Source organism: Nycticebus coucang, chromosome 11 (genome assembly GCF_027406575.1).
Source record: "Nycticebus coucang isolate mNycCou1 chromosome 11, mNycCou1.pri, whole genome shotgun sequence".
Lineage (NCBI taxonomy): Eukaryota > Metazoa > Chordata > Mammalia > Primates > Lorisidae > Nycticebus > Nycticebus coucang.
Window position 1 is genome coordinate 93,563,288 of NC_069790.1, and position 144,179 is coordinate 93,707,466.

Genomic DNA, 144,179 nt, shown 5'->3' on the forward strand with positions numbered 1-144,179 from the left:
CACTCAAGGGACTGTAAGAAACAGGTCCACATACGGAGGTGGTCAACATAATAAATAGGCCTACTGTACTGATACATACATGTGGAACATGTTTAGTGGCTGAAAATTAGGTCAGCTTAAGAAGGTGGTCAACGTAGGGAGGTGGTCAACTATGAAGGTTCTACTGTAAGTCAAAACTTTACAAACAGGGCACAAAGTAGCATTTTTGCAAAGATATGTAAATAAGTAATCTAATGTTACCTAACTGAATTTATTTGAAAAATACAAAAATATAGCTATATGAGAAAATTTTTCTCACAAAGTAAAATTTCATCTGCTGGTTATAGAAAAATATGTTCTTATAAGAAAAAAGTGGCACAATAAATTAACAAATAATATGATCATTATTTTTACATACATAGAAAAAATACATGGTAGAATTATTAAAATCCTCCAGTAATGATTGACATCTCCTATTCCAAATGTTTTCATAAAACGGAGATTTATATTTCAAAAACACCACAGTATTAGCTTAATCAAAATATATTATACTTCATACTTTAAAAATAACACATTAACAAGCATGCTTGTCACACCAATGTGCAGAGCTGTGTCGCTTGGAAAGATAAAAACAAAATACAATTCCCAGTTACAATTTTATAGTGCTCTGTGTAGTATATATAATGCCTTCTGCTTTAATTCGCTCCAATATTGGTCCATAGATCTTCTTTGAAAAGGGACCCATCAAACCTTTGGCTTCAATTTCACCTGAAAGAAAACAAGTGTGTGATTACCATTTTAAAGGTGGTGTTAAAGGTTAATTTCCTCAGCAAATTTACCCTCAGGAAGATTATCACCCCAGCAGTAAAATCAATGAATTGTTGGAGGCCTAGGCAATTTTTAAATAGGTGCTTAAATAAGCCTTACTAAATTATTAGTCAACATTCTGTCAGGAAAAGGAATCATTTTTATCAGCACCACACTCTAACCAACTGAGCTAACCGGCCACCTGCAGAAAAGGAATCATTTTTAAACCAAAAGCACATCTGGGTTTAGTAACAGTGTCATATTTTGTGCACTTGAACATTAATTCTGCCAAGACGTTAGGGGAACAAACTAAAGTGAGAAAGTAAAATTAGCCTGATTGGACTGCTTGGCTTCATGATGTCATTTTTTTTAAGAAGGCGTAACACCAACAGAAGAAATTGAGACCAAGTTGACTATTTTGGCACAGGGACCTGTGAGGATAGCTGAAACAGTAAGTCTGGGCACTTCCCTTAAAGGCCACAATGACCCCATTTCTTAGCACTTCTTCACTCTGGTTCTTCAACAAATAAATCATTTACTTGACATTAGTTGAGATGCCCCTGTAGATGTGTTTTCTCAATATTTCACTCTACGTGCTTTGATGTTTTCTACTCCCATTATATTCTGAAGCAATGCTTATAGAGTATATATGTGATCTTAAGGGAAGAGTGGAGGGTGAAAATTTGAATTCATTTAATCTGAAATATTTAATGAGTTCTGATAACACACTGAGATATTGAAGATTATAAAAGTGGGTCCATACTCTTGAGGACCTGGAAGTAAATATCCTCTGCTATTTCATAATTGCCACTCCCTAAACAGCAAAAATCAAGGAAAGAACGGAAAAGGAGTTAAGACTTTCTGGGGGCCCTTCGATGTGTAACCACACTATGGGTTATTTCACTTAGTGTGAAAATGTTATGAATTCAGGATGACAATGTCCACTTTAAAGATGAGGAAACTCTGGGTTGGAGGGGCTGAATACCTTGCACCCCAGCACTCAGCCATCTTGTGACTGAGGTGGGACAGAAATCAAAGTCCAAAGTCCTCCAAAGTCCATAAGCATTACCACAAGGTCAGCCAGCGCTGAGATCTAAGATGGCTCTCTTTTGGTGAAGGTCAGTGTTAAGCTCAAGAGAAGCACTTGATATCCAGGCACAGAATGATGTGGAAGTGATAAGCAGACAAGCTCAGTCCTCAAATAAATAGAACTTACCGTCAAGCAACATTTTGGCGGCCATGGCAGTGGGAAGCCCCACTGTTTTAGCCATAGCTGAAAAGCCATTGATGTCCCCATAAACCACAAGATCAATAGTTTTATTTTCCAAATGTCCAGAAGGATGCCTGATTCCAAAGCAGTCTCTCATCACAATCATGTCTTTTTCTTCAGGGCCTTGAAATAAGTAAAGACATTTTAAGATGCCACTGTCATTACAGCTCAAATATTGTATATCATCTCCTGCTTCTACACATCTGCTCTCACAAGTTCCCTCCCCTTCACAAGGTCACCAATTATCTACTCTGTATATTGCCATTTAGCCCAAGAGAAAACTCAAGGAACTTGGAAGTCTGATTGCGTTCCTTTGTCCAGATCAGTATCACCATAGCTTGTCTACAGACACAAGTTCACCACTGTAGAGGCTGCAAGCTTTGCTCCCCTAAGTGCTCCTTCAGCATTTCCCTAATGCATTAGAAATAAAACCAGCTATTTTTCCTTCTCATATTATCCATGTTTATTCTTTTCTAATCATTGTCATATTCTTCCCTCTAGAAAATGCCCTTTGCCTCATATCCCACCTTCCCATTCCTACTGCCTGGCTCCAACCCTCCAACCCAATTCTCTGGCTCACTGACTTCATCTCATCATTCTCCCCAGCACTCCATGGCTTACCATAGGAAAGTTTCATGACCAAATGCTTGGAGAGGGCGTCCACAATGGACTCTGCCTGGGGGACGTGTTCATCCCCAAGTAAACCCAGCCTGAAAAGTACAGGAGATGGCTGTGTTAGTTCAAGATTTCACACGTTCTCCTATCAGGGAAGTAAATGGGAGCTCCTAGAATCTTACTCTGAAAGGGAAAATTCAGAAGACTATAGCTCAAATTATAGGACTCCCCTAAATTGTGAAGTGACCATAACAACGGTTCAGCCTTGAGAGTGATCTTAGAATCCCCCAGGTACTGCTCCCTGGAGCAGGACAGAGACGATGCTTCCTAAGTGCACATTTTTGTGAAGCTCTTTATGCAATCTGCAGGTTCGTTCCCCCACAGACGGCACAGCAGCATGGTGAACTGCAGTCATGTGAATGAATGTTTTAAAGTCATATTCTCCAAATACTCAGAGAATCTCCTACAAGAAAGCAAAAACATCACACTTTGCTTTGGAACTGAGTGGCAAAGTGTTTCAAGTATTTCTCAAATTCTAATGGTCACTGCTTCCTCTCTATCTATGTTTTATCTTCACGTGAACATGGTACCTGGTAATCTCTCTACAACAGGCCAACGTTAAAGCTGCTAATAAATCAAAGACGAAAGTAATATAGTTGGTTCTGTCTTGGACTTTCTTTAACCAGAAAGGACCAAATAAGCATTGATCCAATATATTTTGCTCTAAGTTGAATGGGGGGGGGGGGTTGCCTACCGTTCAGCAGCCTCCAGCTGGGTAACATCCCCTCCTAGTTTCTCAAGAACAGCTTCCCTAAGCACATCACGCTTGGAGGTGGGTGAAATCCCAACTAGGTCACAGAGGAGTTCTTTCTGGTTAGAAAAACAAAGAGAGAAAGTATTAAGTCCTTAATAAAATAAAAGCTAAAAAAACTGAGAAACACTGAACTTCAAATGTACTTCAAATTCTTAAACCAGAAATAATCAGAAATTGTGAAGTGTAACACACACAGGTACATGTGCACGCACACGTCTGCAAACCTACACATCGCTAAGTGCAGGGAATTCCAGGACATTTCTGCAACAAAAATGGGTCAGCTCAACACTCAATAGTTGGTACCACATTGCCAGCAAACCGCTTCCCTCGTATGTCCTCTCCATCTCTTTTTTTCACCCCTTCTTCCCTCACTCTCCAGCAGTCAGGTTTGCCCAGGATCAAGGGGGAAATACTTACTGGTGTGGTTGCCAGTAGCAACCAGATTTCTTTTGTAGATTGAAGAGACCAAAAAGGCCTTGCGATCTCAAAGCAAGAACAGTTAAACAGTGGCCTTATCTTTTTCTACTTTCTAAGCAAGACTTTTTTCCAGGCTCCCAAAGGAAAAGTTGTGCTGTAGATTAAGGGTCAAAAAACTGGTTCATAGGCCAACTTTTATTTTATTAAATAAAAGTTTTAGTAGGGTAGGAGTGGCGGCTTACACCTGTAATCCCAAAACTTTGGGAGTCTGAGGCAGGAGTTCAAAACCAGCCTGTGTAACATAGTGAAACCCCATCTTTATAAAAATTTTAAAAATTAGCCAAGGGTGGCAGCACACATCTATAGTCCTGGCTACTGGGGATGCTGAGACAGGAGGATCTCTTGAGCCCAGGAATTGGAGTTTGTAGTCAGTTCTGATTGTGACTTTGCACTCTAGCCAGGGCAGCATTTAAAAAAAAAATAGAATTGTAAGAACACAGTCAGGTTCGTGGGTTTACGTATTGTCTATGGTAGTACTGAGTAGTTATGACTGACTGCATGGTCCACAAAGCCTCAAATATTTATTTACACTCCGGTCCTCTACATATAAACTTAGTTGACCCCTGTTTTAGACTATGGCTATCAGGACACTGGGACCACCCCTAAGAATGCCTCCAGCAACTTCACGAGCCAGCTAGCCAGCAGCCTCAACCCCAGATTCTCTCTGCAGATTTTATTCTCTCATGTCCAGCAAGTAAATTTATAGAACATAAAACTTAAACTGAATTTAAAAGCAACTGGCTAGCAAGAATACTAAAGGTTTCTTTTTTGTTTTGTTTTGTTGTTGTTTAAGATCTAATAGGATTTGTGATATTGATCCTTTTCTCCTTGTGAACCATTTCTGGCACTTCCACTAGATTCTGGGCACACTACATTCAGTTCCAAGCATCCAAGGTTCCTTCTAATTCTGAGGGCCTAAGATTTTGGTACAGCACAGATAAAGGCATAAAGTCAGTAACTGAAACTTAAATTACTCGTGGTTATCTAATAAATAGCCAAATGAGAGGACTGATGGAATTTGGAGGTTGGGAATCCAGTTCTGGGATACACCAGCATCTCTCTGGGATTCTTGTTTTCAGGAGGCCCAATGACTGTTGTCACTCAGTTGCAAAGGCAAGAGCAAGGGCAGCTCTTCTCAGAGCTCAGGGAGTGATCACCTTGGACAAGACGCTGCAGACAACAAGCCTTCTGTGTGAGCTCCCAGCCCTCCCCATCTTCCCAGAACAGTGTCAGGAAAGGGAACTTTCAGGGTAGGACTTATCTTCCTACATGTGAGCTACTAAAAAAGTACTTTTGTTGGTGCAAAGCAACTTTCATCCCTGACCCTCTCAATGGGCATTTCTGAAGAAAAGTGCACATCATGCAGGTCTGGAGTCACTCACCCAGGTGAGAGGGTTGGCCTCAGGTCGAAGGGTGGGAAATGCTTCTTTGCTTATCAGACCCAGTTTTACAAATCCATTCAAAACTTTGGCATATCCCTGAAACAAGAATTAATAACCAATCTATGTAAATTTTCTCGTCAAAGAAAAAAATATATAAAAAGCTTTTTTGAAAAGAGGGAAATATTTTTACAACTCATTTAGAAAATAGCCTGAAAATAGCCACTTGTATTGCTGATATGGATAGAACTATTTTCAAGCTTAAAGTGAGATTAATGTCACAGTAATGTCACTGATTTATATAAGAGCCCTTATATAAATAAAGGGAAACGTGGGTCTTTTCTTGTGTTTCTGGGTAACAAGTTAGTGGTGTTTTATGGCAGCATAAGGGCGAATTTCCTCATATGTTGTATGTAGTCAGTTCAGCAGAATATTATTTAATACAACTGTCATTGGAGCTCTTTCTTACAAGGGAAGGAGGAACTTGTAAGAACATCCTCCCCAGAAGCACAAGACCACTGATGACTCAGGCACTGTAGACTATTACGGCGGCACTGACAGAGGGGAGCACAGAGCTGTGGGTGCACAAGGGAGGGGAAACTCCACAGGTTGGGGAGGGTGGGCAGCTGAAGGGGAAGGAGGAGGATGATGGGAAGGTGCTACCGAGCTGGGTCGGAAAGGCCAAGCAGGTGACAGGCAGGCAGAGAAGGGGCATAGGTAATCTCTCTCAGTCACACGTATATGGTGGGGCTTCCTCTCCAAAACCAGCAATAATACTAGGGGTATTGAAGGGTTTCTGGAACTACTCAGGATGGTGACGCTGGTGGTTATGAACATTGTGACATTTCCATCCTCAGCGGTTCTGTGGGGATGGCTCTCATCTGTATACAGCTTTGAGAGCTTTCATCAATCTTAAATCCATTAATATCCTTTATTCCTGCATGTACATATTTGGCAAAGGACTACTGATATCTGTGATAAAATCTACCTCCTGGACCAAAAAAAAAAAAAAAGAGAGAGAGAGAGAAATTGAAGCAAACAGAAATCTGCCAGTGCTGGGGATGGTATGGCTTCAATTCAGACTAGAATTTCTGCTGTGCCTATAGGCTGCTGGAAGAGTCACAGTTCCCAAGCCTTCTGGGCCTTCTCAGGGCATTGTCACTGGTGTCTCCTTTGATGTCTGGACAGTGAGGGCATTGAATTCATGAGAGTGCAAGTACCCACCTTCCAGGAGCTTACAATCTATGTAGGAGTCAAGAAAAATATACATTAAAATATAACTAAAAATGTTGAGACGTATATGCTAATTGCTCATAAATATAATATGTAGAAGAGTAAATAAACAGTGTGTGTTCTCTTTAAGAAAAGATGGAAGTATTAATCCAGAAGACATTACACTAAATGAAATAAGTGAGATATAAAAAGAAAAATATTGCTTTGTCTTGCTTACATGTGGAATCTAAAAAAAAAAAAAAATATGCAGATATAGAGAATAAAAACAGTGGTTACCAGGGTTGGGGGAAGAAAATGGAGAGATTGTAGGTCAAAGGATACAAAATAGCAATCTGTAAGATGAAATAGTTTGGAAATGTAATGTACAACGTGAGGACTATAGGAAATAAAATTGCACTATAATTTGGATTCATGCAAAGACTAGGTTTCAGCCCTTCTTTCCTCCAAAGGGAAAAGAGGTAACTATATGAGATGATGGATATGGTAATGACATGTTAATTTGCTTCACCATGGCAACTATGTTACCCTCCCCATGTGTTGGACATCCTGCTGTACCCTTTAGACATACACAATAAATGTATACATATAAAAAATGAATAAATAAAAGTTAGACATCAGAAGATGAGGCAAACCAGAGACCAGGCTTGATATGTTAACACCATAGAAATAATCTCCACGCAGACATTAATGTTTTCGATTTTTCCCTCTCCGACCTGAGCATCACTCCCCGTGTCCACTGATTCCTGACACCTACTTCATGCAAGGAAGGAGGGAAGAAAGCGTCTGGGTGAGGAAGTTGTAATTTTAAATTAGTGTGGCGAGCCTAACTGAGAACCAGGTCTGGAAGGAGGGGAAGGACGGTGGTGCAAATACTGCAGGAAAAGTGCCAGCAAAGGTGACAGCCAGTTGGAATGGGAAGAGAGAAAGGAGAAAGCACACAGAGGAGCTGACAGGTCTGTGCGACTTACATCTTCCAGAAAAAAAGTCATTAGTAAACACAAGCACACGTATGAGACAGATCTCCCCAGCACACTCCAGCCTCAGCCAGGGCAGCTCACCCATCTCTGGCATTGAGAGATGCAGTATTTTATGTATTCTGGTTGGAGTTGGTTGAACACATGTAGTAGGTCCAAATGAATGGCCACCTAGACACTCAGAATGCGACCTTGTTTAGATGTTTGCCAACATAATTAGTTAAGATCTCAATATGAGGTCACCCTGTGACTGGTGTCCTTCTTAGGAAAGGAGAGGGGACACGCAGAGAGTCACAAAAGAAGGCAATGGGGAGACTGAGGCCGAGACTGACTGCAGGCCAAGCCTCTAAAAGGCACCAGCCCTACCTACACCTTGATTTCAGACTTCTGGCTTCTTGAACAGTGAGAGAATAAATTCCTATTGCTCTAAGCCCCCCACTTTGTGAGCATGTGTTAAGCCAGGAAACCATCACACCAGTTGTCTCACTTTGGTCACACTTATAACTGACCGCTCTGTTGTGATCAATAGATGGGTACTGGGCATTTGTGTTCATGCTCCTAGATTCCACCCCCATTTTTTTGGTTTAAAAATATTTCAGATTTGCTTTTAGGAAACTCCCTTTACCCCCAGCCCCAGCCCACAGGTTTCAAAGACATTAATTCCACCTTCAGCCCTAGGGACACATAATTTCGGCCAAAGCTGATAAGCACATTTTATCCCACTGACCTGGGGAATCATTCCCAGCTAATGGGACAAGAATAATGATTTTAGCTATTAAAAAAATGTAGTCTTACACTTCTTACAGGATTAGAATCCAGGAGGCTCTAAGAGGCTGGGAGTGTTGCCACCACCCTGCCACTGCACAAAATTTGAGGCTGCAGTAATAGCGGATGAAGAGCTGAGGGGTGGGGAGAAGTCACATCCTGGTGAGGTCACCCGACCTCAAATGCTCACTAATTCTGGCCCCTACTTGCCCCCAACTCCTAATAAGTCCATACATTCTCTTTTTACTATTTTGAGTTTAGTCTCCTAAGATATGTAATTAAAGAATTCCTGACAAAATGGGATCCAATGTGTTTATCATCTTAAATATTTTGATAACTAGGAAAAACTGAATGTACACACCACTTACATCAAAACTGGAAACATGTTTAATCTGAAATACAGTTGCTTACCTTATATCTCAGTGTCCCCCGTAACAAAGTGTGAGCAGATGGAATGCCATAAATCTCAGCATATTTTGTGCTGTCCCTGTTAGGATAGCCTTCCAAGTTCAACCCTGGGAAATAATCCATGGAAGTAACTGCATCAAGGAAGGAGACTCCCCCTGCAACATTAGTAACCTGGGGGCATTAAAAAGGTGCATGTGGGGTTACAACAGTCTGTTCCCTTTAAGGTTTATCTGCATTACTTGCACAAAGGAAAGCAATAGAAGTTTTCGAAAAAAAAATTTAGTAAAACCACCATATTCAGCATCCCACACTCAAGCTGTTCTACTAATATCATAATTCACAAGCTAGATTGTAAGCCATTATTTTCCCAAACTTTAAAATTAGACTTCCCTTAGTTTTTCTAAACATAAGGTCTTGGTTTCAATTTCTTCTTCTTTTTTTTTTAATCACCTCAAAAGTTTTATTAAAAGTATTTGACAAAATTAAACACATTTTCATGATTAAAAATTCAGAATGGTATACATTCAAAAGTATGGATCTCCAACATAATACGGTCATGTAAACAAGCTGTCAGATACCATTATGCTCAATAACAATTACAGTGTTTCCTCTACTGTCGGGAACAAGACCAGGAAGCCTAACCTGACCACGTTATTCAACACAGTACTAAAAGATGAAGCCCAGGCAATTAGGTAAGAACAAAAGGCATTCAAAGCAGAAATAGAGAAGCAAAATTCTGCATTTGCACATGAGGTACTCTTGTATATAAAAAACCCTAAAAGTTACAGCAATTTAAAAAAAGAAGTTACAGGGCGGTGCCCGTAGCTCAGTGGGTAGGGGATCAGCCACATATACCCAGGCTGGTGGGTTCGAACACAGCCCGGGCCTGCTAAACAACAATGACAACTGCAACAAAAAAAAGCTGGGCTTCGTGGCGGGTGCCTGTAATCCCAGATACTTGGGACGCTGAGGCAGAAGAATCATTTAAGCCCAGGAGTCTGAGGTTCCTATGAGCTGTGATGCCACAGCCTTCTACTAAGGGCAACACAGTGAGACTCTGTCGCAAAAAAAAAAAAAAAAAAAAAAGTTACAATAAGCCCACCCAGTAGGGCTGTACATCAAAGACATCAACATGGAAAAGTCATTTATGTTTCTACACACTGACAACTTTTTTAAAATTTCTCACTAATATGAGGGTACAAGCGATTAGGTTACAATGTTTGCATTTGTTAGGTAAGGTCCCCGTTGTAGCTGTGCCCCTTACCCAGGTGTGCCGTACACCATTACATTGTGTCACAGGTGAGAGCACACTAATCTCCCTTCCCCCATTCTTCCCTGCCTCCCCTAGTTTCAATTTCTTCTTGCTGCTGCATAAAATGGCACTAATTTGTTTGCTTTATAAAAAGATAAGCAATGAGCTAAAAACAGACATTTAAATAGCTTCTGTCTCCAATAGCAATGACAATCCCCTCACTGTTTTCTCTTTCTTTATTCCTACTCCCCTTCAGAAGGCGGCTATACCAGGCACCAGCTTGTACATTTCATTCACACAGGAGCATTTAATGAGTGGCTACTATCTAAGGCCAAGGATCTCAGAAATTGTAGCGGGAATAACAAGAGTGATGAATGAGATACAGCTCCTGGCTTCCATTCACTCCTGCATCCATTGAGAAACTGGATGTTGACCACGCACCAGAAACTGTGCTTGAGCCACTATAAGGAGCTTGCAGACTTCATTAGGCAACCTTTGGGAGCGTGCTGGGGATGGCAGAGAGGGAGCAGAGAGACATTCTTTGACAACAACAAAAAAATACTGTGAACTTACAGTGAAACTCAAATAGTGTTACCAGCTGGGTGCAATGGCTCATGCCTGTAATCCCAGCACTTTGGGAGGCTGATGTGGATAAACTTAAGGTCAGGAGTTTGAGACCAGACTGCAAAACACAGCAAGACCCTGTCTCTGCAACAAATATAAAAATTAGCCGGGCATAGTGGAGCACACCTGTAGTCCCTCCCAGCTACTCAGGAGGCTACAGTGGGAGGATTCCTTGAACCTGGGAGTTTGAGGTTGCAGTGAGCTAGGATGACACCACGGTACTCTGTCCTGGGCAATACAGTGAAACCATGCCTCAAAAAAAAAAATTTTTTTTTTTTTTCAAATAACTGCCCGTAATCTTACTATGGGTAAGAAGTTAAATCACTGATCTTCTGCTATCTCAGTGCTTCTCTTATCCATAGCCTTTCCCCCACTCCACACTCAAAATGCAGTGAAGCTTTATATTTTTGTCACTAATCTTAATTAAAGGACTAAATTTTCTTCCAGTTTGCAAGGTTTATAATTGTTCTCAAGATAGTAGAAAACATTCTGGAATGATAAAATCACAGCTGAGAATTCTAGTTGGGGCTGTTGGTGGAACTGGATTTTTATTGGTTGCAACATTATAAATACTTTCTGACCAATTTCTCTCAATCTTCACAAAACTGCACTGCATCAGGGAGCTGCTCAGGAAATGTACCTGAAGATGGAGTCACAGAAATTTGCCTGAAGAAGGCTCTGGCTAAACTTAATTATTCTCATATTTTCTTTTTGGAGGGATTCTGCACATGCCTTTGCATGTGGGAGAGATGGAAACTCATTTATAAATTGCTGAAACCCCAGAAGGAAAGGGCTTTGCTGGCTGCAGTGTCAAGACCAGCAGTCTCTTCAGTTCTAAAGCTCACTTCGCAGAGTGCTCAGAAGCTGAAGGATGTCAGGAATGCTTTCATTTAATTTTCCTGTAAACTCTTTTAAACTGCATGTTAACACTTCCACAGGTACCGTTTCTGCATTACCTCTTTAAGACAAATTTCTTTAATAGAATTCTAAAGTTTAAAAATTATAATTAAGAAGGCAACGGTTGAGTGAGCGGGGTAAGCTCCTGTAGTACCAGCTACTTAGAAGGCTCAGGGGATCCTTAGAAGGATCACTTGAGTCCCAGAGTTGGTTCAAGCCCAGTCTGGGCAACATAGCAATACCCCATCTCTTTAAAAAACAAACAAACAAAACAAAAAGGCAAATGTTGACTGACCACACCTATCTCACTTCTATAACCCGTGAAAATTCTTAAATTTTGCTTAATTGTTTGAAGGTTAGGAAAATTCTTAAGAAAAAATTCAGCAAGGACTGTAAGATTCCAGTACTTTACCAACCAGAAGTAAATTGTTAGTTCACAAATTTGTCATGAAATCTTTGTGAAGAAGATGAAGAACTTTAAGCTGAACAGTAAAGCTTCATTTAAAAAGAATAACCATTGGCTAAGCAACCTGACTCAAGGATTCCTGGGGAATCATTATCGTTTGGTATCAATCTAGAGTTACATTTCCAGTGGCACACCATGAGGGTCACTAATAAGCCCTGTCCTGTGTGATATTTTATTAGTGATGTGGATGAGGACAGAAAGACATATTTATTTTGTAGATAATATGTATTTCCTTCTGTCTTGATAATGCTCCGGCTCATTACTGCCAATGCAAACTTCTCTAAGTCCAAATCATTTACACATACACTCTTGCCAACCATGGAGAGTCACTGTTAAAGATTTTGGAACAAATGGTCAAATAATCACGGTAAGGTTGATCAGTAAACTAATAAGGAATTTAAGACAGGAAATATACAGCCATTCATTCTGGACCTACTAGGTACTAAATGCCTGGTATACATTATCCTTAATCCACACAATTCCACTTGCAGAGGTGAAAAGTGAAGGTGAGAGGATAACCTGGAGGCAGACTGGAACCAGGACCACCTGACCCCAACGTCCGTGCCCTTTCTGCTATGTCACACTGACCCTTAATGGTGCTTATTTCTGGGTCAGAGTTTTGGAAGGCATATTGGCAAAGTGCAGCGCACCTGAGACTTCACTCGGAATGGCTGCAGGCAAAGGGAGGTTTCCTCGGGCCTGGCTGCTGCATCAGTGTGGTGGCAGGAGAGGGAAAGAAGGCTGGAAACCTTGCCTGAAAGCCGCACGTGCAGAACAAGCACAGTTCTCACTTAGGGTATATGCTTAGCTGGGGTAGAACGGGAGAGGAGGCTCAAAGAGACCATGATGGCAAAGCTTTGCCACGCCATTCCCAGATGCCACCAGTGTAGGAGGATACCAGCACCAGCGGGGGAGCAAAACCAAGAGAAGACGAAATCACTGTCTCCACATACATGGGAGGGAATCACATGTGTTAGGAACCAGATCGGAAGTTAGAAATACAACCGGCTGGAAACTGCAAGGATATAGGACAATGACATATGTCCCAATTGATAGGACACTGCCTAATGTCTGGAAAAGTTTAAGGCTTTCACTTTAAAAAGAAGCCAGCGAGGCCACCTGTCTCTCCCGTTTAGATGTCTGTGAATTATTTCAGCCTGCTTCATGGAGGAGGGGGATGGTGGCACACACCAGGAAGGGACAAGAAGACAGGAGAGGCTTTGAGGAGTTTAAAATGTGGTTTGGGAGACAGACTGATCCGTAGTACACTTGAATTACTGAGTAAATAATGCAGCACCTGACACACAGACAATCAAACTGTCTGACGCTTCGAGTTCAGACAAATAATAGAGAACGGGGGCTGAAGTGGTCGGGAAAAGCTCCTTCCACAAGAGGAGACTTAAGTGGGACCTTGAAAAAAGTATTTTAACAAAGAAAAGCAAAACACTGTGCTTTCTCTTGGATCCTCCACAGTGTCAGGGAGACACAAAAAGCACTCCTTTTTATAAAAGAGGATCAGGATGAAAGGGTGAAACTTGAAATTCAACCAACACAACTATGCTACCTGAAAACAAACTCTTACTTTCTCTGAACTCTCATGACCACTGATGTCTGCATAGAGCTAATATCTGTTAGAGGAATAATCTGCCTGACAATCAGCTGTGAGGCCAACTGTAATCTATGTGATCTCCGAGAACCCTGGATGGCTGGAGTTCACTGCCCTTCTCTTCAGACAGGGCTCCAAGCTCACCCAAGTAGCACCGGCAGAGCCACAGCACAGAGCCAGGCCCGCTGACACCGAGTCCCTAGTTCTTCCATTACCTGGGCTACACTCTGCTGACGCTTGCATTATGTCTTCCTTATCATTGACAAGGCCTCCCACAAATCAGCATTTTACCAAATGAAGCAAGACTTTTTCCTGCCTTCACTTGTTAGTTTACACCAAACATGGGCCCGTATTTTTTTCCGAGAATGAGGAAGGTAGAAATCAACAGAGACAGGCTGGAGCATGTAAGAGGATGTGTGCTTGATAGAAAATCAGATTAAGATTCTGGCCCAAACTGGCATGATTCATAGAACTGGGAAATGGAGGGGACGCCACTGCTCACAATACAGGTGAGCAGACTGACGTCCAGCAGCCCTTTGCAGCTGCCTGGCCTCTGGTGACACAGTGAGGGATGCCAGCGCTGGTACCACAACTCATCAGTCTTGTTCGTTGTCCTGGAACACGATCTTTCCAGCATCCACCTACAGTGTTCGACTTGTTTAGCAGCGTTTTATGTGCAATTGTAGTGATATGGACCCTCATTCAGTTGTTCTTTAATTCAGCTGCATGTTACTATCAGTTGGAGAGATTAAAAAAAGAAAAACCCCAGACTCATCAGAATCTCTGGGGACGAGGCCCAGCCATCGGATCCATCAGTATTTCATAAATTCCCCTTGCGGTTCCAATGCACAGCCGACTCTGTGAGGCAAGCTCTATATCATGGGCACGAAAGACCGTGGTTGATTATAACCCTCACCTTATGTCTTAAGAAATGTTTTCACTTTCCCCTGAAATACATTTAGATCAGTAGTTCTCAACCTTCCTAATGCCGAGATGTATTTTCATTGTTACAAAGGGGTCGCGACCCACAGGTTGAGAACTGCAGATGTAGATCCATAGATACATTGAGAATTTATAAAACCGATGCCAGAATAACAGTTTTAAGACATAGACCTGGCTCATAGCACTCATCACTCCCTGCAGGGCCAGACGTGGGCAAGGCAAGCGAGGTGCCTAGGACACACAATTCTAGGAGGCACACTCAGTCTTTCCACCCATTATTTCCCCAAATATGAGGCTTTCTTTGTGGTGAAGAGCACAACTATGAAGTCAGATGGATGTGATTTGGACAGCAGCCCCCACACCTGCTTGACCTTCCGTGCTGAGTTATCTGTGCTTCCTACACCTGATCTCTCTCTTTTAAACCTGCTGTAGCGGGAGTGGCAGTGTTCCCGCCCGGCCGGCCCCCTCCGATCCTCCAAGGCCAAGCACTTTTCTCCCCTAGTATTCCTTCTCCCCACCCTCCCTACCTCCCACATCTTCACCAAGGCCAGATCGGCTGCCCTCCATCTGTGTTTCTCCAGCATGTTAAGCATGCTTTGAGCTTCTCCCATTAGATTATAGTTATTTATTCTAGCATCTGCCTTTTCTGCTATTAAACAGTTTGGCAAAAGGAGAAAGAAAAGAGCTTTGGAGTTAGTGAGACCTGGGTTTGAATCCCAGCCCAGTGACTGGGGACAGTCTCTCTCTAAGCCATAGTTTCCTTGTAAAATGATGAAGATAATACTAAATTCAGAAAGATTAAGTTCTGCTACACAGCAGTTGGGCAAGAAGTTTTAGTTTCTTTTCCTGAGGCACAAGCCCTCCATTCTGAGAACTAACCCTTCTCCACCCATTCATCTGTGAGGTTTCTGAGGTTGGAATTTCACTCAACGTAACCATCTTGGTGCTTGCCCAAAGTCCAACACACAGTACTCAGTAAAGGTCTGTCATGCTGAAGTAAATCAAAAGATTACCAGGTGTTTATACATACATGAAGCTGGAAGTGAATTTTCAAACTGCAGAAGCAACTTGCAGGGAGGCAAAGAGAGAAGAATAAACACAGGCTTTGCTAGGAATGGTTGTTTGGAACAAAAACTATATAGGAGGGAACTATGGGAGGCGGACAGCATGGCCATCAGCATGGCCAGTATCAGAAGAGACAGTCTGGGCTGTCTCAGGCAGCTACTACAGATTTACAGAATTACACTTCAATGCTGTGCCTTCACCTTTCCATCGAGCAGATAGGTAGCCGGCTGCATCACGTTCATCAAAACTCCCACTGGACTCCAGCTGAATTTATATCTCAAAGGATTGTCTGAATGTTCAGGGGCTGGAAGCCCACCACAGTAGGAAATGTAAGATTCAATCTGTAAATTAAAGAACCGATAACTTAGAGAGAATCACCAGTAAGTTAGAATATACTTCCAAGTAATTAATTCAGGACAATGACACAAATGGGAAAAAGCTGCTATAGTTTTTCTTTCTTTCTTAAAATTGATACGGCATTCAAAAATACATCCTAGAAGCCAAACACCACTTAATATTTCACAGATATATTTGGTATGTATTAAAAAGAAAAAACTCCAGAGATATCGATTATCCAACTATTAGTTCAATCCTGCTTGGTCAGTTCTTACTAATTTTTTAATTCAAATTATATATGTGATTTTATATATATACAGAGGGTGACAAAAAATATACACATTTTAAGAAAGGAAAAATGATATTAAATTTGTAATACTCAAGTCACATTTGACTGCTACAATTACAACAGGTGGTCATTGCAACTTTGTATTCATCTTTTGGTATTAGTATATACTGAGTACTTTAATTTTAATACAATTTTTCCTTTCTTAAAATGCATATACATTGTTTGGCACCCTCTGTATAGTTGTGTGTGAAAATATATATATATATATAAAATATATACATTATATATGTATATATATATGAGAAAAAGGTAAAACATTTGATCTGAACCGTCACATTTACACATCCAATAATACATTGTAATATAAAAAATATACTTTGTACACCAACCAATTGATAATGTTCCAAAGATTTTTCCCACTTTTAAAAGTCAAAACTTATTACAGGGGAGGGGGGAGGCTGGGCAGAGGGAGGGTGATTGGTGGGATTACACCTGCGGTGCATCTTACAAGGGTACATGTGAAACTTAGTAAATGTAGAATATAATTGTAAGTTAGAGAGAATATATAACACAATAACTGAGAAAATGCCAGGAAGGCTATATTAACCAGTGTGATGAAATATGTCAAACTGTTTATAAAACCAATGTATGGTGCCCCATGATCTCATTAATGTACACAGCTATAATAAAAAATAAATAAATAAATAAATAAAAAATAAAACTTATTACAGAATCTCCAAGGCAGGCTAACTTTTTCATTAAACCAAAACATTATAGCAGCATCTATTTCTCTAGAAATTGGTTACCACTTCACATTGTTTTACTAAATAAAACGTCCTGCAGTTACAGAATTTTATTTGAAAATTCTAATTGAGGTATGAGTTATTAATACAATAGACCAGTATGTTAATCAATATCACAGAACAATCTTTTATATACAGAAGAAGCTAGACTTTTTTTTTGTTTGTTTTTCCAAGTGAAACTTGGGGTGTAAACAGGGCTCACAACTTGGGGTGTAAACAGGGCTCACCGTGGCTCCCACTTCTTTGGCCTTATCTATTGTTTCCATTGCCAACATATGGTCAAGACCAGGGTCTAATCCCAGTTCTCCAATGACTGTGATGCCAGCTTCTTCCACACTGCAATAGGTAGCAAAGGAGAAATGAAAAGTTGGCTATAAAATTAAAACAACCTCTGGAGCTACTTACTGTGTTGAAAAGTAATTGAAATTACCTCTTTTCCAATCCTTTCAGTGCTGGTGTGATGTAACTTGCAGTGACCATGTTAACTTTGCTTGTGATGCATGCCTTGGCCACAAGAGGATGCAAAACGTAAGGCAACAAGCTTAAAAACAAAGAGAGAAACTCGTCAGCTTATTTTTCTAGCCCGACTTTACACCTTGAACTGTGCAAGGCTCTGTCCTAACACACTGCTCTGATTAGATTTTGTTTCAGGGGTGACCAGTGACTCCCTGTGAACTACAGAATAAATGCACCCTATTATCACACATCTAAACCCCTCATAATGATCCTCACCTAACCTTTTCATTTTTATCCCTCAGTTTCTTCCAAAAATCATATGTGGGATCCAAAAAGCTACTGTAATTCTGCACTCAAAGCCTTCGCTTCTTCACTTTACTTTCACTGAATCTACCTTTACTGCAGCTTCCACTTGGAATGCTCATGACGCTCACCACATCCAAGACATACTCTTTCCTTTGAGAAATGCCCCCAGAGTTATTTTCCTTTAAGAAGCTTTGCTAGATTTCCCCAAACCAGATAGATATTCTTCCTCTGCATGCATCCAGGTATTTCCTTATAACATTTGGTGCAATTGTCTCCATTCATCTTGATAGCTCTGTGGTTTTCTGTCTTGGGTTTCCTACTTTAAAAATAAGGTTGCATTTTGTTTTTCCTCCACGTCTCCCAAAAGGCTATCAGGAAGACTCAAACTAGATCAAGGTGGCCCCATCTACAGTGAGGGGTAGACTCCAGGCAGGGCCTGGGGAGGAGATGGGCTTTCACGGTACTGAACGGTGCCGAGGCTACTGGAATGACTGAGAATCCATGTGGTGAGCAAAATAGGATGCTATAGTCAAAATCCAACTTTGAGTTTTCTAAAACTTTGGCTTTGGTATTTTATTTTGCTGCTGAGATGACACAATTCAAAAACTTAACTTTCATAAAAATTTTAGCATAGATATGTTTTCTATCCAAGAAATAATAAAGTACCCTGTCAATTACAAAACAATTTTTAGGTTCAAGTTTTTGCCTATTTGGTAAGGCAATGTACATGGTACCAACAACAACAACGAAAATACTAGCTATAAACAAAATCACGCTGTATCACTTTACTTGTCAAATGTAACCTGCATACTTCAGATTTTCTCTATTTTACTCAAACAAAATAAAAACCACCTCTTGGGCATCTTTTCTTCCTCCATTCAATAAGACAGTGTGTTACTCCTCAGGGTTAATATCATGTGAATACAATTGAGTACATATTTTGCCAGTATCAAAGGCTTCTATAAAACCTCTTAATGTCTGTTTTTTGGCTTTTTTAACCGTTTGCAAAACCATTGAAATGAAAGTATTTATAAGAAATGCACAATGTCATCATTGTAAAGGTTAAGTTGGAAATTTTTATCATGTTCTCCACATTGAAAATTTGATCAAAATTTCACCACGATCTAACATTATTTTAAAACTTCACCATTATTTACACAATTTAATATGCTGGCTGGAATTATAGGACTTTGGTTGGAGGTGCTTTTTTTTAAAAAAAAAAAAATAGATTCGAGTTCCTTAATCATTCTGAATGTGATTCAGTAAGCATACAATGGGACACAACTCTTGAATTATTTGAGTTGACTCCAACTCAACTCATGTAAAGGGTTGCAAATATCACTTGTGAAAAACACGCCCAAAATACAAGTGAAACCTTTAAAGAAACTCATCAAATTGCCACCTAGCATTAGACTATTAAAACATAAATTTGAAAAATAAAAACTATGAGAATTGTACATATTATTATAAAATGTTTTATAAAACAATATTTACTCATTTTGTTGTTTAGTCCCAAATATTGTGTTCATGTCAAAACATTTTATTTTCTCCAACTTAAAAAATTAAAAAAACTATTCTAGGAATACTATATGGTAACAGTGTTCAATGGCATTACCACTATTCAGGATAGAAACTGCACCAGGTGAGAAAACATTAAATATAAAATATGCTTGGCTAATGCTAAATTTTAATGAAAGTCATCTGTTCTCTGAATTTAAAATTTGAACATATTAATAGATTATTGCCTTTGTCTATCATCTTGTCATATTTTACTTCAGATATTGTTTCAAATGTATTTTATAACATTATTTTCTTTTTATCAAAAATGATGACATAAGGACAGCACCTGTGGCTCAAAGGAGTAGGGTGCTGGCCCCATGTTGCAGAGGTGGTGGGTTCAAACCCAGCCCCAGCCAAAACTGCAAAAAAAAAAAAAAATGATGACACATTTAAGAACCTATGTGTGGCAAAATAAATCCTTTGTGTTTTAGAAGCTAGAACCTTCTATTTCGAATCAGGATTTCTTTCCATAGCTGTATCACTGTCAGAAAAGGTCTACTCGTCATCAGTCAATTTATCCTGAATAAAAATTAATGCACCTAAAATTTATATTAGGTGAATAACATTTTAAGTGAAGGGTAGGCTTATATTTAAAGATATCAAGAAATAATGTTAAAGTTCCTCCCTGTAATTAGAATTACTATTCATTGTATCTGTTTTCCAAGGTTGTTTTTTTTTTAAAGTGAAACATCACAAAACTTCCTCTAAAAATAGAATTCAAATAAGATCTAAGTATCAAAGTGATTAGATAGTTATTATGAGTAAGCAGATAAGTTTTTTCCTCCCAGCTTAGAAAATTATATGAAATAGAGAATATTCTCATACTTTGACCTTTCAATCTAAGTTTAATTATAGAGTAAACCTTATGTAGCTCTGTATATAGGAGTTAGAACTATACTTTTATTAGGTAGTAATAAATATTATTTCAAGACCTACTGTGATGAGACTTAAAATGGCCACAAGGTTAGAGAATCTACTTATTTCATTTAAGCTTCGTAAGGAAAAAATAGGCACCCAAATATATGAAATATGAACACTGCGTAGCCTGCAATTCCACTTCCAGATAGACACCCAACAGAAACGTATGTATGTGCTCACCAAAAGACAAAACTAAAATGTGTATAGTAGCATCATTTACCATAGTCCAAATCCAGAAATAACCTAAATATCTATTATTAGTCAAATAAATAATAATGGTATATTCACAGGAATGAGAAGGAACACACTACAGTTACAGACAATAACACACATGACTCTCACAATCACAACATTGAAATAAAAGAAAGCAGCCCACAAATGAAAAGGTAACCGAGTGATTCTTATTACATAAAGTGGGAAAACTGGCAAAAACTAAAGTGTAGGTTAGAAATCAGGACAGCGTTTACCTTGGGGGATGGGGTTAGTCGTGAACAGAGAGGTGTGTGTGGAGGACTTCTGAGTTGTTGTTCATACACTATTTCCTGATATGGGTAATAGTTACAGAGTATGTTCACTTTGTGAGAATTCACAAGATTGTGCACTTATGATTTGCGCCCTTTCCTGGATGCGTATTTCAATTGAAAAATTTGCTTAGAGAGAGGAGAGAAAAGAAGAAGGAAGGGGAGAATGTGAGAGAAGGGCGAAGAGAAGAGAGAGCAAGAGAAATAATGACAATAACAGAAATATGAAACTCATGTGTTGACAGATACCTGATGACAAGATCCTGTGTTGCCACCAAGGAGCACAGCTTCTCTTCTTGTTTACAAATGTCCACGCAAACAGGGTTAATATTATATTTCTTGCTTAACTGTTCAACTTGATTCTTCATGTCAGAGCCTATTTTAAGAATTAAAAAGTCCAATTTTTAGATTTCCTTTCATTAGTCAAAGAGAGTAAAACACATTTTAACATCTCCAAAATCAATTATTCAAATTTTAAGAGAAAAATAGTTATCTGAAATTCCTATTCAACATGCTGGGAAACCAGTTTTTTTTCTTCTTCAAAAATTAGGACGTATTTACCGACTGTGATTTCTATACTGCCATCTCTTGACAAGTACTCTAACACAGGCTCAGACACGTAGCCAGATCCAAGAACCAAGACCTTTTTCTTGGGCCCCATTGAATGCGATTGAGCACGTTCCCTATTTTAAAAAAAATGGGGGAAGGGAGATAATTAAATATTTCTGTGAAATAACAGAATCTTGCTCTCCCCAAGCCACACTAAAACCTAGACTATGAAGTAACAATTTCCCCCCACTCAACTGATAAGAATCTCAGCAAGACTTCCCTCTACCAATATTTTTCTTTATTTTAAATTTGCTACAATGAAAATCAACAGATCCTGACGTCTCTGTGGCGTGTTGTCTATATAGGCACAGATGTTGTTTCAAGACTTCTCTGTATAACTGGTGATCATTTCTTGATTCACTTTGACTGAATAACTTGGCCTCACACCTTATCCTTCCAAGGAAAGTTATTCAAAAGCATATTAGGGGCATTTATTCCTCACAACAATCCAAAAAGGCAACTCTCTAAAGAAGAGATTATTATTACCATGTTAGAAATGTTTTTGTCATATATTATACATTATATAATAATCACTTGAGAACAGTAGAAACCATGACATTGACATCACAAATGCAATGAGTTAAATTTGAAAAAGAAGATTAGTGCTAGGCAGGATTTTAATTCTTGAATAGTTTATTTTGCCAGAATTTGTACCTTCTGGTCAGATAACTACCTTTCCCACACATAATGACCTCCAATATAGTGACTAAGTCTTACTCATCTTTATACCCCCATAAATGCTTCCATATTGTGTAGAAGGTACTCATTCAATGTCATTTGAATCAAATTCTACAGAATCAACATGAAGCCATGGGAATGGCCTGGTGCCAAGGACTTAAGAAGCAGGCTCTGAGGCTAGAATCTTTAGGGCAGGTGTCTCTTGAACTTTAACCCACAAATCTCTTCATTAATGATAAGTGGATAAATATAAAATGGCCTTGCCCTTTTATATGCCCAATTACTACTGAGGAGAAGAGGTGTACTTTAACTACTGTCCACCTCTCTCATTTCACCTCCCAGAGATAACCACTATCACTTGATTATTATTTATTCTGTTTAACAACAAATACTTAAGTTGCATAATTAAACCTTCTCATGTTCAAAAATAAAAGGTTCAAAATACATTTTTAAAAATCACTCCTAGATTCTAATACGGTCCACTTCATTCGTACTCCCAAACCCCACATTCCAAGTTAAAAATCCCTGCAGTAAATGATGAAAAGAACAGAAAAAATATTCATGATGCAGGGCTTAAGTATGGTAAATTTTCTTTCAAAATGAAATCTTCATTATTAATTAGTCTTTTGGCACAAAACTCCATCAGGGAAGGAGGGCAGGAAGTCCTAGCAGTTGAAGCCAACTAAACCTGCCACTACATGAAATATGGCACATTAAGATTGAAAATACATCATCAGGACCAGTCATGTTAGACATGATATAAAAGATCATCAGATGATGGGAGTCAAAAGACAGAGCAAGCTATTGGAAACAAACAAATGTGGAGTTTCCCCTATAAGAAACTCTCCTACTGGGTTATAGGGCCCATTCTCTTTAAAGAAACAAAAAAGTTAAATACTCTTAGTGTCTTGGACCAGAATATTTCATTGACATATTAAAAAGTAACTATAAGCAAAGTATAACTTTGTAACTGTCGCCTAATACTTGATCTGGGCAGATTTCTTTATTTACTTTTTATAGGTAAGAACCACTGAAAAAGAAGATAAGACAGTTGTGTTGTGGATTTTTGTTTGTTTGGTTTTCCAGTTTTTCCACTCCAGTTTCGCCAGAGAATTCAATGCATTGTTTGTTTTGTCAAATGTAAATAGACCAGTGAGGCAAATATAAACACAAATTGAGTGCAATCAACTGGGGATATTGGAACATTCCAAAGAAACATCAATGTTTTCAAACTTTGACCAGTAAGAGCAGTTAAGGAAAGGGGACCTTTTAGCTAAAGACCTTTCTTAAACACCTATTCTCTTGAGTAGATTTGCTACATTTCTTTTTGGCACCTTTCCTTAACAAGAATATTTAGGGAAAACTCTCACCATTTATTTTTTTCACTGCACTTTTAATTTCTATCTAAGAATTCACTTTCCTCACCATTATACTAAACAAAATGAAATCTAAACCTTCAACTAAAACCCTAACTGAAAATACCAGAGAAAGGTTTAGTGTACTCATTTTCTTTAAGAAAATAACTGAGGTGTGACACTATGTAAAATGTTAGAGGAAGAATGAAGGGGTACCCAAAGGACACCACTTTTGGATTTTTGCTTCCTTACACACACACCTACATAGGATAGAAACCAGAATTACGCTACACTACCATTTATGGGGGGAAACCTCACATTGGTTCTAGCCAGCCACTTTGATTTTCTACATTTATAGATATTATCAAAATTTACATATTATACAAACCCAATATTAAAAAACTATTGAAGCATTGAAATTACTTATCTAATTCAAGGTAAGAATAAGATGGCATGAACAATACTTGCCTGATCTCGCGGAGCTTCTGGATATATTTATATTTATCAGGCAATATACCGTTGGATGCAATCACTGCCTATATATATATGACACAAGACATTTCTTTAGTATCCACATTTTAGTCCTACAAACATGGGCTCATAACTAATAGAAAAGAGAGAATAACACAGATTGGGGGGGAGAGGAGAGAGGATGATAGTAGGAAAAGTACGTTTATGAAAAGAAAGTCTTGTAACTTACATCTCGCACCACAGGTGAAAAATTCTGACTCTCCAGAGGTTGTGTTGCATCTGATAATATCTGAAAGGAAAATGAGATTTGTAAGAGATAAAGAACGTCACAAAGAAGGTTTCTTACCGTTTGAATCTATATTAAAATATTAATTAAAGGAACAAAAGAATTTAAGAAATAGTTTTCTGAAGATCATTGGTAATTGGTAATAAGAGTCCTCTACAAGTACAAGCAATCAACTCTGTCCCCAAGAACATGATGTTTCAGCACAAGCTGTGATTTTAAAATTGAAATTGCACTATAATTATCTTTATAAGGAAAAAGCTTACCCTTCCTGACCAGTTAGATGTGTTACATTCAATATGTTCTCAATATCATACAAGCCTTAGAGCCACAGCCCTACCTCAGAGGGCCTCTATCCTATTACAAAAGTTCAAGCTGTGCTATTGAAAGTAGAGAATGGGATTATCTTTTATTTTCCTTTTTTTTTTTTCCTTTCTTGCTTTTTTAGGTTTGTTGTTGTTGTTGTTTGTGTATGTGTGTGTGTTTGTGTGTTTAGAACACATTTACTTTATTGATTTCTTACAATCAATTCCTGCCAAGTAGCATTATTTCCACTGATGCATCATTAAAAACATAGGACACTTCCTTGGTATTTTCAAACTATGCATTATACAATAAACTAAGTTAGAACTTAAAATGTACCCTGATTAATTATGTAAACTAGTAATATGGTTTAAAAAGCATAACTAATAATTTTTTTCTTGTCTTCATAAAATTGAAATTTAAATATTTCTCTGGATAGTCTTGGGGTCATCATTATGAGTAGTTCAAAGTGTGGCACCTGTTTCATCTACAAAAGTGTCTATCTAATAAAAAATAGCAATAAAAAAGAAAAGAGTGTATCTCTCTCCTTTTTTTTTTTTTTTTTTTTTGCAGTTTTTGGCTGGGACTGGGCTTGAGCCTGTCACCTCTAGCGTATGGGGCCAGCGCCCTATTCCTTTGAGCCACATGTGCCGCCCTAAAAGTATATCTTACACATCTTATTTAAACAAACAAAATGTGCATGACAAAATGCGCATAGTCGATGCATGATAAAAAGCATGTTCCAAAAATATTAGGCAGCCTTCAGGCCACCATACTATTTAGGATTTGCATTATCATTTATGGTCTTATAGATTAATTACACATAATATATTTTTACATATACACATAACACTTTTTTTTTTTGCAGTTTTTGGCCAGGGCTGTGTTTGAACCCTCCACCTCCGGCATATGGGGCTTGCGCCCTATTCCTTTGAGCCACAGGCACCGCTCCAGAACACATATTTTCACATATTTTAACCCTGAAGATAAGAAAAATAATTGTTGGTTGAAAAAATTATTCAAAAAATAATTGTTGGTTGAAAAAATTAGCCATTTGGGTTTTAGTAGGAGAAAGTGAACCTCCAAGAATTTAGTGTCTGCTGAGTCGGAATCATTAGCTCAAGTCAGTGACTGAGCTATGCAACACACTTCACAGCGACTGTTCCCACGGCCTGGCAACGCCTCCTCTCCCACAGGACGCCAGGTGATGAAGCGCTTTGGGGATTACCCTTTGCATGTGGTCCCCCTAAATTTTTTTCTGAATTAACTGTATTATTGCCTCTTCTCACCTCTTCTATGAACTTCCATTTTAATTATTCATAGTCCTTTCAAAACATCCTCAGAAAGATCCAGGAGGGAAAGTTAGGGAGATGGAAAATCCAAGGGAGGAAGACTTGGTATTGGAATGTCCTTGACTTTCCGGGTATTTGCTGCGAACTTCTGCCAGGTTGAAGAGGCTGCAGCGGTTTCTGAAGGTGGTGGCAAGCTCCTTAACCGACTTCCCCACAAATCAGCATCTACTTCCAGGTCCTTTTCCATTGGACCTTTTAGAAGTCTGGCCTTTTCAGCCCTTCGTTGTTTCTTTTCTTTCCTTAATCTTTTATTCTCAGCCACAAAGAACCCCCCATGTTTCTTCAAATCTGCAGTTTTGGCTGCCTACTCTTCTACGCTTGTTTCACCATCTTTGCGGGCTTTGCACAAGGGCTCTGTTGGCTCACTCTTGCTGAATGAAGTAAAAAGAGCAGTGTGTCTGGATCCCTGTCAAAGGCCCCGTGAATTTCAGGCGATGTCTCCCTGGGCAAGGGCTTTTCTTCTGCCCCTCTGTCCGCAGCAGAGGGCTTGCCAGAGGCCTGGGTGGGCAGACGACACACCCGCTGCCTTCTGCTGAGCTTTCCATCTTTGCTGACACTTTACCCTTTTCCATCCTTTTCCTGGGTGAGGAGGATGTGTCTTGTGGCTGTCCGTTTGCAATTCCAGTGGTAAATGAATTCCAGACTGTGTCAGCCTCATGGCTTCCAAAGATAAGCTCAGCCTTTTTGTGACAAGAAATAGCCTCTTCGTATTTTCCTGTAGCCAACAAACAGTCTGCCATCCGCTCTGTTGATGAGCCAGGGCGGGAGGTCCTTGCGTTACTTCCATGGACCCCAGGATAAGGGGCGGCCTGGGGAAGGAGAGCCGTGGCACCAGGGCACATGGAGGGGACAGCGGGGACGCGTCCTGAAGCCCCTGAGACTACGGCGGTCTGCTCTCCACTCCCCCATAGCCAGTGTGGGTGCCCAGGGAGCAATAACCAAGCCAGGGTGTGTGTATCTCTCGCTGTGTGTGTGTGTGTGTGTGTGTGTGTGTGTGTGTGTGAAAGAGAAAGAGAGAGAGAGACGGGGCCTCTGCTGTTGCTCAGGCTGGATGGAGGGCAGGTGCGTGATCATAGCTCACTGTAACCTAAACTCCTGGGCTCAAGAGATCCTTCCACCCCAACCCCCTGAGCAGCTAGGATTACAAGCATGAGCTATCATACCAGCCCATTTTTTAAAAATTTTTTATCCAGATGGGATTTTACTCTCCACACTGGTCTCGAACTCCTGGCCTCAAGTAATCCTTCTTCCTCAGCCTCTCAAAGCCCTGGAATTACAAACACCAGCCGCTGCATCTGGTTGAAAGTGGGATTTTTCACTCGGCAAGGCTAACTCTACAGTAGGGGGTCTCCCTTAGGTCAGTATTAATTGTACTTATAGGTACATCAGCATTTCAAAGGTGATAGGGAGAGTAACTGGACCAAGCAAACCTCAAAGTCCATCCACACTGTCTTCACATTATCTCACAAGATTGTAACAGAAACAATGGCAAAAGTCACATCACTCATAAAAACATCCCACATGCTTCTCTCAAGATACTCAACTCCTGAATACACTGCCACGGAGTAAAGAGCATACTAGGTATTCAGAGGATGCCAAGAAACTGTATATACAGTTTGAGAAAGGAATTTATTAAATTTGTAATACTCAAGTCACATTTGAGTTCTGCAATTACAAGAGGTGTTCACACGACTTGTATTCGTCTTTTATTACTGGTATATATTGAGTATTACAATTTAAATCCTTTTTCTGTTGGTGCCATTACCTCTGAGGGCATGGACGGGCCCAGGAGATAATCTCTCCTCCCTAATCATGGGTTAAGATCTAGAGCACTCCCCCGACTAAGAAGAGCAAAATATACCAAACAGATGGTGGCAGCAGAGAATTTATTCATCATATAAAATAAATATGAAATTACTTTCATGTATCTAAAACACAAGACAGTTAAGCTATCTCCCATTCCTGAGATATGGGCATTTTGAAAAAAGACAAGAATCTATAAACCAGGGCATACTTTGGGGAATTCACAGAATCAAAATGTGTGTACAATCATCTCTCAAGAGTTTGGCTCCAGGACTCCTCAAGGATACCAAAATCTGAGGATCCTCAAGTTCTTTATATGAAAAGATGCAGTATTTGCATATAACCTATGCACAACCCATTGTATACTTTAAATCTTCTCTGGTTTACTTATAAAAACTTAATGCAATGTGAATGCTATGTAAACAGTTGTTATGCTGTATTTTTTTTTGGATTATTTTTTATTAGTGTACTGTTATTTTTTGATCCACAGTTGGTTGAATCTGTAGAGGTGAAACTCATAGATACAGAGGGCCAACTTCACCAGGGGGTCCTCCCATCACTATCTTTTCTCAGTCAGCCCTGGATTATTCCCTTCTTAAGAAGACTCCGCCTACCAATCCTGTCCGCAGGCCAAAAGTGGCATGTAGATAATAAAATGAAGTTCTAATTGCACTTGACATACAGTTGCACTGCTGAACTCTTGTATCTTTCTCTCTGCCTTGTCTTTATTTTAATTCTACAGCCTTATACAGACCTCACTGGAACCATGGCAACTGCCTTCTATCTCATTTCCTTCTATTTCCAAACTAAAAATGTACATGATTATTTTTCCTATACCTATTTAAATCAATTTAATAACTTTCTGTTGCCTTCAAGATAAAGTCTCTAGCTCTTCACATGACCTCCAAGGCCCTCCACAGTCTGGCTTTGCCTCCCCATCCTTGACTCCGTTCTGCTTCAATCCAGCACATTTGTCCTATTAACAGCTTGGCAATGCCTTCGAGCACCGTGCTCTCTCTTGCTTCTGTGCTACACCATGTAGATGCCACATATACTATACCATCTACTAGGAATTTCCTCTCTTCATCCTCCAACATACAGTGAATATTTACCTCTTCTATGAAGCCTTTACCAAAATCTATTCCTAAGCACACCTTGAAGTTAGTAATTGCATTTAGCATTGTTATCATAGACTTGCCATATGATGGGATGGCAAATATTCAATAAATAAATGAGTGAATACATGAAACAATTAATTATTTAAAAATAAATAGATCTTTCTTCCAAAACTACATAATTATAATATCATGAGTCCACCTAAAGAAATGTACAGATTAAAGAAAACAAAGGATTGCTCACTTACTGCAAGTAATTGTCTCCCTTTTTAGAATTCAATTATAACAAAGCTATGAACATAAAGGTGCTAAAACATATGGTATGTCTTGTCATTTTCACATCTAATACTTGCTAGCATCACGGTTTTGTAAATTAATTTCAAGCTATTCATCCTGGTGTTAAGACCCTTTACCATATGGAACTAACTTGTACGCCTTTCCTCAATCAGATTTGTCAATTCACAGAAACCCTACCTTGAGGAAAGAAGCTCCCATCTGTGTTCTTCTGTCTCTGTCATATAATATGCCTCTCACTCAAGCCAGCTAAAATGTCCTGCCTTACACAGAACCTCTCCTCATTGTTCCAATAAGATACTTCCTCCTTCCAAACTTCATTAGCATCTCTCTGACGGCTGTCACATTTGATCTCACGGCAGAATCACTCAGTTGTCTCACCCTGTTCCGGGAACTCCTGCTTCTGTAGGTCAGAAGCTGTGTTTTAATTTTCTTCATTCCTCAGTAAGCCTCATTCCAATAAATCCCCGGTAAATATTTATTGAGTTCAACTGACACAAAAACTTCTATATTGATTGCAAAGTCTGCGCCATGCAATGCTACTGTCTATATGGAACATAAATAAAAACTAAAAATCCGGAAGGAAAAGAGGAATCATTTGTAATCTAAGTACAGTTCCCATTCAGTTATCAAAAGAGACAGACAAAATATCTAACATTTTAGTGGTAAGCAGACACATATTTTTCAAGACTATAAAATAGAGAAAGTCCTCAACTTTTACAGATGTCCAGTGCTTACAGATAGTGCTGAGATAGTGACCCCAAGACAATCTGACAACTCTGGTTAGAAGACTACAGTAATGTACAAAGAAGAAAGTGTAAACAGTTTGAAGAAGCCGGTGTAATCATCTCATATTAAAAAAAAATACCACTTGCCTTAATGCTTATCAAAAATCTCTAACTCACTAATATTTTTAACTTGCCACATTTCCTAAAGTGCTATCAACTAGTGATTTGTGTAGGCACAAAAATATCACCTTTTAAAATGTGCATTTTTCATTCAGTAATGGCAATAAGCTGATTTCAAATCAGATACTGACTAAAATGAGGCAAAGCATAACTTTGTCAGTTTGAGGGCTCAAATAGCAGTGAAGACCTACTGCACCGTAGGTAGCGCAGAGAAGGAAACACAAAGAGAAAGGTGCAACATTTGGCCCTACTTTTCCCCTTAGGGCATTTGTCGATGTGAAAGCAGTGTTTGAGATGCTGAGAGGTTGAGCAGGGAGCAGCAGGACAACTGAAAGACTGAGAAGAGCTTTTGGCTGACTTTCAGTAACAGGGTAGCAAAATTTGAAATTTAAGATCTGCTAAAGAGAAGTCCTAATCAGCACCATATTTGCATTTGGGATTCTGAAAGCATACACTCTAAAATAAATAGTAATTTGGACAACATCAGTTCTCCAAAGGGCTGAAACCATGACTGACTGGAATCAGGGTTACTAAATGAATTGAGGTAATTTTCTCTTACCTTATTTCCTTGCCCATCTCTCTGTCAAAATCAAAGAAAATCTTTAAAGGAAATAGCACCCAGTGCTTCAAATCATGTCTATGATTTTACATATGGAATGTTTGGCAATCCATAAAAAAGAAATAAATATACTAAAAGATAAGAATTGACTGAAAACCAAGTTAAAAAAAAAAAGCATGAAACATACACTGAAAATTTATTGGAATTATCATGAGCCTAAATTATAATTGATATGTTCATAAAGTGAAAAGACAAATATATAGCTTTAAATAGAGAATAGTAAATTTTTTAATTATCAAATAGAAACTTTCAATAAATAAAATATAAAGGTTCCCATCTTGGAAGACATATGAACATCAAGATCCATGAAGTTCAACAGTTCCCAAACAGATTCAACCCAAAGAGGTCCTCTCTAAGACACATTATAATTAAAGTGCTCAAAGTCAAACACAAACAGAATATTAAAAGCAGCAAGAGAAAAGCATCATTACATATAAGGAAATTCTTGTCAGACTATCAGCAGAAACCCTGCAGCTTAGGAGAGAATGAGATGATATACTCAAAGTGCTTAAATTTCAGTTAAAAAATACTATACACAGCAAAGTTGTCCTTCAGAAATGAAGAAGAAATAAATGCCCCGGATAGCCAAACTTAGGAGTAATTTCATCATTACTAAACGTGGTCTACAAGAAATGCTTAAGGGAATTCTTCCAGTAGAAGCAAAAAGATGCTAATTACTAATATGAAAACATATGAAAATATAAAACTCATGGGTAAAGGTAAATATATTGGCAAATCCATAATACCCTAGTATCACCATGATGCTATGTAAATTATACATATAGGGTGATTAAAATTCAAAATAATTGAAACTAATGAGAGCTACAATAAGATGTTCAGAAATACATAATGTAAAAAGATGTAAATTTTGACATCAGAAATGGAAGAGCAGTAAAAGTCTAGAGTTTTTGTATGCAATTGAATTTGTTATTGTTCAAAATAATATTTTCAGTCAAAACAACATTTTCAGTCTATTATAACTAAAAGATGTTTTATGTAATACACAACAAACCAAAAAGCTACAGCAGATATACAAATGACAAATAAAAAAATTAAAAACAACACTGAATAAAAATTACCAAATTACAAACATAACAAGAAGAAAGGAAGAAAGAACAGCTATCTACAAAAAAAAAAAAAAAAACAGAAATCAGTTAACACAAAGGCAAGAGATCCTCACCTATTAATAATACCTTTGATAATTTGTAAATCTTCTAAATTCTCTAATCAAAGTATATAGAATGACTGAATAGATAACAAAAACAATGTGTAACTGTATGCTGCCTAAAAAAGACTCTCATGTTAGCCTTAAGGACACATATAGGTTGAAAGAAGGAAAGAAAGAAGATACGCCATGCAAATAACAACCAAAATAGAGTCAGGGGAGAGGAAGAGGTCATACTCATATCAGATAAAATAGATGGCAAGTCAAAAACTGTCACAAGACACAAAGAAGATCACTGTTTAACTATAAATCACTGAATTCATTATGAAGACATAGTAACTACAAATATTAATACACTCAGTATTTGAGTACCCAAATATATAAAGTAAATATTAATAAGCATGAAGGTAGAAATAGATAGCAATACAATAATAGTAAGGGACTTTAATACCAAACTTTCAACAATGGAGAGAGCAACCAGAAATAAAGTTAATAAGAAACTACTGGAATTGAACTGCACTTTAGACAAAATGGACATAAATTTATATAGAACTTTCTATCAAGCAAAAGCAGATTTTTCTCTAGTGCACATGGAACATTCCAGGATAGAAATCATATTATAAGCCATAAAATAAGTCTTAACAATTAAAAAACAAATTGGAATCATGTCAAGTGTTGTTTTGATCAGTTTGGCATGAAACTAGAAATTGATAACAAGAAGAATGTTGAAAACTATATAAATAGTATTGTTACAAATTAAACAACATACTCTTCATCAACCAATTATTCAATAAAAAATTAAAAGGTAAATTTAAAAATGTCTGGAAACATATGAAAATAAAATCCAACATACCAAAACCTAAGGGATACAGAAAAAGCAGTAGTCAGAGGTTAAGTTTATAGCAATAAATGCCCATCTATATCAAAAAAGAAGAAAGATTTCAATTAAACAACCTAATATTGCGCTTCAAGGAACAAGAAAAATAACAAACTGACTTAAAAATAGTAGAAGGAGAGAAATAATGACAATTAGGGCAGAGGTTAAAAAAGGAGACTTTAAAAAATACAGAGAGACAATGAAATGAAGAGTTGGTTTATTTTGAAAAGCTGTGGGCGTTTTTAAACATAAAATCCAGAAAACTTTAGCCAGAGTGAGGAAAAAAAAAAAAAAAAACAGGAGAGAGAAAGAGAAGGCTCGAATAAATAAAATCACACAAGAAAAAAAGAGACATTACAAGTGATCCCACAGAAATACAAAAGATCACAAGAAACAACTATGAAAAATCTTATGCCACCAACCTAGAATATCCTAGAAAGACTGAATAAATTACAAGATATAACAACTTATCAGGACTAAATCATGAATAAACAGAAAACTTGAACAGACCAATAACAAGTAATGAGATTGAATCAGTAATTAAAGAGTGTTTCTTCAAAGAAAAACCCAGGACATACTGGTTGCATTGGTAGATGCCACCAAATATTTACTTATTTATTTATTTATTTACTTTTGGAGACAGAGTCTCACTTTGTTGCCCCAGTAGAGTGCTGTGCTCACAGCAACTTTAGACTTCTGGGCTCAATTGATTCTCTTGCCTCAACCTCCCAAGTAGCTGGGATTACAGGCGCCCTCCACAACACCCAGCTATACTAGAGTGGAGTCTCACTCCATCTCAGGCTGGTCTCTAGCCAACTGGTGAGTTCAGGTGATCCACCCGCCTGGGCCTTCCAGAGTGCTGAGATTACAGGCATGAGCCACCATGCCCGGCCTCCACCAAATATTTAAAGAATTAATACCAATTCTTCTAAAACTATTTCAGGAAATCCAAGAGAAGGAAATTCTCTCTATCTAATTCTAAGAGGCCAGTGTTAATCAGACACCAAAGCAAGGCAAGGACAGAGTAAAAAGAGAAAACATTAGGCCAATATCCTGGATGAACATAGATGCAAGTATCATCAACAAAATACTAGCAAGCCAAATTCAACTGCACATTAAAAGATCATTTGCCATGATCAAGTGGCATTCACCCCAAAAATGCATGGATAGCTTAACATAAGCAAATCAACAAACATGACTCATCACAGTAAGAGAATAAACAGCAACACATATGATCATTTTAATAAAAGCAGAAAAGGCATTTGACAAATTCAACATACCTTCATGATAAAACTTTCAAGAAATTAGGCATAGAAGGTACATATTGCAATACAATAATGGCCGTATGTGACAAACCCACAGCTAACATCATACTGAATGGGGAAATGTTGAAAGCTTTTCCTCTAAGATCTGGAATAAAACAAAGATGCCTAATTTCACCACTTCTATTCAACATAGTACTGGAAAAATTAAGCAAGAGAAAGAAATAAATGGTATACAAACTGGAAAAAAAGGATGCAAATTGTCCCTGTTTGCAGATATCATAATTTATATATTGAACACCCTTAAGGCTCCACCAGTGGTAGAACTAATGAACAAATTGAGTAAAGTTGCAGGATACAAAATCAACACATAAACATTTGGACCCTCATATCAATCTGAAATAAAAAAAAAATGAGTAGCATTTCTATACATTAATAGTAAAATAACAGAAAAATACAGCAAGAAAAAAATCCCATTTATAATAGATACAATAGAATTAAGATATCTAGAAATAAATTTTACCAAGGAAGTCAAAGAGCTCTACAATGAAAACTATAAAATGTTGATGAAAGAAACAAAGGGGATGGCAGGGTATGGTGGCCCATACCTATCATCCCAGCACTCTGGGCAGCCTAAGCCAGCAGATCACCTGAGGTCACGAGATAGAGACCACCCTGAGCTAGACAGAGACAGAGAGAGACCCCATCTCTAAAAATAGCTGGGCATTGTGGTGGGTGCCTATGCTCCCCACTACTTGGGAGATTGAAGCAAGAGAATCACTTGAGCCTGTGAGACTGAGGTTGCTATGAGCTGTGACCTCACGGCACTCTACCAAGGACGATAAAGTGAGACTCTGTCTCAATTAAAAAAAAAAAGAAGAAGAAGAAGAACAAGAAGAAGGAAACAAACAAAGAGAACAAAAACAAATGGAAAGGTATTTCATGTTCACAGATCGGAAGATTTAATATTGTTAACATTTATAATACCACTCAAAGCAATCTCCAAATTCAATGCAGTATTTGTATGTTTTATTTATCATAAAACTCCTTAGAATAAAAACTAGGAACACTGGACATTGCCCTAGGCAAAGAATTTATTGCTAAAAAAACAAAAATACATTCCCAAGAACAAAAATAGACAAACTGGACTTAATGGGAGAAAATATCCACAAACTATGTATCCAACAAAAGACTAATATCTAGAATCTAAAAGGAACTCCAACAACTGAGCAAGAAGAAAACAAACAATCTCATTAAAAAGTGGGCAAATTATATGAACAGGTACTTGTCAAAAGAAGATATAGAAATGGCCAAGAAACGTATGAAAAATGTTCAACATTACTAATCATCAGGGAAATGCAAACTAAAACCACAAGATACCATCTTACTCCAATTAGAATGACATTTAAAAGTCAAAAAAACAACAGATGTTGGCCTGGGTCCAGATGCAGCAAAAATGGAACACATATATACCATTGATGGGAGTGTAAATTAGTACAACCTCTATCAGGATCAGTATGGATATTTCTCAAAGAACTAAAATTAGAGCTATCATTTGATCCTGAAATCTCACTACTAGGTATCTAAACAAAGGGAAAAGAAATTTTGAATCAAAAATGTACATGCACTCTGTTAAAATTCTTTTTAAAAAAGAAAAAAGTAAAAGATAAAAATGGGCTAGTCTCAGGTAAACTTAGAGCATTACAATGCAAATATTATAATATTTAATAGAAAGACTGAAAATCAATGAACTGAGCACTTCAAGAAGTTAGGGAATGAAAACTGATACAAAAATAAAACAAAGATTAGAAATTAATGAAATAGAAAATGATACAAGATAGAGAGGATCATCAATGTTAAAACTGGTTCTTTGAAGTGAATAATAAAATTGATAAATTCCAGGTAGAAAGAAATTAAAAAAAAAAAAAAAAAGAAGAAGTCATAGACAACCAGTTTTGGAAAAAGGGAAATCACTATAGAATTTACAAAAGAAGATATGAAAAATATTCTGACAGCAAAGTTCATAACTAACATGAAACAGAAAAATTTCAGGAAAAATAAACTTACCAAAATTACCAGAAGATAATTGAATATCTGAACAGCTTTATGCTTATTTTAAAAAATTAATCTATAATTAAAAATTTACCCTACATGCTCCCAACCCAAATAGTTTTGCCAATAAATATTACTGGGATGTCAGTCAATCACATTTAAAATGTTCCTGAGACTAGCAATAAAGAAATACCTCCCAACCTATCTTTAGGCCAACATAATTTTAATACCCATACCCGACAAAGTCATTGTAAGGAAAAAAGTTTTAGGTTAAGCTCTCTTGTGAACATAGATATTAATAATCCTAAAGAAGATAAGTCAATGTATGAACTTAACAAAATAATGTATGTGTGTGTGTACCATAAAATGTTCATAATATAATTATTAGTAAAAGACCGAAATAGAAAAAAAATATGTTTACCAATGATAAAATAAATGAATACAGTATATTTATTAGCTACTTGAACTTGGTCATAAATAAAAGATTAATACATTACAATCAAGTTGAGTTTATTCTAAGAATGAGAAGTTGGTTTGGTATTTGAAAACCAATTCATAAAATTCACATATTCACAGGAAAAAGAAAAAAAAACAAATGTGTTCTCAATCAGCAAAGAAAATGCATTTAGTAAAACAAATTATTATTATTTTTTTATTTATTTTTTTTGTAGAGACAGAGTCTCACGGTACCATACTCGGGTAGAGTGCCATGACTTCACACGGCTCACAGCAACCTCTAACTCTTGGGCTTACACGATTCTCTTGCCTCAGCCTCCCAAGCAGCTGGGACTACAGGCGCCCGCCACAACACCTGGCTATTTTTTTGTTGCAGTTTGACCGGGGCTGGGTTTGAACCCGCCACCCTTGGCATATGGAGCCGGTGCCCTACTCACTGAGCCACAGGCACCACCCAAATTATTATTACAATAATTTTTAAAGTATTTTTGACAGGAAAAAGAATATCTATGAAAACTCCTTGGTACATATTATACTCAATGAAAAAATCAAAATTTTTCTTTTTATGGTCAAGAATGAGAAAAAGATGCTCTGGATTTTCACTTCTAAAATCCTACTTTCTATTGCAAGAAGCCAAGATAAAATCACAGAGTGAGATTAATAAAAGATACTTCCAATATGTATATCCATATACAACTAGGATTATATTGTAAATTTTTACAAATTAGTAAGAAAAAAAAACAGGAGCCATTAAAAAATGGGCAAAAGACTTGAATAGGGACTATACAACAGTGATTATTAAAAGGTACAATAAGCATGAGATAAGTTACACATTCTTATTTGTCATCAGGAAAATAGAAATAAAAACCACAGTGAGATACCTCTATACACATACAAAGGATATTGAGTATTTGGGACTCTGATATACTACTGATGGAATTTGTTAAAGCACTTTGGAAATTTTTTTGGCAGTATCTAAAGAAACTTAATATGCCCTATAACCCATTAGCTCCACAGTAGGGATAAACCCAACAAAATAAATATATGTGCATGTATACCAAAATATTTGTTAAAAATATTTATAGTACAGTTATTAGTAATAATCACAAATGGGAAATAACTCCAAATTTCCTTCAATAGTAAGATATATAAATAAATCTTGATTAATTCATATAAGATGCTACATAGAGATGGAAATAAATTGCTTCTAAAATGAACAATGACGCTCATAAAGATAATGCTAAATGAAAGATTTTAAACCAAATAGCATATACATTGTATGATTCCATACATATAATTTTCAGAGAAAAAGTAGCAACACTAATTCACAGTTATAAGTCAGCATACATTAAGAAGGTCAAAGGGGTTTCTGGGATGCTAATATTGTTCTTTTTTTTTTTACCTATATAACATAGGTCTCATTGTGATAATTTATTATGCTACACACTTAATGTATCACTTATCTGTGATACATTAATATTGTATATTTACACGCTGTTAAATTAAATTTAAACTTGGCCTAAAGTTGTCTTCATAAATAGTGAATAGCAACCTAACGTCGTATGTAAACAAACTGCAACAAAACAGAGTGTATTCTTGTACCAAGCAGCTGAGTCTCAGCCAATCACAGAAGCCAAGCTTCAGCCAATCACAGGCTTCCAAGTGATCAGGTTATGTCCTTGGCCAATTCCTCATCAGGCCATACCCAAATAAGGCAAACATTGAAATGTAACCATAGGGGCGGAGACAAGATGGCTGACTGAAGCCAGCTTTCCACAGAGGCTCCTGTCCAGAAGGAGAGTTAAAGGACAGAAATTTAGCAAGTAACCGAGTGGATTTGAGCTACACCAAGAGAGAAGGTTGAAGAACACACACCGCTGAGGTGAGCTGTGACCCCAAGGATACAAACAAAAGGTACAAAATCCATCACCAAGCAGATGGGAGTCCCCTCCCCCATGAGAATGGCTTGGATTGCCCCACAAACAAATTAACAGAGTTCAAAGTTCCTCCCACTACACTCCACAGGAGAGACCCTCTAAAAACTGGACCTACCTCCCCTACTAGGGTGCCACGGCATTCTCCTGCCAGTCATAAAACTGTATATATTCTCTACCTGCAACTCTGAGCTCCCGGGACTCCCTTCCACTCTCACTCTGAGGTCTGGAGTGAGAGTGGAAGTCCAGATTTTTGGGTGATTTCTCGAGGGGTGTAAACAGGGCCTAAACTGCAGCTGGTCAGTGCTGACTCTGGGGCATGGGAGTGAGGAGAGGACAGTGGACTGAGAGGAAACCACACCAGAGTGGCACTGCCCTGAGTTGCACAGCAGCAGCCATCTTTTAGCAACAATAGGCTCACTCCTGGATATTCTGAAGCCATGCCCCCTGTCTCCCTGCAACCAAAGGAGGCCAGGCATCTATTCAGGTAGCAACCACCATGGAACAGATCTGGGATGGAAATGCAGGGAAAAAGCTGAAAAAAAATTTTAAGGAAAAACATACATATTTATATATCTTGCCATATATTGCCTGGGAAACAGGAAATCTTATGGGATATGAGATGCTAATCACGATGCTGATACAGCTATAAGATGGGGACTGGAAGCCTCTGTCTTTCCAGGGAGACTTTGTCCTGTCTTCCTGATTTCTCAATCAGGAAGGATTTTTTTTGCCCTCCATCCCCACAGGGTTAGGATCCTGAAGCTCTCCTGAGCCTGCTTAATAGACATGCACTGACCATTCCAAACAGTATCCCTTGGCCATGCAGTGGCTTTCCCAGGAAAGCATGTGTTGTCAAATCTCCCTACAGGTGGCTGACCAGCTTATCAGGAGTGGCAAAATAGGAGCCTGAGGGCTAATCCTGCAAGGCGCCTTTCCCACAATGGATGCACCTGGCCCACAGCCAAACAATGAGAGCTCCTCTACATTCTGCCCAGTGGCTCAGTCCCAGCCTCTGCATGCTGTTCAAGATCACTTGCTTGTTTGCCCAAGCTCTCCAAGGTAAACTCCACCAAGTTATCAGGTCTGAAAAAAAAAAAAAAGAAAAACCCCACAGAAAAGGCCTTCTCTGTCTGAAAACTGCCAACGCCATCCAACAAGCCAGCCTCTGCCAGCATGGAAGTATTCTCCATCGCTTCTGACCTCTTCTTGGAGTCCTGGAGTCTCCTATTGCCTCCCCGTGCCTTAAAGGGATATTTCTGGGCAAGGCCCAATAGCCAAAAGGCTGGAGTCCTTTCTCCCCAATCTCACCACACATGCTGTCTCTGGACAGATGAACAGTCCATCATCTTGCTCCACTCCTTCTGTGGGCTAACTACCAATATCCAAATTTATTAAACTGGTTTTCTTTTCTTTTCACAAGAAATAAGTACTCCGATCAAGGCAATAAAGCAAGTTCAGATAAGAGGAACTATACTGAATGAATGCCAATTTTGATTAAGGACCTCAAAGAATGTAAAACTGTGTTCTAAGGTCCAAAAGAAATAAGTTTACAACTTAATTTTGAAACACAATTCTTTTTTTTGAGTTAAAAATGGCTGGTGACAACTTCTTTGAGTGTTAAATGACATCAGGGCAGATTGAAGAGCGGCCATGAGCTATGAGGAGGTAAAAATACGTAAAATGCTCACTAACTTTCTGGCCTGAGGCAACAAGAATGAGGCCCAGAACAACCTCAGCCTCTACACCAATGATTCACAACCTGTGCACTGTGGCCCACTGGTGTGCCGTGAGAGGAGCTTAGATGCGCCATGAAAAATTTTAAAGATCATTAATTAAATTATTTTCGAAAGAAGTTAAAGCAAGTGTATTCTTGTTTTTACTCTTTTTTTTTTTCTTTTGGATCAACACAATGTAAGTGTGCCATGGAAGTTTATGTATAGGTTCAAATGTGTCATGAGATTTAAAAAAGGTTGAAAAACACTGCTCTACAATGTGAGAAGGAAATACCAGAGAGGACAGATTCAAAAAAAGGGAAAACTTCTGTGTACACTCTGCTCCAAGTGTCTATGATGCAAACCGACATGTACAGGCCAGATGATGGCAGCAGGGGTAAAAATAAAAGAGCAGAACTTTTTATGAAGCTTCCTCCTGAGCAGATGAGACATACTTCAGTTTGAGTGTAACCAAGTTAATCGTCTGCTTAAATAACAACACTTTTCAGAGAAAAGTAACAACCCAGAGTCTCTATTGCATAACATCCATATGACTTAGGACACAATGCAAAATTATTCAGTTCAGGAAAAACAGAAAACTATGATCCATTCTCAACGGAAAAGATAATCAATAAAGTTTAACTCCAAGTTGACCCAGAACATTGGAAGTATGAGATAAAGATTGTAAAGTGCTTTTTATAACTATACTCCATGTAATAAAGAAAAATATATACATATAATAAATGAAAATATAGAAACCCAGCAGAGAGATGATATATATTAAAAAAAAGAAAACCAAATGAAAATATCTGAAATAAAAAATTCACAGAAAGAGCTTCTTAGCAGAATAGAAAGTAAGAAGACATTTTCAAAGTAAGGAAAGAGAATCTGCAGCAGCAAACCTCTACTATAAGCATTGAGAGAGTAATCAAAGGGAAATAAGTGAATAGCATCAAAAGTGATAAAGATCTGGTAAATTTACCATTACATTTCTTTAAAATACATTTCAGCCACTTAGATATTTACAAATGCAGAATGTTAGAACTTGAGAGACCATTAAGATTATATATTACAACCATGTCATTACACAGATGCACAATTTGAGGCTCAGAAAAGGAGTACCCTGATCAAGGCAATAAAACAGTCTGATATCTCCAGTAAAGTCTGACATCTGTATTTTCCTTCTCATGCTGCTTTTAATCACTCAGCACCAACTCCAGACACATTGCACATCCCACCCTGCATAAATAATCCTTCTCAGCCTTAACTTCTCTATAACTCAGTCTCATAATCTGTAAAATGCTTTTATCAATGATACTTACCTGAAAGGGTACTCATGAGGATTCAGAACTAAAATGTACGAAGTACTATGAACACTGCCTGGCACGTAGTAGGTGCAATATCATGCCCAACCATGATAACGCCTGGTGCCTGCATTTTCTAAAGCCTGCTACATCTCTCTGCTGACATATTCCAAGCAGAAAAACAAAAGGTCTTTATGGAATGATATATGAAAGAAAAGAAGATCACAGACTTGAACTCTTAGCTATTCTTACCCCACCAACTATTGTCCCATTCTATTGTGAGAGCTCACAAGTGAAGGTCTGGATATACAGAACAAGAGCCATTATTCATACCTTGAAAATCATTGCCGGAGGCAGACAACCACCAGTGATAGAAATAAAGTAGGCTGTAAATGAATGCTTAGGATAAACACTGAAATAAAAAAGGCTTTCTTTGGTAAAGAAAATTTCCTTAGCCAATCAATGATCACAGAAGAAAAATACATGACCTCAACATAGCTAAGTATTGGTGAATAAAATCCAATGCAATTGTCTATATTTTTAACTTTTCAAATGTGTTAATCACATCATAGTAAGAATGCCCCAGTATGAACTGACCTACACAAGTAAGAATTGAAAACAAAGCAAGTCTTATCTCATGTCATGAACATTCTTAATAAAATATGTAATTGTAATTAAGCATAAAGGAAGTGATGTAATTATATTCCTCATGAGACAAGCAAGCAGAATATGTAGGATAAAAGAGGATCAGTAAATACTTCAGGGAAGGGCTGGCATTTCATTTTACAACAGATTTCTTGGATACAGAAGACCAGAACACGTATAAGATTACTCTATCATTCTATTTAAAGCCAAAGAGTTGTTGCAGATGCTACCAGTCTGCTTACCATTTCTTCAACATAAGGGTAAAGCATGTCTCCAAAATACTCTGTAGCTTCAATTGGAAGCTGTGCTGGCAGATTGTCAATGGAACACATCAGAATCCCAGAGCCTTCAACACTAGGGGAAGCAATATGCTAGATTCAGTTATACAAAAAGTGATTTGTAAGCCCTAAATTTCCAGGTGCCTACTCCACTAAATTTATTTCCTTTTCCTTTGTAATTTTGCATAAAATAAACGAGACTTTTCAAACAAAACATTTAAATGAAGGCTGCCCACCCTTCATTTAAATATCATTTATGCCCTTTAAGCATTCAAATTTGCATGTGTTTTTTTACTAAGTTTTTAAAATGTTTGAGAATATCTCTCCAAATTTGCAGACCTCATAAAAAAGTGTAAAATATTGAGCATTTTAGAGTAGTGATCACCTAACAGCTTTAGCAAACTCACCTGTCATGAATAATATGCTGGTCTGCATCATACATGCAGAAGGGACTCTCTATGGTTGTACACTCAGTCATAAACTCTATAGATCCTCCTGTGTCAGCTGAAATGTCACATATTGCCACAAGCCTGAAAATGGCACCAATACTTAAATGAGAGGATGGAATTATGAAGTCTCCAACAAGACTAAACATGAGCAAAAATTAAAGGAACTTGGAACAATTTTCAATGTAGTTGCCAAACATTGTCCAGGCTCTTAGGTTCTCTTTCCTACAGCTCTTTTCTTTTCTTCAGGAGACTGGCACTTTAATATATCTCTGTTCTGGGATACAGAGCATCTGCCCAATATGAGTTTTAGTCTCCACAAGAAGAAAGGAAAAGAAAGGAAGAAAAAAAGAAAGAAAAGAAACAAAAGTGGGAAATTCCTGGAGAAATCATTGACAACAGATTAATTAAAGTTAACTTAGCCACCTCCAAATAATTCGTAAAGGTAAAATTATGCTATCTCCACCTTGCTTAAGACTATATAATTTTATATGTGATTGCACAGAAATCTCCAGAATTATGAACAGAAGTCTCAGTCCAGCATTTGGAGGCCTTCCACAATTTTCCTGCTTACTCTCAAATACCACTTCCTAACATGAACATATAGTAGAGCTAGACTGTCCCATTCAGTGTCCTAAATTGTGCTTTGGTGGCTCCCTATTTGTCAAGCACCAATCCTACCACCTGGGACCCTTGTTCTCACTCTTTCCTTTTCAGGCTGTGTGAGCCAAGTGCTTCTGCTTTCTTCATTCATGGCGTATCGTTTCCTCTTCTTTATCCTTCAGCTTATTAAAGTGCCAGGCACATGAGGTATTCCGCAAATATGGATTGATTAATTGATTACTTTGACACTGAACATTATTTATTTTAAAAATTGTTTGAATGCCTATATCAAGCAATGGACAGGGTACTTGTGGCCAAAGTAGACAGGGACCCTTTGCTTAACATGATTAAATTCTAGCAGGAAAGAAAAAAAAATAATAAACACGGAAGACTAAAATGATGACAAATTTAGAAACAAAACCAAAGTAAAAGACCAGAGAGAGATGGGAGTGGGGAAACACAGGACAACTTCTCCCAGGATATTTCTTTGGAGCTATATGTGGAGTTTCAGAAGTCAAAAGAAAAGAGTTTCAAGAAGGAGGGAAGGGTAACCACGCAAAATGCCGTCAAGAGGTTAAGGGATGTAAAGCAGACAGCTAGTCAATTAACAATCAAGTCCTGTGATGTGTGGGAAGTTCTGTCCTCTGATACGCTAGTAATGAGTGCTGCTGCTGAAACTTCCATCCCTGCTGCAGTGAAGTCCTTACTTGTGTGGTAATGCAGGGCAGCCTTCCACACCAGGAACCAAGAACTTTCCTGGCACCAGGAGACTCTGAGCATCTTGGCGAGTTAGCAGGCGAGGAGTGTTTTGTTCCCAGTAAATTCCATTAATTAAACAAGTTGTATAGGGTGCAATCTGTAAAGTCCAACCAAATAGAGATAGCCCATTTCAATACAGTGTGCTAAAAGAGCGCTCTCAGTAAGGTCCATGAGAAGTAAGTCAATGTTGCTTTTAATTCAGGTCAGTGGTGCCATCTTTTGAGGCAAAAATGGTAAATACCCACCCAAATTTCAGTGTAGAATTACCCCATGATAGAGAAACATATGACCATAAATTATTAACGTTTTCATTCTATAATACATTTCATAGCAAGGAAGCTGGAAAGGACAGAAAGCCAAGTGAACTAGAATGTTATTTCTAGCTTAGTCACCAGTTGGGTGTGATCTAAATCATGCTACCTCAACTTCTCTGGGCTCTATATTCCTTACCTGCAAGATGGGGATAATACATACCCCATTCCTCAAAGGAATGCTGTGAAGATTAAATCAGATAACATTTGTAAGTTCCATGGAGAAATGTTCTACATACACGCATACATGGTAACTAGGTATATATAAGTTTTAGGATGCATCCAATCACCAATACTTCTGTGATTGGGGGAAAAGAGAAGGATGAAAATTTACTAGATTAAAATCCTTCAGTTCAAAACTGGTTTCATCATTTTTGTTCTTCAAACATGTTAAGCTGAAATTAAGAGTCCTTCTCCCTAACACATGCTACATGCTACAATAGCTAGACTTCATAGCAGAATCTAAAAAATGCTACGTTGTTCAAACATATTTCAAATTATTTAAAGTATTCCTTTTTACAATAAATGCATGCATTTTTTTGTTTTGGTCATCTTTCAGTTTCTTGGTTTATTGCGGGGAAGATCATTGCATGGCATATCATTACAGAATATACAAATAGATTGCACTTCTTTTAAGATAAGACCAGTCCCCATCACAAGAATTTGATTTCTAGGTAGCTTTCTCAGACAGTGGGGTTGATACGTGTTTATACAGCCACACCTATTTCACCCTGGTCCCTGTAATCAATGTAGTTAAATATGACTAGCTCAGGTTAGAATTTGTGGCCATATAAGGGATAAACCTAAGTTGGGACCCTAACCTCACAGGCATTGTGCTTTGCCAACAGTGCTAACTAGTCCAGGATAAATATAGAAACCAGTAATCTGCAGGAAATGGTTTAGAGATATTGGGCACGTGTAGACCTAAAGCAGAAACAGAGGCAGTGAAGCAAAGGGCATACCCAGGGAAACACCAAAGCCACCCCACACGGCTGCTCTGAACAACAGCAGCAGAGGATAAGTCTTTAAGCCAAACTGTGACACCCAAAGAGCTCACAACAGAAGTGAACACCGATTTACACATTCATGACATCTCTCCTTGCAGACAACCTAACTGCAGCGTGTCTTAAAGCTGAATGGGATACTCACGTCAGTGTTAAAGCGACTTATGTAGCGCTCAGGGTATTTGTCATACTCTACAGGATCATAGATGCCATCTGTTTTCCTGACAAGATGATGATGGCGACTTAACACCGTTCCATACACTTTCCTGAGGTCTTGCAGAGGAGACAGAAATTAGCAAAAGTGGATGACAAATGATCAAGATTTATAGTGATAAAGCATTATAATGGAGACTGTTAAAAACAGGAAAAGCTACGGTCATTCCCTGCCTCTCACCTCCCGTTTGGGAAACTTCTTTTAATTCATGGGGCTCCACATATTCACATGGTAGCTCATTAAAGATCGCTTGGGCTCCCTGTTAATAATACATGAGTAAGAATCCAAAAATCATTAGGATAAGAACCAACATGTTTTCCTGGAAAGATTTTCACTCATTTCCCCCGAAATTATAAAGTGCCACTTGCCCTGCCAGTAACAAGAACTGCAGTACAGATGTACAGATGAGCTTCTTACAGGAAGTCTGTAAACCAGATTTTAGTCCAGTTTGAACAGTGCACTTTAAAAAAGGCTTTAAGTTTTTCTTTTTTCTTTACTTAAGTTACTCAGAGTATCAACAGGAATGCTTAGAAATGAGGGCACAATAAAATGCTCCTATTTACTTTTTGATCCACTACAGACATTATTTCAAATGAGGAAACTATACTTCCTACAAAAGAAAAAATCAGATGCTTACCCCACAAAATAACAAAATAGTGATGTCCTATTTATAAATTATTTTATTTGTAGAAAGAACTATATTATAATTACAAGGTTCTACAAGAAATTACAAATGCATTCTCAAAACCACTCAACAAGGAAGAATTGGTAAAACTCCAAGTGCTCTTAAAAAATGTGCATCCTGAAGTAACTTCCAAACTTTTGGACAGCTCAGGGAAGGAGACAAAACAGACCACCTCTGAACAGACCTTTGCACTATGAACAGTTAATTCTCTCTTAAAAAGAAAGAAAGAATAAAGTATTTCAAGTCTCTCATAGCTTGGAATCAACTGTAAGCAAAGAAAATGTATCACATGTCTACGAGAAAAATACACTGGGAAGGAAAGTACCAAAGTAGAATATTCATTCATTTTATTTGAAATGTCCACAAAATGCCCCAATCATTTGGGTTAGTTTCAGGACTTCAGGGAAGCTGCTTCAGGGAAGGATGACAGGTGAAATTTACCTTCGATACGTTACCAGTCCCTGTGAACACAAATGTTAAGGGCCCTATTGACTTTGGCATCAAACCCAGAGATATTTCATAACCAGCGTCACGGACAGCTTGCACGGCCTGACTGCTGTTCCTGTAGTTATGAGCCATACCAATGTGCTGAAAACAAGCACAGACAAGTCACATCAGTCCACCAGCTGAGACTGTTCTCAAAGTGAGATGTGCATATTCAAAATAAATAAGCAAAATAAACATCTCTCACCATAAAAGGTGTGTGATGTCCCAAAGCAAGCAGCCTTAAACCCATTCCATGTAAAATGTTGATCATCCCTATTGCAGAATCAGACCAATACAAACACCATTAGTTGGGAAGTGTAGATGTAGAAGCTGTTCTCTCTGCCCATTCTCCAACCTGTTCAGTGCCCGGAGGAGGCACAGACCACAGCATCTCAGACATGGAAGTAGCCTCAGTAGATTTATCCCATCCCTTCAACTTCTGTCATCAAGCACACTAGCCTCTTTGCATTCCCCACCTGTTTCTTCCATCTTCAATTCAATTCAGATAAAATGGGAAGAGTGTTCCTCTTCTTAATCTAAGATTAGTCTTTTGACCTTGGCTACAGAGCCCATCCTTTTTGCCAGCAAAAAATTTCACTTTTTTTTTTTTTATTTTGAGACAGTGTCACTCTGTTGCTAGAGTGCCATGGTGTCAGCCTAGCTGACAGCAACTTCAATTCCTGGGTCCAACCAATTCTCCTGCTACAGCCTACCGAGTAGCTGGGACGACAGGCACCCACCACAATGCCTGATTGATTTTTCTATTTTTTAGTAGAGACAGTGTCTAGCTCTTGCTCAGCCTGGTCTTGAACTTCTGAGCTCAAGAAATTCTGCCTCCTCAGACTTCCGGAGTGTAAGGATTATAGTCAGGAGGCCACTGCTCCTGGACAAAAAAATTCATTCTTCTCAACGTTTGAACATGCTCCAATTCTTTCTATACCAAAAACAATTAAACAAACAAAAACAAGGTCGCCATTGACTCAAGAGCCCCCACCAGCTAATTAGTGACCTAAATAGCTAAACTCTGTGGACAATTTTTAGATTAGGTCAGAAGTATTTAGCCACCTAGACTCCCTCACTGTTGAAACATTTTCTTTCCTCTGCATCCCTGACTCAATTTTTTATCCCTACTTTCTGTACGCTCTTCTTCCTACGCCCATTCCTTTTCTATGATTCACCCTCAGGATTCCACCTTGGGCTCTACGCTTTTCAATTTTTTTTTTTCTTTAGGTCATTTCATCCAGTCCTAAATTTCAAGTACTATCTCTGTGTGGATGACCCCAGTTCTGTCTCTCCAACACAGATTTTGCTTTTGATTACAAGACTATCCAGCCGCCTTAAGTATGTTCAATTTAAAAGTTCTTGGGCGGCTCAGCATGCCTGCAGCACAGACCTCAGCATCCACTCTGTCCTTCTTCTTCTTAGAAATAGAACTTTCCACCCATGACCCACCCCCTCACACACACATGTGCGCACACACGCACACATGCACACGCATCCCTACCAAGTTTTCTTTTATCTCTTTTCTGAAGTCAACCTTTAAAGAAATAATCTATATACAATAAAATGCACCAATTTATAGTGTATAGTTTGTTAACGATTAATAAAAATACACACCTGCATTACTCCCACCATATTCAATATTCAGAATATTTCTACCAACCCTGGTTCCCAGATGACTACTGATCTTTCTATTTATACAGATTAGATTCCTCTCAAGTTTCAAGTTTCATATAAATGAAATTATAAGCATACACAGTCATCCCTTGGTACATGCTGGGGACAGATTCCAGGCCCTCCATGTATACCAAGTCCTGAGTATACCACGTCTACTCAACTCCTGCAGTTGGCCCTGAGGAACTTGCCTATATGAAGAGTTGGCCCTCTGTACACGTGAGTTTCTCATGCCATGAACAAGAGGACCCACACAGCTCAAACTGTGTTTGAACTGTTGTTCCAGGATCGACTGTATTCTTTTGTTATGTGTTTGCTTTCACCCAGTATGTTTTTGAGATTCAAACATATTTTGTGTGTATCAGTAGTTATTTCTTTTTATTGCTGAAGAGATTTTTTATTTTTCATTTACAATTTATTTCTTTTTCTGCTGGATATTTGGGTTGTTTTCAGGTTATTAGGCAGGGAGCTGCTATAAAAATTGTTTGTATAAAATATTGCATTTATCTTGATAAATGTCTACTAGTGGATTTTTAAAACTTCAAAGCATTATGGAGAGTACAAATATTTTTGGCTACATGGATGGGTTTTGTAATGCTCAAGTCAGGGTTTAAAAGTTGCCTCCATCCAGATAGTGTTCATTGTATCAGTTACGTAGGTTTTTGCCCATCCACTCTGGCCCTCCTCCCTTGATTTCCTTTGAGATTTATGGCCCTTTACGCACATGTGTGTGCATCAGTTAGTTCCAATGTATAGTGGGTTTATGTGGTGTTTGTTTTTCCATTCTTTAGATGCATCACTTAACATAATGGTTTCGGGCTGCGCCTGTGGCTCAAAAGAGTAGGGCGCCAGCCCCATATGCCAGACGTGGCGGGTTCAAACCCAGCCCCGGCCAAAGACCACAAAAAAAAAAAGAAAAATAATTGTCTCCAGCTCCATCCAAATTGTTGCAAAAGACAATTAGTCATCCTTTTTGTGGCTGAGTAATATTCCAGGGCATAAATATACTATTTGTGGGATTTATTTTTTATTTTGATATTCAAGTTTTTAAACTTCATTTTTTTAGTTGATTTTGATAATTCATATTTTTCAAGGATTCGTCTAGTTCATTGAGGTTATCAAATTTATTGGTCTAATCATGATATTCCCATATCCTTTTAATATTTGTAAGATATATTGTGATGTCCCCTCTCACGTTCCTTATTAGTAAATAGTGTATTCTCTCTCTTTTTAAAAATCAGTCTACCTAGATGTTTATTGATTTTATTGATATTTATTTAAAGAACCTTATTTTGGTTTCATTGATTTTCCCCATTTTTTTTCTGTTTTGGTTTTATTTATTTTCTTCTTATCTTCATTGCTTCCTGCTCTTTACTTGCTTTGGCTTCTCTTTCATATTCTTGCTTCTTATGGTGGAAGCTCAACTCACTAATGAGAGAGAAAACTTGTCTTTTTTCAATGAAAGCATTAAGTGCTATAAATTTCCTTATAAGTGCTACTTTACCTGTACCCCACAAATTTTGCTATGCTGTGTTTTAAATTTTCATTCGATTAAAATTATTTTCTTTGTATTAGGAACATTCTAATCCCACTCTTTTAGTTATTTTAAAGTATGCTCTGACTTACATTGATTATAGTTATTTTTCCCTCTGATTTCTTCTAATCCATGGGCTATTGAAAAATACATTAATTTATCATCCAATTATTTGGAAATTTTCCAGATATTAAATTTTCTAGGTCAATTTTATTATAAGCATACACTGTATGCTTTCAAACCCTTTAAATTTATTGAAAATTGCTTTGTGGCCCAGCATGTGGGCTATCTGGGCAAATATTCCCTTCAACTTGAAAAGAATGTATATATTACAATTAGGTGGAGTAGTCAAAAAAATGTCAATTATATCCCCATGAATGATAGTGTTTAAGTGTCCTATATCCCTACTAATGTTCTGCCTACTTCTTCTGATATTTATAGGAAGAGGAGTATTGAAATGTACAAATATATTAGGTGATTCATCTTTTTCTTCTTTTTTAGTATGTCAGTTTTTCATTCATGTATTTTGAAATTCTGTTATTAGGTACATGCACATTTATGATTGCAATGGGGAACTGACCCCTTATCTCTTGGAAATATCCCACTTTATCTCTGGTAATAGTCCTTGTTCAGAAATCTACTCAAATCTACTTACCTCGTTTTGACATAGCCACTCTAACTTGCTTATTATTAGTTTTGTCTGGTATACCTTTGTGTATCACTTCTTTTCTCAACATATTTGTCTTCATATTTAAAGTAAATAGAATAGAGTTGGGTCTTACCATATTAGCATTTTAAAAATTGGAGTTTTTAGGCTGTTTCAGCTAGTTTTATTTCTACATATGTTATAAATACCATAATACACTGTATTATTTGAAACTATCATTTATCTATTTAAAAATTTTTAATAATCTGTTTGAAAAGATAATTCTTTTATATTGTTTACATTTTAGCATTTCTAATGTTCTTTATTCCTTTACTTAGATCCATTTCCCAACTGGTTTCATTACACTTCTGCCTGAAGAACTTTCTTTAATATTTCTTCTATGGCAGTAAATTGTATCAGCTTTCATTTGACCAAAATGTTCTTATTTCATCTTCATTTGGGGGAAAGATGTCATTGAAAAACAATGTTTGGAAGGATATTATCACTATGCATAGAATTCAAAGTTGACTTTTTCTTTCTTTTAGCAGTTTAAAGATGTTCCATTTCCTTCTGGCTCATGAAATGTTTCTGACCAAAAGTTTGTAATGTTTCTTATCTTTGTTATTCTATCCATAAGATAGACTTTCATTGTCTCATTAACTGTTTTTAACTTTTTCTTAATCACTGTTTTTAACAAGCTAATTGTGATGATCTTAGTGTTATTTCTCTTTGTGTGTGTGTGTGTGTGTGTGTGTGTGTGTGTGTTTTGAGAGGTGGGAGTGGGATTTATTGAGCTTCACTTATCTGTGGATTTATAATTTTTACCCAAATGTGGAAAAGTTTTATTTATTTCTTTAGGTATCTTAGCTATTTTTTGCAACCTTGTTGCACTAGAAACTAAACAAAATGAAGCAAAGAAAGAATAAAAGACTGAGGAATAGAAACAGAATTTAAGTGACCAGTGGTGATCGAGTGATCTAATACACATGTATTTGGAGTCCCAGAAGGAAAGAAGGGAAAAAGGAAGGAAAACAAGCTTTAAATCGACCAACACTCTTGTGCACATATGGAAGAAAAACTCAATGAAAATCAAGCAGGTGGAAGCAGGGAGGAGGGAACGGGTGAATTCACACCTAAAGGTATAATACACAGTGTCTGAGTAAAGGGCACTTACAAGTTTGACTCAGTCTGCGCAAAAGCAAATTATGTAGCCAAAATGTGTGTATCCCCATAATAGTCTGAAATAATTTTTTTAAAGAATCAACTTAACCCACAAGCAATTGCCTATCAGAGGAAAGCCCAACCCTCCTGAAAGGAAAACAACAAAATCTAACAATTAACAATATAAAATGAATAATGTCTGGGGGAGAAGATACATAAATTTTCTTCTGTGGTGTCTATTGACACACATAGATGGATATCTCTAGTCCTCTCCTTATTTTGTTCATGTTTACATTTAAAACTTAAACACATTAATAATTTATAATAGCTATTTTAACTTCCTTACCTGCTAATTATACCTCTGTCTCAATTTAGGCTATAAGACTAATTTTTTAGCCTTCATAAGGGTGAATTTACAGTAGTCTTTATTAAAAGCTAATTTAGCCACACAATTCAGGGCTTTGCTGAACGCCCTTGATAGTCGATGAATTCTTTCCGTCTTGGCTGATGCAACAAACTCTGGGAACAGTTTGACATAGAGTTCCTAGGGAACTGGTCTTTCCTTCAAATAGTTTCTTCCCCAGTCTCATCATGAATTTTCAACCTCCACTCAACAAGACCCTAAGCATATTTCTGGAATACCTTTTCTGCCTAGCTCTCTCCTACTTGGTATATTTGCTGTCAATTCTAGTCACCTCATATTTCCCAGGTCAGCTTGTTCAACAGACTTTGTGTCACCTTCCCATATACACACTGTCTGGAAATTGCTCCAGGCAACCAGGAAGGACATAGAGCTCACCTCATTTGTTTTCCATCTATCAGGGATCACAGTCCCTACTACCCACTGTCTGATATCTGAAAGCATTGTTTTTTATACCTCACCCGGCTTTCTTGTTGCTTAATGGCAGTGTAATAAGTCCCAGTTAGTCCCCCATTGACTGAAGCAAAGCACACAGTTTCAGCAGCACCAGCTGTGGCCCAGTTACAGATTACATTTGACAATCTGGTTTGACCAGCGCATATAAGTAGAAATAATATATTCAAATTCTGGATCATATCCTTAAAAACAGAGTGCTTGCCTCCCCTTCTTCCTCCCCTTTCCATTGACAAGAAAATAGCCACAACCAGAGGGTCATGTTGAAAATGAAAGCTACATGCTGGCAATGGCAGACCCTTTCCTTCATCCACCATCCCTGGATTGCTCACCTCTGGCCTTCAATCCTATTTAAGCTCTGTTTTATGGGGTCTCTTCATTACAGCAACTTAGCTTGTTATCTACCAGTATAATGTCCTGTACTGAACTCATTTCCTATCTTCCCCTAAATCCTTCTCCATTCCTGCAGGTACTAAGAGAACTGAATCATAGTCCTGGTTAGTAACTTGGGTGTCACCTTTGAACATTCCCCTCATCCTCTCACCCTTACCCCACCCAACCATCAGATCCTTGAATCATACCTTTTAGACATTTCTAAAACTCACCTGTCCTTTTCTCTTCATTTACACTCTAATAATACTTATTACTATTCCTCAAAATTGCTCCCCCCCTTTACTTTGGGCTTTGCATACTTTCACTCTCCATCTTCCCTAATGCCTTGAATAATACTTACTCAGATCTCAGCTTTGAAGTTACTTTTTAAAGGAAGTTTCTCCAACAACCAAATCCACTTAAATGCCTTCTTATACTAATTGGCCCTGGCATGGCATTTATGTTTACTTGCCTGAATACTTCTCTAAATAGAAGAACCGCATTCTTTGCACAGATGTGGTGCTACTTCTGAATATGTTGACTTCTGAATAAATCACTTAGTTTTGAAGTATTAATTCTCACCAGATAAACAAAACCCTCATTTGGGTAAATCTTGAAAAGAGTAGTCATTGGAGGTCTGCCTATTACTACTTCTACCTTAAGAAATATAATATTGTGCTACTTTAACAGAGATGATTTGTGTGTTGGGTAAGGAAAGGTATAAGGTAAGAGTTGGTTTTAAGTCAAAGAATTTTATAAGTTTCAAAATTATGCTTAGATTTCTTTACTATTTCAGAAACAGGTGAATTATACTATTATAATAGGTTAAATGTATGGATTTTCTGAAATTGTTCGTTTCCAAAAATGTATAATATTTTTAATTTTTCTCAATACATTTGAGTGGGAATTTTTTGAATGAATGGTAAAAGAGTGCTGTTTCTATAAATACTCTAGGATCCCAAGTGATCTTATTTCTTACACAGCTAAATAATATACCATCAACCATGTTTTTTTTATATGAGTTTGATCCCAAAGAGGCAAAGGCGGACTGGTCAAGATGAAGCCACAGTGACATGAACCCCGACACACACTGAGGGCTCTTCTACTTTTATATAACAAGCCCAAACAAACAATGTCAGAATCACAACTGTCCTTATTAGACATTTGAGTATTCTAGTCTGATCCAGAGCGATGACATATTGTGGTATTTCTCAAGTAAATAAAGCTCAAGGGACTAAGTAGGACAAAAGCAGGCAGGTTTTCAGCAAACTCTAGTTCTTGTCCCTTCTAGAACGCTCCTCTGCCAGTTCCTGCCCCTGTACCTTTTATCCCTTTCCCTTTTCCTCTGTCTTCTACTTCCCAATACTCACTACCAAACTGACCTCTCCTTCTAGCTGTCTAAAAGCAATTATCTAAACAGTCAGAGCCTGTTCCTACTTGTTATCCTTCTTCCCGCTCTCTCTTTTAAACGTTTATAATAAAATATATTTTAACAAATTATCTCCATTCTGCTGATATTCCTCACTCTTTAGCATGCTGGCATTTTTATTTTTATGATTGGAAATAAACATGCCTCTCCCCTTCAAACAGAAAAGAGAAAATGCACAGTTATTCTCCAGGCAAATTCAGAAAGTGGGTGACACAGAAGCTGTGGCATACCTACCTGCCACCCCAGCCCACTGTCCAAACGCCACCACCCGTACACCTCTATGATCCACCATTTTCTCATAATCAATAAGTCGAATTTCCTAAAGAAAAGACAAAAAATTTTTTTCAACTAGACCTGTTACACTTAACATCAATGAGAAAAGCACATGTGTGAGCAAGTGTTTTGCATCTTTTCCTCTTAAATACATCTTGACTTGTCAACGTAAGTTAGCATCAGGTGTACTAAGAAATACTTAGAAAAATGCCAAAAACCAATTGGAAGTTTGTAATTAGAGATGTAAGAATAGGAATGATCCTAGCAGGTGCTGAACACCCCTTGAAGGTAGACAATAAAATAAAATATGTAGAATTTTCTTTAACTTTTTGCCGCCTACCCACTATTTACAAATTTATCTACAGCCCCACTCATTCTCATGTCTTTCCTTCTGGGCTCAAAGAAAAGAGATCCCTTCTGAGACTAGTCCCTGTGAGCTAGATCCCAGCTTTTCTCATGTTCTCTAAGGCCACTCTTTTTAAACTGTGACCTCTTTCTTGTGTCATACCTCTTTATACTGCTTCTCAGCCTTTCTAAATAGACCCGAGTCCCTTCTGCCTTAAAAATATTAACACTCCCTCTAAAGTTCCAACACAAGTGCCCTCTCCCCCTTCCACCTTCGTCTCCCTCTCTCTCCTCCCTTCTCTCTCTTCCCCCTCCACTCGCTTACAGGTAAGCTTCATTTACACAGTAGCAAGGGCCTGCATTTCTCTTTCCTTAAGAACGTTTCCTCTCTTTTAGGAAAGTTTTATTAGTCCACCTTTAAAACCTACTGACAGATAGTAAATATACTATTTTAAGCAGGCGTTTGATGTCTTTGAAGACCATACAATTTTTACCATGTTCATGAATTTTAAAATGTTTAACATTCATCCAACTTCAAGTAATTGATTACAAAATGCTGCTAAAAAGCAGCCCTGCCAGATCTGTTTTTATTAATTTTCTTGTACTAAAAAAAGTTCATATAACCAAAAAAAAAAAAAAAAAAATAGTTTCTGAAGTGCTTTTAAACATTTCATGTGCTTAAGGCAGAACCTTCTTATACTATTTCCATTAATTACTTTTGAATTTGCTCTTCAGAAACACTGCAAATAAACTACCACTAGGTCTAGCGGGTTTGGAATTAATTGGAAAGTTTTTCTCTACTCCTATATAAAATATATTTTCCTCTATTCCTTTTAACATTCGTGAACTCTCCTGTCCTCTGTCCCCATCTGAAATTCTAATTTTTAAAGCTCTAACCTCCTTATCCCAGGAGATGGACCTTAGATTTCTATACTCACTTCTTACACTCACCTTCAGATGCTGTCTGGTCTCTGACAACTACAAGGCATATGGCAGGAGGAAGTGTCCTCCTGGGCTTCCAGCTCACATACTAGTCCATTTAGCTTGTACCCTTAAATGTCTGATGTCATATCAAACTCAGCAGAATGAACTCAACCCTTGATTTTCCCATCTAAGCACACTCCGCTTGTAACAACATCATCTCAACTCAGGGAAGTAACTCAAGGACCAAGTCATCCCTGACGCCTCTCCTTTTCTCACATTTCAGCTTTATTTCATCAGTGAATCTGCTAGGATTTGCCATGAAAATACATTCATGATTTGTGTATGTCTCACAACTTCTGCTTCCATCACCCAGGTGCCAGCCACCATCGTCTGCGACCCGGAGTTTAGACTAGCCTAGCCTAACAACCTCCTTATCTGCTTTTCTCTCTTTTTGCTGCTGCAGTGATGGCCTGCACGGTCAATAGCACAGGCATTTTAGAACATGATCTACTCCAACCCTTCACCCAAAAACCCTCCGGCCTTTGCACTACTATTCCCTCTGCTTCAAAGATTTTTCCACACGGACATAGGTTAGACCTTCACAACAAGGCCCTCCCTGACCACCCTATTTAAGATAGCATCATCGTCTCCCAGGGCCCAGCAGTCCTTTTCTCCTCCAATATATTTATCTGCATCACACATATTACCAAGTGGCCTATGGGATGTCTTATTATCATTTGTCTCCTCTCACTAGAACATAAGCTCTGTGAACACAGGGACACTTAACTGTTTTGCTCATTTACTGCAGCTAACAGTATCTGACATATTATAAGCATTCAGGAAATATTTGTCGAATGAAAATCCTGTATTTTAAACAGGTGACAGTTTTTCGATAGGTTGTATATCTCAAAAAATGCACTTTTTCCATTATGAATGTTAATAAAAGTAAAAATCATCTCTAGTCCAGTTCTGGCACCACAGAACTGTGCACTACCCTCAAGTCACTTAAGTTCTCTAAACACTATTGGAAATATAGCAGGGCGGGTTATATGACCCCTGAGGTTCTTTTTAGCCCTAGAATTCGATTTGGTAGTGTCTGACCAATTGGTCTATGAATTGGTAACAAAGTGGACAGAATAATAAAAGCTTCTTTAAAAGGAATGAAATATGTCTAATTCATCGTATTATAAACTCCAAACCTGTACAGCGGCAGAGTCCTACAGAGAGGTAGAACTTTCCAGCACTAACTCCAGAGATCACCACCCCGTTGAGGTGAATGACGTGATGTACTTCCTAGAAGCTAAAGAAAACTAAATCTCTACTTGAGATTTAAAAGTAAAAACACAACATTTTCATATATTAATATTTATGAATATAGATCACTAATTACCTTTTTTAGAATCTCATCCAACAAGCCCATATTGGCCTCCTGAGCTTTTATTGTATGAGAGAAAAATGCATAAGTCTTCCTGGACATTAATTTCTCCTCTGGAGGCCTTTTAACTCCCACAATTAGACAAGCTTCAGAAATATCCTCCTGAAGAATGCCACCAGCTTTGACATATTCCTGAAAATGTAATTTTGGTTAAAGGTTATTGCCCTGATTTGTGATATTCACATTTTCTTTAAAAAGGAGTATGGCAAATAAAGGCACAGCCTTTTGAAAGAATAATATCTGTGTGGATTAGTACAAATAATAGCACAACTAATTCTAATATCTGTACTTATTGGCTAAAGATAAATCTATTATTCTCAACTCTCATAGCAAAATAAAATAAATTTAAAAATTCAGCACATACTCATATATAGGGACAGTTCATAATCTTATCCACAAGTACATGTGATTTAACTTACTTGTTCAATGTCTATTTTTTACCAGCAACACAATGAAATCGTAAATGCCACATTGCAATTTATTATTCATATTTTTCAAAGATAAGACATATCTCCATCAGTTATTTTTCATTGTTTGGGTCCAAATCACGTTCTAATCTGTACAGTGGAATATGCTAGAAGTGAGAAGACATAAAGATCCCTCCTACAAAGGAGCTCACAACATACAGTGAAAAGAGGTCAGAAGCACAGTAAGGGAGCCTGAATTTAAAAGAATATTATGATCTAAGACTCTAGTTTAATGAAAATTGAGATAATTCCCAGGTGGGACAATCAAAGAAATATGTAATTTTAACTTAATCTAAAAGGCTGGGAGAAATCAGGAGAAACGGAGATGGGAAATAAAGGAGGCATTAAAGACAGTGATACAAATACAAAGGCAAAAAATGAGAGAGGTGTTCAGGGCATACGGGGAAATCAATTTAGAAAAGTAGAATATATGACATCATGGCTAATAAGGGCTATACTGACTAATGAGGAATAATAATCAATATTTATCAATAAATTACTTTGTGCTTTGCTAAGTTCTTTGTATAAATTATCTAATTTAAATTTCATAAAACTCCCATGAGGTGGACACAATTTTAATTCCCACAATAGGAAGCCTAAGGTTCATCTATTTAACAGATATTGTACAGCTAGTAATGTAAGAAATAGTTACATTAGATTTTTATGTGAGGGGGTGTCATGACCCAAACAGAATCAAAAGAGCATCTATGGTAGCAGCTAAATAAACAGATGATAAATTTAGTTAAGAGTATAGATGAATAAGAAGGACTGTAAATGAATGAACATAAAATTTCTAACTCATTTCTTTGAAAACAATCCATTTCCCAGTTAGTAAATAAACCATGGTAAAAAAATAAACCATAGTACATATCAGTGAATAATTAGAATGAAACAGATCTCTATGGACTGACATAGACCAGTGTCCAAAATATGTTGACCAAACAAAGCAAGATGCAAATGCTTGTGTCTACCACACAGCTTTCTGTGTAAGAGCAAAAGGCAAAGAAGAATACAAGTACCACATGCACACGCCTGGACAGGTGCTTACTTTTGCAAAAAAGAAAAAAATAGAAATGATAGATCAAACAACTTTTTGAACACAGCATTCTGAATACTCTTTATGAGATAAAAGCATAAAAAACTTCAAAGAAATATTAAACTTCATTTAATGGGCTTATTGCTAAGTGTAATAATAGGATTGCTATTCTGAAACCATTGAATGACTGTCATAAAAGAAGCAAAAATTGTATATTAGTGTTATAAGAATTGAAATTGCTACAGTTGGAAAAACACATGTAACTATAAAATTGTAAAGGTAAAAAATCTGCAATGTTAAATTTTAATCCAACTATCAGCACTAATGCAGGATTCGAGAGCACGTATGTATATGTGTGTGTATCTGCTTCTGTTCATTTCTAAGCTCTGTCCACTAAAAAGACCTAAGAGCAACAAGATCTCAGAAACAATAAAGACGATTAACACCACATAGTAGATCATCATTTTTATATAGTAAATGAAATAAAGAATCTTTTGTGAAACAGTTCCAGGCCAGACATGGTGGCTCACGCCTATAATCCTAGCACTCTGGGAGACCTCAGTAGAAGGATCACTTGCACCCAGGAGTTTGAGGTTGCTGTGAACTAGACCGATGCCACAGCACTCTAGCCTAGGGCAACAGAGTGAGACTCTGTCTGGAAAGAAAGAAAGAGAGAAACACAGGGAGAGAGGGAGGAAAGGAGGAAATAAGGGAGGGAGGAGGGAAGGAGGAAGGAAAGAAGAGTGAATTCCATGTGTGAGGCAGGAAAGGTTTAAGGGGACCCTTGGACAATTTGTTATTCCAAGAAACAAGACAACTCAAAGATAAATGGACGCACGTCCAAAGGACAGAGAGCAGCCTGAAAGATAAAGAATAGTGGTTAATAGATTGTATTAAAGATTCCCATGTTTCTGTGATGATACTCAAAAGAGCAAAAGATAAAGAAGCCTGCTGCAACACTGAATTATAGAATGCACAGTTTGACAAATAGTTCAATTCACTGCAATCAAACAGTTCACAACCCATCTTTGAAGTACTATTTTAAGATTTATCTCGTCAGGGCGGCGCCTGTGGCTCAAAGGGGTAGGGCGCCGGCCCCATATGCCGGAGGTGGCAGGTTCAAACCCAGCCCCGGCCAGAAACTGCAAAAAAAAAAAAAAAAAAAAAGATTTATCTTGTCAATATAGACATGTATCTGTAAACTCCTCACAATAAGGCTTTAAATGCAATATTAAGAAAGTCTTTAAAGAATCATGAAACACTAAATTACAGAGTTCACAGTTGGGCAGTTTACTTCACTGTAATAAAATAGCTCATAACCCAAAAAGGAGGAGATAGGCAAGAATGAAGGGAAATCTCCTTTCTAAAGAAGAATGTTAGCAAATAAACGTAAGAGGAGTGATCAAAGCAGAAAATCATCATTTTGCAAGCCTGCATGTAAAATCTGATTTGGGCAAAGCTTATCAACGGATGGTAACATCATTAGTTTAAAAGTTCTTAAGGAACACAAAATTTCACATATCTCAAGATCTCACCCCACAGATGACTCCGTAATGATTATGCAAAGTGTAGGTCAGCTTATTGTGAAGAGTAAACAGAAAGATGAATGTAAAGAGCTTCTGAAAGTGGATGGTAGGGTACATTCTCATGAATAAAATCTACTCAGAGAACAGTTCTCTGGGTGCAGGAATGCTGTCTCGTCTCCCTAGCCTCAGAACCAGAGCTGCACATAAAGGAGAGAGTAACTGAAAGACATGAGCCTCTACAAGCAGGCCCTTTGTAGTTCAGGTGGAGAAAACGCATAATAGGGTAAAAATACTACTTTTTAACCAAAGCAATGGAATTAAATTGACACTAGCAAACATTTTATTTTCGCTCAGATGTTCCTTCATTTTTATGTACAAGTTCATTGTATTCTCACATTTTTTTAAAAAAAATGAAAAATATTCACCTTATCATGAATGGCCCGCCGATTTGAAGGCTGTATCAAGACCTTGTATCCCAGATTGGTGATGCCTTTGATGTGCTTGGGAGCTAGAGGGGCCCTCCTCTCCCAGGCGTTCACATCCTCCCGCCTGAGGGCCATCACGGCTTTGTGGTGAAGGCCCTTGGAGAAGCGGACCCCCAGCCCGCCCAGTTTGGTCCTAGGTAGGCGCAGCATCTTGACACCTGGTGATTGTAAAGACAACGTGAAGAGCAAAACGACAAAGGACAGAAGGAGTGATGGATCATTCTGGTCTCCTCAGAAATCTGCTGTAAAATACAAGCAGCTCGCATGATAACAGGCCCAAAGCAGAAAACAGGGCAGAGCAGAACTGGATGCCAAATCTTTCTTTACCCACACAGACCCAACTTGCAAAACTAAGGTTACTTAACTCACAATCTAATGCATCTAGGCCAAGTTATGTGTCACCAACCGAAAACTACTCAACCAAGAAGAGCTTTTTAAATATATGTTCTATCAAACATCTTCTTGGCACAAATCCAGGAAGATAACAAAAGCAGGACTCTCAGACTGATCCCAATTTCGATGGCATAAAATTCAAAATCCTTATCACGATGTGCAAGATTCTAAGATTCTTCACAACATTCCTTTGTGCCATTGTCTTTGCAGCTTCATTTCTGATCATTCCCCAAACAAGTGCTGGTCAATGTGTTTTGCAAACTAGTGTCAGTGAAGTGGGTTTTTTTTTTTCTTCTGATCCATGATGAGATGTATACAGAAATAGGAAGTACACATTTAGAAACCTTAATATCTATCACAGGATCATTTTGCTAGTAATTTATTGTTACTGAAACTTATGAAAGTTTTGATTCTCAATAGAATGGAAATTTAAGAAAAACCAAAACAAACAAACATAACTGTCAGAAGAGCCAAGTAGCATGGCCTTAGATCGTCCTGCTGTCACCTTAGAGCCCCCAGCCCCACCCTCACTGTTCCCCTGCGTTGCTGTGAACATGTTGGACCCCCTTTCTGAGCTGCTTCTCCACACTGCTTCCTCCCACTGTTGCATTAAATCCCGACCTGCCTAAACCAGTTTTCTAACTGCTATTCCAGATTGCATGATTCTACTCATTCAATCGATCAAGAAATATTTATAAAAGTTTTGCTATGTATCCTGTGCATAGTACAGTTTATATAAATCTTTAAAGCATAAATTTCCAGGTCTAGTAGTATTCTATCCTTCTTCATATATGTAATATATGTAATTACATATATTTTGTAACCAAATACAACTGATAATTTAACTGATATTACTGATAGATAATTCTGTCTAAGGGTGGAAGCAAAATATAAGAACCAAATGATTTTATAACTTCTAGAAATGTCCTCCTTATTACTGCTAGTATATAACAAAACTTTCAGGAAATATATTTCTGTTACATCAGAGGGCAATCTGAGCACCTACCTTACAGATGGGGAAGATTTGCCCCAACAATTTAAGCATAGCAGACTAGTACATTTCTTGGGGCAAACAACCACTTGATACCCAGATGATACATTTATACCCCACACAACAGAATTAGTGAGTAAAGCAAAGAGTCCCACTATGAAAGCTATAGGGAGAAGCTGTTTTGCCAATGATTAGGAGTTCAGACTTCTTCTGGACCAAAATATGCATGTCAAAATAGATAACTGACATTTCAGTAAAGGACTTTTATATACGTACCTAATTTTTAAATTTATTCATGTAGCTTTGTTTTTAAAAGAGGCTACATTAAACCCAAGTCCAAGCTCATAACAGTCCATCTTTCCCAAGCAAAAGAAAAGCAGCACTGTCACATAGAATTTAAATCCCTCAATTCCTAAATAAAACCAGTTCCAAGGACACAGATTGCTTTGAACACACATATGTTCAGAAATGGTCCTGTTTTCCCAGCAGGGCTGTATTTCATCAACCCACAGGTGACTTCTTAATCCTGTATCTTCTTTTCTGAATCCCAACTCTTGACGCTAACATGAGGGAACTTGCACAGAAAATTTAATCCCTCCCCTCAGCCAACATGAGGGAACTTGTGCAGAAAATTTAATCCCTCCCCTCTGCTGTAGCTTGATTTACAACCACAGCCACTCCTCATTCAGTGACAACCTCTCCTCCTTCCTCCCACCTCCTTGGTCTGCGGTGGAGGTCGGGGAAGCAGGGTAAACACACACACACACACGTGCACTTGTAATACACACACATATGTTTGCAAAGACAGATTATCTTGGCGGACCAGGAGAAAAGACAGAAGTGGCAGGGACTGAACATCTGGGATTCATTTGGGAAACTACTTTCACTTTCAATTTTTCTGTGGAATTTTTAAATCATAATTTCTATAACTTTCTTTAAAAAAAAAATGCACGTCACAATATTTACCATTGGCTAAATATACTGTGTTAAACCCTGTGCTGAGCACTTTACAAATGGGGCCTTATTTTCTCCTTGCAAAAAATCTTATTAAGTAGGAACTTATCCCGTTTTATAGATGAAAAAAAAAAATGAACTGGAGTCTGATTGGATTTGCTGCTTTAAGCAGAAGCAGAATTCCTAGGTTAATGTTTAACACTCAGGATTTTCTTTCCTTTGTCAAAGACATGACAGCCACATCATGTAGATCTAACAATGCTGTGACTCCCACCAGCTCTTGTTCCAGAAAGAAATCAGATCCATATGGCATCCATGTTAATAGTTACAGTAAATTATCCACACAGCACTTGGTGCCTCTCTTGACCCCCTTCCTGTGTCCAATGAAAATTGCTCCTGAGAATCTGCCAATTCTAGATTTCCAGGCACATGGGGAAAAAGTTTGATTATAGAAGGTATAACTGTTAGTAACCACTTGAAACTTGGTTTCAGTATAGAACTTCCAAGACTCTCATTCATTTGCTTCTAAAAACATCAAGACTATTAACAGTGAGGATTTCTGAATTGCACTGCAGTTGTCTAGTTCATGGAGATGCCCAGGTAGGCTGGTCTGGCTTTTCTTATCCTGTATTTTGTGGTCTTTTTCAGGGATATCAAGAAGAAAATTCAAGGTATATTTGTGGCAATGCCTTCCATGAAGCTTGGCAAGAAGATCCTGGCTGACTCACTGGCTCTAGTGAAGTTACTTGATAGGTGGGTGCAGATATGGCTTGTAGCACAAGAAAGGAGAACGTAGGGGAAAAACAGAGGTGGAAAAGAGGGACAGAAAAGGAAAGACCCCCAGGGGACGGCTGGGAACCACAGTCCCAGACCCTATATAAACTGACTTTTCCTATATATACCTACCTATTATCAAAGTTAAAAAGTTAGGCACCGTAATAGTTAGCAACAATAACTCATAAAAACATCAAACAATTATAACAATACACTGTAATAAAACTTATGTGAATACGGGCTGCCTCTCTCTCAGTTCCTTACTGTACTTTACTCACCTACTTTCAGACCAGATTGTGGGGATCTGGAGTGTGGAACGTGAAACCTCAGACACCAGAGGAAATGAGTGTGCCGGAATAATTTTTTCTATTTTCTATCCTTTTCAAGAGAAATGGGGGGGGTAATTATTAGAGAAAGAGACAGACAGACAAATCTACAGAGACACAGAGTTGGGCATGCCATTCACATCCTACGAATTTTTTTTCATTGACCATGAACTATGCCATGTCATGGAGTACACTATCATCCTAAACCACATGGAGGAACTAAAGCAGATTTTGTGAAGTGTGTTTCTAAAGGATTATATCTCAGGAAAAGTCACCCTCTGGACAGAGGGTCTCATACGTGGTTACAAAGATTGAGATGTCTGGTCTTTTGTATAATTACATATATTAGTCATTGAAATTAAAATAAAATCCAGAACATTTCTTGATAGTTATCAAATTAAAATCTTTTGCACATTGACTATGACAATGAGAACTTTTGATTCTCTTTTTTAATCCAAAAAATATGTTGAGGGGCACTCTAATTGTGCACAGGATGATGTCAGGAGTAGAAATTCAGTCCCTGAGCTTTTCATGGGGTCCTACAGGAGGAGGAACAGGAATTTTTATCTAATTAAATGGTGCCAATCAATGTCTCATGGTGCAGGATCATTTGCTGATTATAACTGAACGTCAGAGTCAGAATGGGCCTGATGGAAGATAATTAAAATCCATTATTCCCAGCTACTTGGGAGGCTGAGGTAAGAGAATCACTTAAACCCAAGATTTTGAGGTTGCTGTGAGCTGCAGGGCCACAGCACTCTACCAAGAGCAACATAGTGAGACTGTGTCTCAAAAAAAAAACCCTGTGGCTCAGTGAGTAGGGTGCTGGCCCCATATACTGAGGGTGGTGGGTTCAAACCTGGCCCCAGCCGAACTGCAAAAAAAAGAAAAAAGAAATAGCTGGGCGTTGTGGCGGGCGCCTGTACTCCTAGCTACTCGGGAGGCTGAGGCAAGACAATCGCCTAAGCCCAAGAGCTGGAGGTTGCTGTGAGCTGTGATGCCACAGAACTCTACCGAGGGCAACAAAGGGACACTCTGTCTCTAAAAATAAATAAATAAATAAATAAACAAATAAAATAAAAAATAAAATAAAATCCGTTATTATAAGTGATGGCATTTAGGCTCATAGAAATAGGGGATTTTTCATGTCTTATAAAGAGCATTTTTTAAGCCTCTATGAATAAGTTACCACATACTTTTTTGTTCCAGTTGGTATAACTTTTAAAATGTAACCCAATTAAGGTTTTTCTCTGCTGCTATCCAGGTAGTATTTATGCCATAAAACAATTTAATTGATTTGTACAGTTTTCATAAGAGATGAAGGTAGATGAAGAGAACTGAGGTTTTCACTGAGCTTTTTATTTTCCCATCAAAAATCGAAAATCTTTAATCCTTTCTATAGCATCAATCCCACCAGAACACATTTAAAACTTACAAATCTGACTTAACCAGAACAACGCACAAGCAAATACAAGAGCTTAAGAACAAAAGGCAGAGCTGCTCATAATTTCCATCACTTCTGTTGGGACATGTATAAAGGAGTACACATTCATCCTTGAATAAATTAAGGCCAAGTAGTCCATCTTTAGCCTCCATAGCCTGGAAAATGCACTCTGTCCATCTAGTTTACATCTCTTAAATAATTGCATTATAACATAACTCAGTGACTCAGATGGAAACTATCAAACCACACAAGATTTCTCAGTCAATGCCAAATTATTTATAATAATCATACATATGGTTTGATTAAATACCAAGACACTAAGAATGGGTTAATGTAACCTTGAGCTGAAGAAAACAAGTTAATGAAAAGTGAAAATTATTTATGTTTGTCTTTCCATTTAATAAAAAAAAAAATGGAATGTATTTTTAAAAACATGGTTTCCCAGGAAACCCTGGTATCTGTAAATAAGCCTGGGCTGATCCACCGCTATGAGTCTTGGCCCACACTATATATTTGGTATCCAGACCATAATATTCCTGGAGAAGTTCAAAATAGTTCCAGAATTAACAGAGCACCTCGTGATGGCCCTGAACTAATCCAAATCGCTTCCAAGCACAAGACTTGCTAGAACTAAGCTTAGGCTTGCAGGGACACTGGCCTCCACACTCACTTCCTGTTGTGCTGATACATTCTTTTAATGCTTCCATACCAAACCGTTTATAGATACTTTGTCAGACTTGCAAGAAAAGTGGGACTGGGGAAGAGGGTCTATTAATCTCAGTTGGTCTAGACTGAGAATATTCATATTTCTCCAGCCCATCAGCTATTCAAAGTTGTTCAAAAACATAAGACCTATTACTCTCCTGGACTTAAGATCACAATTTTAGTTTAAACTAGCTGGAATACAAACTTAGCTCTGAATTGGAGTCTAGTTCAAAATGCTTATCTGCTTATTTGTCCACCTCTTTGCCAAACTAAAAAAGGATATTAATTGTTGTTCTGCTCATCTTTGTATTCCTAGTGACTGGAACATAGGAAACCTCAAAAGTTTGAAGAAGAAATAAATAAAGAAGTGAGCAAATTTGCATAAACATTATAAAGAGCTATGCGGCAGAGAAAACAAAATAGACACTTTACTAAGAACAGAAACTCGCCCCCCCCACAAAAAAATATGATCAATTCTCTGCCAAAATGTCATAGACCAATGAATGTTATAAAATAGTATATGTTGGGCGGCGCCTGTGGCTCAGTCAGTAAGGCGCCGGCCCCATATACCGAGGGTGGCGGGTTCAAACCCAGCCCCGGCCAAACTGCAACCAAAAAATAGCCGGGCGTTGTGGCGGGTGCCTGTAGTCCCAGCTGCTCGGGAGGCTGAGGCAAGAGAATCGCTTAAGCCCAGGAGTTGGAGGTTGCTGTGAGCTGGGTGAGGCCATGGCACTCTACCGAGGGCCATAAAGTGAGACTCTGTCTCTACAAAAAAAAAAAAAAAATAGTATATGTTATGAGAAAAGCCAGAGCTGGGAACTGGGGCATATAACTAGCTGTAGGGTCCTTCTCTTTACCTCAGTTCCCTTATCCAGACTAGAATATAATACTAAAGTCCCTTTCAGCTCTAATACTTTGATTATATTAAGCATAGAAGTGACTGGGCACTGTGGGTTACAAAAAAATAGAATTTAAGTACATAAATAGGCACTCTGACTTATAAAGTACTTATAGAGTACTTATAACCAGATAAAGTACTCTAAACAGGGAAACAAAACACCAAAAACACTATGTAGGAAAACTGGACATTCAGCCCAGCTACCTGCATTAATTGCATGGACCAGGAGCCAAAAGCTGGCAACAGAAGATGGGTACCTCTATGGAATGCTGGCTCCTGTGGTGCAAATGTGGCGAGGTTCCTCAGGACCTGAATATGCCCTGTGACAGTGGTTTGTAACTCACCCTGTCAGTTTCTCATCTGCAAAATGGGAGTCATGTTAACATCTACTTGTTAATATGTTGTGACGTTTAATTCAGCTAATATGCATAACATGTATCACACTAATGCATTACTTTGCATGCCATATACACTCAAAAATTTTAAGAAAAAGCTTCCAATCCTGCCTATTTCTCAAATGTGAGCAAAGCCATACCACTGACAGAAGACACACCTTCCCTTCCACTCTGTCACACTGTGGTAAGCCCTTCAGAATGGCTCCATATTAATTCCCCTCTTACATTTTTTCTGGAAAAAAAATTAAAGCCCAATAAGCCCTCTCTTCATCTTCATCCTGTGGACATGGATGTTCAAGATAAATAAATAAATTACCATCTTAATACTGTATTTCATCAAATTTTAGATACATTATTTCACATCTTAGCATCTCTAAAATAGCGATGGGTCTTACACTTGTTGGCATCTTAGATTTGCTGAATATAGTATTATTTTCCATTCCCAATGTACGATGTTTCCATGATTCCATGAATTGCATAGAACTTTTTGTGGCTTCAACTAGAAAATGTACCACTATTTGTAATGTTATTTCTATAAGAAAATTAATAAAAGAATATTTGGAAAAATGAAAGTGTATTTATTAATTAGGGACTACTTTGGAAAAACCATTTCCAAAATCCTGAACCAAGGCCTGTTAATGCATGAAGGACTAGTTAGAAAAATAATTTCCAGTTACAAATAAATTAAAGTTTTCAGCTCACAGTCCCCGATAACGAATAAGTTTGATAACATGATTTTCTGGAGAGTGGGGAAATTACTCTGGTAAATCAGCTTCCCTTTTTGTTCACCTAAATCAGTTTGCAGAACGGCCTCCAAGTTACATAGCAGAAAACAAGGCCACCCTCGGTTCACTCATCTTTCTGGGAAAGGGGGGGAGAGGCATACAAGTGACAAAATATACACAAACTCATTTATTATTTATGATGTTTTTAATAAACATTAGAAAGCCACTAAGTCAATGACCACTCCATCTCGTGTATAGTTACACCAGCTAATACACATAGTAGGCTCATGCCGCACCTTCCGCACATTCCAGTAACGATCACCCAAAATCTCAAAAAACGTCTACTGACCCCCAGAATTCAGTGTCTGAAAACTGCACGTCTTCTGGTCGTGGTCGAGACACAGGCCCAGCTATCCAGCAAGGCTGCTGCCCGCGCCCCTTCCCGACCCCACAGCTCTCGCCGCCCCCGCCCAGGCCCGCCGGGGTCCCCAGAGTTGCGAACACGCTGCTGTGCTGGGCTCCCAACTTCCTCACCCTCCTGCCTCTGTTAGCGTACGCCCAAGGCACAGCAGCTTGGGGTGGGGTGAGGGGTCTGTCTCAGAGAGGAGGGCCAGCCCGAGCCAGACAGGGAGAGAAGTTTGTAATCGGAATTTGACTAAACCGAGGAGGCAGGTGGGGGGCCAGGCCCCGCGGTCTCCCTTAGCCTCTCCCCTCAGCCAATACACCCAAATCGGCTGTAACCCAAAAGTCAACACGGTTGTTCGCGCTGCAGCTTCAGCACCAACCTTTATTCCCCCAGCAACAGCTCCACCAGCACCCGCCAAAAAAGAAAAAGAAATCCGAATTCCCTTCCTATTCAGAAATGCTGGAGCTACGCCGACTGCCTCCCTCCCTCGCAAGGAAACGCTCCGAGTTACAACCCGGCGAGGAGGCCCCGTGCTCGCCGCGCTCCCTCCCCTGCGGGCCGGGCCCCGGGGGGTGCCCGCGGCGCGGAGACCGGAGGCCGAGACCACCCGCTTCTCCCGGCGGGAGGCCGGAGTCCGGGAGCCGCGATCTCCCGGCGCATCTCGCAGGGCGAGCCCACCGGCCCTCCACGCCTCACCTAGTCCGTCCTGGGGCTCTGGCTCGTCCCCGGCCGCCTCCGAACTCCGAAGCCCGGGCAGGATCCGCTCTGAAGTCCCGGCAGAAATCGGGATGCCAGGCGGGCAGGGAGGGAGGAGGTGTTTGCTCAACTTCTGAGGACGTCATGCCCCTTCCTCCCACAGCCAATCAGCGGCCTCCCTGGGGGAACAACCTTCTTCTCCGCCAATCAGCGGCGCTGCCAGGTGCTAAGTCATGCCCTGCCCCTGCTCCTCCCCGAAAATCCTTCTGCCTCTCTGATCTCTGACCTGCGTCCTTAACTGGGGGCCTCCTGGCCTCCCCCAGATGGTCATTGACCAGCTTTGCAACTGTCAGTGGCAGGAGGTAGGCGGGGTGGAGGAGAACGAAAATAGGGCACTGCAACACTGGATAGACGTGCGCATATCTCCTGGAAAAAAGTTGTGAGCACGTGTACCTCCTGTTTTGTTTAGATAATACACTTTTCAAAGCATTCCACGACCTTATAAGGAGCCTATGAAATCAGATGACAGCTCTTAGAACAGTTACAGAATCCAGCCAGCTAAGAATTGAAGAAATATAGAATGTTCACATTCAGTGAATTGCAAGAGTTGGTTCATATATGACAAAGTCTAATATTATTAGGTTAGAGGGGCAGGGAAAAATGCAGTTCATAAAAACTAGCCCAACCACCAGGAGCTGAAGAAACACTTGAAGATCAGCTGTGGAGTCAATGGCCAGAAGGTAAACTTCTCTCCTGTTTTTACAACTTTCTCCATCACTCACACTTTTCTCATACCTGCCATAGATGCGTGACATACCTTCCCATGTCAACAATCTATAGCCTAAAACAGTCTTGAAATGCCCTTCATATCTCCAATTGTACAGAAAATTAGAATTTTATCTATAAATAAGCTTTTAATTTTATCCCATTTCTTTGGCTTCACATATTTAAAATCAGATTTCTTAACATTCTTCCAAAACCTTTCCTTCCTCCTGTGTTCTCTGATATCAGCACCTTCCTAATCACCACCTCACCAGACATAAACACCAGTTTGCTTCAGTTCTTCCTCCGTCCCATCAACCTTGGTGTTGATGCTGTCATTTAAAATCCCATTACTATCAACCTCCTTCAAATTCCTTTTATACGTAACCTAAACCACATTTCTGAAGCATACAAATCTAATTGTCTCTGTGGCCAGAGGAAAAAAGCCTCACACTACCTACTACTCAGAAAACACAGCCTAAAGTCCTTTACACAATGTTAATTGTTTGAAGATACAATCTACTATCTCAGCTGTATTTCACTGAAAACACAATATATGATTAGTTATCTTCCTAAGTCTTAACAATCTAGAATCCTTACTTTTCCCCTTCAAGCTGTCAATTATGGACAAGTTACTTCATTTTCAAAAAAGCCTTTTATTCTTTACCCATTAATAGGATAATAATAATAACTACTTCAAGGGATCACTATGAGAACACAATGAGAGGATGACCAAAGTGCCTTGCCTAGTCTAATGTCTAGCAAAACCCCCCTGAAAGTTATTATTTACTTCTCCCCCAATTATCTTATGCCATACACTTATCTGTAATTTTTATTTACAAAAATGGTCACCTCTCCAAAACTAACCCAACCTTCAGAGTTCAAATGACACTTCATCAATGAAGACTTTCCTGAATATATCATTCAGATGTGATCTTTCCTTTGTCTCTTATTGCACTTATCATAGGCTTCCTCATACATAGTTATTCACATTTATCTTAATTATATCCCTCACCTATCATGACCATCAGATAATTAAGTATTTACTTAGTCTTCTTATTTTCCTTCCTTTCTTTCTTTCTTTTTTTCATTGCTTCTAGTACAATGCTATTCACATAATAGGCAGTCAGGGTCTTGGCAGGGAACAGGTGACTCAATCCAGCTGGGTAAATTAGGACACATGAAGAGACCAAGTGTGTGTGTGTGGGGAAGGAAGGCTATGACATATGGTGACGCACCCTGAAAGTAGCAACCTGAAACCACTCATGGGCCTGAACAAGGCCAGGGAAAGAGATGGTTATCAGAACCAGAAAGGACCCTAGTCATGGTGGAGCTGGAGCTGTAGGGAGGGCCATTTACCAGCAATAGTTTGGGCAAGGATGAAGCTGCCTAAGGAATTAAACCTGCCCTAAGAGAGTTACCTAAAGCAGAGGTCAACAAATTATGTTTGTTTGTTCGTTTTTTCTGTAAAAGGGCCAGAAATAAATATATTAGATTCAAAAATCATATCATCTCTATCACAAGGACTCAAACTCTGCTGATTGGAGTGTAAAAGCAGCTATAGGCAATATTCAAATGGATGGGTGAGACTGTGTTCTAAATAAAACTTAATTTACAAAAATAGATGGTAGGCCAGATATAGCCTCTGGGCCATGTTTAACAGGACCCTGTCCTGAGGAAGGAATCATCTTACTTCACTCTCCTCTGGACCATCTATCTCCTACTGGGGTTTTCTGAACACCAATAGAGCCAGAGGGTTAAGTGCAGTCTATAAATGTAACCTCCTGCCTCAGGCGCAGAGCAGATGGAGAGAGGGGCGAAAATTCTGAAGTTTGCAAAGGAGAATATCTAGTGTAAAGATACTCAGCAATTGCTTGTTGAAATGATTTGCACATCTGGCCTGGTGCCACTCCGAAGAAACTTCTATTAACTGATGAGCAGATAAACAAAATATGGTATATTTATTTCTTATTTCTTTAACCAATATAAAGAAATGAAGTTCTGACCCATGAACGAACCTGAAAATATTATGTCAAGTGAAGGAAGCCAAACACACAAAAACGTATTTCATTATTTCTTTGATATGAAATGTCCAGAACAGACAATCTCTAAAGAGAAAATGTTGATTAGTGATTGGCAGGGATGGGAGAATGAGGACATTAAGAGAAGATAGCTAAGGAGTATAGGGGATCTTTTTGTGATAATGAAAAAAATTCTAAAATTGCCGTGGTGATGATTGCATAGTCTGTAAATATACTAGAAGGCGCTGAATTGTATAATTTAAATAGGTAAATTGTGTGGTATGTTTACTGTGTCTCAATCCAGCTGTTTAAAAAATAAAGAAAACAAGTAATGTGCCAGATTTTACTGTCTGGCAGGAACTAGAACTTGGGTCTTCTAGCCTGAGTATGCCTTGGAATCACCAGAAGAAAACAGCAAATTTGCAGCTCTCACACACAGAGTCTCTTATTTGGCAGGTCTGCGGTGGGACACAAGAGTTACCTTTCAAACATTCTTCCCCAATAAAGTTGATACTGTAAGTCGGGAGCATACCTGAAAAATCACTGATCTGGGAGTACAAGGGAATGAATGAACTGGGAAAGTAAAATAAAACTGCTGGAAAGCTTTAGGGGACCCAGTGGAAATACTGGCAAGGAATTTAAGGTAAGAGTGGTCATGGCAGGGTAGTTTTGTCCAACCATGTTCAGTTTCTGAGATGTAGATACGGGGTAGATGCAGATGAAAGTGAACTTGGGTTGTTTAAAGCAACTGAAAGCAGAACAAAGGGCTGTAGAAGATTTGCAAGGAGGAGATTTTAAGGACTGGGGTGGAATTTAAGCCAGATACAGAAGGAAATGTTGACCGGAGGGAGATAAGGGAAGAAGAAAGAGTGATAGGATCAATGGCCTTCTTTTTTTTTCTCTCTCTCTCTCTCTCTGATGGAGAAGGGTCAAAGAATTGTTGGAGCTGAAGTACTGGAGAAAAAGAGCCAGAAAGGAGGATGTGGAGTTGGAGAGTGGGCTGTTTAAAAGAGAGATAGTGGAAAAGGTGCACGGCTGGCAACAGCAAGGTCTAGGAAGCAAGTGACTGAGGAAGGGAGAAAGAGAAAAGGGAAAGCGAAGAGACCAGGATGCTGGAAGGATCATCTGCATGGATATTGAACCAACCATTAATTAATTGAACACTGTTGCAGAAATGACAGAGAACCAGGAGCTAAAATTTTCAAGGACTGAGGGGAGTGACTTGATGTGAGAGAGAGACTTCCACCCAGAAGAAATAACAAATCCTAAGATCTGATGATATATGATGAAAAATCTGTGTATTTTTAGAGAGAAAGTGATTCAGGTTTGGAAGCATCAGAGAAAAACACATAGCACTGCCCCATTTCCTGGGGTCTAATAGATATGGCAGAGAAAACAGCCACTGCTCAAGAGTGTCACAGGTGTAAGAGGGTTCAGGGAAGCCGGATTAATGAGGGAAAGAAGGTGGAGGAATTATTCAGAGAAGACAGTGAAGAAAAGAGTTATTTTACTAATGATTGACCTTGAATTACAGAGAACACAGGGACAGGGTCTTATGATATGCCCAGGGGCAGCACATGAAGTGGAAAAGGATGCACAGAAAACCATATGGGCAGGAGAGCCCAGCAGTGAAACAAGACTGAAATCCTGTACTCCTCCTGGCAACTGACAAGAACAGGGCTATAGGCAGGGTTTCTCAACCTCAGCACTATTGACATTGTGAACCAGAGCAGCCATTGTTGTGGGGGAGAATATTCTGTGTAAGCAGAGATGTTCAGCAGCATTCCTGGCCTCTAACCCCTTCAGATATGAGGACCATAAAAGCCTCTAGACATTTCTAGGAATTCATCCTGAAAAAATAATTAAATGTGTGCTAATAAACATTCATTCTCTCTCTCTCTCTCTCTCTCTCTCTCTCTCTCTCTCTCTCTCTCGTTCATCAAAGTATAATATGTAATAATCCCCAATTCACAATTAAGTAAATGACAATCAATAAGCTATTGCCAGGTTAGGATCTGAGGCTCACACCTGTCATCCTGGCACTCTGGGAGACAAGGCCACAAGATCACTTATGGTCAAGAGTTTGAGACCAGCCTTGGCAACAGTGAGTCCCAAACCACTACAAAAAAAAAAAAAAAAAACAGAAAGATTAGCCTGGCACAGGGGCACGTGACTGTAATCCCAGCTACTTGGGAGGCTGAGGCAGGAGGTTACTTGTGCCCAGGAGTTTGAGGTTGCTGTGAGCTATGATCATACTTACTGCACTCTGCCCAGGGTGACAGAGAAAGAATCTCAAGCAAAAAGAAAAAGAAAAACAAAGATGTTGGCTAAATGAATTATGTTCTGTTCATATAATATAGCATATACAACAATACATAATAACAAGAAGAGGAAAGTCAGCTCAAGACAGTGAATTGATCTATCTAGAAAGTGACATCATAAGAGATACACAAAGCTTCTTAGAAATCACAGCTTTTTGTCCATTAAGAGATGTACCTTCTTATTAACCCCCAAGATCCTTTGTCATGTTATCAAGTGACAGTTCAAGTTGGAATCAAGGGTATTGACAGATATTATGAAATGCTTGCAGTATCTTTGTGTAGTTCATCTCTCCCACCACACTTATCTCATATTAAATTAGGTGTAACTAGCTCCAAAGAATGTCCTTTGGGCTACAGAAACAATATTGAACTGAATAGTAATTAAGTGGAGACTTATGAGAATGTCATGCAGAGTTCCTTGAGATTTGTTAGTCCAATAGCAGTTGAATGCCTTCTAGAAAAATGTGCGGTGAGCACAGTGGCTCATGCCTATAATCCTAGCACTCTAGGAGTCTGAGTCAGGTGGATTGCCTAAGCTCAAGAACTCAAGACCAGCCAGACCAAGAGGGAGACCTCAACTCTAAAAATAGCCGGGCATTGTGGTAGACACCTGCAGTCACAGCTACTTGGGAGGCAAAAGGATTGCTGGAACCCAAAAGTTTGAGGTTGCTGTGAGCTGTGATACCATAGCACCTTACCTAGAGGTACAAAGTGAGACTGTCTCAAACAAACAAACAACAAAAACTTGGAACAGATTAATCGATCCACTATCTTTAATAAGATGCCTATATGACAAAAATTTCTCTGAAGATCATTTTACTTCTGCATTAATTAAAAAAAGCATCTTGGACTTTAAAACATGTGAAGATTGGAGTTGATTATTTTAAGGTTGTCCAACATATAGATGCTATGAATAAACAAAATAAAGCTCTAGAAATAGACAAAATGTAGATTTTGTAGAGCGTTATGTGCTTACCAAAGCAATAAAAGATTTTAAGCTTGCATTAGAATACTGTCCAACCTGCAGGAATGCAAGAAAATTCCTCTGCCAGACACTTGTGGGAAGATGAGGACAGTTAGAAGAATAGTTTTAAATGCTGAAAGTCATTATAAGAAAGCTCTAGTTTTAGTTGAGACTTTTAAAGATGCAGAGATGTTTTGAAAAGCTTTATAAATATACACAGAGAAAAACTGAAAAGGATGAAAAGCAGAAACCAAAGAAATTAGTAATGTGCAGAAAAGTTGTGTAAGCTCCTAAAAGAGGAGAAAAGACTAAAGAAGAAAAGAAGAAACATCAACTTCTTCCTCTTCAAATGTTTCTTCTGCTGATGAATCAGTTTCTTATTCATCATCCTCATCCTTTTCTGCTCACAAAAGGCATTAGAAAAGAGGAACCATTCAGAATCTTCTCGTAGTTTCAAAATGTGTTTCTCAATCTTCAAATCAGAATAGGAAAGATAAATGCTACCCAGTCCCACCTGTTCTTCACCATCTTTCTTAACCAAAAATAAGAAGTGGAAAAGCAGGATAGATTACAATTTCAAAAGACACAGGTAAAAGGAAAAGATAGATACCCTTTCTCTCCATCTCCAGGTGAAATACCAAATGATTTGGAGGTAGGTCTGAAGATCAAAGAGATTTTTATTATAGCCATAAAACCTAGGCAGGTAGTAACAAAACAGAAAAGCCATATAAATTAGACATTTTTTCTGGCAGAAGACATTCCTCAGATTCCTTCTGTAGGAATTCTGAGGACAAGATAAAAATACATGGTTGTAGGAGATTTGAAAAAGATATAAAGGAAATAAAACAGCCCCATACAATGTGGAAGCCACTTTATGTGAGGTATTTCAATTCACTAGCAAGCTCAAAATGCTCTCCTAATTTGGCTGCAAGGTATAAAAACCATGTTTACCCTGGATCACATTATTTTAATAGGCATGTGCAAAGAAATTGATTAAAAACCACAAATCAAGAACAATATGAAAGAGAGGACAACTTTAGGGAGGATATCAAAAAGAGGTTGCAAGGCTGGGCATGGCTCTCATGCCCGCAATCCTAGCACTCTGGGAGGCCCAGGCGGGAGGATCACCTGAGCTCAGGAATTTGAGACCAGCCTGACCAAGAGTGAGACCCTGTGTCTGAAAAATAGTCGGGCATTGTGGCGGGCACCAGTAGTCCCAGCTTCTTGGGAGGCTGAGGCAAGGGGACCACTTGAGCCCAAGAGTTTGAGGTTGCTATGAGCTATGATGCTATGGCACTCTACCAAGGGCAACAAAGTGAGACTATGTCTCAAAGAAAAAACAAAAACCAAAAAACAACAGAGGTTGCAGAAGATGGACTAAATAGCAAAGAGTAATCAGAAAGCAGAGTTTTAAAAAAAAAATCTCAAAATGTACTCAATATATATAATTGGATAGCTGAATTTGAAAAACAAAAAGAAAACAAGCCAAAAAAATGAATCTGCCAAGAAAATCAGCACCATTACACTAAATGCCATTAATAAATGTGTGGGGGTGTTTTAGTTATAACAGTCCAGTGCAGAAATCTCTGCTCCTAAAATTGTGTGTAGACATTACAGAAAGAAAATGCTTTTTGGCTTTTCTCAAATTGTATTTGTTTTAGTTCCGCAGTTTGATTTTCAGGCTTTTCATGTGTATGTACAGTACAGTACAGTGCATTGCTTATTCTGACAACTCAAATTTCTTTACCTAAAGATAATTCTCTAAAAGTATTATTTCCTCACTGTATTAAGGTGTATGAGAATTCCTAGGTCCACCTTGTTCTACTGTTTGAGAGAATAGAATGTATGCATTGAACACTTGAATTGTTTTCATCAAAAATTATTTCATTCTTTTTCCTGTTAGACCACCTGCTTTTGAAAGACATTTTTTGTTTGACTATTTCTTGAGTATTATTTTCTATCTGTTGTCTAAACATTAAAACTTTTGCATAGCTCTTTTATTTTGGGGAAAAATGTCTATGAACATGTGCACTTAAAATTCTGTTGTAGAGGGCAGTGCCTGTGGCTCAAGGAGTAGGGCGCGGGCCCCATATGCCATAGGTGGTGAGTTCAAACCCAGCCCCAGCCAAAAACTGTACAAAAAAAAAAAAAAATTCTGTTGTAGAGACTTAGGACCCCACTATCTGACTCCTCTTCTAAGTGGAAAGATTACTCAGCAAATGTCAACATGTCTAATAATTGTTTCACATAGATTATATTTTCATTTTCAGATTTAATGAGTTTGAATAATTTGCTAATGCAATTTTGTTAAAATTGGATTTATAAATTTTAGAATATACTTGATTATGAATTATGTCTGATATAATTATAACTAACAATATTGTTTGATAATAATGTACATGTTTGCTAATGTCAATTGGAACAAACAAAATCTCCACAGCATATGTGAACATGTTTATTTTCTGACACCAGTGAACATTCAAGTCTTACCTTAAAGTGATGTGATTCCCTCTGGACAACGAATGAACCTAAGAGATAGTATTTTGTGAAAGGGTCTCATGAGGTCTGGTTACATTCTTGGTCCTCTATTCTGCAATGCATAATGAGGGGAGGAAGGGAAAGAAAAATAATTGTTCTCCTTGGTGGGTCTGTCAGGTCTTTATGTAGAGAGGGAAAGTCTCTTCCAATGTCTGTTGATCTCTAAGGGCCTTAAATTCAATGTATTCATTATACCAGGGAGCCGTATTTTGGGGTGAAGTTCCCTGCATTCCTTCACTGGTAGCTAGACCTTGGAATCGATACTCTTCTTTTTGTTGAACATTGGGACCTGTCATGATGGCATGCAAAGTGATTAACACCTGGAAGGAAAGTACAATGTAATGGAAGCACTAAAGATAGGCCAGGGGTGGTGGCTCACACTTACAAACCTGTCACTCTAGGAAGCCAAGGTGGTATGATGGCTTGAGGCCAGGAGTACAAGAGCAGGCTGAGCAAGATGGCAACAGTGAGATCTCATCTCTATAAAAAGAGAAATGCAAACCAAACCCCACATCTAAGATATCACCTAATCCCAGCAAGATTAGCCCACATCACAAAGTCACAAAACACCCAGATGATGGCGTGGATGTGGAGAGAGGGAACACTTCTATGCCTCTGGTGGGTTTGTAAACTAATACAGCCTTTTGGGAGAGAAGTATGGAGAATCCTCATAGATCTAAAAGTAGACCCTACATTTGATCCTGTAATCCCATTACTAGGTATCTACCCGGAAGAACAAAAATTATTTTACCACAAAGCCATTTGCACCAGAATGTTTATTGCAGCTCAATTCATAATTGCCAACTCGTGGAAACAACCTAAATGCCCATCAACCCATGAATGGATGAACAAACTGTGGTGTATTTATTCCATGGAATACTATTCAGCCATTAAAAACATGGAGACTTTACATCTTTTACGTTTACCTAGATGGAGTTGAAATACAGTCTTCTCAGTAAAATATCACAAGAATGGAAAAATAAATATCCAATGTAGTCCATACTAATATGAAACCAATATATAGACAATTATATACTCTTATGAACAATAAAACACAAATATAGTCCAGTATGGGAGTAGAGGGAGGTGGAGGGGAGGTTAATTGGCAGAAGGAGGGAGGGCATGAGCTGGGATTTCACAAGATGTGTACGTTGTTAGGGTGTATAACATGCCACTGGGTAAGGGGTGCTTTTACAAATGGAATTTTACCTTGGAAGTGAGAACAATGTAACCTAAAAATTTGTACCCTCGTATTAATTTTAAATAAAAAATAAATTTAAAAAATAGAAAAATTAACCAGGCATTTGTGGCAGGCACCTGTAGTCCCAGCTTCTCTGGAAGTCGAGGAAGGAGGATCTCTTTAGCCCAGGACTCTGAGGTTGCAGTCAGCTGCGATGATACCACCACAGTGTAGCCAGAGGGGACAGAGAGAGATGATGCCTAAAAAAAAAAGAAAGAAAAAGAAAAAAACAGAAAAAATTATAGAGACTAATATGTTTTCTGTGGAAAAGATGGAGAGCTCTGCATTGGATGGATGCAAATTATGTTTAATAGCACTTATTATATTTAGCATAAAAATGAAGTGGAGGACTGAGAAAATGAAGGGTTTGAGAAGGAGAATGTTGAAGAAGGATACTGTGCTTGGAGGGCTTGTGAGCACCAAGATGGGCTCAGGATCCAGGGCTAACAGTCATCACATCAGTTTGAAAGATATAGCCCAAGTAGACTTTAATTAACTTTACCATCTGCCTCTGCAGATTCAAACACGGCGAAGAGTACACAGACCTCAATATAAACTAGAAATTTGAGTTATTCTACCTTAATTATTGGTGTAGTATTCCTATTAGTATTTTTGTTATTATTTTGTGTTATTTTCATTCCATGGGGAAGACTGATTTTTGTACTGAGTTTTTTTTTTAATTGTTTGGGATTCATTGAGGGTTCAAAAAATTAGGTTACACTGATTGCTGTTGTTAGGTAAAGTCTCTCTCATAATTGTGTCTTGCCCCAAGGGGTGTGCCATACACCTTGACCCCTTATGTCCCTCCCTCCTCCCCTCTCGCTGTTCCCTCATTCCCCTACCCTACCCCTTGTATTAATCATCTACTGCCTTCATATAAGAATTGACTACATTGGATTCTTACTTCTCCGTTCTCATGATACTTTATAAAGAAGAATGTTTTCCACTTCCATCCAGGTTAATACAAAAGATATAGGGTCTCCATCTTTTTTAATGGCTGAATAGTATTCCATGGTATACATATACCACAGCTTGTTAATCCATTCCTGGGTTGGTGGGCATTTAGGTTGTGTCCATGTTTTGGTGCTTGTAAATTGAACTGCAGTGAACAGTTTAGTGCAAATGTCCTTATGATAAAAGGAATTTTTTTCTTCTGAGTAGATGCCCAGTAATGGGATTGCAGTATCAAATGGAATGTCTAATTTGAGTTCTTTGAGGATTCTCCATACCTCCTTCCAAAAGGATTTTATTATTTTTCAGTCCCACCAGAAGTGTAAAAATGTTCCCTTCTCTTTACATCCACACCAGCACCTGCAGCTTTGAGACTTTGTGATGTGAACTATTCTCCCTGGGGTTAGGTGATATCTCAGGGTGGTTTTGATTTGCATTGGTCTGATGATCAAGGACAATGAACATACCACATTTGAATACTTATATGCCAGATTTTGAGTTCTAAACTTAAAATATCTGCCATGGTCCATTCAACAGCCCATGAAGTAGAAACTAATAGTCTCCATTGATATGAAGACACTGAGGCTTTGTAAAGGTTAACTAATGACATTCACATCCCTGCTGAGAGTCTAAGCTGGGGTCAACTCACTGGTGGACTCCAAAACTCATCCTCTTAACTGCTATAGGTATGCTATGATTCCTCTTAAAAAAAACCCAAAAATGATTAGTGGAACAGAGCTTACATTATTTTTTGTTTGTTTTGATGTTTTCATAAATCAAGTGCTGCTTTTCTACAAAATTCTTATCCTTAACTGAGCCTGCCTGCTACAGATGGTCCTGAGCTGTGAAATCTTTTATCCTATATAGGGGGTCGCCTTTCTGATGATAGGTCCTTACTTCTCTCACTTTCAGAATCAATAGAAAATAAAGTCCATCAGTACAAAGATGGCCTTTTCATTCCTAAGGCTCGTCTGCAGATCTTACTCTCTCTAAACTAAGGAAATGAGCAGATCCAGGGTCAGGGCTGGAGAAAAGAATGTGCCTGCAACATCCTAAAGGAACCATTTTATAGTTGTACAAATAAGTAGAGAAATTCTGAGTTGGCAAGAAGGACATTTAAAAAAACACTTGGGGAAAGTGGGAAAGAGCAGAGGTGTTTGAAGATCACCAGTAGTGCACAATAAAGTAAAATTAAAGTTCTAAGAGACAAGAAAGGGTGGCGCCTGTGGCTCAAGGAGTAGGGTGCCAGCCCCACATACTGGAGGTGGTGGGTTCAATCCCGGCCCCAGCCAAAAACTGCAATAAATAAATAAATAAATGACAAGAAAAAGGGTATGTATGGGGTGGGGGATTACAGATGAATCCAAAATGAAGTAATAGTTTTATCACACTAAGGCTACATAAAATATGAAATTGTAAAGAGGTGGAATGGTTAGGAAAAGTGAGATTCGTTATTGGCAAAGCAGTTAGAGAAGCTAAGAGAAAACATATTCTAGTATTTTTAAATAGACTAGATGAACATAGTCAAGGAGTAATAAATATATAAAAAAGAATCATAAATAAAGATACTCTTTGATCATGGAACTTCTCACAAACATGGATGATTTAATGTAGACAATAATAATATGAAAGGGCACCAAAGGTTTTCTTAAACAATTGTACAGGATTTCTGTACACTGTGAGTTGAAAGTAATACATTTAGAGGCGTATATATGTAGATATAGGATTTCCCAAGCCCCTCAAACACCTGTTCTTCCCTAATGCTCTACATTTTATAACTGTTGTACCACATAGTTAGTTGTACAAGGCAGAAGTCTAGGTCATATATTTGATTTCTTATATGTCCTGTAGGCTAAGGTAAAGAATTTGGATTTAGTTTCGTAGTTATTGAGAAACCATGGAAAGGTTTTAAGCCAAGAAACGACTGACACAATTGAATTTTAAGAAGCTTATTCTGGGCTCAGTGCCCGTAGCAAAGTGGTTACGGTGCCAACCACATACATTGAGGCTGGCGGGTTTGGTGGCAGGTTCAAACTCAGCCTGGGCCAGCTGAACAACGGTGACAACTGCAACAAAAAAATAGCCAGTGTTATGGCAGGTGCCAGTAATCCCAGCTACTTGGGAGGCTGAGGCAGGAGAATCACTTGAGCCCAGGAGTTGGAGGTTGCTATGAGCTGTGATGCCACAACACTCTACCGAAGGTAACATAGTAAGACTCTGTCTCAAAAAAAAAAAAAAGGGTGGCACCTGTGGCTTAGTCGGTAGGGCGCCGGCCCCATATACCGAGGGTGGCGGGTTCAAACCCGGCCCCGGCCAAACTGCAACCAAAAAATAGCCGGGAGTTGTGGCGGGCGCCTGTAGTCCCAGCTACTTGGGAGGCTGAGGCAGGAGAATCGCTTAAGCCCAGGAGTTGGAGGTTGCTGTGAGCCGTGTGAGGCCACGGCTCTCTACTGAGGGCCATAAAGTGAGACTCTGTCTCTACAAAAAAAAAAGCTTACTCTGGCAACTTTTGGAGAAATTTGATTGAGGAGCAAGAGTGAAATCTGTGGTAAGTGAGCCAGCCCCTGCTTATTTCCCCTCCTTGCCCCTCTTCCCCATTTTGCACCCCTTTGGTCATCTCAAACTCTTTCCTTCTATTACTCGTCTGAAATGCTCCCACTCCAGGTCCTTGGATAGAGGTGCCCACTTCATGCTTCAGCTTAAGTTTCATCTCCTCAAAGAGCCCTTCCCTGACCCTCAGTTTCCTTTACTTGTTCTCCACCCATTTCCTTCATAGGAATATTAGCTCCCTGAAGATAGAGGTCACGTCTATCTTGTTGACCGTACATCTCCTACACATAGCACATAGCAAGCATCCCATGAATATTCATTAACAAATCAATGAATTGATAGAAGAATGGATGGATAGATGAATAAATAGAATTAGGCTCATATCTCAGATTCAACAAGTTTCTATACAAGGAAATTGTACATAGGGGGTCTGACAATTAAGCTTGTGAACTTGCCACCATGCACAGCACTGATGAAAACATTGCAAAACCTTGTTGAATTGTGCATTAAAATTGTCAGCTGACTGCGAGAAGCACAGCAGACCAAGCAAACATTGATAGAAAAACAAGAAAACCTTAACTAAAAATCTTGACATGAGAAAGATATGTGTCAAACAGAAAATACAGCAGCTTACACAGCATGTCTCTGAGGGAGTTCTTAGCCAGTAAACAAATAACTGCATTGGAGCACCCTACCTACTCACCTGTTCTGGCCCCAATTACTTATTTCTTTACTCAAAGATAAAGGAAATATGTAAAGGGAAACATTTTGGTGACAGACAGGTCATCAAGGGTAATATGAGGACAGCCCTGACAGCTATTCCAGAAAAAAAAGAGTTCTAAAATTGCTTTGAAGGGTAGAGTAGGCCCTGGCATTTGTGCATAACTTCTCAGGGGGAGTACTTCAAAGGTGATCATAGCAATATTCAGCAATGAGGTATGTAGCACTTTTTCTAGCATGAATCCGAGGATGTAATTTTCAGACCCCAGATAAGCTGAGAGCTCTGACTACGGTTATTAAACCTATTTGGCTTATACCCACTGTAAATTCTTTCAAGTTTAAAAAGACTCATCTGCCAATTTTACAGGCAGATATTTTTGCTGAAATATTTCTTGCTGCTGGCTTCCAGACTGAGCCATCCCATGCTCAGGATATACAATGGTGTAAAATGGTATTTTTTATTTGTATTTGTCTCTTCTGCCCCTCCTTTCTTTTAGGAAAAAGAATCACAAAAACGAAGATCCTATTATGAAATCTTTGAAAGCTTCTATCATATAACAGCTAATACTAATTGGAAGAGGGGCGTCTTTCCAATGTTTTCCCATTCTGTTTTACTTGCTATTATATTCACTCTCACACTTCACAAGGTCTCTCTTTTGTATTTTCCCTCTGTCCTCAAGCCTCACCTAACTCTTCTTCTTCCCTTTTATAGCCCTGTCTTCTATCTAATAGTTTCGCTTCATATTTCATTAAAAGTAGAAGCACTGCCAACCTGCAGCTCAACCCAAAACCCAGGAGTCATCTCTGCTTTCTCTTTCTCCTTAATCTTCTCCCACATCCACTCCCATCTCCAAAACACACCTAACTAATTCAGTTCCCTGTTTCTCCACTAGGCTCACCCCATCTGAAATGCCATTGTCTCTCGATCTGGGTATGGCAACAACCTCCCAGTTGGTCTCCCTGTTTCTGTCAAATTGATTCTCTTTACTGCAGCAAGAATTATGCTTTAAGAATATAAATCAGATCTTGTCACTCTTCTGCCTAAACCCCTCTCCACTGGTTTCCCTTCCCACTCAGAGCAAAACTCAGTGACCTTACCTTGACTTAGTAATTCTACCAGAGTAGGTCCTGACTCCCCTCTCTGATGTCACCTCTCCAGTCACAATACTCCAGATACACTGCCTGCTTTCTGTCCTGAACATGCCAAGTTTCTCCCACGTTAGGGCCTTGTCACTTGCCGTTCCCTCCTACAGAAAAGCTCTTCCTCGAAAAAATTTTTGCATGATCAGCTGCTTCTTGTCATCCAGTATCCTCTGAAATGTCACCTCCTCATTGAAGTCTTCCCTGAGAACCCAATCTTACCCTGTTTTATTTTCTTCTTAGCCCTTATCACTATCTAAACTTGTTTGTTTATTATCTATGTTCGTCCACTAGAATATAAGCTCCATGTGCTAGAAACTATCTATCTTGGTCAACCAATACCTAGAAAAATAATTTTAATAAATACTTCTCAAAATGCTAGATTAACTATTTAGACCTAGACAAATATTTTTTATAGAATGGAGTGGAATGTCTATGTCATATGAACTAATTTCCATAGAGATGGAAAAAGTCACTCTTTCCTAATCAGAAAGTAGGATTTCTCCTAAGTTCTTGCATTTCAGTTAATAAAAAGATTGTTCTGGATTCAGAGTGTCTGAAAAAAAAAGTAAGTGTGTATAGAAATGGCATTTGCTTAAAAAATACATGCATAACTATTCATTTAAATTATTCAATTTAAATAATCTCCCCAAATCTGATGTCAATAACTTTCTACCTTTTTGAGCTGGCAGTGTAGCAGGCCTACTTAGATGATTCCAAGCTGAAACCCTACATGTGGCATTTTAACCAACTTTTGTACACACCTCCTTTACACAAGTACCTATTTTTAAAATCCCACATTATATGGGAAACAAATTCATACAATATTGTAAGAAAAAGAGTAAGTATTTGTCCAATTCCAAGAGCCAGGGAAAGCAAATAACATAAAAAATAGTCTATTTTCTGTAGAAGTAAGTTGTTGCTGGATGCAGTGAGTCATATCCATAATCCTAGCACTTTGGGAGGCAGAAAAAGGAGGATCTCTTGAGACCAGCAGCTTAAGACCATTTTGAGCAAGAGCAGGACATCATCTCTACAAAAGTAGAAAAATTAGCCAGGTGTGGTGGTGCACACCTGGAATCTCAGCTACTTAGGATGCTGAGGTGGGAGATCACTTGAGCCCAGGACTTTGAGGTTGCAGTGAGCTAATGATGCCACTACACTCTAGCCAGGACAACAGAGTGAGACCTTGCCTCAAAAAAAAAAAAAAAAAAGAAAGAAAGAAAGAAAAGGAAAGGAAAGGAAAGGAAAGGAAAAGAAAGAAAGAAAAGAAAAAAGAAGTGAGTTGTCAACAATTTCCACCTCCTATTCCTTCACCACCACTAAAACTGCCATCCCCATCAGAAGGAATATCTGATGTTCTTGATTTTTCCAAAATGATAAAATATAATCATATTAAAAATCAGAGGTATGATTATGATAGTTTGGAAATAAAAGATAGAGCAAGAAACCCCAAGGTATATTTTAGCTCTTGGCTGTCAGCTTCTTACACGGCTGAATGTAGGGCTTTAATAACTATGCTGAGGTGTTGTAAAGGATCCCCATTACCCAGACAGGATGTCTTTATTCCGCCCATTCTTACTCATTTCATAGAACCAAAGACAAATCTGAGGAAGAGTGGACAAAAAGCTTCGTCTCCACCTCATCTTTCTCCCAGTACCACACCAGCAACGCCTGCCTTTGCTCCCCGCAACTGACAATTTTGGGAGAAGGAGAAGGAGCAAGAAAGAGGAGAGTTGTGTTTAGCGGGTGCACCTGCTGCTTCACAGACATACACTTCACTTTACTCAATAGTTATGTATTGTTAAGGACCTCGGCATGACCTAAATTTTATGTGTATTGTTAGATCAAGAAATGGGGAAAAGATATGAACTGGAGAAATGGCACTTTCTTTCTTTTCCTCTTCATTATGACTATCAAATTATCCAGGGGTCTCTTTCATTGAAACCTGATCGCCAGCATTACGCACATTGATAGTTAGTGTCATGAAAGCCTTCTTGGGGGTGGTATACAAGTTCTCTAGGGTTTCATAACAAAATACCAAGGATTGCAAGACTTGAAAGATTTTCTTTCCTCACATTTCTAGAAGCTAGAGATCTCAGACTAAGGTGTTGGCAAGTTTGGATTTTTTTGAGGCTTCCCTCCTTGGCTTGCAGATGGCTGCTTTCTTGCTGTGTCCTCCCATGACCTTTCTTCTGTGCACAGAAATCACTGATGCCTCTTTGTCTGTCCAAATTTCCTTTTCTTATAAGGACAGAAGTCAGTTTGGACTAGTGCCCACCCTCATAATAACCATCTTTTTAAAAGCCTTACCTCAAAATACAGTTATGTTCTAAGGTACATATGAATCCGGGCAGGTAGCAGGAGAGAGGATTCAGCTCATCCTTGATGGTGCTTACACTGGGACATCAGCTGTGCCCTGGGTACAAGCCATAGTGCCACTTCTCCATCAAAGGCGGGCTAATAGTACACCCCCTTTTCTTCCCTTCCTTGTCATATGTTCAAAATTGGCACAGTTCTTGTTGAAACACATGGTGAAGTAACCTCATGATAATAACTAATTTTCTGGAACTCTCTTGGGCTGTATTGATACTATTAGGAATCACCTAATCAAAGAAAAATTGATATGGAGCTAGAGTTTGTGTTGATAGCGTAGAATCCTGGGGAATACCAACACACACTTGGGGAATGGAGAAGAAAAAAGGTACAGGGAAAGTATGATCCTTTTCCTGGTCTACTGGGGTTGCTATAACAAAATACCTGTGACTGGGTCATTTATAAAGAACAGAGATTTATTTCTCACAGTTCTGGAGGCTGGGAAGTCAAAGATCAAGATGCCCACAGGCACAGCTGAGGACAGACTTGGCTTCCAAGATAGTGTATTGTACCTGGATTCCCCCACCCGCCTGAGGAGATAAATGCTGTGTTCGCATGCGGCATAAGGGGAAGAAGGGGTGAATTTGCTCCCTCAAGCCCTTTTCTGAGGCACTAAGGCATTCATGAGGACTCTGCCAGTATGGCATACTTTCCAAAAGCCCGCCTCAAAGAAAAAAAAAAAATTTAAACAGAGGCTCTTCTCCAATAGTAGTTCAAAGAACATCAGTGTTATGGGCTGCACCAGATTCTCTAGAATTCATACATTGAGGCCCCGCCCACAGTGTGATGGTATTAGGAGGTGTGGCCTTTGGGAGACAAATAGGTTTACTTGGAACTAGTGATCTTAAAAGAAGAGAAAGACTGCATAATATTCCATATACCACAGCTATGATTTAATAAAAAATAAACAAATAAATAAATAAATAAAAAAGAAGAGAAAGAGAGAGTCACTGAGCACTCATGGAGGCAAGGTTCTGTGAGCACAGAGAGGAGGAGGACTCTGTCCACATACCAGGAAGCGAGCCCCACACAAGGATCCAGATGGACCAGCACCCTGCTCATGCCACCAGATCCACAGGAGATAAAACTCTGGTAAGTCACCCAGTCTGGGGTATTGTGTTAGAGCAGCCCAAAGTAAGACAACTGGTACTCAGAGAGATGCTAATCAATACTCTAAGAACAATAAGGCACTCTGGTCTAGATGCTTGGGTAATGCTGTATGATAAAGTGTTCTCTTACAGCTCAACAACAACAACAAACATAATAAAAGAACCTGGGAACTGCATAGTTAAAATTAAAAAGAAAAGAATTTCATTTCAGTTGAGAATATTTTTTCTTATCATAGCTATTAATTCCTCTCGGAACCCTTCCCTGAATAAACCAGTTTGAGAGATTCTAGTGTCCAGCATTCTTTGGAGAAGGTTGCCAGCAAGGAGAATAACATCACTGGGACTGTCACCTGAATAAGAAGAAAAAAATCAAAATAAAAACTTTTCATAAATATTATTTTTTAAAATAAACATATGGTAAAATTCACCTTTTTATTTACAATTCCGTAGATGTTAACAAATATATGGCTTCATGTAATCACTTCCACAATCAAGGTAACAGAGCAGGCGGGGCAAAGGGGTTCACGCCTGTAATCCTAGCGCCTGGGAGGTGGAGGCAGGAGGGTCATGTGAGCTCAGGAGTTTGGGACCAGCCTTGCACAAGAGCAAGACCACATCTCTACTAAAAATAGAAAAAATTAGCTGGAGACTGAGGAAGGAGGATGGCTTCAACCACCCAGGAGTATGAATTCTAACCAGGGTGATAGAGTGAGACTCTTGTCTCAAAAAAAACAAATACAGAGTAGGAGCAATTATGTCACCTAAAAACCTCACTCGTACTCATGACATATTTTGTAGTAACATTCTACTTCCATCCCTAGCTGTTGGCAGCCACTGATCTGCTCTCGGTTGTTACAGTTTTTTTTGTTTTTTTTTTTTCAAGAATGACTATAAATGCAGTAATAGAGTTTGTAACCCCTCACTGAGTATAATTTCTTTGAGATTCATCCAGGTTGTTGCTTACATTGACAGGTCATTCCTTACTACTATTGAGTAGTAATCCATGCTGAGGACAACCACATTTATCCATTCACTTGCTGAAGGGCATTTGGGTTGTTTCCAGCCGTTAACAATTATGAGTAGAGTTTCTGTAAACTTTATGTGTACAGGTTGTTGTGTTTTCGTGTTTTCTACATACAGGTGGGTTTTCTAGGTCATGTGCAATGTCTAACTTTCTAAGAAACTGGCAGTTTGTTTTCCAGAGTGGCTCTACTACATTTCATTCCTGCCAGAAATTTAAAAGAGTTCCTGTCACTCTGCATTCTCATCAGTACTTGGTATGTTTAGTCATTTTCATTTTAGATATTCTAGTAGTTGTATGACAGCATCTCATTGTGGTTTTAATTTGTGTTTTCCTAATGGCTAATAGCATTGGATTTCTTTTCTTTTATTTATTTATTTATTTTGTACAGACAGTCTCACTTTACCATCTTCGGTAGAGTGCCATGACATTGTCACACGGCTCACAGCAACCTCCAGCGTTTTGGGGGGGCTTACGCGATTCTCTTGTCTCAGCCTCCCGAGCAGCTGGGACTACAGGCGCCCGCCACAACACCCGGCTATTTTTTGGTTGCAGTTTGGCCGAGGCTGGGTTCGAAGCCGCTACCCCCGTATATGGTGCCGGCGCCCTACTCACTGAGCTACAGGCGCCACCTGGATTTCTTTTCATGTGTTTATTTGCTTTCCATATAACCTCTTCAGTGAAGTGTCAAGTATTTCAAAATCTAATTGGATTTTTATTTCTCTTGAGTTTTGAGGAATCCTATATTCTAGATACAAGTTTTTTGAAAGATATCTGGGTTGCTAATATTTTATTTTGACCTTCAACTTTTTTCTTTTTTCTTTTTTTTTTTATTGTTGGGGATTCATTGAGGGTACAAGAACTTTAACTTTTTTCTTTAATTCTCTCAACAATGTCTTCCACAGAGGAAAAGTTTTTAAATTTGATAATATCTCATTTATTTATTGTTTTCCCTTTAACTAACTATACTTTTGATGTCTTGTCCAGAACTCTTTACCTTAATCCTTAGGGTATAGATTTTTTTCTCCATATATATTTACGAAAACCTTTCATGGTTTTAAGATTTACATTTAGATTTATGATTCTTTTTTGTTTCTTTCTTTTCAAGACAGAATTTCCCTCTGTTGCCCAGGCTAGAGTGCCATGGCATCAGCCTAGTTTCCAGCAACCTCGAACTCCTGGGCTTAAGCAATCTTCCTCCCTCAGCCTCAAAAGTATCTGGGACTACTCCCACCACCGACCTGGCTAACTTTTCCATATTTAGAAGACACATGGTCTCCCTTTGCTCAGCCTGGTCTTGTACTCCTGAGCTCAAGTAATCCTCCCACCTCTGTCTTCCAGAGTGCTAGTATTGCAGGCATGAGTCACCATGCCCTTATGATCCATTTTAAATTAATTATTGCATAGTTTGTGAGGTCTTCGTCAAGGTTTTTTATGCAGGTCTAATTGAAAAGACTACACTTTCTCCATTGAGTTGTCCTTTTATCTTTGTGAAAAATAAATAAATTCCATTTGTGTCAATGTATTTCTGGACTGTCTATTTATACCCTAGATTTATGGGTCTCTTTGGCAATACCATGTGGCCTTTATTGCTGTAGTTTTAAAGTCTCTCTGTGTGTGTGTGTCTTTTTTAAGACAGTCTCCTTCTGTTCCCCAGACTAGAGTGCAGTGGTGTCATCATAGCTCACTGCAACCTCAAACTCCTGGGCTCCAGTGATCCTCCCACCTCTGCTTCACATGGAGGTGGGACTATGTGGTGCACTACCATGCTCAGCTGATTTTTCTGTTCTTAGTAGAGATAGGGGGTCTTGCTCTTACTCAGGCTGGTCTCAAACTCCTTAGCTCAAGTACTACCCTTGCCTCGGCCTCCCAGCGTGCTAGGATTATAGGCATAAGGCATGGTGCCTGGTCTCAAAGTCGTAAAATCAAGTATTGGAATTCCTCATAACTATATTCTGCCTTTTCAAAATTGTTTTGGCTATTCTACTTCTTTGGCCTTTGCATATGAATGTTTCTATCTCAAAAATTCTGATTTTTATTGGAATTTCATTAACTCTGTAGATCAGTTTGGGGGGAATGGACATCTTTACTATTAAATGCTTTAATTCATGAACATGGCATCCCCATTTAGTTAGGTCCTCTTTGATTTTCTTTATTACCATGTGCAGTTTTTGAATGCAGATCCTGTACCTCTTTTTGTTACCTTCATTTTCAAATATTGAAAATTTTGAAGTTATTAAAAGAGATTTTTAATGTCAGTTTAGAAGTGTTTATTATTAATATACAGAAAAAGTTTGATTTTTTCTTTTTTTATATTTTGATTTTTTTATTAAATCATAGCTACATACATTAATGCAGTCATGGGGTTCAATGTGCTGGTTTTATATACAATTTGAAATATTTTCATCAAACTGGTTAACATAGCCTTCACGGCATTTTCTTAGTTATTGTGTTAAGACATTTATATTCTACATTTAGTAAATTTCACATGTACCCTTGTAAGATGCACTATAAGTGTGGTCCCAATGAATACCCTCCCTCCACCCACCCTCCCCCATCCCCTCCTTATCCCCTTTCCCCATATTCTTGGGCTATAATTGGTTTATAGCTTTCATATGAAATTGGTTTCATAGTAGGGCTGAGTACATTGGATACTTTTTCTTCCATTCCTGAGATACTTTGCTAAGAAGAATATGATCCAGCTCCATCCATGTAAACATGAAAGAGGTAAAGTCTCCACCTTTCTTTAAAGCTGCTTAGTATTCCATAGTGTACATATACCACAATTTATTAATCCATTCATGGGTTGATGGGCACTTGAGCTTCTTCCATGACTTTGCAATTATGAATTGGGCTGTAATAAACATTCTGGTACAAATACGTTTGTTATAATGTGATTTGTGGTCTTCTGGATATATTCCTAGTAGAGGAATTATAGGATCAAATGGCAGGTCTATTTTTAGATACCTAAGTGCTCTCCAAACATCTTTCCAAAAGGAACGCATTAGTTTGCATTCCCACCAGCAGTGTAGAAGTGTTCCCTTTTCTCCACCTCCACACCAACATCTCTGGTTTCGGGATTTTTGTGATGTGGGCTAATCTTACTGGAGTTAGATGTTATCTCAAAGTAGTTTTGATCTGCATTTCTCTGATGATTAAGGATGATGAGAATTTTTTCGTATGTCTGTAGGCCATGCGCCTGTTTTCTTCAGAGAAGTTTCTCTTCAAGTCCCTTGCCTACCCTGAGATGGGATCAATTGTTCTTTTCTTGCTAATACATTTGAGTTTTCTCTGGATTCTGATTATTAAACCTTTGTTGGAGACATAACCTGTAAATATCTTCTCCCATTCCGAGGGCTGTCTGCTTGCTTTACTTATTGTATTCTTGGCTGTACAGAAGATTTTTAGTTTGATCAGGTCCTAGTAGTGTATTTTTGGTGTTGCTTCAATTGCCTGAGGGGTCCTCCTTATAAAATACTCTCCCAGGCCAATTTCTTCAAGTGTTTCCCCTGCAATTTCTTCGAGTAGTTTCTTAGTTTCATGTCTTAAGTTGAAATCTTTTATCCAGTGAGAGTCTATCTTAGTTAATGGTGAAAGGTGTGGGTCCAGTTTCAGTCTTCTGCAGGTCACCAGCCAGTTCACCCAGCACCATTTGTTAAATAGGGAATCTTTTCCCCACTGAATGTTTTTAATTGGTTTGTCAAAGATCAAATAACAGTAAGTATCTGGGTTCATCTCTTGGTTCTCTATTCTGTTCCATACATCTACCTCTCTGTTTTTGTGCCAGTACCATGCTGTTTTGATCACTATCAATTTACAGTATAGTCTGAGGTCTGGTAGTGTGACTCCTCCTGCTTTGTTTTTATTTCTGAGGAATGTCTTGGATATTTGAGTTTTTTTCTCATTCCATATAAAACGAAGATCCTAGCAAACAGAATCCAGCAACACATCAAACAAATTATATACCATGACCAAGTGGGTTTTATCCCAGGGTCTCAAGTCTGGTTCAATATATGTAAATCTATAAGTATAATTCATCACGTAAACAAATTAAAAAACAAAGACCATATGATTCTCTCAATTGATGCAGAAAAAGCTTTTGATAAAATCCAGCATCCCTTCATGATCAGAACACTTAAGAAAATTCGTATAGAAGGGACATTTCTTAAACTGATCGAGGCCATCTACAACAAACCCACAGCCAATATCATATTGAATGGAGTGAAATTGAAATAATTTCCACTCAGATCAGGAACCAGGCAAGGTTGCCTATTGTCTCCACTGCTTTTTAACATTGTAATGGAAGTTTTAGACATTGCAATTAGGCAAGGAAAGGCAATCAAGGGTATCCATATAAGGTCGGAAGAGATCAAACTTTCGCTCTTTGCAGATGATAGGATTGTGTATCTGGAAAACACCAAGGATTCTACTTAGAAGTGATCAAGGAATCACTTACATTCTACTTAGAAGTGATCAAGGAATACAGCAGCATCTCAGGTTACAAAATCAACACTCATAAATCTGTAGCCTTTATATATACCAACAATAGTCATGCTGAAAAAAATAGTCAAGGACTCTATTCCATTCACAGTAGTGTCAAAGAAGATGAAATATTTGGGAGTTTACCTAAGGAAGGATGTGAAAGATCTCTATTATAAAAGAGAACTATGAAACTCTAAGAAAAGAAATAGCTGAAGATGTTAACAAATGGAAAAACATACTAGGCTCATGGCTGAGAAAAATCAACATTTTTAAAGTGTCCATACTACCCAAAGCAATATACAATTTTAATGCAATCCCTATTTAAACTCCACTGTCATACTTTAAAGATCTTGAAAAAATAATACCTTGTTTTATATGGAATCAGAAAATGTTTTATTTTTGTGGATTGATATTATATCCTGAATTCAATTATCAAGCATATTTTATAGAACTCAACAAAAGGTGAAGGTTCTATTATGTTTATACATAATATTTACCATTTATTTTCCTTTTCCTTTATTCCTGATATTACATGTTTTATTCTGCTATCATTTTTCTTCTGTCTCAAAAACTTACTTTCCCAAATGTGAGCAGTATAACCTGGTTCTTTGTATGTTCAATGATTCTGTAACAATTAAAAAAAAAAACTTACTTTCCCAATTATTTTAGAGTTTGTCTCATAGTAACAAAGTCTCTTAGTGTTTCTTTATCTGAAAATGCCTATACTTCATTCCTGGGGGATATTTTTACTAGATGCAGAAATCTGTGTTGACAACTCTTTTTCTTTCAGTACTTGAAGAATACCATGCTACTTCATTCTCCCTCTTCCGTAATTTTTGATTTAGTCATTGAGGTTCTTGTTCCTCTAAAGTAATATATTATTTTTCTCTATGGGCTTTAGATATGTTTACTTTTTACTTAGTTTTAAGCAACTTAAGTATATATTGGGGTATCAATTTCTTCAAGTTCATCTTGTTTGTGTTCACTAAGTAACTGCCTTGAATCTATGGATTTATGTCTTTTGCAAAGTTTAGAAATTTTTTAGTCATTATTGCCTCAAAAATTTTTTTCTGTATCTTATGTGCATGCTCTCTCTCTCTCTCTCTCTCTATATATATATATATATATATATATACACACACATATATATACATACATACATACATACAGGTAGAAGAGAATTGAATTTCTATTTAGTTCTTTGTATCTTCTGTTTTTTGCTGAGATTTTTCTATTATATATAAAAATATATATATATATTTTTTTTTTTTTTTGAGACAGAATCCCACTGTCATCCTTGGTATAGTACCTTGGTGTCATAGCTCACAGCAACCTCAAACTCCCAGGCTCAAGCAATCCTCCTGCCTCAGCCTCCTGAGCAGCTGGGACTACAGGTACCTTCCACAATGCCCACCCATATTTATTTTTTATTTTTATTTTTTTTTCTTTTTGAGACAGAGTCTTACTATGTCACCCTCAGTAGAGTGCTGTGGTGTCACATCTCACCGCAACCTCAAGCTCTTGGGCTCAAGCGATTCTTGCCTCAGCCTCCTAGAAGCTGGGACTACAAGTGCCTGCCACAACGCCCTGCCATATTTTTGTTGTTTAGCTATTTTCTTTTTGTTTAGCATGCCCAGGCTGGGTTCGAACCCACCATCCCTGGTGCATGCGGCCAGCGCCCTAACCACTGAGCTACGGGCACCGAACCGAACCACCCATCTTTAAAGATGAGGTCTCACTCTTGCTCAGGCTGGTCTCAATCTCCTGAACTCAAGGAATGCACCTCCCTCAGCCTCCCAGAGTGCTGGAAAATCTTATGCTTTCTTTTTTCCTGTTCTTCTATGATTCTGACGACATAAAGTTAGAAAATTTGAATTGTCCTACACTAGCTTTGTTCTTTTTATTTTCAATTTTGTTTGTCTATGTTCAAATAGGATTATTGTATTAATCTTGCTTCAAGTTTACAGACTCTTTCCACTGTGATGATCTTCATATTGTAACTGACATCTGGTGAGTTTTTTTTTTTTTTTTTAGTTTATTATATTGTTTCATGTTAGAATTTCTATTTAGTTCTTCTTTGTATCTTCTGTTCTTTGCTGAGATTTTTCTATATTCTAATTCTTTTTAAGAGAGTTTCTATGTTGCTTCATAGAGCATTTTATAAAATGCTCTTTTATAAAAGCTACTTTGAAGTTTTTGCCAGATAATTCTAGCATCTATGTCATCTCAAGTTTGACCTCGAGTGTTTTCAATTTACCATGCAATTTGAGATTACATTAGAAGCACTTCTGGATTTATCCTATATGCTTGAATACTATGCTATGAAAATTCTGGGTCTTGTTAAAATCCTTTGAAGAATTTTTCCTTATTTAATATTCATACATAATAATTGCATACATATTTTGGGATGTCTATGGTATTTTGATACACACACTGTATAATGATCAAATCAGAGTGTTTAGAATACTCATTACCTCAAATATTTCTCATTTTTTGTATTGGGAACATTTTAAATCTTCTAACTATTTTTAAATACCCAATAAATTCTTGTTAAATATAGTCATCCTCCTATGCTACCAAACAATAAAACTTATTCCTCTTCTTTTACTGTATGTTTGTTCCCATTGAACAATCTTCCTCATCTTCCTATTCCTTGTGCCTTACACCCTCAATTAAACACTATTCCACTCTATTTAAATAAGATCAACTGTTTTATTTCCCACATATGAATGAGAACATGTGACATTTGTCTTTCTGAGCCTGGCTTATTTCACTTAATATGATGACCTACCGTGACAAAATTTTATTCTTTTTACAGATGAATAAGTGTATTCCATTGTGTCTATATACCACATTCTCTTTATGTGCTAGGTTGATTCTATATCTTGGCTATTATGAAAGGTGCTGTCATAAATATGCAAGTGCAGGTGTTCTTTGATACACTGATGTCCTTTTCTTTGAATAAATACCCAGTAGTGACATGGCTGAATCACATGGTAGTTTTATTTATAATTTCTTAAGACATCTCCACACTGTTTTCCATTATAGCTGTTATTCTTATGTATCTTTCTAGTTTTATTCTGTTGTGGTCTAAGAAAATATTTGATATAACTTTCATTTTTAAAAAATTACTAAGAATTGGTTTAAAGCCTAATATACAATCTATTCTGGAGAATATTTCATATGTTGCTGAGAAATATATGTATTCTGAAGCTGTTGGATGAATGGTCTGTAAATACCTGTTAGGTCCATTTGGTCTATAGTGCAGAGTAAATGTGATGCTTCTGAGTTTATTTTCTGTCTTTATGATCTACCTAATGTTAAAAGTGAGGAGTTGAAGTTCCCAACTATACTTGTACTGGGATCTTTCTCTCTCTTTAGCTCTAATAATATTTGCTTTATACATCTGGATGCTTCTGTGTTGGGTGCATATATATTTGTAATTGCTAGATTCTCTTGTTGAATTTATCCCTTTCGTTGATAACAATCTTCTTTGTCTCTTTTTATATTGTTTTATTTAAAGTCCATTTTCTCTGATATATGTTTAGCTACTTGTGCACAATTTTGGTTTCCATTTGCTTGGGATTTTTCCCCATATTTTTACTTTCATATGTCCTTACAGGGGAAGTAAGTTTCTTATTGGTAGCATGTAGTTTATTAACATCAGAGCATATGCACTATGTTGCAAGGGCAAATGATGGATTAGAAAGCACAGGTTAAATTCAAAGTTTAAGTGAGATTTATTCTTAGGAGTACTGGAAGAGAGACTATTTGTAAAAAGGGAGGGCATGCAAAGCAAATAACTGATTTAATAACCCAGTTAGCAACATGAATTAAAAGGTTAGGACTACTTTTTTAAATCTTTTTTTTTTTCCAGGAGGGTACAAATGGTTAGGTTAATTGTTTTCAATTTTAAGGTAAAGTTCAAGTTGTAATTGAGCCCTTTACCCAGGGGCATGCTGAATACCCTCACATCGTGCACATAGGTGAGATCCTACCAATTGCTCTCTCTCCTACCACTAGTTCCCTTATCTCTTCCACTCTCCTTCCTCCCTCCTGTCCCCTCCTCCTTGATATAGTATTTTTTATTTCAAATTGGCATGTAGTTATTTATATATAGGTTTCATATTAGTATTGAGTATATGGGATACTTTTTCCCCATTCTTGAGATACTTCACCAAAAAGAATGTGTTTTGACTCCATCCATAAAAACAAGATATGTGGTCTCCACCTTTTCTTATGGCTGAATAGTACCCACACACACACCATAGTTTGTTAATCCATTCATAGGTTGATGGGTACTCAGTTGCTTCCGTATCTTCACAATTGTGAATTAAGCTGCAATAAACATTCTAGATGAAATGTTCTTGTGTTAAAATTATTCTTCTTCTTCTGGGTAGATACCCAGTAATGGGATTGTGGGGAAGCTGAAAATATTCATGAGGAGGAGACAGTGGAAAAATTCTGGCAACATGAATAATCAGAGAAGATCCACTCCCACAAGACATTATAAGGGAGATACAGCAGAAAATACTATCCAGAGAAAATGTTGAAATGACAGAAATAGAATTCAGAATAAGGATGGCAAATAAGATGAATGGAATTGAGGAAAACATGTGAATAAAAATTTTAAAAATAGTCCCAAAGTTGTCTCAAGGCATTAATGAATTTAAAGACAAATTCACTAAGGAATGAACATAATGATGAAAGATATAGTAGAGCTTAAAGAATTAAAAGGGCATTCAAGAACACAGAAGAGAATCTCAGTAATAGAGTAGAACATGGAGAAGAAAGAGTTTCAGAAATTTAACACAAGATTTTTGAGTGATCTCAATCATTCAAAGAAGCATAAAAAGGGAGAAAAACAGAATATTATCTGAGAGAGTTATGGGATTATTTAAAAGATCAAACATCCAAATTATAAATATTCCTGAAGAAGAATCGGAGGGTCCTAAAAGTACTGATGCTCTCCTTCAAAATGTCATGGTGGAGAATTTCCCAAGTATTGATAGACACCGAAATTCAGATAGCAGATAGTTTTAGAATTCCAGCATGACTCAATCCAGACAAAGCATTTCCTAACAAATAGTGTCAAAATCCCAGCATAACTCAATCCAAACAAAGTATCTCCTAGACACATTGTAATTAACATTGTCAAAATCATTATAAAAGAGAAAATGCTGTAAGCAGCCAGGTATAAGAATGGAAAAATACCAGAATGACCACAAATCTTTCAGCTGAAGAGGTTGATCGTCAGCCTTTAACCTTTTTAAACAAAACAATTTTCAGCCCAAGCCTATATCCTGCTAAAATGAGTTTCATTTGTGATACAGAAATATTTTACTGACATACAACTGTTGAGGAAATTTGCCATAACTATACCAGCTCTACAGGAAGTACTCAGACCCATTCTTCCTACTGATCAGAATGATGGTCAATCACCAAACTAATCACAACCAGAAATTAAACACAATGCCTAGCTTCTACAATGGTGCAAGGGATAAAACTAAACTATGGACCTCTGCAAAGCAAGATAATCAAAACTCCACCACACCTGTCAATTCTCTCAATAAATGTAAATGGCTTGAATTTCTCTCTAAACAGGCATGGGCTAGCTGACTAGATACAAAAGCTCAAGCCCAATATCTGTTGTTTCCAAGAAATGCACCTAATCTTAAAGGATGAAGCAAGACTCAAGGTAAAGGGATGGAAGACAATAATCCAGACAATGGAAATTAGACAAAAAAAAAAAAAAGCAGAGGTTGCAATTTTATCTGCAGATACAATTGTATTTAAACCAACACAAATAAGGAAAGACAAAGATGGACACTTTCCACATTCCACATAGTGGTATATTTGCAGATATAATTGGATTTAAACCAACAGAAATAAGCATGGACACTACATACTTGTCAAGGGAAACACACAATATGAGATTTCAATAATTAACATTTCCACCTATCTGAATGTGCCTTGATTTATAAAACAAACCCAAATGATCTTTACAATATGATATCTTACTGTACTATAATAGTTGGAGATTTTCAAACCTGTTTTACAGTACTAGACAGATCCTCCAAGCAGAAACTAATCAAAGAAGCAATGTCTTAAACATGACCCTAGAAAAAGTAGACTTAACAAACATATACAGGACATTGAATCCTAACAAAACTGAATACACATTCTTCTCATCAGTCCATGGGTCATTCTCCAAAATTGATCATATTTTAAGGTACAAATCTAAGCTCAGCATATACAAAAGAATAGAAATATTTCTTGGACCATCACAGAATAAAAGTTTAACTCAACAACAACAGAAATCTTCATACCCAAATAAGGTCATGGAAACTAACATAAATAACCTTATGCTGAATGACAGACAACTGGGTTAAGGATGAAATTAAGAAGGAAATGATTAGATTTCTTGAACAAAATGATCATAAAGCCACAAGCTACCAAAACCTGTGGGATATTACAAAGGCAGTCCTAAAAGAGAAATTTATAGCATTAGACACCTTCATCAAGGAAACAGAAAGAGATCAAATCAACAACCTGAAGGGCCATCTCAAGCAACTGGAAAATGAAGGTCTACTTCTACCTAGTTTTGTGCTTGTTGTGAGGACACTTTTTAATATATCTGATTATCATTAAAATCCAACAGCATACAAAATGTTAAAAGATGGAGCTACCTCAGGGCACTGATCTTAGCACAGTGACTCATACTCCATTGAATCAAGTTTGCAACTCTTCCTCTTATGGAAAGGACTGAGTAGGTGGAGGATGACAAAGTAAGAGGTCAATAGACCTTACTTTAATATTCCTCTGATGTGAGAATACAACATGACACACAATTGTCATGCCTAAGATTAGAGGCAGGAACAGATAAGAAAAGGAAATGCTTCCATTCTTCCACAATAGCTAATCGTCCCAAGGATTTCAATAGAAACTCTTTGTCTAAAAAGAGCACCTATTGAATGTTGATTCCTAGGCTCATTTTAAATGCTAAGTAAATACAATTATTATTGGGTACTAGTATTTTTAAAGTGAGAACAAGGCCAGTAGACATGGGTTTCAAGAAAATTTAGGTATGATGGAACAAAAAAGAGTGGTAACTAGATGTTCATTGCAATTTGTTCTTGAATATTACAAATGAAATTTTCCACATTCCACCTCACAAGCTGGCACAAACATCCCAGATCATGAGATACTGTACTGTATTTGCTCCCAAGTTGTGTCCCAAATTTTAAGCAACTTCTCATTTTAAGAGCAATGGGCTGAGTCCTGTACTGGCTACCCTGAGTTCACACAAGATTTAAAGCCGGCAAATTTTGATCCTGAAACCAATGACTTCCGCTTTGGTATGGGAAGGAAAGATGCCCACAGATAGGGACATTTAAAGAGCTGAACTTGGACTTAGTGGTGTTGAATGTTCACAGAAAGCAGGACAGGGACCGCTGCTGGAGGCCACTCACCAGACGTCATGAAGGGTACCAGTGTGGAAGAATTCTGATGTGCCAGACTTTTTTAACACAAGACTTTTGATCTATCCCAATCATTCATTTGTGACAGGAAATATCACATATTTCTCACACATTGTGTTCCATTATTTAGCAATCTTAGAAAAAATGTATTAAGAGAACATATATGGTGAAATAAGAAGGTCGTTTGCACTTTTAGTAACCAACATGTAGTAAGATGGACATCTTGTTCTACAAAATACAAAGTTCGATGGTCTTGAAGAAGCACATGCCTATTTAAAACCAATCCTAAATAAAAACAGACCTGAGTGGATATGAGAATATTTGCTAGTGGCAGAAGAGTCAAAAAATGGCAGTTTATTCATCTATGTGTCACTTGTTTTATACTAAGCCTCATGCTTTTTGGGGAACTGATCAATAATCACTGATCAGTTCATGATTTGATCATGGATCAGTGATTAGCCACATAAAGTCCTACTCTTTCAGATGCCTCATAAACAGCAACTTGTTTTATACCAAGCCTCATGCTTTTTTGGGAAATGATTAATAATCACTGATCATTGATCATTGTTAGCCATATGAAGTCCTACCCTTACAGCTACCTCATAAATTGCTATGACTTTGTGAATGATACTTTGTCTCTTAAGAACAGCTCAGCTGGGGCCCACTACCAATACTTGATTAACCATGAGGAGAAGTGCCAAGCACAAGACATCCTTCTTTTACTGTTTGTAAAGACCACTCCTGAGAACCATGCTTGACATTCTGTAATTAGAGAAACATGAGGCAACGAGAAGTATGCCCGGTCTCAACTCAATGCCACATCAAAACACTGTTTGCCTTAGGAACTCCTAATCCACAGAAGGGAAAAGCCCTGCTAAGAGAATTTGTTTGGAAAGAACAAATTTACCATGATATAATATAGCAAGACTTTGTAGATTCTTTCTACTATCTTACTCTTAAATTACTTATGCAGTTCAGTTGGGCAAATATCTTTTGTCCACATGCCAAATTCCTTACAATTGCTGATGATGACATATTTATTCACATGCCAAATCTTTGTTCAGGACTTCTGGATTAGTCGTGTTCATCATGGTGCCTCCCATTACAGATACAAGCAGCAAACACTACTATGACATGTACCAGTGGCCAGCTCACCCTGACTTTGCTGCTAGGGCTGCCTATGTAATATCTGGTGATGTAGCCGCTAAAATGTATGTGGCATCACGGACACTTAATTCCAACCTTTACATAGACGATGTGTTCAATTGGCCTCTGTGGCAATAAAATGGGGATAGTACCACAATACCATGGTTTGTTTGTTCCCCTCCCCCCCCCCCCCCCCGGGAAGGTAAAACTCCTTATCATCTCTGAATCTATGAGAACAATGACATCTCGTGGACATGTACAAGATCTTCACTACCTTTGGAAGAATGCTACAGATGTGAAGGTCAAAAACATTTCACAAGATTTTTTTGGTCGGATATACTGCAGGTTAATTATAGTTTGCAAATTTGCCTCTGTGGACACATATTCTAATTGGGCTGCATTTGTCTAACAGCACTTCAATTTTGTATGTTTTCATTGTCACTGAGCCAAACCTGCATGGGAAACTTTTAAATGTTTGTCTACCTTAAGTAAAATGAATTTGAGAGACCAAAGAAATACTTTGAAAGGCCAGTCCATTGGAATGTTTCTTTGATTCTAGAAGCTGTCTAGTATAACTTATCTACTTTAATGCCTAAGTTCATTTCAAGGAATTCATATTTAGAAAAGTGTACATTATTCATGAAAACAAAACTGAAGGGAAATTCAAGTTATCATTTAATGGCTCATGTATTTGAGGTGATGAGCGGTTAAGATGCCTCACTATTAGATAACTGCTTTTGGAAAGTACCATTTTCTTTTTCTTTTCTTTTCTTTTTTTTTTTTTTGGCCGGGACTGGGTTTGAACCCACCACCTCCGGTATATGGGACTGGCTCCCTAATCCTTTCAACCACAGGTGCTGCCCAGAAAGTACTGTTTTCAAAAAATGAATATATTGTTAGACTAGGCATACAAGTTAATTTTTGTTAAGGAGCATTTGGTGGAGGTGGTAGGAGAAGGGAAAGGTTAGCATAGGAGAGAGTACATGAATCTGGTGAAAGAAAGTCTCTTAAAAGGAGATAGAGGAAAATGTACACCATTCATTATAAACAGCCAAATCGCGAATTGTAAATCCATGTTATCTATTTTTACCTTCATGGTGTTGGACTCATTTAAAATACATTTATATCTTTTTCTCAAAGTTTAATGTGAACCTTGAGAAAACTTATTAGCTCCGCCCTAACTGGTACTTTATGTGTTATTTTCATTTTTTAGTTTTAGAAAATGACACAAAACATGGATAGTTTGTTGCTAGGAGGGTCCTTCTTTAAGGGGAAATCGTTGTGAATTTAAATTAGCTGATTTTAATTTAATAAAATTTTCAACTGGTTTTTGGGTATCTCAGTATTGGTTTGAACTTAAGGCAGTTATTTGAATGTAGTTTACATGGAGAAATATAACAATGGGAACTTCAATAGGAAATGTAGAACATTAGAAGTCTTTTTTCTCCACAATAAAATTTTGGTGTCTACATCATTGTACCGATTACTAAAATTAGCTTACCCCTCTCCAACAAGGTCTCTAAAATGCTATAGTACTTTGTTTCAAGTTCAGAGTTTTAAATTGGGAGTATTAAACATCAAGGCTATAATATCTAAGACAAACTATTTTTTCACCAAATAACTATCAGAAGTAATCTTTATAGTTTACATATTGCAGACTTGTAGGCAAAGTAACAGTGGTGGAAAAGTTGCCAGAATGAGGTAAAAACATTCGTAAAGCTACTGTTTCCTGTAATCACAGGGATGTGGCTGAGATCTAATAAAGTAAGTGATGTTTGTTTTACAAAGGAGGATAAAATGTGGCTGTGATGCAAACTACCTCCCCTGGCTACAGAATTAGGTGATATCTGTTGCTAGGAAGATAATATGAAGGTCAAAATAATAACTTCAGCAAAAGTAGCTGAACTGATTGTAAAACCTTGACTGCACAGGTACCTGTTAAGGAAAACAAGATATCTCATTTACTAAGATAATGTGCGAAACATGCAAAACAAAACTAAGGAATCCATACCTGGATTATGGTATTTACAATTTTTTTGGCAGGTAGCTTTTTGAAAAAGTTTATAGAAATTTTTTGTAATTTTTTTCTGTTTCTAAATTCGAGGCTTGTTTATATGGCTTAGATAATTTAGTATCTTCAATGTCAGAATGAGACATTAACAATATCTCATATTATGGATTATATTTACTTTTAGAGTGGAGTCACGATTTTAGAGCATTATTGTTTAAATTTTCTAACCAATTTAAAAAAACTGTGACAAAATTTGTATGGAAAAATGGAAAACTTGTATGGAAAAATAATTGGTGGGTTTAAAAAAACTATGATTTCTAATAAACAAAAATTGTCAGTAAAAAAAAAAGACAGAGAGAGAATGGGTAATAAATTTGTGATGATCTCAGTCATATTAATTAATTTCTTTATTCTGATTAAGATCCAGTATGGTGGCTAACACATAGTAAGTATTCAAGAAGTGTTTTTTGAATTATTTAGAGAAAGAAATGAATAGTGGTGTGAAAGAGCTGATTAGAGCTATTGGCACTGATTTTTAAATATTTGGGATTTTTGAGACCAGTCATTATTAGTTTGAAATTCACCGTGATGAATGTATTTACGTCAAGGAAATTGGCAAACACCATGAAGTCAGGGCTTTTGTTTCCTTTGGAGAGCTGGTTTTCTGGCACACTATGGCCTTATCACTACTGCCTCTAATCTTCCCACCTTGGGGCCTTTCTCTTCCTGGCAGTTTCAACCTCGGTTTACTGATCTCTGACAGACAGGAGCAGAGCCAAACAATGCTGTCCCTTTCCGTTGTGCAGAACCCTGTCTGGGATACTCTGATCACAACTAAAGAAATGCTTGAAATCTAGATGCAATAAGAGGCCTTCATCTGGATTTTGAGATATAAATGTTCAGATTTATTTTCCTCCCAAAGCAGTTATACATATATATTCGTGTAGACTTAAGAAAAGCTTAATACTTAAAAGTTAACCCTGGTTAAGGTAACTCAAGACAAAAGCTAAGCAATCTCTGGCAAACTAAAAGAATTGACAATAATGACAAATGCCCATAGGGATTCACTGACATGCTATAGAAACAGTGGTGATGCTCCCTCCCATGCAGTGCCAACTTCAGAGCCTATTTGCCCTTGAACAAAAGGTACATTTAATTCTTCAAACACTTTACCAACATTTCAAAGCCAAGGTCCAAACAGATTGACTATATCCACTTATAAGTATCTCTGTGGCTCTTACAAAAACATCATGACTAGACTCTATTTAAAAAAAAAAGAAAATTTCCCCCCAAAACTTAGTAAGTGCCTCTCTTCCACTGTCCAACATTTCAAAAGCATTATTCATGCCTTTGGCATTTATTTTAAAAGAATCTTTTTCTCAACTCAATGAGGAAATGCAGTCAAATAAATTGATTTTGAAAAAGCATTAGTTTCAAAAACCTGGTAAATGTTATTGCCTTCTTGATATCTAAGAGTCCTCATCCATTAAAAAAATTATTTTGTGAGCATTAGGAACTGATAACAATTTCTCTTAAGTAGGCTACTCAGAGGCACTGACCATTATTATTCTCAGGAATATACTAATAAAAGGAAATAACTCTTCACTGCTATTGTGTGATGTGCTATAAGGAATCCATTACAGTCCCTTCTCTTAATGTAATTTCAACCTAGATAAATCCCTAAAAACTTTCTAAAACTTAAGAAATAAAAAGCCCAGGATAAATAAATGGGTTTGTAAGATGTATCTGATCCAAAATTGCGAAGCAGTTATAGGCGGTCTTCTCCACCCTTCCCCCGCATTCTTTTTTTTTTTTTCTTTTTTATTTATTTTTTTTTCATTTCTTTTTTTTTTATTGTTGGGGATTCATTGAGGGTACAATAAGCCAGTTACACTGATTGCAATTGTTAGGTAAAGTCCCTCTTGCAATCATGTCTTGCCCCCATGAAGTGTAACACACACTAAGGCCCCACCCCCCTCCCTCATCCCTCTTTCTGCTTCCCCCCCATAACCTTAATTATCATTAATTGTCCTCATATCAAACTTGAGTACATAGGATTCATGCTTCTCCATTCTTGTGATGCTTTACTAAGAATAATGTCTTCCACGTCCATCCAGGTTAATACAAAGGATGTAAAGTCTCCATTTTTTTTAATGGCTGAATAGTATTCCATGGTATACATATACCACAGCTTGTTAATCCATTCCTGGGTTGGTGGGCATTCAGGCTGTTTCCACATTTTGGCGATTGTAAATTGAGCTGCAATAAACAGTCTAGTACAAGTGTCCGTATGATAAAAGGATTTCTTTCCTTCTGGGTAGATGCCCAGTAATGGGATTGCAGGATCAAATGGGAGGTCTAGCTTGAGTGCTTTGAGGTTTCTCCATACTTCCTTGCAGAAAGGTTGTACTAGTTTGCAGTCCCACCAGCAGTGTAAAAGTGTTCCCTTCTCTCCACATCCACGCCAGCATCTGCAGTTTTGAGATTTTGTGATGTGGGCCATTCTCACTGGGGTTAGATGATATCTCAGAGTTGTTTTGATTTGCATTTCTCTAATATATAGAGATGATAAACATTTTTTCATGTGTTTGTTAGCCATTCGTCTGTCATCTTTAGAGAAAGTTCTATTCATGTTGTCTCTTGCCCATTGATATATGGGATTGTTGGCCTTTTTCATGTGGATTAATTTGAGTTCTCTATAGATCCTAGTTATCAAGCTTTTGTCTGATTGAAAATATGCAAATATCCTTTCCCATTGTGTAGCTTGTCTCTTTGCTTCGGTTATTGTCTCCTTAGCTGTACAGAAGCTTTTCAGTTTAATGAAGTCCCATTTGTTTATTTTTGTTGTTGTTGCAATTGCCATGGCAGTCTTCTTCATGAAGTCTTCCCCCAGGCCAATATCTTCCAGTGTTTTTCCTATGCTTTCTTTGAGGATTTTTATTGTTTCATGCCTTAAATTTAAGTCCTTTATCCATCTTGAATCAATTTTTGTGAGTCGGGAAAGGTGTGGGTCGAGTTTCAGTCTTTTATATGTAGACATCCAGTTCTCCCAACACCATTTATTGAATAGGGAGTCTTTTCCCCAAGGTAAGTTCTTGTTTGGTTTATCGAAGATTAGGTGGTTGTAAGATGTTAGTTTCATTTCTTGGTTTTCAATTCGATTCCAAGTGTCTATGTCTCTGTTTTTGTGCCAGTACCATGCTGTCTTGACCACTATGGCTTTGTTGTACAGACTAAAATCTGGTATGCTGATACCCCCAGCTTTATTTTTATTACTAAGAACTGCCTTAGCTATACGGGGTTTTTTCTGGTTCCATACAAAACGCAGAATCATTTTTTCCAAATCTTGAAAGTACGATGTAGGTACTTTGATAGGAATGGCATTGAATAGGTAGATTGCTTTGGGAAGTATAGACATTTTAACAATGTTAATTCTTCCCATCCATGAGCATGGTATGTTCTTCCATTTGTTAATATCCTCTGCTATTTCCTTTCTGAGGATTTCATAGTTTTCTTTATAGAGGTCCTTCACCTCCTTCGTGAAGTATACTCCTAGGTATTTCATTTTCTTTGAAACTATGGTGAAGGGAGTTGTGTCCTTAATTAGCTTCTCAGCTTGACTGTTATTGGTGTATACAAAGGCTACTGACTTGTGGACATTGATTTTATATCCTGAAACATTACCGTATTGTTTGATGACTTCTAGGAGTCTTGTGGTTGAGTCTTTGGGGTTCTCTAAGTATAAGATCATGTCATCAGCAAAGAGGGAGAGTTTGACCTCCTCTGCTCTCGTTTGGATTCCCTTTATTTCCTTGTCTTGCCTGATTGTATTGGCTAGAACTTCCAGCACTATGTTGAATAGTAAAGGTGACAGAGGACAACCTTGTCTGGTTCCAGTTCTAAGAGGAAAAGCTTTCAGTTTTACTCCATTCAGTAAAATATTGGCTGTGGGTTTGTCATAGATAGCTTCAATCAGTTTTAGAAATGTGCCACCTATGCCTATACTCTTCAGTGTTCTAATTAGAAAAGGATGCTGGATTTTATCAAATGCTTTTTCTGCATCTATTGAGAGGATCATGTGATCTTTATTTTTGCCTCTGTTAATATGGTGGATAACGTTTATGGACTTGCCTATGTTAAACCAGCCTTGCATCCCTGGGATGAAGCCTACTTGATCATGATGAGTGACTTTTTTGATGATAAGCTGTAATCTATTGGCTAGGATTTTGTTGAGAATTTTTGCATCTATATTCATGAGTGAGATTGGTCTGAAATTCTCCTTTTTGTTTCGGTCTTTTCCTGGTTTTGGTATCAGGGTGATGTTTGCTTCATAGAATGTGTTGGGGAAGATTCCTTCTTCCTCAATTTTTTGGAATAATTTCTGCAGTACAGGAATAAGCTCTTCCTTGAAGGTTTGATAGAATTCTGGAGTGAAGCCATCTGGACCAGGGCATTTTTAGGTTGGAAGTTTTTTATTGTTTCTTTGATCTCAGTGCTTGAAATTGGTCTGTTCAGGAGCTCTATTTCTTCCTGGCTAAGTCTAGGGAGAGGGTGTGATTCCAAATATTGATCCATTTCCTACACATTGTCAAATTTCTGGGTATAGAGTTTCTGGTAGTATTCAGAGATGATCTCTTGTATCTCTGTGGGATCAGTTGTTCTTTTCCCTTTACCGTTTCTGATTGAGGTTACTAGAGATTTTACTTTTCTATTCCTCGTTAGTCTGGGCAATGGTTTATCTATTTTATTTATTTTTTCAAAAAACCAGCTCCTTGTTTCATTAATTTTCTGAATGATTCTTTTGTTTTCAATTTCATTGATCTCTGATTTGATTTTGGATATTTCTTTTCTTCTACTGAGTTTAGGCTTAGATTGTTCTTCTTTTTCCAATTCCATAAGATCTCTTGTGAGATTGTTGATGTGCTCTCTTTCTGTTTTTTGAATGTAGGCATCTAAAGCGATGAATTTTCCTCTCAAAACTGCTTTTGCAGTATCCCACAGGTTTTGGTAGCTTGTGTCTTCATTGTTGTTATGCTCAAGGAAGTTAATGATTTCCTGTTTTATTTCTTCCTTCACCCATCTGTTATTCAACAGAAGATTGTATAATTTCCATGTCTTTGGGTGGGGTTGAGCATTTTTGTTAGAGTTGAGTTCCACCTTTAGTGCCTTATGGTCTGAAAAGATACAAGGTAAAATTTCAATTCTTTTGATTCTGTTGATATTTGTTTTGTGTCCCAGGATATGATCAATTTTGGAGAATGTTCCATGGGGTGATGAGAAGAATGTATATTCTTTATCTTTGGGGTGGAGTGTTCTATATGCGTCTATCAAGCATAGTTGTTCTAGGGTCTCATTTAAATCTCTTATATCTTTGTTTAATTTCTGTTTAGAGGATCTGTCCAGCTCTGTAAGAGGAGTGTTAAAGTCCCCTGTTATGATGGTATTATCAGATATCATATTGCTCAGACTGAGTAAGGTCTGCTTCAAGAATCTGGGAGCATTTAAATTGGGTGCATAAATATTTAGAATTGAAATGTCTTCTTGTAGTTTTCCCTTGACCAATATAAAGTGACCATCTTTGTCTTTTTTGACTTCAGTTGCTTTAAATCCACATGTATCTGAAAATAAGATTGCAACTCCTGTTTTCTTCTGAATTCCATTTGCCTGAAGAATTATCTTCCAACCCTTGACTTGGAGCTTTAATTTGTCTTTTGAAGCCAGGTGTGTTTCTTGCAGACAGCAAATGGATGGCTTGTGTTTTTTAGTCCAGTCAGCCAATCTATGTCTCTTCAGTGGGGAATTCAAGCCATTAACATTTATTGAGATAATTGATAAGTGTGGTAGTATTCTATTCATCTTATTTGGTGAGAGCCCATTGCTTAGTTTCATCTGTTGCATCAGTGTGGAGGTTAGGTTCTGTCCTTTGATTTCTGAGTTCTTACTTTGCTGCTGATCCATTGTGGTGGTCAGTGTGCAGAACAGGTTGAAATATTTCCTGTAGAGCTGGTCTTGTTGTGGCGAATTTCCTCAATGTTTGTATATCCGTAAATGATTTGATTTCTCCATCAATTTTGAAGCTTAGCTTAGCAGGGTACAGAATTCTGGGCTGAAAGTTGTTCTGTTTAAGTAGATTAAAGGTAGATGACCATTGTCTTCTTGCTTGGAAAGTTTCATTAGAGCAGTCTGCGGTCACTCTGATGGATTTGACTCTGTAGGTCAACTGGCGCTTGCTCCTGGCAGCTTGCAGAATCTTTTCTTTTGTCTTGACTTTGGACAGGTTCATCACAATGTGTCTTGGAGAAGCTCGGTTAGAGTTGAGGCGACCTGGGGTCTGATATCCCTCTGAAAGCAGTGTGTCAGAATCTTTGGTGATGTTTGGGAAATTTTCTTTTATAATATTCTCTAGTATGGCTTCCATTCCTCTGGGGCATTCTTCTTCCCCTTCTGGAATTCCTATAACTCGTATGTTGGAACGCTTCATAAAGTCCCATAATTCTGACTGTGAACGTTCTGCTTTCTCTCTCTTCTTTTCTGCCTCTTTTACTGTCTGAGTTATCTCAAGAACTTTGTCTTCTACCTCTGAAATTCTTTCTTCTGCATGGTCTAACCTGTTGCTGATACTTTCCATTGCATCTTTAAGTTCCCTAATTGACTGTTTCAGTTCCTTCAGCTCTGCTATATCCTTTTTATATTCTTCATATCGTTCATCTCTTATTTGATTCTGTTTTTGGATTTCCTTTTGGTTATTTTCCACTTTATTAGCAATTTCCTTCATTGTTTCCATCATTTCTTTCATTGTTTTCAACATGTGTATTCTAAATTCCCTTTCTGTCATTCCTAACATTTCTATACTGGTGGAATCATCTGCAGTAGCTACCTCATGGTCCCTTGGTGGGGTTGTTCCAGACTGGTTCTTCAAGTTGCCTGGAGTTTTCTGCTGATTCTTCCTCATGAGTGATTTCTTTTATCTGTTTCCTTGCCCTAATTTTCCTTTCACTTCCTCTTGCTCTTTAAGTTCTTGTGCCTGTGGACTAAGGGTTACAGGACCAGAAGGGTGAGAAGGTTGAAGAACAAAAAAGGGATGAAAGAAAGGAGGACCGAGTGATAAGAAAAAAAAGAAAGATAGAGAAAGGAGAGGGGGTGGGGATAAGGAATATTGACAAAAAGAAGAGAGGCACAGAAAGAGGGAGACAGGGCAATATAGGTGTACAGTAGGGTACTTTGACACAACCTTAAAAAAAAACACCTTCTGGGGGTGCCCAGTTGGGTGGTTCCCTTGAGGTCAGCAGCTCCTTGCTAACCTGATCAGACACAGTACCCCACCTCCACCAAGTAGAGAGGAAAGACAAAAATGCTATAAATCAACCAAAACAAGCAAACAGAAAACTTTACGGGGATAAAATTGGGTGAAAAACCAAATGGTAGTGGTAGAAACACTAGCAAAATGAAGTTCTAGTTATTAAAAAAGGCAGCAATGGGAAATTATAATTAAACTAGAAAAATTGAGAAGGAAAAAGGGGTCTGTATGGAAAAGATTGAAATTAAAAAACAAAAGAACATCAACAATGTCAAAATAAACAAAAAAAAACAACCAAACAAAAAAAAAAGAAAAAAATACACAACCAAAATCAAAGCAGTTTGTATATGTTATTTAATATTGTCTGGGCAACACGTGGTCTTCTGGGGTATGAGATGGTAATCACAGTTCTGATACGACTGGAGGCTGCTGATTTCTCAAGCCCCAGCAGGTAGACACACTAAGTCTCTCTTCAACCCACTTAAAGGCACTCTGAACTTGTAAACTTGCTGAGCAGAAGCTTTCCCAGCTTTCTCGCTGGAATCACTGCTGAAGTGGCTATCCACTTACCCAGTGTGCCAAAACCAGTCTCACTCTGCCCCCGAGGGTTAGGGCTGCAAGGCAGCTCAGACCCCACCCTTAGGCTACTTGGTTGCTGGGTTACCAGCTCCCACCCGTTTCTAGCTCTGCGACCCTGAGGGCGGAGCTTGCCAGGGTAGATCACTGACAATGGTTCCGTGTGACCCACTGCCAAACACTATTAGCTCCGTCTGGCTCAGTGGCTCAGACTGGAGCCCTAGACAATGGCCAAAGTTCTCCGCACTCCTGCTCAGGCCCTCCCCAAGGCAGTTCAACTCAGTGCCAAGTCCAAGGACACCAAAACAGTTCACAGGTAAGGCCTTTCTGGTTTGCAGTCTCGCTGCTACTGAACTTACAGTTGTGGGCGGATTTAGACGGATTGAACACACGTGACCACTTTCCGGTTTTCCACTGTTTTAGTCCTCCTCTTGGGGTCCAGAAGTCTCTCGCTGACTCCCTGTATCCTCATAGGAGTGATGATAGGCAGATCCCACCAGCCAGAGATGCCTGGAGTCCTATCTTCCCAGACTCACGGTGCCCAGTTGCAAGGAAGCTATTACTCGGCCTCCATCTTGCTCCGCCTCCCCCCCCTCATTCTTTAAGTCCTCTCCAGGTGCAGATTTATCTAATCAAAGTGCAGTTTAAGCATCAGGTTCCCACTCTTACATGGACCACCTTCAAAGCTTAGAAATAGCTCTATGATAGTTAGCTTTATTTGTGACCCTAGCTTGTTACAGTCATCAGAAATTCAGTCAAACACTAATCTAGGTGTTGCTATGAAGGTATTTTGTAGGTTTAAGTAAAGTCCATAATCAGTGAAGTTTAAATAAGAGAGATCATCCTAGATACTCTATATAGGTCTAATTCAATCAAATGAAAGAGCAGAACTGAGGCTTCCCTGATGAAGTAGAAATTCCATCAGTGGTCAGCATATTTTGCTATGCTCGAGATTGACAGCCTGCCCTAAAGATTTCAGACTTGCCACAATTAAGTAAACTAATTCTTCGCAATAAACTCCTTAACACATATGTATCTCTTACTGGTTCCTTTGCTCTGGCTGAACCCTGAGATGTATAGGCCTTAATAATATGTTCATGTATTTCTTTTTTATTCACAAAAGTAAGATGTTTTAATTTTGGTGAATTGAGACAATCTCTTTTCACTCTGACTCACTCCCTGCTGCGCAGGGGCAGTGGCATTATGGTGGCTACAGACATTCTGAGGATCTTATTCAGGTGAAGTTGAGTTTGAGATATATGTAGCTTGAGTTTAGTAAAATACATTTATGGCTCATAGACACTTGCATGGATAGTTATTTCTAGCCACACCTTCCAGAAATATTCCCAGTACCACTGACACAAAGGTGCAGGGCCAGAGGTCAAATCAGACCATGACCGTGTCATACGGCATCTAGGGCCAGATATGTGTAGGTAGAAGAGATTTGAAAAGGTTGAAATGTGTGGAGCCAGAGCTGGGCAGTGGAAGATTTTTCCAATTGTTAGACATGTAAAACGTAAGCAAAGAAGATGATTCTCATCAACTTCTTATAAAAACATAAGCTTTCTTTTGACAAGAATATATTTAATAACACATTATATATACAATCATGAATGCACAGTATAGTCTTTTTCTTTTTTGATAGAAATTACTTAAATACCACTTATCATAATCTGTATTTATAGAGTAGAAACTTGTAGCACTGTAAATAATGCCTAAATTTACATATTTCATGCCTCTCAATAGTCAGTAATTTTCTTAGATTTAATGAACCATACTGGAGGAAATACAGAATTATCTTTCTATTCTTTTTGTATGAAATGTCATTTCATATGAAAAAGTTATCACAAGGTCAAAATGCAAACAGAAAGGTATTTGAGAAATATTACATAATTAATAATAATGTTATTTTTGGTGACTTTATAACATTTATTGTATTTATCATATTTTTTAAATTTTGGTACATTATGATTTATTTTCTAATTCTAGATAAATATGCATATTTGTGAATATATAACTCTGTATTTATAATTTTATTCTTTCCTTAAAGAGGCCTATTCAAATTGTGTAATCTTAAATTCTCATATGAGGTGGACAGTTGTAGTGTTGCCATTTAACACTAGGTCTCGATTCTTCCAGGAGCACTGCCTCAATTACATCCGATGAGCCCAGATTCTCTCACCCTCGGGGATGCCCCTAGGTGAGAATGTGAAGTTGGAGCTGCTTCAGTCACCACACTTCTGTAAGGCAAGAGCATGCCTGAGAATGACGCTGATTTGCAGAATGCTAAAGGGGCGAAAGTACATCATGTTCAGCCTAGAAGCCAAGGGGATCTGAAGCCGCCCCAGTACATGTAGGCAGATTTCTCCATGCTTAAACCAACTGTTTTGGATTTTCTGTCACCCATAGCTCTAAGAACTCTAACTGATATATCATAGAAGTTATTGTGGTATAAGCAATAAACCCTGTCACTTCTGGGTGCAGCTAGTTCTAAGTGTCAGATCCTTTTGATAGATGGTCAAGAGCATCAGTCTGGAGAACTAGTTACTGGAATCTGTGGTGCTTGAAAATGGAAGTCTGGGTCCGTGCCAGGCCTTTATTCTTCTCCTCAATATAATCTGCCTTAACTGTCCTTTTCTAAGCCATCACGAATATTGAGAAAGACAAAAATTCTTTGATAAAGGTATGTTCTCAATTTTATCCTAACTATATTTTTAATTATCTTCATAAAACTTTACATTGTAATTACTCTACAAGAAAGAAGCTGAACAAAGATATATTTGCCATGCACACGCGACTCCTTTGCAGTCCCCCAGGCCCTACTTTCCCAGACTCCTGCCACCGCTATGCTTTTCCCGTATAGAAACTCTCGAGCTGCAGCAGCTAAAACTTGAGTTTCAAAATTATGCTCAATAAAGAAAATCAAAAGTATGACCAAAAGATCGCCTCAAAATCAGTAGAAGAGACATAAGATTTGTAGAGACATGGATGTTGAGAGCCAAGGACCCAGGGTCGGATAAGATGCCAACATCTTAGTGGTTAGAGTGAATGGGATGCTGTTGGAATTATTTCAGAGGCAGTTGCTAAAGAGAGTAATCAGGCTTTAATATGATCTGTATGACAGTTCTTCTTTGCTCATTTGTTCACTAGATTCATTTAAAGGATCTAGAGAATTACCAAAACTGGGGCTTGGGTCATTCGTTAAAAGTTCCTAAAGACAGAATTGCCAGGCTCTGTTCATAGACATTGCCAAGTCAAATACCCAAACTTCTCACACTTTTTGTGTCTCTGCCTCCCCACTTCCTAGATAGCAACTCTGTATGAGGATTAAAAAGCAGTTTAAATGGATCAACAAACTGTGACATGTGTATACTATGGAATACTATACAGCCATAAGAAAAATTGAAGTCTTTATGTCTTTTATGTTTACCTGGATGGAGTTGAAACACATTCTTCTTAGTAAAGTATCTCAAGAATGGAAAAAAAATCCAATGTCTTCAATACTAATATAATTGCACATCCATATAAATGATAAAACCCAAATATAGTCTCACGAGGGGAAGGGAAGAGCAGGGAGAGTGGTAGGGGCAAGTGGGAGGGTATTGGAGGGAGGACAGAGGGCAATTGGCAGGATCACCCCTAATAGACACAATGTGAGGGTGTTCAGCATGCCCCCTGGGTGAATGGCTCAGCTACAACTTGAACTTTACCTTGGAAGTGAGAACAATGGACCCTACAAATTTGTACCCTCATAGTAAGTCAAAATATTTAAAGTTTCACATTTTTTTAAAAAATAAAAATTAATAAAAAACAAACAAAAAGCAGTTAGTCCTGCTTTAGTGTCCCTAGACTTGGCTAGACAAACATCCTCTTCCTATGTTCTCACAGATCAGTGTCAGACAATCTGTTGAGAAAGATAAGGAAGGAGATTTCTCCCAGTAGCTGGGTAGGAGGTCACAAGTTCCTATTCCATTTAGGCCTTTAGTAATTCTTTTTGTTTTCTTTGCATTATGTGTTCCAAGATAATGAATACTTCCATAGCAACAAAAGTCTGACAATGAACTGTTACCTTGATGTTCACATTTTCAAAGAAAAATCCCTCAATGACAACTAGTCTCAGCACTGAGTATGCAGTAATGGCTACAAGGTGAACAGTTTTTCTATTCCATTTTTTTAGCAACGTCACTGATTGATTCTCTTAGATAGGATTTTAGATCGGATTAGATGATCATTTTCAGTTGTTCTTAGCAACTAAAATATGCAGTTACTTTTGAAATAACACAAGTAATAACTGACTTCAGTAGAAATTTATTATATCCTAATACAAATGATTTATAAATGCAATTTTATTTTATAACTTCTATCCATTCTGTCTCTCTCTTTACAATTATACATGTATTCTAAGAGCAGAAAGTATGTACATAACTGACCAAAAAAAAAAAAAGGCACGAAATATTTCAGACGTAGCTAAGTGTTCCACAGACTAAATTCAAAGAATGACTGTTACTATCATATCTTCCTATCCCCAGCCAATTACCTTTTTTCTATGTAAAATATACTTTGGGACAATCTACCTTACTTTGTCTTAAACAAGAAAACACTTGGCAATGAATTAAAAGTAAGAAGAGACTATGTCCATCAGCCCCAAGGAACTTGAGTTTCAGCAGTTCTGAGGGTTTGAGACTACCAGTGGTCAGGGACTGTTTGTGTCTTTGTAAAGGCCTGGCTGGATCTCCAAGTAGAACACTGGCATGTGAAGGGGCTTTCAGGAAATTCAGAGCTTTGGTGGCTGTCCTGAACATTTACACTAAACATTTCTACACTGGCTTGACAGGGTATAACTTAAAAAATGAAATGTTTGCACTGATTTCCTTTTTGTGGACGTTGTGATTGTGGGCTTTAGGGGGCCAATTAATAACACTCCTCTCTTCCTTACCCTGATAAATGCAGAATCTGACAGAAACCAAAGGATCAAAGCATGAACTTTATGATTGATAAAAGCTAGAATAGAGAACATGGCTTAAATGTTTAGTCTTAATAAATTTTCTAATACTTTTCCTTCATATCAAACTCACCCACATGCACTGATGAACAGCTCTATGCCTCTTCTGTGGAGACACTTATTTAGACATTCAAAAACCATTTCTTTTTCTATTGTGATTTTCTTTTATTTAATTACTTGTATTTCAAATTAATATGAGGGTACAAATTTCGCAATTGCAGCAATACCACAAATAAGTAAATGGGATTTGATCAAGCTAAAAAACTTCTGCACAGCTAAGGGTACCACAACCAAAGCAAAGAGACAGACTTTGAAATGGGAGAAGATATTTGCATGTTACGAATCTGAAAAAGGCCTGATAAATAGAATCTACAGAGAACTCAAAGTAATCAACAGGAGAAGAGCATATGACCCCAATTCTATGTCCCCCAGTGACTTGAACAGAAACTTCTCTGAAGATGAGAGATGAATGGCCAGCAAGTACATGAAAAAATGCTCATCATCTTCAATCATCAGAGAAATGCAAATAAAAACCACTCTGAGATATCAAAAATCATTTCTTGAGTGTCAATTATGGGCCAGATTTACCGTTTTAGGTACTGAAGATTCAGTAGTGAAGGAATCAAAGGAATCAAATCACGCACAAATGGAGCCTCCATTCTAATTGCTGGGGAGGTAGACAATAAACTAATAAATAGATAACATGAAAAATAGAAGTATTAACTTTCTTTTTCTTTCTTCCTATTATTTTTCTTTTGAGACAGGGTCTCAGTCTTTTTCCCAGGCTGAAGTGCAGTGGCACAATCACACCTCCCCACAGCCTCAAACTCCTGAACTCAGGCAATCTTCCTGCAAGGTATTAACTTTAATTAAAAACCACTGGATAGCCGGGCGTTGTGGCGGGCACCTGTAGTCCCAGCTGCTCGGGAGGCTGAGGCAAGAGAATTGCGTAAGCCCAAGAGTTGGAGGTTGCTGTGAGCCGTGTGACACCACGGCATTCTACCCGAGGGCGGTACAGTGAGACTCTGTCTCTACAAAAAAAAAAAAAAAAAAAAACACTGGAAGATTGAGAGCAGATAAATGACATGGGTTGCTATGCCTTTCATAAAGATCAGTCTGGCTACTCGCAGAATTTTGTTAATAGTCAAAGAGTCAAATAGACCTATTAAGATACTCCAAGTGAGAGATAATGTTCATTCAGCGCAAGTAGCCACACCGTAGGAGGTAAGAAGAGATTGTACTGTGGGTGTGTGGTGCCTTCTACTTGCCCATTCCTACCTTAATGGTCTTCACTCCATGAGTCAGGGAACCAGGTAAGAATTTTGCTAGTTTCTGATATTTATATTCCAATTTTACATTCCAGATTTGAAGTATCTGGGCTGTGGACTTGAGGATACAGTTTTACATGTGATGATGAGAGTCTTATAGAAACTGATAAATTAGCTCCCACAATTGTTCTGTAAGACCAACTCTTTTCAACAAATTCTCTTCAAAATATATATCTCATAGTGGTTCTGTTTCTCTAATTGAACCCTGATGTGATATGTTTCAAAGATGGAGCTAACAGAATTTTCTAGCATATTAGATTTAGAGTTAAAAAGCAAGCGAGAGGTTAGAATGATTCTAAGGTGTCATTCGAAAACTAGAAACTAGAGGACTGGGAACCAAGAAGACTAAAAACTGAGACCTGCCATTTACTTTGAAGGATAAGACTAAGATCTAATGGAAGAAATGTTTTAAATGTGTGGCAATGTTATATGTGTTTTAAATACCTACTAGACATCTAGCTGGATTTATGAGTCTGGAGGGTGACTGACTTGTTGGGGGGGGGTCATCTAAAATACCTTATGTAGTGTTCACACCATGGAAATGGATGAGGTCATCTCGGTAGTGAATTTACAAGGAGAAGGAAAGTGATCTAAGACAGAAAATAAGAGACTAAAGTGAATTATAAAAACGAATAGAACCCATCAATGAAGATGGAGAAGGAGCTACCAATAATATAAAGAATATGGTGTCCACCTGTGTCAGGCGTATCTGATAATTGAAGATTAAGATAAATCATTCTAGTTAGCAAAGGAGAGGTTGTTTCAGGTAGAGTGATAGAGATGAAGCCTGAGCACAGCAGATTCACGAGAAAATGGGAGGAGAGGAAAAAACGGAGACTAAAGCAGCAGTCCACATCACCGAGAAATTCAGAAGAGCAGGGAAATGGTGGAGGCTGTTGGGAGATCTGGAATAAAGAAAGACCTTGGGGTTTTTGTAATTTGAGAAATGCTATAGCAAGTTTATGTGCTGATATAAAGGACTGAGTCGATCAAATTTTAAAATAACGATTGAAGAAGAGGAGGGCAAAATTGCTAAAGCAATGCCTTTGGGAAGATAAACAGTGGCGCGATTGGCAGTAGATGGGAACATAGGCTCTTCATCTTCATCTAAATAGAAGGAAGCCAGTCATGTGAGTGTAGCTATAGACAGAGTAGTAGATTAGACGGTGGGAGCCTGTGGAAGTTCTTTACTGATCACTTCTATTTACCAGGGAAGAAAGAAGCAAGGCTTCCATCTGATAACCTGTTTGGGGAAGGAGGAAGTGGAAGTTTGATGACAGAGGAGAAGGAGTGAAGTATTCCTCTAGGAGGGCGGACGTGTGAATGGACTAGGACAATGGTGGTAAAATCAGTGGGAAGCACCTGAATGTGCACTCATGAATTTAAGGTCAAAATCCATCTCAGTGCATAACGTTGTGGAGAGAGGACCGGCACATGGCTCCTTCTTGTACAGTCAGATCAGAAGAGGAGAGAACATGAAGGGGTAGAGACACACATACTCAATTTCTTCTCCGAAATGCACTGCGCAGATAAGTCAGTTTTCTTCTCGGATGAAGAAAACAAAGTGGCAGGGAGAAACTGGAAGTAACCTTTTTGTAGCCTTTTCTTCCTTGGGAATGGAATGGAAATTCTCTCCCTTCTAAGAAAACATGAAGAGTTGAGGGTAGATGTTCCCCCAACATGTAGCATCATTTAATAGTACCCAGTGGGATACGGACTCTGCACACACTACCACAGAATTTCTTTGAGTCACTTCTTAAAGAACCTACCCAATTTAATGCAAATATTTAAAAAATTCTAATGGGATCTATTTTAGTTACTGTAACAGAAAAAATAAGATCCTGATTCCCCCAAATAGAAATCTAGGTCATGAGGAAATTAGAAGCTCTAGCAAAAGTTTTCTAAACATATTTCTCAATTCCTGTTTTTGACTCACGTAGAATCACCTGACCCCCAGGTTCCCAACAGCACATCCTCACAGCCCTTTCATTTTGCAGAGAGCTTCCCCCACACATCTGTCAGTTTCTATGTTAAGTATCACATAGTACTGGAGCCACAGTTGAGGAGGACTTGGACATACAGACCTGTGGTTGAAAGTTCCATGACTGAAAATGCTCCAAGTAGTTAGAGAGCCACTTTCCATGATGGGAAGCACAACTGTACAATTAAATCCTGGGCAGAGTACAAAGATGACCCTAACCAACAACTTCATGGCTAAACTCCTGGTTAGATCAAGATTCTGATCCTCCAGGCACAACTGGCTTTGCAACAGCCAGTTGACACTGTGCCTGAGCTATCAGATATGTAAGAATGTGTAAAGAAGAAATATGACTGGTAATGCAATATAGAATTCCTAGCCCAACCCAGAATAGCCTAGGCATTAGCAGTAGTAGGGAAGACTATGGTTTCTGAAGAGTTCTTCCAAATATCATTTTTGTAGCTTTCCTATACCAGGAACTGTTCATTGAATCCAGCAGATTAGCTGTAGAAATTCAAATATGAAGGCCAATACATAGAGTTACAAAAAAGAAAAAAAAAGAAAAAAGAAAAGAAACTCTGTTTCATAAATGCCAGTGGTTCTCAACCCCAACTACAATTAGAAGTGTGGGGAATTTTTAAAAAATAAAGATGCCTGGATCCCACTCCAGGTTAATTATAGCATCATAAAATGGGGAACGGGGTGGAGGAAGGGCACAGAGGTGCTTTTAGAAGCATGCTCTTTTACTCCCATGTTTTTCTATATTGTATTATTTCATGTTGCAGATAAATCTAATCCAAATTTATACTATTTTTCTTTTATATTTATTACCTTTTGTGAATTTCAATTACAGTTTGGAATTTGGAATTCTTTCCTCACAGTTGCGCTTATGCAGCAATTCACAGCTTTACCACTGGATGGCACCAAATTTTACCTTTTAAAGTTGATTTTCCATTGTAATTGAGACGGGTGCACAACAGCAGTGAATGTTTAAGTTACAAAAGTTAGTCAAGAACTGAATATTTTAATCAGGCCAAAACGCACTCTAATCCTCAAGTTAATGCCAGAAAGTAACCCTATTGTACCATATAATTTCTAACTGAAGAGACAAATTATGTACATTAAGTGGACATTACAATTCTATAGGCTGACTGGAAGTGATTGTTTGTTTGTTTATTTTTCCAGATTCATATGAGGGTGCAAATGATTAGGTTATATTGTTTGAGTTTGTTAGGTAAAGTTCAAGTTGTAGTTGAGCCCTTCACCCAGGGTATGTGCTGTATACCCTTATATAGCGCCCATTAGGTAAGGGCTTACCAATCCCCTCCTTTCTCTTCTCTTCCCTTTCCCTCCTTCCCAGTCCCCTTCACTTGAATTTTTTCTCTCATGTGAGTGTGTAGGTGTTTATCTATTGGTTTCATATTAGTATTTCATACATTGGTTACTTGCCTTTCCATTCTTGTGATATTTTACTAAGAACAATGTTCTTCAACTCCAGATAAATACAAACGAGGTAAAGTCTCCATCTTTTGTATAGTTGAATAGTATTCCATGCTACACGTATGCCACAGTTTATTAATACACTCATGAGTTGAAGGGCACTTGGGGTGATTCCTCATCTTGGCAATTGTGAATTGAGCTGCAATGAAAATGCTAGTGCAAGTGTCCTTATGGTAGGTAATATGATTTTTTCTCTTCTGGGTAAATGCCTGGTAATGGGATTGTTGCAATCCCCTAGTGAATTATAAGTGACACTACCAATAAATGTTTAAACTTGAAATTACTAACCCAAAGGAAAACTGCTCAAATATATGTCACAGCAAGTTGTAAGAAACTAGCAGTGCAGAGACATGAATGTGATGCACACATGCTTCCATCATGAGATTCAGGTTGGAGAATATCTAAAACTCTCACAATAACCAGCTATTTTTCTTGGACAATCTGCTCTGAGAGTTTGACGCTCTTGCTGAGAGTTCCATGCTTCTCATTCTCGCTGTGGTCTTTGATTTTCCTATTGAAGTGGACTTCTCTGCAAGGCAGTAAACCTTGCAGTTGCAGCTTTTCTGGCCCAGTCTTCCTTCTTCCTCTTCCCTCTGATGGTAATTTACACATTGAATCCAAAATTGAACTTTGCATGCTGGCTGGTAGTGCATCTTAACCAATCTCCTCCCATCCTGCCAAAACAAAAGTTACAAAAACCATGCCCAGAAGAAGGCATATCAGAAAAGTATAGTGTATGGAAGGTGAGAGAAAAGAGTCCTGTGGCACCACTTTTTTCTCCCAGTTGTGCAGAACAAAAATACTTGGAATTATCACACTGCAGACTCAACACATAGGCAGACCCCACTGAATCCGCCCCGAAACATTTGCAGTACTCCATCGCTTCACTCTGCTCCTGGGCTTCACTCTAGGCTGCACCAGCATTGTTTCTTGTCTCGCTTATTTCAATGGCCTGATAACTGGCCTCTCTGCTTCCACCTTGTCCTCCTCACTCTACTTTCAACACAGCTGCCACGGTGATCACAGCTGCCACATTAAATGCAACGTGTCACTCTGCTATTCACAGACCTACCTAACTCTTCCATTAGCTGCAGCACAGAGGTTCATTGAATGGTTTTGCCATGATTTGTTGGAGTTTCTTCACAAATTTTTTTTAATAATAATGCTTCAATGATTATCACTGCACAAGTACTTTTTGCCTGCACTTCAGTGTATGTCAATAGGTGAAGTCCTGGTAGTGAAAAATTGCTTGGCCATCTCATTAGCTGCAGCTGATGAAAAGAGTGAGGTTGGTCTATAAATAGTGACGTAGAGAAATGTCTAAGGATGTAAAGAGTGAGAATGGTCTATACACAGTGACATAGAGAAATGTCTAAGGATGTAAAGAGTGAGGTTGCTCTATACATAGTGACATAGAGAAATGTCTAAGGATGTAAAGTTAAGCCAATAAAGTAACCCAGTAGAAAAACATTCTGTTATAAGTTGTGTAAACCGTATGTCCTCATCACACTGTCAACAGTAGTCTTTCCTAAGAGATATAAATCGGGGTGGTTGTCTTAATTGTCCCAATTGCCATACACATATTCCACTCCTCGTTGGGAGGACAATCTCCTCCTCCCCCACTCTCTTCCAGTTCTACATAGAGACAACAGGGCTTTGTTGTTGTTTTTTATTAAATCATAACTGTGTACATTAATGCATTTATGGAGTACAAGGTGGTGATTTCATATACAATTTGGAATGCTTACATCAAACTGATTAACATAGCCTTCATTTCAATTGAGTTAGTTGTTGTGTTAAGATATTTATACTCTACTCTTAATAGATTTCACATGTACCCTTGCAATAGGCACTATAGGTGAGGTCCCACCGAGTACCCTCCCTCCACCAGCCCCTCCTTTCCTCTCCCCTCATCCTCCGCTTCCCTCCTTCATTCTGGGCTATAGTTATGTTTTATTATTCATATGAAAGTGTGGGTGATTATATATTGGTTTCATAATAGTTCTAAGAAGAATATGTTCCATCTCCATCTACGTAAACACAAAAGAGGTAAAGTCTCTATCTTTTTATGGCTGCATAGTATTCCATGGTATACATGTAACATAATTTGTTAATCCCTTCATGGGTTAAGAAATGGGCACTTGGGCTGCTTCCATGATTTAGCAATTATGAGCTGGGCTACAGTAAACATTCTGGTGCAAATATCTTTGTTGTAAAGTGATTTTTGGTCATCTGGATATATGCCTAGTAGAGAAATTGCAGGATTGAATAGCAGGTCTACTTTTAGTTCCCGAAGTTTTCTCCAAAAGCAACATATTAGCTTGCCTTAGTGCAGAAGTGTTCCCTTCTCTCCACATCCACGTCAACATCAGTACCAAGGCTTTGATATGACCCTCACATCCCTTGGTCACAGCAGAGAGTATTATTTCCATCTTGCAGATGAGACAAACAAGTCTTAAGGAGTTATGGTAACCCGACAAATGCCATGTGCTGAGTATGAGATGAACGTCACAGCACTGTTTTCATTCTCCTATGCTGTACTTTTATCCATACATAAATAATTCTGCTCAAAATCATATGAATATGGAAACCAAATGGCTTCTGTGGGATGAAGGGTCTAGATTCTGAATGGGTTTCTGCAGTTTTCTAAGCAAGAACAAAGGGAAAAGTTCTCACCCTACCTGCAAATATTCTGCCTTCACAGTAATACGAGTCAGTGAGTCCAAACAGGGTGTAGACATGTGGATTTTTCAACGTCATGAATGAAATACTTTACATTTTATTTGGATGTTTTGGAATTCTGAGGACAAACAGAGTTTAATTACCCATGTACAAGATTCCCATTGAGAATATTCTGTTCATTGTGACATTTATAATTCAAGGAAGAAGAAAAACTGCTGGCAATCGAAACATGCAATTATGTGGGGCAGATAAAGCATTCGGATAGGGTTGATATTTATAATCTATTATGTACTAGTAAAAATAAAGCCATAAATGTTCTCGTGGTACATAGAACCATGTTTCCAGAGCAGAAATTTATTTATCTGGGGTAAAATTTCTCTTAGAAAAAGAAATTTCTCTTAGAAAAGAAGACAAGAATACTTCTCTTATCCTAAAACAGTGTTTTTCAACCTTTTTTAATCTCATGGCACACTTGAACCTATAGCTAAATTTCCATAGCACACTTAAATTTTGTTGATTAAAGTAAAAAAAGAAAGAATGTACTTACTGTGCTTTGAACTTCTGTCAAAAATAATTTAATTACTGATTTTTAAAAATTTTCGCAGCCCCCCTAAGATCTTCTCACAGGACACTGGTGTGCCATGGCACACTGGTGGAAAATCACTGTTCTAAAGTTATTGTTGTCCGGAGCAACCTACTTCAATCAAACCCTCATTCAGTTCTTAAGTAGACAGTGTTGCTATAACAGAACATATCTGTTGGAAGTAAACCTATGAAGTGAGTCAAACTGCCTTCAGTGCAGCCCCTTTCTTAAAGCATTTATGTTTCCTGTTGTAAAAAAATAAATAAATAAAATAGCAATACAATGACAATAATGATGATGATAACAACAGTTAACATATAAGGGGCATCTGCAAAAGGGACTTTGCCTAACAATTGTAATCAATGTAACCTGGCTTATTGTACCCTCAATGAATCCCCAACAATAAAAAATAATAATAAATAAAAAAAAACATATAAGGGGCATCAATAATTATGCCCAGGCACTGTAGTCTGTGGCCATTACCTTACCAAATGTTTTTAACATCACAGAGATTGGTATTATCATTACTCCTGTATTGCAGAAGAAGATACTGACTTCTCGGCAACTGCCAAGGTGAACGTAGTCATGACTCAAATCTAACCAGCCTGATTCTCAATGCACCTGTTCTCACAATGCCCACTTGTGTTACCCACAGGACTTCAGAGGCCAGAGTCCACAATGACTTGTCCTTCTTCATGCTCCAAATTTCAATATCCCTTCCAATTCATTCAGTTCAGAATATGTCTGTTATGCACCTTACCTCTAAGCTGGGAAGTTTTATTAACTGATCTCGTGGACAAAAGAGGATTCAGTTAATAGATTCTGACATGCTTAAAGAACAGATACATAATACAGGATGGTCTTAAGCAGTAATGCTCCTAATATTAAATCTGGGATTCCTTACTTTTGAGGGCCAATGGAAACTCAATCTCTAGGGAAGGCTATTTTTAAAAACTATATGAATGCTTAAAATTTCCTTTCAAATGTCTTCCTCAGTTTGTGCAACCAGAGTCAAAGAGTTCTGCCTGGAAAGGAAAATGGACATTCCTGTTTCTTGAGACTGATTGTTTAAACTCAAAAGACAGCTAGGAAGTTGAAGTGATGAACGTACAGACACTGCTGAGTTCAGGGGTTCAAGTCATGTCATCAGCCTTACTCTCTCCCTCCATCTCTTGACTCTGCCACCACCCGTGTTTGCTCCCTTCTCAACCATTTTTTTTTTCTTTTTTAATGAGTTGACCCATCATGGACAGCTTCAGGTTTAAATTTTTTCTAGTAGTGTAACAATTAGTGGCAAAATTTTTCTTTTTCAATATCTCTAGCAAAAAGTCTCAGAACTCCCTTAGCTGAGTTGGGTCCCATGGCCAGATTTGAAGCAATCATCGTTGCTAGAAAGTGGATGTACCAAAAGACCACACCTGCGACTTACATGCCTGTCTCTGGGTCAACCCCAACCCAACGTATGAATTGAGAGTGGGGTGGTCAAGACCTCAAAAGGTAAGAAAGCATGCTGGACAAGAGAAAAAAAAAAGTTCTCTAATCTACAATGTCTGTGTCTTAATTAGACTGTAAACTTATCAAGAGCCAGGACTACCCCTGATAATTATTTGTATTTCCTCAATAATACTCAAAAAAGTGGTGTAAGTGATAGCTCATAAATATTGTATTTGCAAACTTACTAGCTCACAGGGGTGAACAACCCTCAGCCTCAGACTAGATGTGGATTACGTTTGGAATATTTTGTTTATCTGTGACAGATATCATGAAAATTATGCAAGGGTGCAAGGGCTTTTATTTTTTATTTATTTATTTTGCTTATCAACTGTCTGTAGTGTTTGTGTATGTAATGTGTGGCCCAAGACAACTCTTTTTCTTCCAGTGTGGTGCAGAGAAGCCAAAAGGTTGGACACCCTAGAGCAGTGGTTCTCAACCTGTGGGTCATGACCCCCTTGTCAATACATCGCAGCATTAGGAAGGTTGAGAGCCACTGCCCTAGAGCCTGGACCAAAAGATAGAATTCTCTGTTATAAGTCAGTGCTTACTTTCCACTAACATCCTTTGAGTAAAAATCATATACAAGGCACAATATATAGTATTTCATGCATATTACTTCATGTGATAATTAGTTCAACCTTGTGGGCAAGAATTGTAATTTCAATTTTTGAATGAGGAAACTGAGGTTCAGAGAAGTGAAGTAATTAACTCACAGTTAGTAAATGGTGAAGCTTGAGGAGGTCTTTCATTCTAATACGGAATTCCTCCCACTAGACCAGAGGTGGAACTGTAGAGGCCACAGATGTGTTTGGACAGAAAAATGTGTGAAAATATTGAATTGTCATGCTTCTAGGGGAGATTTATAATCATTCATTTGTAGTATAAACCAGTCTTTATTGACTTGCCACTGGCCTTAGCACACATGTATGATACCTGCCTGATCTGCAGCAGCTTTTGAGCGAGGACCCTGCACAGGGCCATGGAGAATGTAGAGAGAAGCCTTTTATGCTCTGAAGCCTTATATCTTTCTCTGAAGTGTTATTATTTGTAAAAGATGCAGTATTTACACATTTTTGAGACTTAAATTGTATCATACTGGTGCAACAATAGACTAAAAAAAGAACAAAACAGAAAAGAGAATAAAAGGTGAATGTATATGATAAAAATGGTATTTTAATCAGTAGGAAATCCTTGAGTATTCAATAAATGATGTTATCACAACTTGCTATACCTTGGGGGGGGGGACTAAATTATATTGTACCTCACACTATACACAAATGTAAATTCTAAAAGAAGTTAGATACCCAAAGAAAATATTACAGAAATTTTCATAATTTGAGGGTAAGGAAACTCTTTGTAAGTCATAAAAGTCATAGCTATAAAAGAAGACCAAAATATTTGAACTAGATAAAATTAGGAACATTTGTTTGTTGTAAGCCATTAAAACCCTGTAACAGACTATGGCAAAGAGTGCTTGTAAAACTGGTGAAATCAGAATAAGCTATGTGAAAAGTACCAATGTCAATTCCTGGTATTTTTTTTTTTTTTTTTGTAGGGACAGAGTCTCACTGTACCGTCCTCGGGTAGAGGGCCATGGCGTCATACCGCTCACAGCAACCTCCAGCTCTTGGGCTTAAGAGATTCTCCTGCCTCAGCCTCCTGAGCAGCTGGGACTACAGGCGCCCTCCACAACGCCCGGCTATTTTTTTTGTTGTTTCAGTTTGGCAGGGGATGGGTTTGAACCCGTCACCCTCGGTATATGGGGCCGGTGCCCCACTCACTGAACCACAGGCGCCGCCGAACTTCCTGGTTTTGATGGCATATCACAGTGATGTGAGACATGACTGCTGGTGAAAGCTGGGTGAAGGGTGCTCTGTGCCACTTTGTGTGTTTGGGGGGTTGAGGGCAGCTTCCTGTGTATCTGTAATTTTTTTCAAAATAGAAATTAAAAAACAATTAAAATGTGTGTGCATACGTACTGAACAATTTAAAAAGAAAAACTTGTGTTGAATTGTGGGAAATCATAAATATACAGGAATGTGTAGAGAAAAAAGTAAGTAAAGAAACATTTTCATGAAATAACATTGTTAAGAAAATCCCAGGCTCCAAAATCAGCAGATCTGGGTTGGAGCCCGGGATGCTACATTGCACAGACCCAGGCAAGTTCCCAACCTCTGGACCTTCATTTACTAATCTGGTGCTCATAATACCGACCAAACATGTGTGTTATTACGAGCTAACTCTAATAAAGATCTCAACCTAGTACCTAGAAAATAGTAACGATTCAATGCATGTTAGTTATAATTACAATTCTATTTAGTCATATTTAAATGTTTTGCATAAATGTCAATAGCCTCATAATTTTGGATTTTTGTTGTAGTTCTAAACCTAGTACAAGTATAAAAAAATGCCACGACAGCTATTTTCAACCTCATTTTTATACTAGAAAATAATTTATGAAGTCTTTCACAGGCAGCCATTGGAGCTCTAATTTTCTTCACTCACTAGTTCTCAGCATGCTGGAAAGTGTATTAGGCTATTGGCTATCTAGTCTTGGAATTTCATTCCCACTGTTCACAGGAAGTGTTACCAAGGAGAACAGATGAAAAACTAAATTGTGGATCCTTTTTATCCAGATCTCACTGCTAACTCCATCTTTGATGTCTGGTCATATTAAAGACTAAAGTGAGTCCTTATAATATGACCTTTAAATTGCTCAATCTTTTTATTTAAAAAAGATTATTTACTCAAATGGCAGTGAGGAACCCAGAGCTCACTGCTACTTACGGCATTTTCTACTACCGGCAATCTTCTGTCCTGGAGAAAAAACAAGAATAGTCCAGAAATTGGAATGAGCAACGAAATCACATGAGTGTGACTGAAACAAAACTGGATAAAGGAGAAAGAAAGTCACAGTTGCTGGGGGTCACTGATAATGATGTCTCATTATCATCAAGGCATCAGATTCTTGAAGCATTGTTATCAGAATGAAGTACTGAAAGCTAAAATCCAATGAAGATGTTCTCCGCCAGGGTAGAGGTGGGCATAGAAAAATTCAGGAGGTTTAAAACTCTCCATGTAAGTCAATCAGTTCATCAACCCTTACTGTTTTATTACTAAATTTAAAAAAGGAATTAGAAACTATGCATTTATTTAAAACTTTAAATGTAAAAACAATTGAACAAAAATGTAAGATTAAGGAGCTGTCAAAGACTACGTTCTACTTAACTGTGAGATTGAATTTTAAAAGGTTCTGTCAGGAACACTGGGAAATTCTAACTACAATGGTGCATTCTGTGATGTATCAAAAAGGACACTTTGCCGTAAGACCTGAGGCTTGCAGCAGAGGGGGAAGGGAGAGGGCTACTTCTTATGTAAAGAAAGAAAGACATCACAATGTCTTACTTCTGCTATTAATTGTCTTAGCATCCTGGCATTTGAGATTTGCCAAATCTAATTCATGAAAGTTATTACAATCTCAACAAAAACACTGTCAATTCCGGTTTGAACTGTCCAAACTTACCAGCCTATTCTGGTTTTATTAAATACTCAACTCTGTCACTACAGTTTTTATTACTAATATTAGTTTTTTTTTTATTGTTGGGGATTCATTGAGGGTACAAAGAACCAGGTTACATTGATTGCATTTGTTAGGTAAAGTCCCTCTTATAATTGTGTCCTGTTCCCCAAAATGTCACACACTGTCACCCCCAACCCCGCCCTTTACCCCCCCGTCCGTTTTTTGTTTGTTTTTTAACGAATTCTATGGTTAAGCTTTTCTGGGAGCTTCTCCCTGTGCCCAAGGAGTAATGTCTCTGGACATAAACTACAACTATTATTTCTTAATATTGGGCAAGACTTTTCTGATTGTGAATGGCAGAACTCTTACCATGGCAGCTCCATGAATAAATCAAAAGGAAATAGTCTCATACGAAGTCCGACAACTAAGTTCTTGAACTTATTCATCCTAGAAAAAGTGCTACATACCTGATTGCTGAATACCACTGTGGTCACCTTTGAAGTATTGCCATTGGCCATCTCGCGACCACAGTGATATTCAGCCATGAGGTATGTAGCACTTTTTCTAGGATGAATTTGTGAACTTATACAGCTGTTAGTTTCTTAGGAAACTTAATACTAGACTTGCTTTTCCATTCTGTCCCACTTTAAACTGTAAAATGTAATAAATTAGTTCACTATTATGTATCAAATTTTCTATAAACATATAGGCTAATTATCCATCATTATGTCATATTTTATGTTAACTTAATGATGATGAAAACTGTATCAAGCAATTACACTGGTAAAAGAGGAAAAAAATCTAGAGCAGTTGACTCCCTTAGTCACTTTCCTAACCTATGCTAATCGGTACGGCCCAGATTGGAACTTTGTGGTAGGCTGAGCCTGAAAAATATGCTCAAGTATTGTATCCCCCAGATGAAGAAAAAGGGTTCTTACACAGAACTTAAAATGTATTCCACTTTTTAGAAAGTGCCTAACCAAAATGGATTAAACTCTTAAATGTAGGACTAGAAACCATAAAACTTCTAGAGGAAAACCTAGGACAAACTCCTCTGAACATCAGCCTAGGCAAAGACTTTATGACTAAAATCCAAAAACCAGATACAACTAAATAAATAAGACTAAATTAAATTTAAAAAGCTCTGCACTGCAAAAGGAATAACAGAGTGCACAGACAATCTACAGAATGGAAGAACATGTTTGCAAACTGTGCATCTGACAAAGGATTAATATCCCAAATCTACCAAAAAAACTCAACCAAATAACCAAGGAGGGAAAAATAACCCTATTAAAAAGAGGGAAAACTGGGTGGTGCCTGTGGCTCAGTGAGTAGGGTGCCGGACCCATATACCAAGGTTGGTGGGTTCAAACTTGGCCCTGGTCAAATTGCAACAAAAAAATAGCTGGGTGTTGTGACAAGAGCCTGTAGTCGCAGCTACTCTGGAGGCTGAGGCAAGAGACTCCCCTAAGCCCAAGAGCTAGAGATTGCTATGAGCTGTGATGCCACAGCACTCTACTAAGGGTGACAAAGTGAGACTCAGTTTCTAAAAAAAAAAAGGGCAAATGACATGAACAGACATTTCTCAAAAGATACACAAATATGTGAAAAGTGCTCAACTCACTAATCATCAGGAAGAATGCAAATTAAAACCACAGTGAGATATATCACCTAACCCCAGCGAGAACGGCTTTCATCAAAAAGTACCAAAATGCTAATTCATGGAAAAAGCCTAAGTGCCCATTGATCCACGAATGGATTAATAAATTGTGGTATATGTACACCATGGAATATCATGCAGCCTTAAAGAAAGATGGAGACTTTACCTCTTTTATGTTTACATGGATGGAGCTAGAACATATTCTTCTTAGTAAAGTATCTCAAGAATGGAGGAAAAAGTATCCAATGTACTCAGCCCTACTATGAAACTGATTTATGGCTTTCGTATGAAAGCTATAACCCATTATAACCTAAGAAGGGGGAAGGGGTAGAGGGAAGGGGGGGAGGAAGGGAAGGGAGGGGGAAGGATGGGGGAGGGAGGGTGATTGGTGGGATTACACCCACGGTGCATCTTACAAGGGTACATGTGAAACTTAGTAAATGTAAAATATAAATGTCTTAACACAATAACTAAGAAAATGCCAGGAAGGCTATGTTAACCAGTGTGATGAAAATATGTTAAATGGTCTATAAAACCAGTGTATGGTGCCCCATGATCGCATTAATGTACATAGCTATGATTTAATAATAATAAAAAAATTAAACAAATAAAATAAATAAAAACTATCACAAAAAAAACAGAAAAAAAGGGTTTAAATAAAATCAGAAATTAAAGAAGTGACATTAAAATTGAAAAAAAAAAAGTACCAAAAGACTAGCTGGTGGTGGGGATGCAGAATGGAAGGAACACGGATACACTGTTAGTCGGACTACAAACTAGAACAACCTCTGTGGAAAACAGTGTGGAGATTCCCCAGAGAACTAGAATTGGACCTCCCATTTGATCTAGCAATTCCACTACTGGGCACTTATCTAAAGAGAAAAAAGTCATTTTGTCAAAAAGACACTTGCATTCAAATGTTTGTCACAATTCACAATCACAAAGATGTAGAATCAACCCAAGGGCCCATCAATTAATTCATGAATAGATTAATAAAATGTGTATATATATACCATGGAGTGCTACTCTGCCATAATAAACAAAACAATTAATACCTTTTGCAACAGTCTGGATGGAACTGCAGACCATTCTCCTGAGTGAAGTATCCCAAGAATGGAGAGACAAATACGTCATGTGCTCACTATCAGATTGGAACTAATTTATCAGCACTCGGGCACACAGATGCAGTAAGACTCACGGGAAATCAAGTAGGTGGGAAGAGGGAGGAGTGGAGAGGTGAAATCATGTTCAACAGGTACATGTACACTATTTGGGTGACACGCACACTTAAAGCTTTCACTTAAGCAGTAAAGCAGTCCATGTAACCAAAAGATTTGTGCCCTCATATTATTCTGAAATTTAAAAAAATCAAAGAAAATGTGGTGTATGTGTACAATGGAATACTATTCAGCCATATAAAAGAATGAAATAATGTCTTTTGCAGAAACTTGAATGGAGAGAGGCGGAGCAAGATGGCAGCCGAGTAATAGCTTCCTTGCATCTGGGCACCGTGAGTCTGGGGAGATAGGACTCCAGGCATCTCTGGCTGGTGGGAACTGCCTATCATCACTCCTATGAGGATACAGGGAGTCAGCGAGAGACTTCTGGACCCCAAGCGGAGGACTAAAACAGTGGAAAACCGGCAAGTGGTCACGTGTGTTCAATCCGTCTAAATCCGCCCACAACTGTAAGTTCAGTAGCAGCGAGACTGCAAAGCAGAAAGGCCTTACCTGTGAACTGTTTTGATGTCCTTGGACTTGGCACTGAGTTGAACTGCCCTGGGGAAGGCCTGAGCGGGAGTGCGGAGAACTTTGGCCGTTGTCTGGGGCCCCAGTCTGAGCCGCTGAGCCAGACGGAGCTAATAGTATTTGGCGGTGGGTCACACGGATCCATTGTCAGTGATCTGCCCCGGCAAGCTCCACCCTCAGGGTCGAAGAGCTAGAAACGGGTGGGAGCTGGTAACCCAGCAACCAAGTAGCCTAAGGGTGGGGTCTGAGCCGCCTTGCAGCCCTAACCCTCAGGGGCAGAGTGAGACCGGTTCTGGCACACTGGGTAAGTGGATAGCCACTTCAGCAGCAATTCCAGCGAGAAAGCTGGGAAAGCTTCTGCTCAGCAAGTTTACAAGTTCAAAGTGCCTTTTAAGTAGGCTAAAGAGAGATTTAGGGTGTCTATCTGCTGGGATTTGAGAAATCAGCAGCCTCCAGTCGTATCAGAACTGTGACTAACATCTCATACCCCAGAAGACCGCGAGTTGCCCAGACAATATTCAATAACATATAAAAACTGCTTTGTTTTTGGTTGTGTATATTTTCTTTTTTTTTTTTTTTGTTTGGTTGTTTTTTTTGTTTGTTTAGTTTGACGTTGCTGATGTTCTTTTGTTTTTTTAATTTCAATCTTTTCCACACAGATCCCTTTTTCTTTCTCAGTTTTCCTAGTTTAATTATAATTTCCCATTGCTGCCTTTTTTAATAACTTCAACTTCATTTTTGCTAGTGTTTCTACTGATATAATTTGGTTTTTCACCCAATTTTACCCCTGTAAAGTTTTCTGTTTCCTTGTTTTGGTTTGATTTATAGCATTTTTGTCTTCCCTCTCTACTTGGTGGAGGTGGGGTACTGTGTCTGATCAGGTTAGCAAAGAGCTGCTGACCTCAAGGGAACCACGCAACTGGGCACCCCCAGAAGGTGGGGTTTTTTAAGGTTGTGTCAAAGTACCCTACTGTACACCTATATTGCCCTGTCTCCCTCTTTCTGTGCCTCTCTTCTTTTTGTCAATATTCCTTATACCCACCCCCTCTCCTTTCTCTATCTTTCTTTTTTTCTTATCACTCGGTCCTCCTTTCTTTCATCCCCTTTTTTTTGCTCTTCAACCTTCTCACCCTTCTGGTCCCGTAACCCTTAGTCCACAGGCACAAGAACTTAAAGAGCAAGAGGAAGTGAAAGGAAAATTAGGGCAAGGAAACAGATAAAAGAAATCACTCATGAGGAAGAATCAGCAGAAAACTCCAGGCAACTTGAAGAACCAGTCTAGAACAACCCCACCAAGGGACCATGAGGTAGCTACTGCAGATGATTCCACCAGTATAGAAATGTTAGGAATGACAGAAAGGGAATTTAGAATACACATGTTGAAAACAATGAAAGAAATGATGGAAACAATGAAGGAAATTGCTAATAAAGTGGAAAATAACCAAAAGGAAATCCAAAAACAGAATCAAATAAGAGATGAACGATATGAAGAATATAAAAAGGATATAGCAGAGCTGAAGGAACTGAAACAGTCAATTAGGGAACTTAAAGATGCAATGGAAAGTATCAGCAACAGGTTAGACCATGCAGAAGAAAGAATTTCAGAGGTAGAAGACAAAGTTCTTGAGATAACTCAGACAGTAAAAGAGGCAGAAAAGAAGAGAGAGAAAGCAGAACGTTCACTGTCAGAATTATGGGACTTTATGAAGCGTTCCAACATACGAGTTATAGGAATTCCAGAAGGGGAAGAAGAATGCCCCAGAGGAATGGAAGCCATACTAGAGAATATTATAAAAGAAAATTTCCCAAACATCACCAAAGATTCTGACACACTGCTTTCAGAGGGATATCGGACCCTGGGTCGCCTCAACTCTAACCGAGCTTCTCCAAGACACATTGTGATGAACCTGTCCAAAGTCAAGACAAAAGAAAAGATTCTGCAAGCTGCCAGGAGTAAGCGCCAGTTGACCTACAGGGGCAAATCCATCAGAGTTACCGCAGACTTCTCTAATGAAACTTTCCAAGCAAGAAGACAATGGTCATCTACCTTTAATCTACTTAAACAGAACAATTTTCAGCCCAGAATTCTGTACCCTGCTAAGCTAAGCTTCAAAATTGACAGAGAAATCAAATCATTTACGGATATACAAACATTGAGGAAATTCGCCACAACAAGACCGGCTCTACAGGAAATACTTCAACCTGTTCTGCACACTGACCACCACAATGGATCAGCAGCAAAGTAAGAACTCAGAAATCAAAGGACAGAACCTAACCTCCACACTGATGCAAAAGATAAAACTAAGCAATGGACTCTCACCAAATAAGACAAATAGAATTCTACCACACTTATCAATTATCTCAATAAATGTTAATGGCTTGAATTCCCCACTGAAGAGACATAGATTGGCTGACTGGATTAAAAAACACAAGCCATCCATTTGCTGTCTGCAAGAAACACACCTGGCTTCAAAAGACAAATTAAACCTCCAAGTCAAGGGTTGGAAGACAATTTTTCAGGCAAATGGAATTCAGAAGAAAAGAGGAGTTGCAATCTTATTTTCAGATACAAGTGGATTTAAAGCAACTAAAGTCAAAAAAGACAAAGATGGTCACTTTATATTGCTCAAGGGAAAACTACAACAAGAAGACATTTCAATTCTAAATATTTATGCACCCAATTTAAATGCTCCCAGATTCTTGAAGCAGACCTTACTCAGTCTGAGCAATATGATATCTGATAATACCATCATAACAGGGGACTTTAACATACCTCTTACAGAGCTGGACAGATCCTCTAAACAGAAATTAAACAAAGATGTAAGAGATTTAAATGAGACCCTAGAACAACTATGCTTGATAGACGTATATAGAACACTCCACCCCAAAGATAAAGAATATACATTCTTCTCATCATCCCATGGAACATTCTCCAAAATTGATCATATCCTGGGACACAAAACAAATATCAACAGAATCAAAAGAATTGAAATTTTACCTTGTATCTTTTCAGATCATAAGGCACTAAAGGTGGAACTCAACTCTAACAAAAATGCCCAACCCCACCCAAAGGCATGGAAATTAAACAATCTTCTGTTGAATAACAGATGGGTGAAGGAAGAAATAAAACAGGAAATCATTAACTTCCTTGAGCATAACAACAATGAAGACACAAGCTACCAAAACCTGTGGGATACTGCAAAAGCAGTTTTGAGAGGAAAATTCATCGCTTTAGATGCCTACATTCGAAAAACAGAAAGAGAGCACATCAACAATCTCACAAGAGATCTTATGGAATTGGAAAAAGAAGAACAATCTAAGCCTAAACTCAGTAGAAGAAAAGAAATATCCAAAATCAAATCAGAGATCAATGAAATTGAAAACAAAAGAATCATTCAGAAAATTAATGAAACAAGGAGTTGGTTTTTTGAAAAAATAAATAAAATAGATAAACCATTGGCCAGACTAACTAGAAATAGAAAAGTAAAATCTCTAATAACCTCAATCAGAAACGATAAAGGGGAAATAACAACTGATCCCACAGAGATACAAGAGATCATCTCTGAATACTACCAGAAACTCTATGCCCAGAAATTTGACAATGTGAAGGAAATGGATCAATATTTGGAATCACACCCTCTCCCTAGACTTAGCCAGGATGAAATAGACCTCCTGAACAGACCAATTTCAAGCACTGAAATCAAAGAAACAATAAAAAAGCTTCCAACTAAAAAATGCCCTGGTCCAGATGGCTTCACTCCAGAATTCTATCAAACCTTCAAGGAAGAGCTTATTCCTGTACTGCAGAAATTATTCCAAAAAACTGAGGAAGAAGGAATCTTCCCCAACACATTCTATGAAGCAAACATCACCCTGATACCAAAACCAGGAAAAGACCCAAGCAAAAAGGAGAATTTCAGACCAATCTCACTCATGAATATAGATGGAAAAATTCTCAACAAAATCCTAGCCAATAGATTACAGCTTATCATCAAAAAAGTCATTCATCATAATCAAGTAGGCTTCATCCCAGGGATGCAAGGCTGGTTTAACATACGCAAGTCCATAAACGTTATCCACCATATTAACAGAGGCAAAAATAAAGATCATATGATCCTCTCAATAGATGCAGAAAAAGCATTTGATAAAATCCAGCATCCTTTTCTAATTAGAACACTGAAGAGTATAGGCATAGGTGGCACATTTCTAAAACTGATTGAAGCTATCTATGACAAACCCACAGCCAATATTTTACTGAATGGAGTAAAACTGAAAGCTTTTCCTCTTAGAACTGGAACCAGACAAGGTTGTCCTCTGTCACCTTTACTATTCAACATAGTGCTGGAAGTTCTAGCCAATACAATCAGGCAAGACAAGGAAATAAAGGGAATCCAAATGGGAGCAGAGGAGGTCAAACTCTCCCTCTTTGCTGACGACATGATCTTATACTTAGAGAACCCCAAAGACTCAACCACAAGACTCCTAGAAGTCATCAAAAAATACAGTAATGTTTCAGGATATAAAATCAATGTCCACAAGTCAGTAGCCTTTGTATACACCAATAACAGTCAAGATGAGGAGCTAATTAAGGACACAACTCCCTTCACCATAGTCTCAAAGAAAATGAAATACCTAGGAATATACCTAACGAAGGAGGTGAAGGACCTCTATAAAGAAAACTATGAAATCCTCAGAAAAGAAATAGCAGAGGATATTAACAAATGGAAGAACATACCATGCTCATGGATGGGAAGAATTAACATTGTTAAAATGTCTATACTTCCCAAAGCAATCTACCTATTCAATGCCATTCCTATCAAAGTACCTACATCGTACTTTCAAGATTTGGAAAAAATGATTCTGCGTTTTGTATGGAACCGGAAAAAAACCCGTATAGCTAAGGCAGTTCTTAGTAACAAAAATAAAGCTGGGGGCATCAGCATACCAGATTTTAGTCTGTACTACAAAGCCATAGTGCTCAAGACAGCATGGTACTGGCACAAAAACAGAGACATAGACACTTGGAATCGAATTGAAAACCAAGAAATGAAACTAACATCTTACAACCACCTAATCTTTGATAAACCAAACAAGAACATACCTTGGGGGAAAGACTCCCTATTCAATAAATGGTGTTGGGAGAACTGGATGTCTACATGTAAAAGACTGAAACTGGACCCACACCTTTCCCCACTCACAAAAATTGATTCAAGATGGATAAAGGACTTAAATTTAAGGCATGAAACAATAAAAATTCTCAAAGAAAGCATAGGAAAAATACTGGAAGATATTGGCCTGGGGGAAGACTTCATGAAGAAGACTGCCATGGCAATTGCAACAACAACAAAAATAAACACTGGGACTTCATTAAACTGAAAAGCTTCTGTACAGCTAAGGACACAATAACCAAAGCAAAGAGACAACCTACACAATGGGAAAGGATATTTGCATATTTTCAATCAGACAAAAGCTTGATAACCAGGATCTATAGAGAACTCAAATTAATCCACATGAAAAAAGCCAACAATCCCTTATATCAATGGGCAAGAGACATGAATAGAACTTTCTCTAAAGACCACAGACGAATGGCTAACAAACACATGAAAAAATGTTCATCATCTCTATATATTAGAGAAATGCAAATCAAAACAATCCTGAGATATCATCTAACCCCAGTGAGAATGGCCCACATCACAAAATCTCAAAACTGCAGATGCTGGCGTGGATGTGGAGAGAAGGGAACACTTTTACACTGCTGGTGGGACTGCAAACTAGTACAACCTTTCTGGAAGGAAGTATGGAGAAACCTCAAAGCACTCAACCTAGACCTCCCATTTGATCCTGCAATCCCATTACTGGGCATCTACCCAGAAGGAAAAAAATCCTTTTATCATAAGGACACTTGTACTAGACTGTTTATTGCAGCTCAATTTACCATTGCCAAAATGTGGAAACAGCCTAAATGCCCACCAACCCAGGAATGGATTAACAAGCTGTGGTATATGTATACCATGGAATACTATTCAGCCATTAAAAAAAATGGAGACTTTACATCCTTCATATTAACCTGGATGGAAGTGGAAGACATTATTCTTAGTAAAGCATCACAAAAATGGAGAAGCATGAATCCTATGTACTCAATCTTGATTTGAGGACAATTAATGACAATTAAGGTTATGGGGGGGGAAGCAGAAAGAGGGATGGAGGGAGGAGGGTGGGGCCTTAGTGTGTGTCACATTTTATGGGGGCAAGACATGATTGCAAGAGGGACTTTACCTAACAATTGCAATCAGTGTAACTGGCTTATTGTACCCTCAATGAATCCCCAACAATAAAAAAAAAAAAAAAAAAAAAGAAACTTGAATGGAGTTTGAAGCCATTATTCTAAATAAAATGTCTTAGGAACAAAAACAAATACTTTAGCGAACCAGTGAGGGAAGGGGACTGAACCACAGTGGAAGTGGTAGGGGTTGAGGAAAACAGAACACAAGAGAAGAGGCAGAGAAGAAAGATGGGATTGGGAGGTCTGACTGAGCTGATGGCTGCAGCCGGCACCGAAGCACAAAATCAGCTTCATTTTATAGTATCTCTCGACAGGGTTGTCTATGGGGAAGTAGCATAGACATTATGGGGAAGTAGCATAGCCAAAGACATGTCTTTGGTCTTATGGTATGATTGGAAAATGTCAATGACTTTAAAAGACAAATCATCCTGTTAATGGTTTCCACTCAACTTCGTTAACATATGATAAGAAGTGAAAAGGGAAAGACCATAAGGAACTCTGCATAGTTCTTAAAAATTAACTAGACAAAGAAAGAGCTACTTGACTTCTATCAGGGGGAACATGAAGAAAGGAATATGGTTGTTTTGGGAAAGGAGGAGAGGCAATTGGGGGGGTTATTCCCTGAATGTTCCCCAGGCTGTGGGGTCCCTGCTGCCTCACTGCCTGCTCTCCACAAAATACCACATGTCCTCATCTATGAGTGGGAGCTAAGCAATCGGTACTTCCGGCCCTACAGAGTGGTAGAACGGACTTTGGAAACTCAGAAGGGGTGGTACAGGAATAAGGGACAAAAAAAATCATCTATTGTGTGTCATGGGTACACTAAAAGCCCAGACTTCACCGCTATACATCATCTCCTTGTAATAAAAACTACTTATTCTAAAGAGTTGAATTGGATGTTACTAACACAAAGAAATGATAAATGACTAAGATGTTAGATTCCTCCATTACCCTGATTGAATCAATTCACATTGTATGGCTGTATCAAAACATCACGTGGATCCTATAAAGATATGCAACTGTTATGTACCCATAATAATTAAAAATAAAAGCTTTTTATAAACAACAACAATAATAACCACTTATAAATCTATTGAAATAAAAAATAAAAGCATTCAAAAATTTTAAAAACATAACTAATATTTTTATCAGGCACTTAAAATGTGCTTGGAACTACAATTCATAAGCATTGTTACTGTTGCTTGTTAGATGGTAACTGAGGCCTAAAGAGGTTTAGTCACTTCCTCCAAAGCCTTACTGTTAGTGAAGGAACTGTGCTGCTGGCAGCAACATGCAGCCTGCTCTTTGTCTCCTGTTATTTTCTCATGTGGGAAATACCTGCAGGCCTGTTAGGCTGCAAGTAATTCCCCATAGAATATGGAAATAATTGTGATAGTTTGATCTACTGATTGAAAATATCATGGCAAAGGGAGGGGGACACAATGTATATGACAGAGGAGACCGAAACACTCAGACATCTAGCAAAGACCCTGGGTCCTGTAAGCAGAGAGCAGGGAGCTGGGTGCTCAGAGAGCAAGCGGAGGGCCAGACATGAGAGGCCTCCCAGCAGCAGATCCCGGTTAGGGGTGAAATGATCAATGGTAAGAGTGCAGAGTGACTCCCACATTCCAATATAATAATTTGCTCAGCACATCCATTCTGGAGCTAAACTAGAATGTTGAAGCCCCGATTTGCACTGACACCAGTAATATTGCTCAGATTCTGCAAGGCAAATCAGCTTTGGCCTTCTTTTAAGTTATCTGAACTCCCCAAACTCATGATTACTGAACACAGAGTCATCGGAGGGATAACAGCATGCATTTTGTGAATCAAAGAGAAGCTCAGGACATCATAAATAGCACAAGGAGAGGATGAACACAATCAAAGACGCCTTGTTCTCAGTCTTTGATCATAACACTAATGAAATAGTCCCTAAAAAGATGTGTGAAAGGGTCAGACTAAATTCCTACCAAACTTTGCTTTCCATTGTTTCCCACATAAACGGATTCTGAATTGGTATTCAAGAGATAGTAACGCATTTCATTAAAAGCTTATATTGAAGTATAAATATTATCCAAGGTATATGCATAGTAGGTGATAAATGACTTCTCCAGAATTGCACATAAATTAAATTAACATTGGGAGTGGAACTCTCCTTTTTCAAAAGAATCCCGCACAATCTACTGCTTTCCCCCTGCTGAGAGTGCTAATTTATTTTTTCTTAACTAGGCAACCATAAGAAGATCTCTCTTAAGACTGAGATTTTTATTTATCAATTTCTCCCATTGATTCTACGATACTTTAACAACTGTGCATCAATGGATACAGTATTTTCAAGCTATTTAATGTAATGTCAGATAATATGTTTCACAGTAGAAAAAGAATTTCTTTGGAGTGTTAAGCACTTTGCCTCCCTGTCTAAGACATCAAAAGACAAACAGTGGCAAGTATTTATGCCAGGCTCAGAAGCCCAGTTATTGAGTGGAATTCTTTGTTCAACAACAGATATGGAAAGAACAATGTTCATTTTCCAAACATTTTATTTAGAAAGCAATTCAAGCAAGCATGTTCAAGTTAAATGTTTATTATTACCAGTGTTTGCTTAGGATTTTTCCATCATTCACTGAGGATCAGAAATTCAGAGAAAAAAGGATGAGTATTCCATGGCTCATCAAACGTAATGTTTATTATATCCAGTGAGTACAGATGCCCAGGTCAAGCGAGATGTTGGTGTCTCCATGACCATGAAATTGGGATTTGTCACCAGCATTCTCTTCCTTCCCACTCTTCCCAAACAGGCATAAGACAAGACTCCAATATGCAAACTCTTCTGTTCTGAAAACTTAATTTGTAGCATTAAATATTGCCAGGATAAGATAGCATACCCATACGACTAGTTGTGTGATCATGGGAAAATAATTTAGTTTCTCTGGGTTTAACTGTTCATACATAAAATTTTGAAGATTTAGTAATATAGTGAATGTAATAGATTTTGTACACTACCTAGCAAATAGAAAATATCAGATGGAATATAACCCACATAGGCCAATTTGAGCCATATAAAAAATTGAAAAAAACTTCAAATATATTAATGTCAAGCTCTAAAATCAAGAATATAAAGGTCTTTCTTTAAGTAAGCTTCCAGGCCAGTTTGAGTCATGTAAAAAATTGAAAACAAATATTAAACGTGTTAATATCAAACTCTACAATCAAGATTATATAGGTCATTTTTTAAAGTGAGTTTCCTATTGAACTATAAATATATACAATAAAGTACGCAAGTCATAAGTACGTGTGGAACTCAGTAGCTACCCTTTGCTCAACAGCTCAGTATATTTTTGAAAATATAAACACACCCATGAAACTAAATCAAGAAATAGAACCTTACCAGTGTTCTAGAAGCCCTTGTTCATTCTCCCAGTCACGACCTCCTTCTTAATATTCTGACGTCTAACACCATAGATTTGTTTTGCCCATTCTTTGACTTTATAGAATGCTACTGTAAATATTCTTACCATAGTGATAACACAGGATACTACCACCTGAAAATTCTCTGTACATGATTTGTAGTGCCTTCATGTACACATTTATGTGGGGTGTAATTTCTGTTGGGAATAGAATTACATAGGCATATGTTTAGTTTCAGTAGATACTGCCGAACTGTTTTCCAAAGAGGTTGTAACAATTTACACTTCCAGAAGCAGTGTGTGGAAATTCCACATACTTGCTAATACTTGGTTTTGTTAATTTAATTTAATTTTAACCATTATGATGAGTGTCTAATATCTTAATTTTTAATTTTAATTTCTCTGAATTGTAATGATGTTGAGCACCTTATTATAAGCTTAGTAACCATTTGGATACTTTCTTTTGTGAAATATCTAGTCAAGTTCTTTACCTAATTATCTATTAGTTTATCATATTCATATGGATTACAGATTTTTTTCTTTTGTTGGAGACAGGAGTCTCACCCTATTGCCCAGATTACAGTGTCACTACACTCAACAGAATTATAGTTTTTTTAGTATATTGCAGTATGATATGTATTTATCAGATACA

General features: G+C 38.1%; 1 protein-coding gene and 2 pseudogenes across 2 annotated transcripts; 2 read left to right on the forward strand and 1 right to left on the reverse strand.

Annotated features, from left to right (window-relative positions):
- Window positions 1–511: 511 nt before the first annotated feature.
- AASS (aminoadipate-semialdehyde synthase) lies at window positions 512–69,755 on the reverse strand. 2 transcript variants are annotated; one of them, XM_053609236.1, is made up of 24 exons: window positions 69,637–69,755; window positions 60,870–61,087; window positions 57,371–57,547; window positions 54,673–54,757; window positions 46,954–47,021; window positions 46,704–46,850; window positions 45,758–45,836; window positions 45,509–45,636; window positions 43,997–44,145; window positions 42,648–42,770; window positions 42,205–42,316; window positions 24,105–24,164; window positions 23,873–23,940; window positions 21,324–21,445; window positions 21,012–21,138; window positions 17,432–17,542; window positions 17,229–17,337; window positions 15,774–15,914; window positions 8,725–8,892; window positions 5,345–5,440; window positions 3,426–3,541; window positions 2,678–2,766; window positions 2,003–2,179; window positions 512–747 (listed from the first exon to the last, which is right to left on the reverse strand). In XM_053609236.1, exons 2-24 carry the CDS (start codon window positions 61,077–61,079, stop codon window positions 629–631), a joined length of 2,781 nt encoding a protein of 926 aa, XP_053465211.1. In that variant the 5' UTR covers window positions 61,080–61,087; window positions 69,637–69,755; the 3' UTR covers window positions 512–628. The 2 variants fall into 2 exon arrangements, with proteins under 2 accessions (XP_053465211.1, XP_053465212.1); XM_053609237.1 differs by lacking the exons at window positions 46,954–47,021; window positions 60,870–61,087; window positions 69,637–69,755 and having other exon boundaries at window positions 57,371–57,510.
- Window positions 69,756–69,959: 204 nt separating this feature from the next.
- LOC128598359 (tetratricopeptide repeat protein 14-like) lies at window positions 69,960–75,902 on the forward strand (annotated as a pseudogene).
- Window positions 75,903–101,623: 25,721 nt separating this feature from the next.
- LOC128560380 (lactosylceramide 1,3-N-acetyl-beta-D-glucosaminyltransferase-like) lies at window positions 101,624–102,867 on the forward strand (annotated as a pseudogene).
- The last annotated feature ends 41,312 nt before the right edge of the window (window positions 102,868–144,179 follow it).

What these genes read in the sequence shown, in the direction of transcription:
- AASS (XM_053609236.1), bottom strand. Translation starts at nt 61,079, where the DNA reads ATGCTGCGCCTACCTAGGACCAAACTGGGCGGGCTGGGGGTCCGCTTC. An exon ending in TGCCCTGCATTACCACACAA is followed by an intron (nt 42,771 to 43,996) that starts GTAAGGACTTCA and finishes TGCCATTTTCAG; the next exon opens with GCTTGTGGCAATATGTGACA. An exon ending in AGGCCAACCCTCTCACCTGG is followed by an intron (nt 3,542 to 5,344) that starts GTGAGTGACTCC and finishes TTTTCTAACCAG; the next exon opens with AAAGAACTCCTCTGTGACCT.